Source organism: Pleurodeles waltl, chromosome 1_2 (genome assembly GCF_031143425.1).
Source record: "Pleurodeles waltl isolate 20211129_DDA chromosome 1_2, aPleWal1.hap1.20221129, whole genome shotgun sequence".
Taxonomy (NCBI): Eukaryota; Metazoa; Chordata; class Amphibia; order Caudata; family Salamandridae; genus Pleurodeles; species Pleurodeles waltl.
The window spans coordinates 1,358,522,368-1,358,666,546 of record NC_090437.1 but is presented as its reverse complement, the minus strand read 5'-3'; the positions used below and the strand labels follow the sequence as shown (position 1 = coordinate 1,358,666,546).

At 48.7% G+C, this 144,179-nt stretch overlaps 1 protein-coding gene across 1 annotated transcript; it reads left to right on the top strand.

Annotated features, from left to right (window-relative positions):
• The first annotated feature begins 33,464 nt into the window (after positions 1–33,464).
• Positions 33,465–135,738, top strand: LOC138296334 (avidin-like). The gene is made up of 4 exons (XM_069235377.1): positions 33,465–33,571; positions 62,488–62,689; positions 129,295–129,415; positions 135,370–135,738. The coding sequence occupies exons 1-4, from the start codon at positions 33,494–33,496 to the stop codon at positions 135,401–135,403; spliced, it is 435 nt and encodes a 144-aa protein (XP_069091478.1). The 5' UTR covers positions 33,465–33,493; the 3' UTR covers positions 135,404–135,738.
• The last annotated feature ends 8,441 nt before the right edge of the window (positions 135,739–144,179 follow it).

Sequence of the window (144,179 nt, the reverse complement as noted above, 5' to 3'; positions counted from 1 at the left end):
TGTGGAAATACAGCCAACAAGCCTTGCTATCTGCAAATCATGCGTTAAGGGTTTTTGCATGCTGCTGTGGCCCAGGAAGGACCAGGATGTCACCAATTGAGTCTGGGGACAGAGGGGGCGTCGAGCAAGACAAGAAGCCCTCTCAGTAGCAGGCAGCACATGCAGAAGTGCCAGAATAGGCACTTTGAAGAAGAGTGAAACGGTGCTCACCCGAAGTTGCACAAAGGAGTCCCACGCCGCCAGAGGAAAACTTAGAAGGTCGTGCAATGCAGGTTAGAGTGCCGTGGACCCAGGTTCGGCTGTGCACAAAGGATTTCTGCCGGAACTGCACAGAAGCCGGAGTAGCTGCAAAAGACGCGGTTCCCAGCAATGCAGTCTGGCGTGGGGAGGCAAGGACTTACCTCTACCAAACTTGGACTGAAGAGTCACTGGACTGTGGGAGTCACTTGGACAGAGTTGCTGGAATCAAGGGACCTCGCTCGTCGTGCTGAGAGGAGACCCAGAGTACCGGTAATGCAGTTCTTTGGTGCCTGCGGTTGCAGGGGGAAGATTCCGTCGACCCACAGGAGATTTCTTCGGAGCTTCTAGTGCAGAGAGGAGGCAGACTACCCCCACAGCACGCACCACCAGGAAAACAGTTGAGAAGGCGGCAGGATCAGCGCTACAGAGTTGCAGTAGTCGTCTTTGCTACTTTGTTGCAGTTTTGCAGGCTTCCAGCGCGGTCAGCAGTCGATTCCTTGGCAGAAGGTGAAGAGAGAGATGCAGAGGAACTCTGATGAGCTCTTGCATTCGTTATCTAAGGAATCCCCAGAGACAGAGACCCTAAATAGCCAGAAAAGAGGGTTTGGCTACCTAGGAGAGAGGATAGGCTACTAACACCTGAAGGAGCCTATCAGAAGGAGTCTCTGACGTCACCTGGTGGCACTGGCCACTCAGAGCAGTCCAGTGTGCCAGCAGCACCTCTGTTTCCAAGATGGCAGAGGTCTGGAGCACACTGGAGGAGCTCTGGACATCTCCCAGGGGAGGTGCAGGTCAGGGGAGTGGTCACTCCCCTTTCCTTTGTCCAGTTTTGCGCCAGAGCAGGGCTAAGGGGTCCCTGAACCGGTGTAGACTGGCTTATGCAGAAATGGGCACCAAATGTGCCCATGAAAGCATTTCCAGAGGCTGGGGGAGGCTACTCCTTCCCTGCCTTCACACCATTTTCCAAAGGGAGAGAGTGTAACTCCCTCTCTCAGAGGAAGTCCTTTGTTCTGCCATCCTGGGCCAAGCCTGGCTGGACCCCAGGAGGGCAGAAACCTGTCTGAGGGGTTGGCAGCAGCAGCAGCTGCAGTGAAACCCCAGGAAAGGCAGTTTGGCAGTACCAGGGTCTGTGCTACAGACCACTGGGATCATGGGATTGTCCCAACTATGCCAGGATGGCATAGAGGGGGCAATTCCATGATCATAGACATGTTACATGGCCATATTCGGAGTTACCATTGTGAAGCTACATCTAGGTAGTGACCTATATGAGGTGCACGCGTGTAATGGTGTCCCCGCACTCACAAAGTCCGGGGAATTGGCCCTGAACAATGTGGGGGCACCTTGGCTAGTGCCAGGGTGCTCTCACACTAAGTAACTTTGCACCTAACCTTTACCAGGTAAAGGTTAGACATATAGGTGACTTATAAGTTACTTAAGTGCAGTGTAAAATGGCTGTGAAATAACGTGGACGTTATTTCACTCAGGCTGCAGTGGCAGGCCTGTGTAAGAATTGTCAGAGCTCCCTATGGGTGGCAAAAGAAATGCTGCAGCCCATAGGGATCTCCTGGAACCCCAATACCCTGGGTACTTCAGTACCATATACTAGGGAATTATAAGGGTGTTCCAGTAAGCCAATGTAAATTGGTAAAATTGGTCACTAGCCTGTTAGTGACAATTTGAAAGAAATGAGAGAGCATAACCACTGAGGTTCTGGTTAGCAGAGCCTCAGTGAGACAGTTAGGCACCACACAGGGAACACATACATATGGGCCACAAACTTATGAGCACTGGGGTCCTGACTAGCAGGGACCCAGTGACACATAACATACATACTGAAAACATAGGGTTTTCACTATGAGCACTGGGCCCTGGCTAGCAGGATCCCATTGAGACAGTGAAAACACCCTGACATATACTCACAAACAGGCCAAAAGTGGGGGTAACAAGGCTAGAAAGAGGCTACTTTCTCACACCGTCCCAGAAGAACACTGCACCATCATAGAACACCTTCATTTCCACAACTCCTCCATCCGCGACATCCTGGTGTACAGGCTACCCGGCCCTTGCCTAGCTTTCATAGAAGACATCGTAGACATTGCTACCTTCCAAGCTCTGGAGTCAGTCAACTACCTCCTCCTTCACAACCTGAATTTCCACCTTGAGGACCTCACAGAACAAACACCACCGCTCAGACAACTGGTCTCCGCACCCACACACTTCACAGGACACACACTGGACCCCATCTTCACTTCAAGCAACCGGATCACCATCGAGACCATCTGCACCCCAGACTGGACCGACCACCGCTACACACACTCCACAACCAATGCACCTAGCAGCCACACCTGCACCTCCAGGACCCCCACAGGAAATGGAACAAAATCACCAATGAGCAACCCACATCATCGCTCGCCAAATCCCTCCCTCCGACGATGCCAACACAGCCACACACAATCTCAACGCATGCATCACTGAATGCGCTGACACTCTAGCCCCTCTCCGGCTAACATCGGCCAAACGCCCACCTAAGGAAGCCAGCTGGTTCACCACCGAACTCCAACAATCAAAGCGTACCCACAGATGTTTAGTGAAAAAATGGAGGAACAGACAAACCAGCAAAGATTTTGCCTCATTCAGAGCTGCAACCGCTGCCCACCAACGAAAAATCAAAAACGAAAGTAAGGACGCACTCAGGAAGCGCATCAACTCCTCTGCACACAACTCTAAGAAACTCTTGTCATTCTTCAACGAGTTCACAGATCTACGACAGCTTCCTCCTGGAAAATCCTGGCACTGGAACCAGTGACCGACCCACCCCCCAGGACTCACCCAGACCATCCACAGCTGGTCCACGCTCACCACTGAGTAAACAGTCAATGTAGATATGGCCCCTCTTCTGCCATTGTCAGAAGCCATGGTATGAACAACATGTCATATGCTGAAGACACACAACTCATCATTTCCCTCACCGAAGACACAGTCAAAAGCAACTTCCACTCAGGAATGGAAGCTGTCACCACCTAGATGAGAGAAAGCTGCCTCAAGCTCAACTCTTACAAGACAGAGCTCATCATCTTAGGAAATGCCACCTCAGCTTGGGACGACTCCTGGTGCCCAACATCCCTCAGCATCTTCCCTGCACCTACTGAGCACGCCTGCAGCTGAGGAATCATCCTCGACTCCTCCTTATCCATGACCCACCAGGTAAACTCAGTCACCTCCTCCTGCTGGCACACACTCCTCAAACTTCAAAAGATCTTCAGATGGATCACAGCAGACTGTCAAAGGACAGTCACCCACACCTTAGTCACTAGCAAGCTCGACTACGGCAACGTCATCTATGTCGGCACCTCAACTAGGAACCTCAAACTTCAACTCATCCAGAATGCCGCTGCCAGACTGTAGGAGGGTGGCCGGGTTCCACTGTGGAGCCCCCAGAGTGCATGGAATTGCAAAACCAATACTAGAATCAGTATTGGGGTACAATTCCCAGGTGTTAGAAACCATACATGGCCATATTCAGAGTTACCATTTTGAAGCTGGACATAGGGATTGACCTATGTCCAGTGCACGCATAAAATGACGTCCCCGCACTCACGAAGTCTGGGAAAATGGTCCTGGATGATGTGGGGGCACCTCTGCTAGTGCAGGGGTGCTCTCACACACAGGTACTTTGCACCCAGCCTTCAGGGTTTGAAGGCCTGACATGTAGGTGACTAATAAGTGACCTGGTGCAGTGAAAATGGCTGTGAAAGGGTGCATGCACCATTTCACGCAGGCTGTAATGGCAGGCCTGCAGAAGCCTTTGCATGGGCTCCCTATTGGTGGCAAAAGTAATGCTGCAGCCCAAAGGGATCCGCTGGAACCCCAATGCCCTGGGTACCTCAGTACCATATACAAGGGACTTATAAGGGGTGACCAGTATGCCAATTTGGGCTGAAATACTGTGTTACCAGTATGTAGTGACAATTTTGAGAGGAGAGAGAGCATAAGCACTTAGGTCCTGGTTAACAGGATCCCAATGACACAGTCAAACACACGAACATCAGGCAGAAATTGGGGGTAACATGCCAAAAAGAGGGTATTTTCCGACAGAACCCCACCACCCCCACAACGACGGACAATAAGAATAGCCTTGCCCAGATGTGTCTTCATTATCTAAATGGAAATATCTGGAGAGCCCATCTGCATTGAAGTGGTTACTCACAGGTCTATGTTCCACTGTAAAGTCCATCCCCTGTAGGCAAAAGGACCACCTCAACAATTTAGGGTTTTCACCTTTCATTTGTTTTAACCATAAGAGAGGTTTGTGGTCTATCTGAACCATGAAGTGAGTCCCAAATAAGTATTGTCTCGGCTTCTTCAGGGCCCAGACCACAGCAAACGCTTCTCGCTCTATGGCAGCCCAATGCTTTTCTCCAAGTGTTAACCTTCTACTAATTAAAGCAACAGGTTGATCCTGGCCCTCTAACTTTTTTTGTGATAGCGCTGCCCCAACCCCTAACTGTGAGAAAGTAGCCTCTTTCTAGCATGGTTATTCCCATTTTTGGCCTGTTTGTGAGTGTTTGTCAGTGTGTTTTTACTGTCTCACTTGGATCCTGCTAGCCAGGACCCCAGTGCTCATAGTTTGTGGCCTATGTGTGTTGTCAGTATGCTTGACTGTGTCACTGAAGGACTGCTAACCAGAACTCCAGTGCTTATGCTCTCTCTACTTACCAAATTTGTCACTACAGTTTAGTGACTCCATATTCCAATTCTGATTGGCACACTGGACCTCCCTTATAAGTCCCTAGTATATGGTACATAGGTACCCAGGGCATTGGGGTTACAGGAGATCCATATGGGCTGAAGCATTTCTTTTGCCTCCCATAAGGAGCTCATACAAACCTTTCTTCAAGACTGCCACTGCAGCCTGAGTGAAATAGTGCATGTAGTATTTCACAGCCATTTTTCACTACAATTAGTTACTTATAAGTCACCTATATGTCTAACCTTCATTTACTGAAGGCTAGGTGCAAAGTTACTGTGTGTGAGGGCACCCTTGCACTAGCAAAGGTGCCCCCATGTTGTCCAGGGCCAATTCCCGGGACTTTGTGAGTGCGTCGATATTATTATAGGCGTGCACTATATATATGTCAATACATATATGTAGCTTCACAATGGTGTTGGACTTTTGGCCATACGCATGGTCATCCCTAGTCTTTTTGCCTCCTTCCTCCTGGTTTTCCTGACCTTTCGCTGTTGGCTCTAGGACTCTGAGCACTTTATCACTGCTGACCAGTGTTAAAGTGCAGGTGCTCTCCCATCTAAAGTTGGTATGATTGGCTTATACCTGATTGGCATATTTAATTTACCTATAAGTCCCTTGTACAGTGGTATCTCTATACCCAGGGCCTGTAAATTAAATACTACTAGTGGGCCTGCAGCGCTGCTTGCGCCACCCACTGAAGTAGACTTTCAAACCTGTCTCAGGCCTGCTAGCGCAGGGCCTGTGTGCGCAGTTTTCTGCCACAGGGACCTGGCATCTAAATTTACTTGCCAGGCCCAGGACTCCCCTTTTACTACATGTAAGTCACCCCTAAAGTACGCCCTGTGGGCAGGGTGCCATGTATGTAGAAAGGCAGGACATGTGCCATATTGCATGGCCTGTCCTGGTAGTGACAAGCAGCCTAACTTGGTGTCTCACTGCTGTGAGTGCTGCCTTCTCATAGGATTGCATTAGAAATGCCCTGCCTTATGTGTAGGGGTATTGTCTGATTTATGAGGGCTAGCGTAGGCGTGTTTGGTATGGTTGTGATGGTGATAATAAATACTGCTTACTGGTGTGGGTGTATTTTTTATTACTATCACAGAAATGCCACTTCTAGAAAGTGCGCATTTATCTGTGCTTATGATTCTGGTGTTTTGCAGCTTGACTCCAATCCACGTCTGGGCAGAGTGACAGTTGGGGCTTTGTGCATACTTTTCAGACAGCCTGTACACAGGGAGGGTGGAGGTGTCACTGAGGTGCATCTACATACTGAATAGTCTTCCTGGGCTGAGAGAAGGGAGAGGCGGGGCACACCTACATTTGTAAAGGCTGTGCCCTGGCCTCACACAATAGGGTCGTTAACCCCCCACTGATGTTTGGAGCCTGTGCTGAAAGGAGAGAGGGGGCACTCTCAGAACCAGTTGTAACTGGCTGGAACCTCCTCTCCCTACCACTGTAAAACACTGTAAGAACTGACTATAAGTACAGGGGAATTTTCCCCACAATTTGAACATTCTTGGAACTTGGAACTGGACACAGAACGCTGATGAATGGACTCACCAGGAAACCGCCATGGACTGCTGCTGCTGTGCTGACCTGTGACCTGCCTGGTCACTAGGAGGAACTGCCACCATCTGCACCCCTTGTGCTGGCCTGTAGCTGGGCCCACCAGCCCTGTGCTCCTTCTTGCTTAGTTGTTCCCAGGGGCAGGGTGCTGTGGCCCCTGACCCCTGCAACGATCTTTGACATCTTTGCCCAGGATGCCTGAAGAGAAAATAAATGCATTCTTTGAATGGTGGAAGCTGCTGAGGTCCTAGCGCTTTGAAAAGCGCTTTTCTTTTGCCAAAGGAAGAATCACCGCCGCAGCCCAGGCTGCAGATTTTACTTTAGCGCTGTGAAAAGCGCTGTATTTTGAGCCCCGGATCACCGCCGCAACCCGGGCTTTAAAGTGTGCCCTCGCGCTTCCTGGAGCGCGTCTCTGCGATTGGAAATCACCGCCGCAGCCGGGTTCGGAAAATATCCCTGAGCGCGAGGTCCGCGCTCAGCACTGTGCCCCCAGGGCACGAAGGAAACCCTGTTTTCGTCTTAAGGAGCAAGCGTGCTCCTGGTGGTGCCCCCGGGGAGAGGACCGCTCAGTGTAGTCCCCCCCGGGGCACCGGAAGGCCCTGCCTTGGGCCGGAGAGCCATAGAGGCGGCGGGAGGAGAGGAGGACGCCTCTCTCCCGCCGGGAGAAGCCTCGGAAGGCTTCGGTGGCCAGGGGGAACGGGCAGCAGCCTCATCGGAGGCTCGCTGCACCCCTCGGTCCCTCGGGGCCCCTGCGAGGGCCAGCTTTTCAATAAAGGGGGTCTCCCTTGGCGAAGGGGCCGACGGAGGCCCCGGGAGACCCCAGGAGTTTGCGGGTCCCCGGAGGGGCCCGTTTCTCAACCGGAGGGGGTGCGTGGCGCCCCCCTCCCAACCTCAAAGGTTTCCCTGACCGGGGCGCCCCCCTCGAGAGGGCCGGTGGAGGCCTGGGGGGGCCCCCAGCATTTACGGTCCCCCGAGGGGCCCGTTTTTCGTTAAGGGGAGGTGTGTGTTACCCTCCTCGCTCCCCACATTGTCAGGGGCCCCCATTTTGCGCAGAGGAGCGCTGGGGCCCCCTTTCGTCTTTTTCTTCAGGAACGGAGGGTGCCTGCTTCATCAGAACAGGTACTGTCTAAACATGGACCAATATGCTGATAATTTAAAGTTCTTTCTACAGACTTTATTCATTCTGTTATATTGCCTACCTGTTCTTTGATGTGTTGACATATGTGTGCACATGTTCCTTTTATGGGCATGACTTGCTAATATGTTTGCTTAACTTGCCATAGATTTTCTAATGTTCCTAGTATGGGCGTTTTATGATATTCTTATGACAAGTGTGCTAATGTGATAACGTGTTTCCTGACTACTGCTTATGTTGCAGAATACTGAGTAACCTGTGTGTTATGTGTGACTACTGCTAGTTTGCAGAGTAACTAATGTGTAACGTTCTGACAACTGCTAAGGTAGCAGGATAGTACTGTTATGTGATGTTGGTCTAATAATTACGTTGTGTACAATACAGTGTATTTTTATATAATCTGGTGTTGTGTTTCCTTTGTGGTGGGGATATTGCGTCACATATATGTGTGTGTTGTGCAAACGCTTTACGCATTGCCTCCGGGTTAAGCCTGACTGCTCGTGCCAAGCTACCAAGGGGGTGAGCAGGGGTTATCTTGGACGTGTAACTCCCTTGCCCTAACTAGAGTGGGTAAGTTCTGCCTGGCTGAGGTACATACCCTAGCCAACCAGAAACCCCATTTCTAACATTGGAAGTCAGCGGTGAGGATAGGACTTGCGCTTGCACAATACCATTGTGACTCATTATTTCACTACAAGGATTGCGTTGAGACCATCACATGTTTGGCTTCTCTTAACTTTCTCTCTTTGGTCATTTTTCCTGTTTTCAGTTCTCACGCTTGGGTATTGTGGTTGTCACAGTTGAGTTATTTGTACCTTTTCAAGATGGGACTTACCTTTGATTTAGAGGACCTGCCTTTTTACACGCAGGGGGAATTAGAGGGGTTCTGTAGAGAGAGAGGGCTGCCTGTAGAAGGGGACCTCAGGAGATCTCTGAATTTCTTTGAAAGGTTTGTGACATTTACCCAGGGAGGGAGTGTGCGTAGGGGGTACCCAGAGGATCCTGAGTGTAGCGAGGGTTCCCAATGGGAGGGCTCCCAGACCTCATCCCTAGAGAGTGGTAGAGAGACTGATCAGGAGGGTGAGAATGACCGGTTGGGGACGCCAGTTGACAGGGAAGGCCCCAGTGATAGGGAGTCCCTTGCTGGGTCCAGTGTAAGAAGCAGGGCTACCTCTCATTCCATGACGCCTGATGAGCTAAGAGATAGGCGGGAAGAGAGGGACCTGAAGTTGCAGTTAGCGCGCCTAGCTGTTGAGGAGAGAAGGGCTGAGGTAGAGAAGGCCTTAGTACAGGAGAGAATGGCAGAGGCAGAGAGGGCCTTTGCCAGAGAAAGACTCGCTCTAGAGCGCAGTCTGAAGGTTCTGGACTCACCAGCGTTGCAGGTGGAGTCCAGTGGTGGCAGCAATGTACAGTGCTGTAGCAAAGAGGTTACTCACATACCCATAGATCTGGTACCTAGGTTCCAAGAGGGGGGTGACATACGTCAGTGGTTAAAGGAATATGAGAAGGCTCTGGTAGAGCGCAGGATCCCTGAGAAGGATTGGGGAACTGGCCTAGGGAGTTTTATTCCTGAGGAGGGGAGGGATGCCCTACTGACTCTAGAAGAGAGTGACAGGGAGGGGTACTCCGCTGTGAAGAACGCACTGATTGTGAAGTATGGTTTCTCCCCTGAGGAATACAGAAAAAGGTTTAGGGGTGGTAAGAAACTGTCCCACCAGTCTTGGGAGGAGTTTGTGGAGGCTTGCTGCATTGCACTAGATGGATGGGTGAAGGGTAGCACAGTAAACAATTTTGAAGGGCTGTTTAATCTGATTCTCAGAGAGCACCTGTTTCGTTGTTGTTTTTCAGAGTTACGCCAACACTTGTCAGTGTGTGAGCTCTCTGACCCCAGGGAGCTTGCAAAGGAGGCAGACTTCTGGTTGCGTACCAGAGGGTCTGGTGTGACATTAGGGGGTGTTCCTAATGAGAGTGGTCTAGGTGTTTCCCAACCAGGTGTGGTGGGAAAGGCTTGTGTCCCAGGTAGGTCCCAGTGTATTGGGGCGGGTAAGGCACCCCATGTCCAGTCTCAGAGGAGAGGGAATGGGGTTGGGCTGAGGCCCAGGGTACCCGAGCTCCAGTCCCAGGTCCTGGAGGGTTCCATGAGTGAACGCCAGGAGGTGAGCCTAGCCTGTGCCGTAGGGCCAGCTGTTCAGAAGGATCCCATTTTGTCATTAGGACTTGGGCGGGTGGCTGGTGATAGCGTTCCGCCGGTCCTGGTGTCTGGTAGTCTAGCTCTACAGCGGAGGAGGCGGAAATCCAGACATAGGGTTGAGAGGGGGCTGCGGGCCCCAGTGGAGAACCTGGAGGGTCAGGGGTCAGCTCTGAGTGCAGAGCCCCCCAGGAATGACCTTGGTGAGACCATTTCTGGGCTGGGGGGAATCCAGACTCTGTCAGATGGGCAGAGGTCAGGAGACCTGCGCCAGCCAGACTCTTGTGTGGCCCTTGGGGAAAGTGTTTCCCTGATGGGGGGTAGGTGTGCCCCCCAGGAAGTCCTGGTGCGCCAGGCAATGATTCAACCGCAGGGTGGTGACTCTGGGTTGGATGATCAGGTTCAGGGGGTAAACTCTGACCTGATGGGGAGTACGTGTGCTCCCAAGGAAGTCCTGGTGCGCCGGGCAGTGGTTCAACCGCAGGGTAGTGACTCTGGGTTGGATTGCCAGATTCAGGGGGTAAGCTCTGATCTGGTAGGGGGTAGGTGTGCTCCCAAGGAAGTCCTGGTTCGCTGGGCAATGGTCCAGTCTAAGGGTGTCGTCCCTGGACTAGATAGACAGGTTCAGGGGGTAAACTCTGACCTGGTTGGGGGGGCGGTTAGTGTGCTCACCCCCCTGTGTGAAACTTCTGGTGGCTTCTCCCGAGGTGGGGAGACGCAGGACGCTGGAAGTGGGGTTCAGGGAGGGGGAAGCCCGCCCCGGACCCCGGTGCAACCCAAGGGTGTCGTCCCTGGGTTGGGTGGTCAGTCGCCAGGTAGTGATCCTGGGCTGGCAAGAAAGTTGTGCAGGGCTGCTGTACCCAGCACCCTGGCAAGTGTGGATTCTGGTGATACCCCTCCTAGGAGAGGAGGGCGGGATCCTAGAAGGAGGGGTAGAGGGAGGAGAGCCTCGCCTCTAGCCCCTGTAGAACCTATGGGTGCGGACCCTAGGTTGGTGGATCAGTGGCAGGGTAGAGCCCCTGAACTGATCGGAAAGGGAGTGGAGACAGGTTGCTTTGCACCTGGGGCTACCGCCCCCCACTCATTATGGTTTCAGAGACCAGAGGCTCCTAGATGGCCTGGGGCCTGGTTCTGGCCATTGGCAGCTAGAGAATCCCCGTGGGTTGGTCTAGGCTGCCGGGGACGCATTGACAGAGAGATCCCAGTGGAGTCAGGAAGGCGTAGAACTGGAACATGCCCCTGCTGTTGTGGGCCTGGGTCCTTGTTCTATCGCCCCAATCAGGAAAGTACATCAAGGTATTGATTGTTCTCCCCTGGATTTTGGCTGGTAGGGGGTTGTGTTGGACTTTTGGCCATACGCATGGTCATCCCTAGTCTTTTTGCCTCCTTCCTCCTGGTTTTCCTGACCTTTCGCTGTTGGCTCTAGGACTCTGAGCACTTTATCACTGCTGACCAGTGTTAAAGTGCAGGTGCTCTCCCATCTAAAGTTGGTATGATTGGCTTATACCTGATTGGCATATTTAATTTACCTATAAGTCCCTTGTACAGTGGTATCTCTATACCCAGGGCCTGTAAATTAAATACTACTAGTGGGCCTGCAGCGCTGCTTGCGCCACCCACTGAAGTAGACTTTCAAACCTGTCTCAGGCCTGCTAGCGCAGGGCCTGTGTGCGCAGTTTTCTGCCACAGGGACCTGGCATCTAAATTTACTTGCCAGGCCCAGGACTCCCCTTTTACTACATGTAAGTCACCCCTAAAGTACGCCCTGTGGGCAGGGTGCCATGTATGTAGAAAGGCAGGACATGTGCCATATTGCATGGCCTGTCCTGGTAGTGACAAGCAGCCTAACTTGGTGTCTCACTGCTGTGAGTGCTGCCTTCTCATAGGATTGCATTAGAAATGCCCTGCCTTATGTGTAGGGGTATTGTCTGATTTATGAGGGCTAGCGTAGGCGTGTTTTGTATGGTTGTGATGGTGATAATAAATACTGCTTACTGGTGTGGGTGTATTTTTTATTACTATCACAGAAATGCCACTTCTAGAAAGTGCGCATTTATCTGTGCTTATGATTCTGGTGTTTTGCAGCTTGACTCCAATCCACGTCTGGGCAGAGTGACAGTTGGGGCTTTGTGCATACTTTTCAGACAGCCTGTACACAGGGAGGGTGGAGGTGTCACTGAGGTGCATCTACATACTGAATAGTCTTCCTGGGCTGAGAGAAGGGAGAGGCGGGGCACACCTACATTTGTAAAGGCTGTGCCCTGGCCTCACACAATAGGGTCGTTAACCCCCCACTGATGTTTGGAGCCTGTGCTGAAAGGAGAGAGGGGGCACTCTCAGAACCAGTTGTAACTGGCTGGAACCTCCTCTCCCTACCACTGTAAAACACTGTAAGAACTGACTATAAGTACAGGGGAATTTTCCCCACAATTTGAACATTCTTGGAACTTGGAACTGGACACAGAACGCTGATGAATGGACTCACCAGGAAACCGCCATGGACTGCTGCTGCTGTGCTGACCTGTGACCTGCCTGGTCACTAGGAGGAACTGCCACCATCTGCACCCCTTGTGCTGGCCTGTAGCTGGGCCCACCAGCCCTGTGCTCCTTCTTGCTTAGTTGTTCCCAGGGGCAGGGTGCTGTGGCCCCTGACCCCTGCAACGATCTTTGACATCTTTGCCCAGGATGCCTGAAGAGAAAATAAATGCATTCTTTGAATGGTGGAAGCTGCTGAGGTCCTAGCGCTTTGAAAAGCGCTTTTCTTTTGCCAAAGGAAGAATCACCGCCGCAGCCCAGGCTGCAGATTTTACTTTAGCGCTGTGAAAAGCGCTGTATTTTGAGCCCCGGATCACCGCCGCAACCCGGGCTTTAAAGTGTGCCCTCGCGCTTCCTGGAGCGCGTCTCTGCGATTGGAAATCACCGCCGCAGCCGGGTTCGGAAAATATCCCTGAGCGCGAGGTCCGCGCTCAGCACTGTGCCCCCAGGGCACGAAGGAAACCCTGTTTTCGTCTTAAGGAGCAAGCGTGCTCCTGGTGGTGCCCCCGGGGAGAGGACCGCTCAGTGTAGTCCCCCCCGGGGCACCGGAAGGCCCTGCCTTGGGCCGGAGAGCCATAGAGGCGGCGGGAGGAGAGGAGGACGCCTCTCTCCCGCCGGGAGAAGCCTCGGAAGGCTTCGGTTGCCAGGGGGAACGGGCAGCAGCCTCATCGGAGGCTCGCTGCACCCCTCGGTCCCTCGGGGCCCCTGCGAGGGCCAGCTTTTCAATAAAGGGGGTCTCCCTTGGCGAAGGGGCCGACGGAGGCCCCGGGAGACCCCAGGAGTTTGCGGGTCCCCGGAGGGGCCCGTTTCTCAACCGGAGGGGGTGCGTGGCGCCCCCCTCCCAACCTCAAAGGTTTCCCTGACCGGGGCGCCCCCCTCGAGAGGGCCGGTGGAGGCCTGGGGGGGCCCCCAGCATTTACGGTCCCCCGAGGGGCCCGTTTTTCGTTAAGGGGAGGTGTGTGTTACCCTCCTCGCTCCCCACATTGTCAGGGGCCCCCATTTTGCGCAGAGGAGCGCTGGGGCCCCCTTTCTTCTTTTTCTTCAGGAACGGAGGGTGCCTGCTTCATCAGAACAGGTACTGTCTAAACATGGACCAATATGCTGATAATTTAAAGTTCTTTCTACAGACTTTATTCATTCTGTTATATTGCCTACCTGTTCTTTGATGTGTTGACATATGTGTGCACATGTTCCTTTTATGGGCATGACTTGCTAATATGTTTGCTTAACTTGCCATAGATTTTCTAATGTTCCTAGTATGGGCGTTTTATGATATTCTTATGACAAGTGTGCTAATGTGATAACGTGTTTCCTGAATACTGCTTATGTTGCAGAATACTGAGTAACCTGTGTGTTATGTGTGACTACTGCTAGTTTGCAGAGTAACTAATGTGTAACGTTCTGACAACTGCTAAGGTAGCAGGATAGTACTGTTATGTGATGTTGGTCTAATAATTACGTTGTGTACAATACAGTGTATTTTTATATAATCTGGTGTTGTGTTTCCTTTGTGGTGGGGATATTGCGTCACATATATGTGTGTGTTGTGCAAACGCTTTACGCATTGCCTCCGGGTTAAGCCTGACTGCTCGTGCCAAGCTACCAAGGGGGTGAGCAGGGGTTATCTTGGACGTGTAACTCCCTTGCCCTGACTAGAGTGGGTAAGTTCTGCCTGGCTGAGGTACATACCCTAGCCAACCAGAAACCCCATTTCTAACAAATGGTAACTCTGAATATGGCCATGTGAGGTGTCTATGATCAGGGAATTGACCCCCAATCCAAATCTGGTATTGGAGGGCCAATCCCATGCACCCTGGGTCTCCACCATGGACCCTCAGTACTGCAAACCAGCTCTCTGAGGTTTCTGCTGCAGCCCCAGCTGCTGCCACCTTACAGACAGGTTTCCACCCTCCTGGGGATTGAGCGGAAGGAAGGAAGAACAATGCATTTCCTTTAGGAGAGGGATGTTACACCCTCTCCCATTGGAAATAGGTGTTACAGACATGGGAGGAGTTTCTTCCCACAGCCTCTGGAAATGCTTTGAAGGGCACAAACTGTGCCCTCCTTACATAATCCAGTCTACACCGGTTCAGAGACCCGAAGTCCCTGCTCTGGCACAAAACTCAACAAAGGAAAGGGGAGCGACCACTCCACTGTCCATCACCACCCCAGGGGTGGTGCCTAGAGCTACTCCAGAGTGTCCCTGGATTTAGCCATGTTGGATTCCAATGTGTGGAGACCCTCTGGGGACCTCTGAGTGGCCAGAGCCAGGAGGTGACGTCAGAGAGCCCCTCTGATAGGTGCATACCTGGGTAGGTAGCCAATCCCCCTCTCAGGGCTATTTAGGGTCTCACCTCTGGGTGTTTCCTCAGATTTGGTTTACAAGATTCCTCCAGGACTCCTCTGCATCCTCTGCTTCAGCCTCTGACCATCGGATCAACCGCAGACTGCTCCAGGAACCGCTGTAACTGCAACAAAGTATCCAGGACGACTCCTGTGAGAAAGTAGCCTCTTTCTAGCCTTGTTACCCCCACTTTTGGCCTGTTTGTGAGTGTATGTCAGGGTGTTTTCGCTGTCTCACTGGGATCCTGCTAGCCAGGGCCCAGTGCTCATAGTGAAAACCCTATGTTTTCAGTATGTTTGTTATGTGTCACTGGGACCCTGCTAGTCAGGACCCCAGTGCTCATAAGTTTGTGGCCTATATGTATGTGTTCCCTGTGTGGTGCCTAACTGTCTCACTGAGGCTCTGCTAACCAGAACCTCAGTGGTTATGCTCTCTCATTTCTTTCAAATTGTCACTAACAGGCTAGTGACCAATTTTACCAATTTACATTGGCTTACTGGAACACCCTTATAATTCCCTAGTATGTGGTACTGAGGTACCCAGGGTATTGGGGTTCCAGGAGATCCCTATGGGCTGCAGCATTTCTTTTGCCACCCATAGGGAGCTCTGACAATTCTTACACAGGCCTGCCACTGCAGCCTGAGTGAAATAACGTCCACGTTATTTCACAGCCATTTTACACTGCACATAAGTAACTTATAAGTCACCTATATGTCTAACCTTTACCTGGTAAAGGTTAGGTGCAAAGTTACTTAATGTGAGGGCACCCTGTCACTAGCCAAGGTGCCCCCACATTGTTCAGGGCCAATTCCCTGAACTTTGTGAGTGCGGGGACACCATTACACGCGTGCACCTCATATAGGTCACTACCTATATGTAGCTTCACAATGGTAACTCCGAATATGGCCATGTAACATGTCTAAGATCATGGAATTGCCCCCTCTATGCCATCCTGGCATTGTTGGCACAATTCGATGATCCCAGTGGTCTGTAGCACAGACCCTGGTACTGCCAAACTGCCTTTCCTGGGGTTTCACTGCAGCTGCTGCTGCTGCCAACCCCTCAGACAGGTTTCTGCCCCCCTGGTGTCAAGCCAGGCTTGTCCCAGGATGGCAGAACAAAGGACTTCCTCTGAGAGAGGGTGTTACACCCTCTCCCTTTGGAAAATGGTGTGAAGGCAGGGGAGGAGTAGCCTCCCCCAGCCTCTGGAAATGCTTTCTTGGGCAGAGATGTGCCCAATTCTGCATAAGCCAGTCTACACCGGTTCAGGGACCCCTTAGCCCCTGCTCTGGCGTGAAACTGGACAAAGCAAAGGGGAGTGACCACTCCCCTGACCTGCACCTCCCCTGGGAGGTGTCCAGAGCTCCTCCAGTGTGCTCCAGACCTCTGCCATCTTGGAAACAGAGGTGCTGCCAGCACACTGGACTGCTCTGAGTGGCCAGTGCCACCAGGTGACGTCAGAGACTCCTTCTGATAGGCTCCTTCAGGTGTTAGTAGCCTATCCTCTCTCCTAGGTAGCCAAACCCTCTTTTCTGGCTATTTAGGGTCTCTGTCACTGGGGAAACTTTAGATAACGAATGCAAGAGCTCATCAGAGTTCCTCTGCATCTCTCTCTTCACCTTCTGCCAAGGAATCGACTGCTGACCGCGCTGGAAGCCTGCAAAACTGCAACATAGTAGCAAAGACGACTACTGCAACTCTGTAACGCTGATCCTGCCGCCTTCTCGACTGTTTTCCTGGTGGTGCATGCTGTGGGGGTAGTCTGCCTCCTCTCTGCACTAGAACCTCCGAAGAAATCTCCCGTGGGTCGACGGAATCTTCCCTCTGCTACCGCAGGTACCAAAAAGCTGAATTACCGGTCCCTTGGGTCTCCTCTCAGCACGACGAGCGAGGTCCCTCGAATCCAGCAACTCTGTCCAAGTGACTCCCACAGTCCAGTGACTCTTCAGTCCAAGTTTGGTGGAGGTAAGTCCTTGCCTCACCTCGCTAGACTGCATTGCTGGGAACCGCGACTTTTGCAGCTACTCCGGCCCCTGTGCACTTCCGGTGGAAATCCTTTGTGCACAGCCAAGCCTGGATCCACGGCACTCTAACCTGCATTGCACGACTTTCTAAGTTGGTCTCCGGCGACGTGGGACTCCTTTGTGCAACTTCGGCGAGCACCGTTTCACGCATCCTTGTATTGCCTGTTTCTGGCACTTCTCTGGGTGCTACCTGCTGCTAAGAGGGCTCCTTGTCTTGCTCGACGACTCCTCTATCTTCTGGTCCAATTTGCGACCTCCTGGTCCCTCCTGAGCCACAACAGCATCCAAAAACGCTAACCGCACCATTTGTAGCTAGCAAGGCTTGTTGGCGTTCTTTCAGCAGGAAAACACTTCTGCTCAACTCTACACGGCGAGCGGGATCCGTCCACCAAAGGGAAAGTCTCTAGCCCTTTTTTTTCCTGCAGAAACTGCAGCTTCTTCTGTCCAGTAGAAGCTTCTTTGCACCCGCAGCTGGCATTTCCTGGGCATCTGCCCATCTCCGACTTGCTTGTGACTTTCGGACTTGGTCCCCTTGTTCCACGGGTACCCTAGATTGGAAATCCACTGGTGTTGCATTGTTGGTTTGTGTCTTTCCTGCATTATTCCTCTATCACGACTTCTTTGTCTTTTGGGGAACTTCAGTGCCCTTTGCACTCACTTTTCAGGGTCTTGGGGAGGGCTATTTTTCTAACTCTCACTATTTTTCTAATATTCCCAGCGACCCTCTACAAGGTCACATAAGTTTGGGGTCCATTCGTGGTTCGCATTCCACTTTTGGAGTATATGGTTTGTGTTGCCCCTATCCCTATGTGTCCCCATTGCATCCTATTGTAACTATACATTGTTTGCACTGTTTTCTAAGACTATACTGCATATTTTTGGTATTGTGTACATATAACTTGTGTATATTTGCTATCCTCTTGCTGAGGGTACACTCTAAGATACTTTGGCATATTGTCATAAAAATAAAGTACCTTTATTTTTAGTATATCTGTGTATTGTGTTTTCTTATGATATTGTGCAAGTGACACTAGTGGTACTGTAGTAGCTTCACACGTCTCCTAGTTCAGCCTAAGCTGCTCTGCTAAGCTACCATTATCTATCAGCCTAACCTGCTAGACACCCTATACACTAATAAGGGATAACTGGGCCTGGTGCAAGGTGCAAGTACCCCTTGGTTTGAGAAGGTAGCCTCTTTCTAGCCTTGTTACCCCCCACTTTTGGCCTATTTGTGAGTGTATGTCAGGGTGTTTGTCACTGTTTTCACTGTCTCACTGAGATCCTGATAGCCAGGCCTCAGTGCTCATAGTGAAAACACTATGTTTTCAGTATGTTTGTTATGTGTCACTGGGATCCTGCTGGTCAGGATCCCCAGTGCTCATAGGTTTGTGGCCTATATGTATGTGTCACTGGGACCCTGTCACACAGGGCCCCAGTGCTCATAGGTGTGAATGTATATGTTCCCTGTGTGGTGCCTAACTGTCTCACTGAGTCTCTGCTAACCAGAACCTCAGTGGTTATGCTCTCTCATTACTTTCAAATTGTCACTAACAGGCTAGTGACCAATTTTACCAATTTACATTGGCTTACTGGAACACCCTTATAATTCCCTAGTATATGGTACTGAGGTACCCAGGGTATTGGGTTCCAGGAGATCCTTATGGGCTGCAGCATTTCTTTTGCCACCCATAGGGAGCTCTGACAATTCTTACACAGGCCTGCCACTGCAGCCTGAGTGAAATAACGTCCACGTTATTTCACAGCCATTTTACACTGCACTTAAGTAACTTATAAGTTACCTATATGTCTAACCTTTACCTGGTAAAGGTTAGGTGCAAAGTTACTTAGTGTGAGGGCACCCTGGCACTAGCCAAGGTGCCCCCACATTGTTCAGAGCCAATTCCCTGAACTTTGTGAGTGCGGGGACACCATTACACGCGTGCACTACATATAGGTCACTACCTATATGTAGCTTCACAATGGTAACTCCGAATATGGCCATGTAACATGTCTATGATCATGGAATTGCCCCCTCTATGCCATCCTGGCATAGTTGGCACAATCCCATGATCCCAGTGGTCTGTAGCACAGACCCTGGTACTGCCAAACTGCCCTTCCTGGGGTTTCACTGCAGCTGCTGCTGCTGCCAACCCCTCAGACAGGCATCTGCCCTCCTGGGGTCCAGCCAGGCCTGGCCCAGGATGGCAGAACAAAGAACTTCCTCTGAGAGAGGGTGTGACACCCTCTCCCTTTGGAAAATGGTGTGAAGGCAGGGGAGGAGTAGCCTCCCCCAGCCTCTGGAAATGCTTTCTTGGGCACAGATGTGCCCAATTCTACATAAGCCAGTCTACACCGGTTCAGGGACCCCTTAGCCCCTGCTCTGGCGCGAAACTGGACAAAGGAAAGGGGAGTGACCACTCCCCTGACCTGCACCTCCCCTGGGAGGTGTCCAGAGCTCCTCCAGTGTGCTCCAGACCTCTGCCATCTTGGAAACAGAGGTGCTGCTGGCACACTGGACTGCTCTGAGTGGCCAGTGCCACCAGGTGACGTCAGAGACTCCTGCTGATAGGCTCCTTCAGGTGTTAGTAGCCTATCCTCTCTCCTAGGTAGCCAAACCCTCTTTTCTGGCTATTTAGGGTCTCTGTCTCTGGGGAAACTTTAGATAACGAATGCATGAGCTCAGCCGAGTTCCTCTGCATCTCTCTCTTCACCTTCTGATAAGGAATCGACTGCTGACCGCGCTGGAAGCCTGCAAACCTGCAACATAGTAGCAAAGACGACTACTGCGACTCTGTAACGCTGATCCTGCCGCCTTCTCGACTGTTTTCCTGCTTGTGCATGCTGTGGGGGTAGCCTGCCTCCTCTCTGCACCAGAAGCTCCGAAGAAATCTCCCGTGGGTCGACGGAATCTTCCCCCTGCAACCGCAGGCACCAAAAAGCTGCATCACCGGTCCCTTGGGTCTCCTCTCAGCACAACGAGCGAGGTCCCTCGAATCCAGCGACTCTGTCCAAGTGACCCCCACAGTCCAGTGACTCTTCAGCCCAAGTTTGGTGGAGGTAAGTCCTTGCCTCACCTCGCTGGGCTGCATCGCTGGGAACCGCGACTTTGCAGCTACTCCGGCCCCTGTGCACTTCCGGCGGAAATCCTTTGTGCACAGCCAAGCCTGGGTCCACGGCACTCTAACCTGCATTGCACGACTTTCTAAGTTGGTCTCCGGCGACGTGGGACTCCTTTGTGCAACTTCGGCAAGCACCGTTTCACGCATCCTCGTAGTGCCTATTTCTGGCACTTCTCTGGGAGCTTCCTGCTTCAGTGAGGACTCTTTGTCTTGCTCGACGTCCCCTCTCTCTTCAGGTCCAATTTGCGACCTCCTGGTCCCTCCTGGGTCCCAGCAGCGTCCAAAAACGCCAAACGCACGATTTGCGTCTAGCACGGCTTGTTGGCGTCCTTCCGGCGGGAAAACACTTCTGCACGACTCTCCAAGGCGAGTCGGATCTGTCCACCAAAGGGGAAGTCTCTAGCCCTTTTCGTTCCTGCAGAAACCTCAGCTTCTTCTGTCCAGTAGAAGCTTCTTTACACCCGCAGCTGGCATTTCCTGGGCATCTGCCCATCTCCGACTTGCTTGTGACTTTTGGACTTGGTCCCCTTGTTCCACAGGTACCCTAGATTGGAAATCCACAGTTGTTGCATTGCTGGTTTGTGTCTTTCCTGCATTATTCCTCTAACACGACTTCTTTGTCCTTAGGGGAACTTTAGTGCACTTTGAACTCACTTTTCAGGGTCTTGGGGATGGTTATTTTTCTAACTCTCACTATTTTCTAATAGTCCCAGCGACCCTCTACAAGGTCACACAGGTTTGGGGTCCATTCGTGGTTCGCATTCTACTTTTGGAGTATATGGTTTGTGTTGCCCCTATCCCTATGTTTCCCCATTGCATCCTATTGTAACTATACATTGTTTGCACTGTTTTCTAAGACTATACTGCATATTTTTGCTATTGTGTATATATATCTTGTGTATATTTCCTATCCTCTCACTGAGGGTACACTCTAAGATACTTTGGCATATTGTCAGAAAAATAAAGTACGTTTATTTTTAGTATAACTGTGTATTGTGTTTTCTTATGATATTGTGCATATGACACTAAGTGGTACTGTAGTAGCTTCACACGTCTCCTAGTTCAGCCTAAGCTGCTCTGCTAAGCTACCATTATCTATCAGCCTAAGCTGCTAGACACCCTATACACTAATAAGGGATAACTGGGCATGGTGCAAGGTGCAAGTACCCCTTGGTACTCACTACAAGCCAGTCCAGCCTCCTACACTTGGTACTCACTACAAGCCAGTCCAGCCTCCTACATTGGTGGCAGCGGTGGGATAAGTGCTTTGAGACTACTTACCACTCTTGTCATTGTACTTTTCATAAGAGAAAAATATACAAAACAAGTTCAGTGTGTGTACACATTGCTAAAAAGTTTTGCATTTCCTCTTTTCACTCTTTTCTAAAGTGCTGAAAAGTAATTCTAAACTTTCAAAAAGTTCTTAAAAGTTTAAAAAGTTTTTTTTTTCTGTCTTTCTAAAAGTTCTGAAAACTTTTTTCTCTTTTTCTATCACTTTAACTCTCTCTAAAAATGTCTGGCACAGGCCAAAATGTTGATCTGTCCAAACTTGCATATGATCACCTTAGCTGGAAAGGAGCAAGGAGTCTCTGCATAGAGAGAGGTTTGAGTGTAGGGAAGAATCCTTCCTTGGAATTATTGCTTAACATGCTTAGAGAACAAGATAAGGCCATAGGGGCCACATCTGTTGAAAAAGTAGCAAATGGTTCCCAATCTGATCCAGGGACTACCCCAGGAAAAGATGCAGGAAAGAAACTCCCTAGCCTGCCCATTACTAGACAGTCTAGCATAGTTGGTAATGATGGAGAGCCACACCATACAAATAGTGTTGTCTCACATCATAGCAAAAGCATTTATTCTCACCACACTGGTAGTGATGTTTCTGTTAGCCAAGCTGTTAGGGTGGCTTCTGTAAGGGACAGGTCTCCTTCTGTTCATTCTTCTGTGTCTAAGAATGTCCCTCCCACCAACCCTGATGACAGAATGTTAGAGAGGGAACTCAACAAGTTGAGAGTGGAACAAACCAGACTGAATCTTAAAAAGCAACAGCTGGATTTGGATAGACAGTCTTTTGAACTAGAAAAAGAAAGACAGAAGTTGGGTTTTGAAACCCATGGGGGCAGCAGCAGTATTCCCCATAGTCATCCTGTAAAAGAGCATGATTCCAGGAATCTGCACAAGATAGTTCCCCCTTATAAGGAGGGGGATGACATTAACAAGTGGTTTGCTGCACTTGAGAGGGCCTGTGTTGTACAGGATGTCCCTCAAAGGCAGTGGGCTGCTATCCTATGGCTATCATTTAGTGGAAAAGGTAGGGATAGGCTCCTTACTGTGAAAGAAAGTGATGCCAATAATTTCCATGTTCTTAAGAATGCACTCCTGGATGGTTATGGCTTAACCACTGAACATTACAGGATAAAGTTCAGAGAAACCCAAAAGGAGTCTTCACAAGACTGGGTTGATTTCATTGACCATTCAGTGAAGGCCTTGGAGGGGTGGTTACATGGCAGTAAAGTTACTGATTTTGAAAGCCTGTATAACTTGATCCTGAGAGAGCATATTCTTAATAATTGTGTGTCTGATTTGTTGCACCAGTACTTGGTGGACTCTGATCTGACCTCTCCCCAAGAATTGGGAAAGAAGGCAGACAAATGGGTCAGAACAAGGGTGAACAGAAAAGTTCATACAGGTGGTGACAAAGAGAACAACAAGAAGGATGATGGTGAAAAATCTCAAGATAAGCATGGGGACAAGGGTAAAACCAAAGATTCCACTTCGAATCTTAAACACTCTTCAGGGGGTGGAGATAAAACAAATTCTTCCTCTTCTTCTCAACCTACACAATTTAAAAAGCCTTGGTGCTTTGTGTGTAAAAACAGAGGCCATAGGCCAGGGGATAAGTCCTGTCCAGGTAAACCCCCTGAGCCTACCACCACTAATACATCAAGCTCTAGTGCCCCTAGCAGTAGTGGTACTAGTGGTGGGACTGCTAGCAACAGTCAAGTTAAGGGTGTAGTTGGGTTCACTTATGGGTCCATAGTAGAAACTGGGGTAGTCACTCCTAAGACAGTTTCTGTCACACCTAGTGGCATTGGCCTTGCCACACTGGCTGCTTGTCCCCTTACAATGGATACGTACAGGCAGACAGTTTCAATAAATGGTGTTGAGGCCTTGGCCTACAGGGACACAGGTGCCAGTATCACTTTGGTGACTGAAAACCTAGTGCACCCTGATCAACACATCATTGGACAACAGTATAAGATTATTGATGTCCATAACTCCACTAAGTTTCTTCCCTTAGCTATAATTCAGTTTAGTTGGGGTGGAGTTACTGGCCCTAAGCAGGTGGTGGTATCACCTAGCTTACCTGTAGACTGTCTTTTAGGTAATGACCTAGAGGCCTCAAGTTGGGCTGATGTAGAGTTTTATGCCCATGCAGCCATGCTGGGCATCCCTGAGGAATTGTTCCCTCTCATTTCTACTGAAATGAAAAAGCAAAGGAGAGAAGGCCTGAAAACTCAGGATCCCTCTCCATCAACAGGTAAAAAGAGTATCACAGTATCCCCTAACCACCCTACCATTCAGGATACCATTCCTGTGGTGGGAGAAACCTCTCCTGGGGTGGCACCTGTTCCAAGGGAATCATCAGCTGGCAAAGCTGGACTCCATGAGGTAGCAGTACCTCTCTGTGGGATAACTAACATTGGTGAGAAAAAGAGCACCATTTTAGTTAACATGGAGCATCCCTCCAACCCTCCCAGAGAAACTTTAGTGCATAAACCCTGCACTGCCTCACAACACTTAGGACAGCATCCCTGCCCTAGTGTGGAGCTCATAGGACAGCATCCCTGCCCTGCTCCAACTCAAGAGAAACAGCATCCCTGTTCTCTCTTCCAGCCATATGGACAAAGTTTTTGCCCAGCTATGGCTTTTCTGAGACAGCATCCCTGTCTGGCATTTCCATCACTACAAATAGGTTCAGTGGACAATTCCCACTGCTCTAAACTAAAACTTACTGATAGAAACTCTGAAAATACATCTTCACATTGTTGCTTAGCTAAAAAACTTCAAACAGGGTGGTTTACATCCCCACAGGGAAGTAACCATATAGTGGATGATAAAGGGAGTAACCAGTCTATTGCAGAGCTACTCTCTACTTATGACCACTTAGACAATAAAGTCTCAACTGGCCAAGGTTAGCCTTATTGTCCTTCGTTTGGGGGGGGGTTGTGTGAGAAAGTAGCCTCTTTCTAGCCTTGTTACCCCCACTTTTGGCCTGTTTGTGAGTGTATGTCAGGGTGTTTTCGCTGTCTCACTGGGATCCTGCTAGCTAGGGCCCAGTGCTCATAGTGAAAACCCTGTGTTTTCAGTATGTTTGTTATGTGTCACTGGGACCCTGCTAGTCAGGACCCCAGTGCTCATAAGTTTGTGGCTTATATGTATGTGTTCCCTGTGTGGTGCCTAACTGTCTCACTGAGGCTCTGCTAACCAGAATCTCAGTGGTTATGCTCTCTCATTTCTTTCAAATTGTCACTAACAGGCTAGTGACCAATTTTACCAATTTACATTGGCTTACTGGAACACCCTTATAATTCCCTAGTATGTGGTACTGAGGTACCCAGGGTATTTGGGTTCCAGGAGATCCCTATGGGCTGCAGCATTTCTTTTGCCACCCATAGGGAGCTCTGACAATTCTTACACAGGCCTGCCACTGCAGCCTGAGTGAAATAACGTCCACGTTATTTCACAGCCATTTTACACTGCACTTAAGTAACTTATAAGTCACCTATATGTCTAACCTTTACCTGGTAAAGGTTAGGTGCAAAGTTACTTAGTGTGAGGGCACCCTGGCACTAGCCAAGGTGCCCCCACATTGTTCAGGGCCAATTCCCTGAACTTTGTGAGTGCGGGGACACCATTACACGCGTGCACTACATATAGGTCACTACCTATATGTAGCTTCACAATGGTAACTCCGAATATGGCCATGTACCATGTCTATGATCATGGAATTGCCCCCTCTATGCCATCCTGGCATATTTGGCACAATCCCATGATCCCAGTGATCTGTAGCACAGACCCTGGTACTGCCAAACTGCCTTTTCTGGGGTTTCACTGCAGCTGCTGCTGCTGCCAACCCCTCAGACAGGTTTCTGCCCTCCTGGGGTCAAGCCAGGCTTGTCCCAGGATGGCAGAACAAAGGACTTCCTCTGAGAGAGGGTGTTACACCCTCTCCCTTTGGAAAATGGTGTGAAGGCAGGGGAGGAGTAGCCTCCCCCAGCCTCTGGATATGCTTTCTTGGGCACATTTGTGCCCAATTCTGCATAAGCCAGTCTACACCTGTTCAGGGACCCCTTAGCCCTGCTCTGGCGCGAAACTGGACAAAGGAAAGGGGAGTGACCACTCCCCTGACCTGCACCTCCCCTGGGAGGTGTCCAGAACTCCTCCAGTGTGCTCCAGACCTCTGCCATCTTGGAAACAGAGGTGCTGCTGGCACACTGGACTGCTCTGAGTGGCCAGTGCCACCAGGTGACGTCAGAGACTCCTTCTGATAGGCTCCTCCAGGTGTTGCTAGCCTATCCTCTCTCCTAGGTAGCCAAACCCTCTTTTCTGGCTATTTAGGGTCTCTGTCTCTGGGGAAACTTTAGATAACGAATGCAAGAGCTCATTAGAGTTCCTCTACATCTCTCTCTTCACCTTCTGCAGAGGAATCGACTGCTGACCGCGCTGGTAGCCTGCAAAACTGCAACAAAGTAGGAAAGACGACTACTGCAACTCTGTAACGCTGATCCTGCCGCCTTCTCGACTGTTTTCCTGGTGGTGCATGCTGTGGGGGTAGTCTGCCTCCTCTCTGCACTAGAAGCTCCGAAGAAATCTCCTGTGGGTCGACAGAATCTTCCCCCTGCTACCGCAGGCACCAAAAAGCTGCATTACCGGTCCCTTGGGTCCCCTCTCAGCACAACGAGCGAGGTCCCTTGAATCGAGCAACTCTGTCCAAGTGACTTCCACAGTCCAGTGACTCTTCAGTCCAAGTTTGGTGGAGGTAAGTCCTTGCCTCCCAACGCCAGACTGCATTGCTGGGATCCACGACTTTTGCAGCTACTCCGGCCCCTGTGCACTTGCGGCAGAAATCCTTTGTGCACAGCCAAGCCTCGGTCTACGGCACTCTAACCTGCATTGCACGACTTTCTAAGTTGGTCTCCGGCGACGTGGGACTCCTTTGTGCAACTTCAGCGAGCACCGTTTCACACATCCTCGTAGTGCCTGTTTCTGGCACTTCTCCGGGAGCTACCTGCTGTTGAGAGGGCTCCTTGTCTTGCTCGACGTCTTTTCTCTCTACTGAGGCAATTTGCGACATCCTGGTCCCTCCTGGGCCATAGCAGCATCCAAAAACATTTACCGCACGATTTGCAGCTAGCAAGGCTTGTTGGCAGTCTTTCGGTGGGAAAACACTTCTGCACAACTTTGTGGCTCGAGAGGGATCCGTCCACTAAAGGGGAAGTCTCTAGCCCTTTTCGTTCCTGCTGAAACCTCAGCTTCTTTTGTCCAGTAGAAGCTTCTTTGCACCCACAGCTGGCATTTCCTGGGCATCTGCCCATCTCCGACTTGCTTGTGACTTTTGGACTTGGTCCCCTTGTTCCACAGGTACCCTAGATTGGAAATCGATCGTTGTTGCATTGCTGGTTTGTGTCTTTCCTGCATTATTCCCCTATCACGCCTTCTTTGTCCTTTGGGGAACTTCAGTGCACTTTGCACTCACTTTTAAGGGTCTTGGGGTGGGCTATTTTTCTAACCCTCACTATTTTCTAATAGTCCCAGCGACCATCTACAAGGTCACATAGGTTTGGTGTCCATTCGTGGTTCACATTCCACTTTTGGAGTATATGGTTTGTGTTGCCCCTATCCCTATGTGTCCCCATTGCATCCTATTGTAACTATACATTGTTTGCAGTTTTCTAAGACTATACTGCATATCTTTGGTATTGTGTACATATAACTTGTGTATATTTGCTATCCTCACTCTGAGGGTACACTCTGAGATACTTTGGCATATTGTCATAAAAATAAAGTACCTTTATTTTTAATATAACTGTGTATTGTGTTTTCCTATGATATTGTGCAAGTGACACTAGTGGTACTGTAGGAGCTTCACTTGTCTCCTAGTTCAGCCTAAGCTGCTCTGCTAAGCTACCATTATCTATCAGCCTATGCTGCTAGACACCCTATACACTAATAAGGGATAACTGGGCCTGGTGCAAGGTGCAAGTACCCCTTGGTACTCACTACAAGCCAGTCCAGCCTCCTACACCCTCAGAGTATGCACCACCAAGAAACAGTTGAGAAAGCCGACAGGATGAGGCGGTACAATGTTGCTGTTAGTCGTCTTGCTACTTTGTTGCAGTTTTGCAGTAACCCCCAGGACATACGGTGTGGGTATTAGAGCCTGTGGCCCCAAGAGCACTCCAGGACAAATGGAGTCGACCCCATCTGTGAGAAAGTAGCCTCTTTCTAGCCTTGTTACCCCCACTTTTGGCCTGTTTGTGAGTATATGTCAGGGTGTTTTCACTGTATCACTGGGATCCTGCTAGCCAGGGCCCAGTGCTCATAGTGAAAACCCTATGTTTTCAGTACGTTTGTTATGTGTCACTGGGACCCTGCTAGCCAGGACCCCAGTGTTCATAAGTGTGTGGCCTATATGTATGTGTTCCCTGTGTGATGCCTAACTGTCTCACTGAGGCTCTGCTAACCAGATCCTCAGTGGTTATGCTCTCTCTTCTTAACAAATTGTCACTAACAGGCTATTGACCAATTTCACCAATTTACATTGGCATACTGGAACACCCTTATAATTCCCTAGTATATGGTACTGAGGTACCAGGGTATTGGGGTTCCAGGAGATCCCTATGGGCTGCTGCAGCATTTCTTTTGCCACCGATAGGGAGCTCTGACAATTCTGCACTGCAGCCTGAGTGAAATAACGTCCATGTTATTTCACAGCCATTTACCACTGCACTTAAGTAACTTATAAGTCACCTATATGTCTAACCCTCACCTGCTGAAGGTTGGGTGCTAAGTTACTTAGTGTGTGGGCACCCTGGCACTAGCCAAGGTGCCCCCACATCGTTCAGGGCAAATTCCCCGGACTTTGTGAGTGCGGGACACCATTTCACGCGTGCACTATGCATAAGTCACTACCTATGTATAGCGTCACAATGGTAACTCTGAACATGGCCATGTAACATGTATAGAATCATGGAATTGTCACCCCGATACCATTCTGGTATTGGGGGGACAATTCCATGATCCCCCGAGTCTCTAGCACAGAACCCGGGTGCTGCCAAACTGCCTTTCCGGGGTCTCCACTGCAGCTGCTGCTGCTGCCAAGCCCTCAGACAGGTTTCTGCCCTCCTGGGGTCCAGGCAGCCCTGGCCCAGAAAGACAGAACAAAGGATTTCCTCTGAGAGAGGGTGTAACACCCTCTCCCTTTGGAAATAGGTGTGAAGGCTGATGAGGAGTAGCCTCCCCCAGCCTCTGGAAATGCTTTGATGGGCACAGATGGTGCCCATCTCTGCATAAGACAGTCTACACCGGTTTAGGGATCCCCCAGCCCTGCTCTGGCGCAAAACTGGACAAAGGAAAGGGGAGGGACCACTCCCCTAACCTGCACCTCCCAGTGGAGGTGCCCAGAGCTCCTCCAGTGTGTCCCAGACCTCTTCCATCTTGGAAACAGAGGTGTCTGTGGCACAATGGACTGCTCTGAGTGGCAATTGCCAGCAGGTGAAGTCAGAGGCTCCTTCTGATAGGCTCTTACCTCTCTTGGTAGCCAAACCTCCTTTTCTGGCTATTTAGGGTCTCTGCTTTGGGGAATTCTTTAGATAACGAATGCAAGAGCTCCTTGCTCCTGAGTTCCTCTTCATCTCCCTCTTCACCTTCTCCCAAAGGATCGACCGGTGACTGCTCAGGACGCCTGCAAAACCACAACAAAGTAGCAAGATGACTACTAGCAACCTTGTATCGCTTTATCCTGCCGGATTTCTCGACTGTTTCCAGGTGGTGCATGCTCTGGGGGTAGCCTGCCTCCTCTCTGCACCAGGAGCTCTGAAGAAATCTACCGTGGTTCGACGGAATCTTCCCCCTGCAACCGCAGGCACCAAAAGACTGCATCACTGGTCCTCTGGTTCCCTTCTTAGCACGATGAGCTGAGTGGTCCCTGGAACTCAGCAATTCTGTCCAAGTGACTCCCACAGTCCAGTGACTCTTCGGTCCAAGTCTGGTGGAGGTAACTCCTTGCCTCCCCACGCTAGATTGCAATGCTGGATACCGCGTGATTTGCAGCTGCTCCGGCTCCTGTGTACTCTTCCAGGATTTCCTTAGTGCACAGCCAAGCCTGGGTCCCCGACACTCCTTCCTGCAGTGCACAACCTTCTGAGTTGTCCTCCGGCGACCGGAGACTCCCTTTTGTGACTTTGCATGGACTCCGGTTCACTTTCCTTCCAAGTGCCTGTTCAGGTACTTCTGTGGGTGCTGCCTGCTTCTGTGAGGTCTCCCTACGTTGCTGGGCGCCCCCTCTGTCTCCTCCTCCAAGTGAGACATCCTGGTCCCTCCTGGGCCACAGCAGCACCCAAAAACCTCTACAGTGACCCTTGCAGCTAGCAAGGCTTGTTTGCGGTCTTTCTGCGTCAGAACACCTTTTTAAGCTGCACCGCAAAGTAAGACATCCATCCTCCAAAGGAGAAGTTCCTAGTCCTCTTCTTTCTTGCAGAACTCCAAGCTTCTTCCAACAGGTGGCAGCTTCCTTGCACCCTCAGCTGGCATTTCCTGGGCTCCTGCCCACTCTCGACACTGTCGCGACTATTGGACTTGGTCCCCTTGTCTTACAGGTTCTCAGGTCCGGAAATCCACTGTTATTGCATTGCTGGTGTTTGTTCCTCCTGCAGAATCCCCCTATCAGGACTTCTGTGCTCTCTGGGTGTAGTAATACTTTACACCTACCTTTCAGGGTCTTGGGGTGGGCTATTTTTCTAACCCTCACTGTTTTCTTACAGTCCCAGCGACCCTCGACACGCTCACATAGGTTTGGGGTCCATTCGTGGTTCGCATTCCACTTTTGGAGTATATGATTTGTGTTGACCCTATACCTATGTGCTCCTATTGCAATCTACTGTAACTTTACACTGCTTGCATTACTTTTCTTGCTATTACCTGCATAATTTTGGTTTGTGTACATATATATCTTGTGTATATAACTTATCCTCATACTGAGGGTACTCACTGAGATACTTTTGGCATATTGTCATAAAAATAAAGTACCTTTATTTTTAGTACTTCTGTGAATTGTGTTTTCTTATGATATTGTGCATATGACACCAGTGGTATAGTAGGAGCTTTACATGTCTCCTAGTTCAGCCTAAGATGCTTTGCCATAGCTACCTTCTATCAGCCTAAGCTGCTAGAAACACCTCTTCTACACTAATAAGGGATAACTGGACCTGGCACAAGGTGTGAGTACCTCTGGTACCCACTACAAGCCAGGCCACCCTCCTACAGAATGCAAACCACAAATTTACCCCAGGCCTAGTGTAGTGAGTAGAGGGTCGCTGGGAGTGTAAGAAAACACTAAGGGTGTCCAAGATACCCCACCCCAAGACCCTGAAAAGTAGGATTAAAGTTACCCTACTACCCCAGAAAGACAGTAAAGTCGAGATAGGGTATTCTGCAAAGACAACAACTGACTGAAAAGCACTGAAGATGGATTCCTGGACGTGAGGACGTGTAAAGGAAGGGCACCAATTCCAAGAGTCACGCAAGTGTCCAGGGGGTCAGGAGCCCACTAAACCCCGGATGAAGGTGCAAAAGGGCTGCCTCTGGGTGGAAGAAGCCAAAGATTCTGCAACAACGGAAGGTGCCCGGAACTTCCCCTTTGGTCAGAAGATGTCCCACGGCGTGCTGGAGGATGCAGAGTTGTTTCCACGCAGAAAGCCATGATAGCTGCAAGATTCACGTTTGAGGATTTTGGGTCCTGCTAGGGCCCAGGAAGGACCAGGAGGTCGCCCCTTGGAGGAGAAGACAGAGGGGGCCCTCAGTAATACGGAGAACCCATGCAGAAGCAGGCAGCACCCGCAGAAGCACCTGAAAAGGTGTTCAGAAGATCTGAGCACAACGGTCGACTCAGCACAACAAAAGGGAGTCCCATGAAGTCGGAGTCCGATTCAGCGAGTTGGGCAATGCAGGACGGAGTGCCGGGGACCTGGGCTAGTTGGTACACGAAGGAAGTCTTGCAAAATTGCACAGAAGCCCTAGCAGCTGCAGTTCAAGCAGTACACAAGATTACTGTCTGGCGTGAGGAGGCAAGGACTTACCTCCACCAACTTTGGAGAGAAGGACCACTGGACTGTCGGGGACACTTGGATCCAGCTCCTGTGTTCCAGGGACCATGCTAGTCAGGATGAGAGGGGACCCAGAGGACCGGTGATGCAGACGTTTGGTGCCTGAGTTGGCAGGGGGAAGATTCCGTCGACCCACTGGAGAGTTCTTCTTGGCTTGCAGTGCAGGGTGAAGGCAGACAGCTCTCAGAGCATGCACCACCAGGAAACATTCGAGAAAGCTGGCAGTATGAGGCGCTACAATGTTGCTGGTAGTCTTCTTGCTACTTTGTTGCGGTTTTGCAGGCGTCCTGGAGTAGTCAGCGGTCAATCCTTGGCAAAAGTCGAAGAGGGAAGTGCAGAGGAACTCTGGCGAGCTCTTACATTCATTATCTGGTGAGATACCCACAGGAGAGACCCTAAATAGCCCACAGAGGAGGATTGGCTACAGAGAAAGGTAAGAACCTATCAGGAGGGGTCTCTGACGTCACCTGCTGGCACTGGCCACTCAGAGCTGTCCATTGTGCCCTCACACCTCTGCATCCAAGATGGCAGAGGTCTGGGACACACTGGAGGAGCTCTGGGCACCTCCCCTGGGAGGTGCTGGTCAGGGGAGTGTGACTCCCCTTTCCTTTGTCCAGTTTCCCACCAGAGCAGGGCTGGGGGGATCCCTGAACTGGTGTAGACTGGCTTATGCAAGGAGGGCACCATCTGTGCCCTTCAAAGCATTTCCAGAGGCCAGGAGAGGCTACGCCTCTCAGGCCCTTCACACCTATTTCCAAAGGGAACACTCTCTGAGGGAATCCTTTGTTCTGCCTTCCTGGGACTGGGCTGCCCAGGCCCCAGGGGGACATAAACCTGTATGAGGGTTGGCAGCAGCGGTAGCTGCAGAGAAAACCCCAGAAAGTTAGTTTGGCAGTACCCGGGCTCTGTGCTGGAGACCCGGGGATGCATGGAATTTTCCCCCCAATACCAGAATGGTATTGGGGTGACACTTCCATGATCCTAGACATGTTACATGGCCATGTACGGAGTTACCATGGTGACGCTACATATAGGTATTTACCTATATGTAGTGCACGCGTGTAATGGTGTCCCCGCACTCACAAAGGCTGGGGTAATTGCCCTGTACTATGTGGGGTCACCTTGGCTAGTGCCAGGGTGCCCTCACACTAAGTAACTTTGCCCCTAACCTTCACTAAGTGAGGGTTAGACATATAGGTGACTTATATGTTACTTAAGTGCAGTGTAAAATGGCTGTGAAATAACGTGGACGTTATTTCACTCAGGCTGCAGTGGCAGTCCTGTGTTAGAATTGTCCGAGCTCCCTATGGGTGGCAAAAGAAATGCTGCAGCTCAGAGGGATCTCCTGGAACCCCAATACCCGGGGTACCTAAGTACCATATATTAGGGAATTATAAGGGTGTTCCAGTGTGCCAATCAGAATTGGTAAGATTAGTCACTAGCCTGCAGTGACAATTTTAAAAGCAGAGTGAGCATAAACACTGATGTTCTGGTTAGCAGAGCCTCAGTGATACAGTTAGGCACCACACAGGGAACACAAGGGCACACTTTATGAGCACTGGGGTCCTGGCTAGAAGGATCCCAGTGACAGAGGCAAAAACAAACATACATACAAGTAAAAATGGGGATAACATGCCAGGCAAGATGGTACTTTCCGACACTCTGCTGTTGTTTTTATGTTCGCAAAGGGAGCTGGTGGGGAGGAGGGACTGAACACTTACCCACAGTGTAAGACGAACAGGCAAATTCTAAAAAAAACATTCCCTTGCACTTCACACCCTTCCTGCACTCCTTCCCTGGCTTTCTCGGGTTCCGTGCACTGTGTCTGGCATCTACAGCTCTTTTTCCCTCCCTTCCCTTCGGGGCCTAAATGCCTCTCCTTGGCACTGACACTGGGCACACACAAACCCAGTGTACTGTGTTCTGGCATGCCTCTGCCACCTTCTCTGAAACACAAGATCTCCTGACCTTTTCTTTACCCTCCTCACGCTAGGAACTTAGCTGAGTCAAGTGTGGGAAAGCGGATATATCCTATTATAAGGAACTTCCAGTGGATTGGGAAACTGAACGGTTACATCATTCCACCAGCTCAGGGGAGTTTTTTAACAGTGGGAGGGAAGGCAGGTGGCTTGTCCTCTAGAATATAAATAGAAACCGCGTCTAACCAAAGGATAGGACTGGTAGCACCCATCAGAAGGTACTATGGCACCTGGGTATTGCACTAAGACTCCGCTCCTGGTCCTTCTCTGCCTGGCACTCACTACCACTGTATGCAGCAAGGTAAGCAGGTGTAACCTGTAAATCTCCCCAGGACCCCAGTCCTTCTCCTATGAGACTGGCCCTCACCACCTCTGTGTGCAGCAAGGTAAGGGGATGAAACCTGCAAGGCCCCCAGTCCTTATCCCTGTGGGTCTAGCTCTCACCACCTGTCAGCAGCAAGGTAAGGAGGTGTAACCTGTAAATCTCCCCAGGCCCCCAGTCCTTCTCCCTATGAGACTGGCCCGCACCACCACTGCCTGCAGCAAGATAAGGAGATGAAACCTGTAAGGTCCCCAGTCCTTCTCCCTGTAGGTCTGGCTTTCACCCCCTCTGTCAGCAGTAGTGTAAGGAGGAAGGAGGTGTCTACTGTAAATCTCTCCATGCACCTAGCACTTAGGTCTGACTCTTGCCACCTCTGTCAGCAGCAAGGTAGGGAGGTGTAACCTGTAAATCTCTCCAGGCCCCCAGTCCTCCTGCCTGTGGGGCTGGCTATCACCACATTTGTCTGCAGAAGGTAAAGGGGTGTAACCTGTTAATCTCCCCAGGTCCCAGTCCTTTTTCGTGTGGGTCTGACTCCCACCACCTCTTTCTGCAGCAAGGTTAGGGGGTCGGTAACCTGTAAATCTTTCCAGGTCCCAATCTTTCGCCCTTTGGGTCTGGCTTTCACCACCTCTACTGCAGCAAAGTAAGGAGGTGTAACCTGTAACTCTCTCCAGTTTCCAGTCTCCAGTTCTAGCCCATGTGGGCCTGGCTCTGACCAACTCTGTCAGGAGAAAGGTAGGGAGGTGTAACCTGTAAATCTCTCCAGACCCCAGTCCTCATTGCTGTGGGTCTGGCCATCACCACATCTATCTGCAGAAGGTAAGGGGGTGTAACCTTTGAATTTATCCAGGTCCAAGACCTTTCCTCTGTGGGTCTGACTCCCAGCAGCAAGGTTGGGTGGGGTAACCTGTAAATCTCTAGAGGCCCCAGTCTTTTTCCCTGTGGTATTGGCTCTCAACACCTATCTGTGTAGCAAGGTAAGGAGGCGCATCCTGTAACTCTTTCCAGGCCCCAATTATTCGCCCCATGGGACTGGCTCTCACCACCTCTACTGCAACAAGGTAAGGAGGTGTAACCTGTCAATCTCTCCACTTCCTAGTCCTTCTGCATGCGGGCCTGGCCCTCACCACCTCTGTCTGCAGCATGGTTAGGAGGTGTAACCTTTAAATCTCTCCAGGTCCCCCACCCTCCCTGTGAGACAGAGCCTCACCACCTGTGTCAGCAGCATGGTAAGGAGGTGTAACCAGTAAGGGCCAGATTTAACAGAAAATGATGGTGCACGTCGCTGTGCCAAATGTTTCAGCGTTGCACACTGTAATGTTCAAAATGCAGGGATGAGACATATTTACTAGAATATGACGCACCCCTGTGTTTTCCCCTGCGCCTGAGCTAAATTTGCTGCTGACCACCGATTCAGCAAGCCTTGCACCATAGTGCAATGATGGCTGCGTTGAGGGGGAGATTGTTTATCTGCAGGAAGGAAGAATTTCCTGCACAAAAACAATCTTAAATGGTGATTTGCTCTTTCTATGTGTGCTGCAGAATGCATCACAGATAGAAAGAGCAAAAAACAAAGAGAAATGAAAGCATTTCTCCTTGTTGCGCCATGCTAACGCTTCCCCTGGAGTGGTGCTAGATTTCGGTGCTGCCTCAGGTTTATTCAAATTCATAAATCTGGGGTAGTGTCAAAATGCAATAGGTGTTGCCGTGGCACACCCACAGCAACACCCATTGCATGCCTCTTCCACACTAAGTGCTGCATGTGAAGGGGCTGTACATACAAGGTTGCGTTAAGCCACAAAAAGTGGATTAAAGTCACCTTGTAAGTACGGTGCATGGCATTGCACCACCAGAGCTTCACAAAAAGTGACCCTCGTGTGGTGCTTGGGGCTCCTAAATTTGCCCCTAAATCTCTCCAGGTCCCAGTCCTCCCTCTGGGACTGACCCTCACCATCTCTGTCAGCAGCAAGGTAAGGGGTTGTAACCTGTAAATATCTCTAGGTCCCCACTTCTTCTCCCTGTGTGTCTGGCTCTCACCACCTCTGTCTGCTCAAAGTAAGGAGGTGTAGCCTGTAAATCTTCCCAGGCCTCAGTCCTTCGTGGGTCTTCCCTTTCCACCTCTTTCTGCAGCATGTTTAGGTGGTGTAATCTGTAAATCACTCCAGGCACCCCAGTTCTTCCCGCTGTGGGTCTGGCTCTCACCACCTCTGTCTGCATCAAGGTAAGGAGATGTAAGCTGGAAATCTCCCCAGGCCCCAGTCCTTCTTCCTTTGGGTCTGCCCTTACCACCTCTGTCTGCAATAGGTTAGGAGGTGTAACCTGTAAATCTCTCCAGGCCTCAGTCCTCCCTGTGGGACTGATCCTCACCACCTCTGTGTGCAGCTAAGTAAAGAGGTGTAACCCATAATTTCTCCATGCCCCCAGTTCTTCTCCCTGTGGGACCGGCCCTCAACACCACTGTGTGCAACACTGTAAGGAGGTTTAATCTATAAATCTCTCCAGGCCCTAATCTTGTTCCCTGCGGAATTGGCTCTCACCACCTCTACTGCAGCAAGGTAAAGAGGTGTAACCTGTAAATCTCTCCAGGCCCCCATGCTTCTCCCTGTGGGTTTGACTCTCACCACTTTGTGAGAAAGTAGCCTCTTTCTAGCCTTGTTACCCCCACTTTTGGCCTGTTTGTGAGTGTATGTCAGGGTGTTTTCACTGTCTCACTGGGATCCTGCTAGCCAGGGCCCAGTGCACATAGTGAAAACCCTATGTTTTCAGTATGTTTGTTATGTGTCACTGGGACCCTGCTAGTCAGGACCCCAGTGCTCATAAGGTTGAGCCTATATGTGTGTGTTCCCTGTGTAGTGCCTAACTGTCTCACTGAGGCTCTGCTAACCAGAACCTCAGTGGTTATGCTCTCTCATTTCTTTCAAATTGTCACTAACAGGCTAGTGACCAATTTTACCAATTTACATTGGCTTACTGGAACACCCTTATAATTCCCTAGTATATGGTACTGAGGTACCCAGGGTATTGGGGTTCCAGGAGATCCCTATGGGCTGCAGCATTTCGTTTGCCACCCATAGGGAGCTCTGACAATTCTTACACAGGCCTGCCACTGCAGCCTGAGTGAAATAACGTCCACGTTATTTCACAGCCATTTTACACTGCACTTAAGTAACTTATAAGTCACCTATATGTCTAACCTTTACCTGGTAAAGGTTAGGTGCAAAGTTACTTAGTGTGAGGGCACCCTGGCACTAGCCAAGGTGCCCCCACATTGTTCAGAGCCAATTCCCTGAACTTTGTGAGTGCGGGGACACCATTACACGCGTGCACTACATATAGGTCACTACCTATATGTAGCTTCACAATGGTAACTCCGAATATGGCCATGTAACATGTCTATGATCATGGAATTGCCCCCTCTATGCCATCCTGGCATAGTTGGCACAATCCCATGATCCCAGTGGTCTGTAGCACAGACCCTGGTACTGCCAAACTGCCCTTCCTGGGGTTTCACTGCAGCTGCTGCTGCTGCCAACCCCTCAGACAGGCATCTGCCCTCCTGGGGACCAGCCAGGCCTGGCCCAGGATGGCAGAACAAAGAACTTCCTCTGAGAGAGGGTGTGACACCCTCTCCCTTTGGAAAATGGTGTGAAGGCAGGGGAGGAGTAGCCTCCCCCAGCCTCTGGAAATGCTTTGTTGGGCACAGAGGTGCCCAATTCTGCATAAGCCAGTCTACACCGGTTCAGGGGACCCCTTAGCCCTGCTCTGGCGCGAAACTGGACAAAGGAAAGGGGAGTGACCACTCCCCTGACCTGCACCTCCCCTGGGAAGTGTCCAGAGCTCCTCCAGTGTGCTCCAGACCTCTGCCATCTTGGAAACAGAGGTGCTGCTGGCACACTGGACTGCTCTGAGTGGCCAGTGCCACCAGGTGACGTCAGAGACTCCTTCTGATAGGCTCCTTCAGGTGTTAGTAGCCTATCCTCTCTCCTAGGTAGCCAAACCCTCTTTTCTGGCTATTCAGGGTCTCTGTCTCTGGGGAAACTTTAGATAATGAATGCAAGAGCTCATCCGAGTTCCTCTGCATCTCTATCTTCACCTTCTGCCAAGGAATCGACTGCTGACCGCGCTGGAAGCCTGCAAACCTGCAACATAGTAGCAAAGACGACTACTGCAACTCTGTAACGCTGATCCTGCCGCCTTCTCGACTGTTTTCCTGCTTGTGCATGCTGTGGGGGTAGCCTGCCTCCTCTCTGCACCAGAAGCTCCGAAGAAATCTGTAGGAGGCTGGACTGGCTTGTAGTGAGTACCAAGGGGTACTTGCACCTTGCACCAGGCCCAGTTATCCCTTATTAGTGTATAGGGTGTCTAGCAGCTTAGGCTGATAGATAATGGTAGCTTAGCAGAGCAGCTTAGGCTGAACTAGGAGACGTGTGAAGCTACTACAGTACCACTTAGTATCATATGCACAATATCATAAGAAAACACAATACACAGTTATACTAAAAATAAAGGTACTTTATTTTTATGACAATATGCCAAAGTATCTTAGAGTGTACCCTCAGTGAGAGGATAGGAAATATACACAAGATATATATACACAATAGCAAAAATATGCAGTATAGTCTTAGAAAAACAGTGCAAACAATGTATAGTTACAATAGGATGCAATGGGGAAACATAGGGATAGGGGCAACACAAACCATATACTCCAAAAGTGGAATGTGAACCACGAATGGACCCCAAACCTATGTGACCTTGTAGAGGGTCGCTGGGACTATCAGAAAATAGTGAGAGTTAGAAAAATAACCCTCCCCAAGACCCTGAAAAGTGAGTGTAAAGTGCACCAAAGTTCCCCTAAGGACAAAATAGTCGTGTTAGAGGGAAAATGCAAGGAAAACACAAATCAGCAATGCAACAACGATGGATTCCTGACTGAGGGGACCTGTGGAACAAGGGGACCAAGTCCAAAAGTCACAAGCAGCTCGGAGATGGGCAGATGCCCAAGAAATGCCAGCGGTTGGTGCAAAGAAGCTCTTACTAGGCTGAAGAACTGTGAATACTGCAGGAACGACAAGGGCTAGAGACTTCCCCTTTGGAGGATGGATCCTCCACGCCTTGGAGAGTCGTGCAAAAGTGTCTTCCCGCCGGATGGACGCCAACAAGCCTTGCTACTCGCAAATCGTGCGTTTGGCGTTTTTGGACGCTGCTGGGGCCCAGGAGGGACCAGGAGGTCGCAAATTGGACCTGCAGAGAGAGGGGACGTCGAGCAAGACAAAGAGCCCTCACTGAAGCAGGTAGCACCCGGAGAAGTGCCAGAAACAGGCACTACGAGGATGCGTGAAACGGTGCTCGCCGAAGTTGCACAAAGGAGTCCCACGTCGCCGGAGACCAACTTAGAAAGTCGTGCAATGCAGGTTAGAGTGCCGTGGACCCAGGCTTGGCTGTGCACGAAGGATTTCCACCGGAAGTGCACAGGGGCCGGAGAAGCTTGCAAAGTCGCGGTTCCCAGCAATGCAGCCCAGCGAGGTGAGGCAAGGACTTACCTCCACCAAACTTGGGCTGAAGAGTCACTGGACTGTGGGGGTCACTTGGACGGTGTCGCTGGATTCGAGGGACCTCGCTCGTCGTGCTGAGAGGAGACCCAAGGGACCGGTAATGCAGCTTTTTGGTGCCTGCGGTTGCAGGGGGACGATTCCGTCGACCCACGGGAGATTTCTTCGGAGCTTCTGGTGCAGAGAGGAGGCAGACTACCCCCACAGCATGCACAAGCAGGAAAACAGTCGAGAAGGCGGCAGGATCAGCGTTACAGAGTTGCAGTAGTCGTCTTTGCTACTATGTTGCAGGTTTGCAGGCTTCCAGCGCGGTCAGCGGTCGATTCCTTATCAGAAGGTGAAGAGGGAGATGCAGAGGAACTCGGCTGAGCTCATGCATTCGTTATCTGAAGTTTCCCCAGAGACAGAGACCCTAAATAGCCAGAAAAGAGGGTTTGGCTACCTAGGAGAGAGGAAAGGCTACTAACACCTGAAGGAGCCTATCAGCAGGAGTCTCTGACGTCACCTGGTGGCACTGGCCACTCAGAGCAGTCCAGTGTGCCAGCAGCACCTCTGTTTCCAAGATGGCAGAGGTCTGGAGCACACTGGAGGAGCTCTGGACACCTCCCAGGGGAGGTGCAGGTCAGGGGAGTGGTCACTCCCCTTTCCTTTGTCCAGTTTCGCGCCAGAGCAGGGGCTAAGGGGTCCCTGAACCGGTGTAGACTGGCTTATGCAGAATTGGGCACATCTGTGCCCAACAAAGCATTTCCAGAGGCTGGGGGAGGCTACTCCTCCCCTGCCTTCACACCATTTTCCAAAGGGAGAGGGTGTCACACCCTCTCTCAGAGGAAGTTCTTTGTTCTGCCATCCTGGGCCAGGCCTGGCTGGACCCCAGGAGGGCAGCTGCCTGTCTGAGGGGTTGGCAGCAGCAGCAGCTGCAGTGAAACCCCAGGAAGGGTAGTCTGGCAGTACCAGGGTCTGTGCTACAGACCACTGGGATCATGGAATTGTGCCAACAATGCCAGGATGGCATAGAGGGGGCAATTCCATGATCATAGACATGTTACATGGCCATATTCGGAGTTACCATGGTGAAGCTACATATAGGTAGTGACCTATATGTAGTGCACGCGTGTAATGGTGTCCCCGCACTCACAAAGTTCAGTGAATTGGCTCTGAACAATGTGGGGGCACCTTGGCTAATGCCAGGGTGCCCTCACACTAAGTAACTTTGCACCTAACTTTTACCAGGTAAAGGTTAGACATATAGGTGACTTATAAGTTACTTAAGTGCAGTGTAAAATGGCTGTGAAATAACGTGGACGTTATTTCACTCAGGCTGCAGTGGCAGGCCTGTGTAAGAATTGTCAGAGCTCCCTATGGGTGGCAAAAGAAATGCTGCAGCCCATAGGGATCTCCTGGAACCCCAATACCCTGGGTACCTCAGTACCATATACTAGGGAATTATAAGGGTGTTCCAGTAAGCCAATGTAAATTGGTAAAATTGGTCACTAGCCTGTTAGTGACAATTTGAAAGTAATGAGAGAGCATAACCACTGAGGTTCTGGTTAGCAGAGCCTCAGTGAGACAGTTAGGCACCACACAGGGAACATATACATGCACACCTATGAGCACTGGGGCCCTGTGTGACAGGGTCCCAGTGACACATACATATAGGCCACAAACCTATGAGACTGGGGTCCTGACCAGCAGGATCCCAGTGACACATAACAACCATACTGAAAACATAGTGTTTTCACTATGAGCACTGAGGCCTGGCTATCAGGATCCCAGTGAGACAGTGAAAACAGTGACAAACATCCTGACATACACTCACAAACAGGCCAAAAGTGGGGGTAACAAGGCTAGAAAGAGGCTACCTTCTCACACAACCCCCCCCCCAAACGAAGGACAATAAGGCTAACCTTGGCCAGTTGAGACTTTATTGTCTAAGTGGTGATAAGTAGAGAGTAGCTCTGCAATAGACTGGTTACTCCCTTTATCATCCACTATATGGTTACTTCCCTGTGGGGATGTAAACCACCCTGTTTGAAGTTTTTTAGCTAACCAACAATGTGAAGATGTATTTTCAGAGTTTCTATCAGTAAGTTTTAGTTTAGAGCAGTGGGAATTATCCACTGAACCTATTTGTAATGATGGAAATGCCAGACAGGGATGCTGTCTCAGTAAAGCCATAGCTGGACAAAAACTTTGTCCATTTGGCTGGAAGAGAGAACAGGGATGCTGTTTCTCTTGAGTTGGAGCAGGGCAGGGATGCTGTCCTATGAGTTCCACACTAGGGCAGGGATGCTGACCTAAGTGTTGTGAGGCAGTACAGGGTTTCTGCACTAAAGTTTCTCTGGGAGGGTTGGAGGGATGCTCCATGTTAACTAAAATGGTGCTCTTTTTGTCACCAATGTTATTTATCCCACAGAGAGGTACTTATACCTCAGGGAGTCCAGCTATGCCAGCTGATGATTCCCTTGGAACAGGTGCCACCCCAGGAGAGGTTTCTCCCACCACAGGAATAGTATCCTGAATGGTAGGGTGGTTAGGGGATACTGTGATACCCTTTTTACCTGTTGATGGAGAGGGATCCTGAGTTTTCAGGCCTTCTCTCCTTTGCTTTTTCATTTCACTTGAAATGAGAGGGAACAATTCCTCAGGGATGCCCAGCATGGCTGCATGGGCATAAAACTCTACATCAGCCCAACCTGAGGCCTCTAGGTCATTACCTAAGAGACAGTCTACAGGTAAGCTAGGTGATACCCCCACCTGCTTAGGGCCAGTAACTCCACCCCAACTAAACTGAATTATAGCTAAGGGAAGAAACTTAGTGGAGTTATGGACATCAATAATCTTATACTGTTGTCCAATGATGTGTTGTTCAGGAGGCACTAGGTTTTCAGTCACCAAAGTGAAACTGGCACCTGTGTCCCTGTAGGCCAAGGCCTCAACACCATTTATTGAAACTGTCTGCCTGTACTTATCCATTGTAAGGGGACAAGCAGCCAGTGTGGCAACGCCAATGCCACTAGGTGTGACAGAAACTGTCTTGGGACTGATTACATCAGTTTCCACTATGGACCCATAAGTGAACCCAACTACACCCTTTGCTTGACTGTTGCCAGCAGTCCCACCACTAGTACCACTACTGCTAGGGGCACTAGAGCTTGATGTATTAGTGGTGGTAGGCTCAGGGGGTTTACCTGGACAGGACTTATCCCCTGGCCTATGGCCTCTGTTTTCACACACAAAGCACCAAGGCTTTTTAATGTGTGCAGGTTGGGAAGAAGAGGAAGAATTTGTTTTATCCCCACCCTCTGAAGAGTGTTTAAGATTTGAAGTGGGATCTTTGGTTTTACCCTTATCCCCATGCTTATCTTGAGATTTTTCACCATCTTTCTTCTTATTGCCATCTTTGTCACCCCCTGTATGAACTTTTCTGTTCACCCTTGTTCTGACCCATTTGTCTGCCTTCTTTCCCAATTCTTGGGGAGAGGTCAGATCAGAGTCTACCAGGTACTGGTGCAACAAATCAGACACACAATTATTAAGTAAATGCTCTCTCAGGATTGTGTTATACAGGCTTTCATAATCAGTAACTTTACTGCCATGTAACCACCCCTCCAAGGCCTTCACTGAATGGTCAATGAAATCGACCCAGTCTTGTGAAGACTCCTTTTTGGTCTCTCTGAACTTTATCCTGTACTGTTCAGTGGTTAAGCCATAACCATCCAGGAGTGCATTCTTAAGAACTGTAAAATTATTGGCATCACTTTCTTTCACAGTAAGGAGTCTATCCCTACCCTTTCCACTAAATGATAGCCATAGGATAGCAGCCCACTGCCTTTGAGGGACATCCTGTACAACACAGGCCCTCTCAAGTGCAGCAAACCACTTGTTAATGTCATCCCCCTCCTTATAAGGGGGAACTATCTTGTGCAGATTCCTGGAATCATGCTCTTTTGCAGGATGACTATGGGGAATACTGCTGCTGCCACCATGGGTATCTAAACCCAACTTCTGTCTTTCCCTCTCTATTTCTAAAGACTGTCTATCCAAATCCAGCTGTTGCTTCTTGAGCTTCAGTCTGGTTTGTTCTACTCTCAATCTATTGAGCTCCCTTTCTAACAATCTGTCATCAGGGTGGGTGGGAGGGACATTTCTAGATACAGAGGTATGATGGGAATGAACAGAAGGAGACCTGTCCCTTACAGAGGGCACCCTAACAGCTTGGCTACCAGTATAATGTGAGAGCACACCATTAGTATGATGTGATTCAACCTCTGTACCAACTATGCTAGACTGTCTAGTAATGGGCAGGCTGAGAAGTTTCTTTCCTGAACCTTTTCCTGGGGGAGTCCCTGGATCAGATTGAGAACCATTAGCTACTTTTTCTACAGATTGGGCACTTATGGCCTTATCCTGTACTCTAAGCATATTAATTAACAGTTCTAAGGAAGGATTCTTCCCTACACTCAAACCTCTCTCTATGCAGAGACTCCTTGCTCCTTTCCAGCTAAGGTGATCATATGCAAGTTTGGACAGTTCAACTTTTTGGCCTGTGCCAGACATTTTTTAGAGAGAGTTAAAGTGATAGACAAAGAGAAAAAAGTTTCCAGAACTTTTTGGAAAGACAGAAAAAACTTTTTAAACTTTTAAGAACTTTTTGAAAGTTTAGAAGTACTTTTCAGCACTTAGAAAAGAGTGAAAAGAGGAAATGCTAAACTTTTTGGCTATGTGTATATACACTGACCTTGTTTTGTATATTTTTCTCTTATGAAAAGTACAATGACAAGAGTGGTAAGTAGTCTCAAAGCACTTATCCCACCGCTGCCACCAATGTAGGAGGCTGGACTGGCTTGTAGTGAGTACCAAGGGGTACTTGCACCTTGCACCAGGCCCAGTTATCCCTTATTAGTGTATAGGGTGTCTAGCAGCTTAGGCTGATAGATAATGGTAGCTTAGCAGAGCAGCTTAGGCTGAACTAGGAGACGTGTGAAGCTACTACAGTACCACTTAGTATCATATGCACAATATCATAAGAAAACACAATACACAGTTATACTAAAAATAAAGGTACTTTATTTTTATGACAATATGCCAAAGTATCTTAGAGTGTACCCTCAGTGAGAGGATAGGAAATATACACAAGATATATATACACAATTGCAAAAATATGCAGTATAGTCTTAGAAAAACAGTGCAAACAATGTATAGTTACAATAGGATGCAATGGGGAAACATAGGGATAGGGGCAACACAAACCATATACTCCAAAAGTGGAATGTGAACCACGAATGGACCCCAAACCTATGTGACCTTGTAGAGGGTCGCTGGGACTATCAGAAAATAGTGAGAGTTAGAAAAATAACCCTCCCCAAGACCCTGAAAAGTGAGTGTAAAGTGCACCAAAGTTCCCCTAAGGACAAAATAGTCGTGTTAGAGTGAAAATGCAAGGAAAACACAAATCAGCAATGCAACAACGATGGATTCCTGACTGAGGGTACCTGTGGAACAAGGGGACCAAGTCCAAAAGTCACAAGCAGCTCGGAGATGGGCAGATGCCCAAGAAATGCCAGCGGTTGGTGCAAAGAAGCTCTTACTAGGCTGAAGAACTGTGAATACTGCAGGAACGACAAGGGCTAGAGACTTCCCCTTTGGAGGATGGATCCTCCACGCCTTGGAGAGTTGTGCAGAAGTGTTTTTCCGCCGGATGGACGCCAACTAGCCTTGCTACACGCAAATCGTGCGTTTGGCGTTTTTGGACGCTGCTGGGGCCCAGGAGGGACCAGGAGGTCGCAAACTGGACCTGCAGAGAGAAGGGACGTCGAGCAAGACAAAAAGCCCTCACTGAAGCAGGTAGCACCCGGAGAAGTGCCAGAAACAGGCACTACGAGGATGCGTGAAACGGTGCTTGCCGAAGTTGCACAAAGGAGTCCCACGTCGCCGGAGACCAACTTAGAAAGTCGTGCAATGCAGGTTAGAGTGCCGTGGACCCAGGCTTGGCTGTGCACAAAGGATTTCCGCCGGAAGTGCACAGGGGCCGGAGAAGCTTGCAAAGTCGCGGTTCCCAGCAATGCAGCCCAGCGAGGTGAGGCAAGGACTTACCTCCACCAAACTTGGGCTGAAGAGTCACTGGACTGTGGGGGTCACTTGGACGGTGTCGCTGGATTCGAGGGACCTCGCTCGTCGTGCTGAGAGGAGACCCAAGGGACCGGTAATGCAGCTTTTTTGTGCCTGCGGTTGCAGGGGGACGATTCCGTCGACCCACGGGAGATTTCTTCGGAGCTTCTGGTGCAGAGAGGAGGCAGACTACCCCCACAGCATGCACAAGCAGGAAAACAGTCGAGAAGGCGGCAGGATCAGCGTTACAGAGTTGCAGTAGTCGTCTTTGGTACTATGTTGCAGGTTTGCAGGCTTCCAGCGCGGTCAGCGGTCGATTCCTTATCAGAAGGTGAAGAGGGAGATGCAGAGGAACTCGGCTGAGCTCATGCATTCGTTATCTGAGGTTTCCCCAGAGACAGAGACCCTAAATAGCCAGAAAAGAGGGTTTGGCTACCTAGGAGAGAGGAAAGGCTACTAACACCTGAAGGAGCCTATCAGCAGGAGTCTCTGACGTCACCTGGTGGCACTGGCCACTCAGAGCAGTCCAGTGTGCCAGCAGCACCTCTGTTTCCAAGATGGCAGAGGTCTGGAGCACACTGGAGGAGCTCTGGACACCTCCCAGGGGAGGTGCAGGTCAGGGGAGTGGTCACTCCCCTTTCCTTTGTCCAGTTTCGCGCCAGAGCAGGGGCTAAGGGGTCCCTGAACCGGTGTAGACTGGCTTATGCAGAATTGGGCACATCTGTGCCCAACAAAGCATTTCCAGAGGCTGGGGGAGGCTACTCCTCCCCTGCCTTCACACCATTTTACAAAGGGAGAGGGTGTCACACCCTCTCTCAGAGGAAGTTCTTTGTTCTGCCATCCTGGGCCAGGCCTGGCTGGACCCCAGGAGGGCAGCTGCCTGTCTGAGGGGTTGGCAGCAGCAGCAGCTGCAGTGAAACCCCAGGAAGGGTAGTCTGGCAGTACCAGGGTCTGTGCTACAGACCACTGGGATCATGGAATTGTACCAACAATGCCAGGATGGCATAGAGGGGGCAATTCCATGATCATAGACATGTTACATGGCCATATTCGGAGTTACCATGGTGAAGCTACATATAGGTAGTGACCTATATGTAGTGCACGCGTGTAATGGTGTCCCCGCACTCACAAAGTTCAGTGAATTGGCTCTGAACAATGTGGGGGCACCTTGGCTAGTGCCAGGGTGCCCTCACACTAAGTAACTTTGCACCTAACTTTTACCAGGTAAAGGTTAGACATATAGGTGACTTATAAGTTACTTAAGTGCAGTGTAAAATGGCTGTGAAATAACGTGGACGTTATTTCACTCAGGCTGCAGTGGCAGGCCTGTGTAAGAATTGTCAGAGCTCCCTATGGGTGGCAAAAGAAATGCTGCAGCCCATAGGGATCTCCTGGAACCCCAATACCCTGGGTACCTGAGTACCATATACTAGGGAATTATAAGGGTGTTCCAGTAAGCCAATGTAAATTGGTAAAATTGGTCACTAGCCTGTTAGTGACAATTTGAAAGTAATGAGAGAGCATAACCACTGAGGTTCTGGTTAGCAGAGCCTCAGTGAGACAGTTAGGCACCACACAGGGAACATATACATGCACACCTATGAGCACTGGGGCCCTGTGTGACAGGGTCCCAGTGACACATACATATAGGCCACAAACCTATGAGCACTGGGGTCCTGACCAGCAGGATCCCAGTGACACATAACAACCATACTGAAAACATAGTGTTTTCACTATGAGCACTGAGGCCTGGCTATCAGGATCCCAGTGAGACAGTGAAAACAGTGACAAACATCCTGACATACACTCACAAACAGGCCAAAAGTGGGGGTAACAAGGCTAGAAAGAGGCTACCTTCTCACAAAATCTCCCGTGGGTCGACGGAATCTTCTCCCTGCAACCGCAGGCACCAAAAAGCTGCATTACCGGTCCCTTGGGTCTCCTCTCAGCACGACGAGCGAGGTCCCTCGAATCCAGCGACTCTGTCCAAGTGACCCCCACAGTCCAGTGACTCTTCAGTCCAAGTTTGGTGGAGGTAAGTCCTTGCCTCACCTCGCTGGGCTGCATTGCTGGGAACCGCGACTTTGCAGCTACTCCGGCCCCTGTGCACTTCCGGCGGAAATCCTTTGTGCACAGCCAAGCCTGGGTCCACGGCACTCTAACCTGCATTGCACGACTTTCTAAGTTGGTCTCCGGCGACGTGGGACTCCTTTGTGCAACTTCGGCGAGCACCGCTTCACGCATCCTCGTAGTGCCTGTTTCTGGCACTTCTCCGGGTGCTACCGGCTTCAGTGAGGGCTCTTTGTCTTGCTCGACGTCCCCTCTCTCTGCTGGTCCAATTTGCGACCTCCTGGTCCCTCCTGGGCCTCAGCAGCGTCCAAAAACGTTAACTGCACGATTTGCAGCTAGCAAGGCTTGTTGGCGTTCTTTCGGCGGGAAAACACTTCTGCACGACTCTCCAAGTCTCTAGCCTTTTTCGTTCCTGCAGAAACCTCAGCTTCTTCTGTCCAGTAGAAGCTTCTTTGCACCCGCAGCTGGCATTTCCTGGGCATCTGCCCTTCTGCGACTTGCTTGTGACTTTTGGACTTGGTCCCCTTGTTCCACAGGTACCCTAGATTGGAAATCCACAGTTGTTGCATTGTTGGTTTGTGTCTTTCCTGCATTATTCCTCTAACACGACTTCTTTGTCCTTAGGGGAACTTTAGTGCCCTTTGCACTCACTTTTCAGGGTCTTGGGGAGGGTTATTTTTCTAACTCTCACTATTTTCTAATAGTCCCAGCGACCCTCTACAAGGTCACATAGGTTTGGGGTCCATTCGTAGTTCGCATTCCACTTTTGGAGTATATGGTTTGTGTTGCCCCTATCCCTATGTTTCCCCATTGCATCCTATTGTAACTATACATTGTTTGCACTGTTTTCTAAGACTATACTGCATATTTTTGCTATTGTGTATATATATCTTGTGTATATTTCCTATCCTCTCACTGAGGGTACACTCTAAGATACTTTGGCATATTGTCATTAAAAAAAAGTACCTTTATTTTTAGTATAACTGTGTATTGTGTTTTCTTATGATATTGTGCATATGACACTAAGTGGTACTGTAGTAGCTTCACACGTCTCCTAGTTCAGCCTAAGCTGCTCTGCTAAGCTACCATTGTCTATCAGCCTAAGCTGCTAGACACCCTATACACTAATAAGGGATAACTGGGCCTGGTGCAAGGTGCAAGTAACCCTTGGTACTCACTACAAGCCAGTCCAGCCTCCTACACTGAGGAATCACTAATCTCCTGGCAGCTCCAGGTTTAGGATCCCTTGCCTCAGTGTACAAGAGGTTGTCCTCCCAGTAAACTCTGTGAGAGTCACTGACATCCCCATTAGCCTGTTTGACAGCTTGCTGTTTCAGACCCTCTAATGTGGTTCGGGTTTGCTGTGCCACACTCAGCTCCTCCCTGGCAGGCCCCCCTTCACCCAAAAGCTCAGCAGTGTCTGCTTCAAGCTCCTCTGGTGTAGGTTCTGCACAGGGAGGGAATTCTTCTTCCTCAGAAGTTGAATCCACTGTAGAGGAAGGGATAGTAGGAAGTGGTTTGCTTCTTCTAGCCCTAGCTTTAGGGAGCACTTGGTCCATTGTTCCAGGATCCAAGCTTCCCTGTCCTTTGTGCTGTTTGGCCTGAGCCCTTGTCAAAGCAAAAATATGCCCTGGAATGCCCAGCATTGCTGCATGGGCCTCCAACTCCACATCTGCCCAAGCTGATGTCTCCAAATCATTTCCTAGGAGACAGTCTACAGGTAAATCTGTGGCTACCACAACTTTCTTTGGACCAGTAACCCCCCCCCCCAGTTGAGATTTACAACAGCCATGGGGTGGCTAAGTGTGTTGTTGTGAGCATCGGTTACTTGGTACTGGTGACCAAGTAGGTGTTGTTCAGGGTGGACCAGTTTCTCTATGACCATAGTCACACTGGCACCAGTGTCCCTGTAGGCCTGAACCTCAACACCATTTATTAGGGGTAGCTGCTTGTACTTATCCATATTAAGGGGACAAGCAACTAAGGTGGCTAAATCAATAGCCCCCTCAGAGACTAACACAGCCTCTGTGGTCTCCCTAACAAGACCAACCCCAACTAAGTTACCAATAGTGAGCCCAGCTACTCCCTTGGATTGGCTATTAGTAGGTTTGCTCCCACCACCACTGCTATTAGTAGGGACACTAGGTGTAGCAGTAGGGGTTGTAGTGGTAGGAGGCTTGGTGCTTTTCTTTGGACAACTGGGATCTGTTGTCCAATGGCCTTTTATCTTACATAAATAGCACCATGGTTTCTTTTCCTTGTTCTGATTTGAAGAGGATTTGGGCCCACCACTCCCACCAGAGTGTTTTTGTGGGCCTGATGAAGACTCATTTTTAGATTTGTCCCCACCCTTGTCAGAAGACTTACCATCCTTCTTCTTGCCATCTTTGTCACCCCCTGTATGAACTTTTCTGTTCACCCTTGTTCTGACCCATTTGTCTGCCTTCTTTCCCAATTCTTGGGGAGAGGTCAGATCAGAGTCCACCAAGTACTGGTGCAACAAATCAGACACACAATTATTAAGAATATGCTCTCTCAGGATGAAGTTATACAGGCTGTCATAATCAGTAACTTTACTGCCATGTAACCACCCCTCCAAGGCCTTCACTGAATGGTCAATGAAATCAACCCAGTCTTGTGAAGACTCCTTTTTGGTCTCTCTGAACTTTATCCTGTATTGTTCAGTGGTTAAGCCATAACCATCCAGGAGTGCATTCTTAAGAACATGGAAATTATTGCCATCACTTTCTTTCACAGTAAGGAGCCTATCCCTACCTTTTCCACTAAATGATAGCTATAGGATAGCAGCCCACTGCCTTTGTGGGACATCCTGTACAACACAGGCCCTCTCAAGTGCAGCAAACCACTTGTTAATGTCATCCCCCTCCTTATAAGGGGGAACTATCTTGTGCAGATTCCTGGAATCATGCTCTTTGACAGGATGACTATGGGGAATACCGCTGCTGCCACCATGGGTATCTAAACCCAACTTCTGTCTTTCTTTCTCTAGTTCAAACGACTGTCTATCCAAATCCAGCTGTTGCTTTTTAAGCTTAAGTCTGGTTTGTTCCACTCTCAACTTGTTGAGTTCCCTTTCTAACATTCTGTCATCAGGGTTGGTGGGAGGGTCATTCTTAGACACGGAAGAATGAACAGAAGGAGACCTGTCCCTTACAGAAGCCACCCTAACAGCTTGGCTAACAGAAACATCACTTCCACTGTGGTGTGAATAAATGCTCTTGCTATGATGTGAGACAACACTGTTTGTATGGTGTGGCTCTTCATCATTACCAACTATGCTAGACTGTCTAGTAATTGGCAGGCTAGGAACTTTCTTTCCTGAATCTATTCCTGGGGGAGTCCCTTGATCAGATTGGGAACCATTTGCTAATTTTTCAACAGATGTGGCCCCTATGGCCTTATCTTGTTCTCTAAGCATATTAAGCAACAATTCCAAGGAAGTATTCTTCCCTACACTCAAACCTCTCTCTACACAGAGACTCCTTGCTCCTTTCCAGCTAAGGTGGTCATATGCAAGTTTGGACAGATCAACATTTTGGCCTGTTCCAGACATTTTTAGAGAGAGTTAAAGTGATAGAAAATGAGAAAAAAGTGTTCAGAACTTTTAGAAAGACAGAAAAAAACTTTTTAAACTTTTTAGAACTTTTTAGAAAGTTTAGATGTACTTTTCAGCACTTAGAAAAAAGTGAAAAGAGGAAATGCAAAACTTGTTAGCACTGTGTACACACACTGAACTTGTTTTGTATATTTTTCTCTTATGAAAAGTGTAGGAAAGTACCATCTTGCCTGGCATGTTACCCCCATTTTTCACTGTATATATGTTGTTTTAGTTGTATGTGTCACTGGGACCCTGGTAACCCAGGGCCCCAGTGCTCATAAGTGTGCCTGTATGTGTTACCTGTGTAGTGACTAACTGTCTCACTGAGGCTCTGCTAATCAGAACCTCAGTGGTTATGCTCTCTCATTTCTTTCCAAATTGTCACTGACAGGCTAGTGACCATTTTTACCAATTTACATTGGCTTACTGGAACACCCTTATAATCCCCTAGTATATGGTACTGAGGTACCCAGGGTATTGGGGTTCCAGGAGATCCCTATGGGCTGCAGCATTTCTTTTGCCACCCATAGGGAGCTCTGACAATTCTTACACAGGCCTGCCACTGCAGCCTGAGTGAAATAACGTCCACGTTATTTCACAGCCATTTTACACTGCACTTAAGTAACTTATAAGTCACCTATATGTCTAACCTTTACCTGGTAAAGGTTAGGTGCAAAGTTACTTAGTGTGAGGGCACCCTGGCACTAGCCAAGGTGCCCCCACATTGTTCAGAGCCAATTCACTGAACTTTGTGAGTGCGGGGACACCATTACACGCGTGCACTACATATAGGTCACTACCTATATGTAGCTTCACCATGGTAACTCCGAATATGGCCATGTAACATGTCTATGATCATGGAATTGCCCCCTCTATGCCATCCTGGCATTGTTGGTACAATTCCATGATCCCAGTGGTCTGTAGCACAGACCCTGGTACTGCCAGACTGCCCTTCCTGGGGTTTCTCTGCAGCTGCTGCTGCTGCCAACCCCTCAGACAGGCAGCTGCCCTCCTGGGGTCCAGCCAGGCCTGGCCCAGGATGGCAGAACAAAGAACTTCCTCTGAGAGAGGGTGTGACACCCTCTCCCTTTGGAAAATGGTGTGAAGGCAGGGGAGGAGTAGCCTCCCCCAGCCTCTGGAAATGCTTTGTTGGGCACAGATGTGCCCAATTCTGCATAAGCCAGTCTACACCGGTTCAGGGACCCCTTAGCCCCTGCTCTGGCGCGAAACTGGACAAAGGAAAGGGGAGTGACCACTCCCCTGACCTGCACCTCCCCTGGGAGGTGTCCAGAGCTCCTCCAGTGTGCTCCAGACCTCTGCCATCTTGGAAACAGAGGTGCTGCTGGCACACTGGACTGCTCTGAGTGGCCAGTGCCACCAGGTGACGTCAGAGACTCCTTGTGATAGGCTCCTTCAGGTGTTAGTAGCCTTTCTTCTCTCCTAGGTAGCCAAACCCTCTTTTCTGGCTATTTAGGGTCTCTGTCTCTGGGGAAACTTTAGATAACGAATGCATGAGCTCAGCCGAGTTCCTCTGCATCTCCCTCTTCACCTTCTGATAAGGAATCGACCGCTGACCGCGCTGGAAGCCTGCAAACCTGCAACATAGTAGCAAAGACGACTACTGCAACTCTGTAACGCTGATCCTGCCGCCTTCTCGACTGTTTTCCTGCTTGTGCATGCTGTGGGGGTAGCCTGCCTCCTCTCTGCACCAGAAGCTCCGAAGAAATCTCCCGTGGGTCGACGGAATCTTCCCCCTGCAACCGCAGGCACCAAAAAGCTGCATCTCCGGTCCCTTGGGTCTCCTCTCAGCACGACGAGCGAGGTCCCTCGAATCCAGCGACACCGTCCAAGTGACCCCCACAGTCCAGTGACTCTTCAGCCCAAGTTTGGTGGAGGTAAGTCCTTGCCTCACCTCGCTGGGCTGCATTGCTGGGAACCGCGACTTTGCAAGCTTCTCCGGCCCCTGTGCACTTCCGGCGGAAATCCTTCGTGCACAGCCAAGCCTGGGTCCACGGCACTCTAACCTGCATTGCACGACTTTCTAAGTTGGTCTCCGGCGACGTGGGACTCCTTTGTGCAACTTCGGCGAGCACCGTTTCACGCATCCTCGTAGTGCCTGTTTCTGGCACTTCTCCGGGTGCTACCTGCTTCAGTGAGGGCTCCTTGTCTTGCTCGACGTCCCCTCTCTCTGCAGGTCCAATTTGCGACCTCCTGGTCCCTCCTGGGCCCCAGCAGCGTCCAAAAACGCCAAACGCACGATTTGCGTGTAGCAAGGCTTGTTGGCGTCCATCCGGCGGGAAAACACTTCTGCACGACTCTCCAAGGCGTGGGGGATCCATCCTCCAAAGGGGAAGTCTCTAGCCCTTGTCGTTCCTGCAGTATTCACAGTTCTTCAGCCTAGTAAGAGCTTCTTTGCACCAACCGCTGGCATTTCTTGGGCATCTGCCCATCTCCGAGCTGCTTGTGACTTTTGGACTTGGTCCCCTTGTTCCACAGGTACCTTCAGACAGGAATCCATCGTTGTTGCATTGCTGATTTGTGTTTTCCTTGCATTCTCCCTCTAACACGACTATTTTGTCCTTAGGGGAACTTTAGTGCACTTTGCACTCACTTTTCAGGGTCTTGGGGAGGGTTATTTTTCTAACTCTCACTATTGTCTAATAGTCCCAGCGACCCTCTACAAGGTCACATAGGTTTGGGGTCCATTCGTGGTTCGCATTCCACTTCTGGAGTATATGGTTTGTGTTGCCCCTATCCCTATGTTTCCCCATTGCATCCTATGGTAACTATACATTGTTTGCACTGTTTTCTAAGACTATACTGCATATTTTTGCTATTGTGTATATATATCTTGTGTATATTTCCTATCCTCTCACTGAGGGTACACTCTAAGATACTTTGGCATATTGTCATAAAAATAAAGTACCTTTATTTTTAGTATAACTGTGTATTGTGTTTTCTTATGATATTGTGCATATGACACTAAGTGGTACTGTAGTAGCTTCACACGTCTCCTAGTTCAGCCTGAGCTGCTTTGCTAAGCTACCATTATCTATCAGCCTAAGCTGCTAGACACCCTATACACTAATAAGGGATAACTGGGCCTGGTGCAAGGTGCAAGTACCCCTTGGTACTCACTACAAGCCAGTCCAGCCTCCTACAAAAAGTACAATGACAAGAGTGGTAAGTAGTCTCAAAGCACTTATCCCATCGCTGCACAACCAATGTAGGAGGGTGGACTGGCTTGTAGTGAGTACCAAGGGGTACTTGCACCTTGCAGCAGGCCCAGTTATCCCTTATTAGTGTATAGGGTGTCTAGCAGCATAGGCTGATAGATAATGGTAGCTTAGCAGAGCAGCTTAGGCTGAACTAGGAGACGAGTGAAACTCCTACAGTACCACTAGTGTCACTTGCACAATATCATAAGAAAACACAATACACAGATATACTAAAAATAAAGGTACTTTATTTTTATGACAATATGCCAAAGTATCTCAGAGTGTACCCTCAGTATGAGGATAGCAAATATACACAAGTTATATGTACACAATACCAAAAATATGCAGTATAGTCTTAGAAAACAGTGCAAACAATGTATAGTTACAATAGGATGCAATAGGGACACATAGGGATAGGAGCAACACAAACCATATACTCCAAAAGTGGAATGCGAACCACGAATGGACCCCAAACCTATGTGACCTTGTAGAGGGGCGCTGGGACTTTTAGAAAATAGTGAGGGTTAGAAAAATAGCCCACCCCAAGACCCTGAAAAGTGAGTGCAAAGTGCACTGAAGTTCCCCAAAGGACAAAGAAGTCGTGATAGGGGAATAATGCAGGAAAGACACAAACCGCAATGCAACAACGATGGATTTCCAATCTACGGTACCTGTGGAACAAGGGGACCAAGTCCAAAAGTCACAAGCAAGTCGGAGATGGGCAGATGCCCAGGAAATGCCAGCTGTGGGTGCAAAGAAGCTTCTACTGGACAGAAGAAGCTGAGGTTTCTGCAAAAACAAAAAGGGCTAGAGACTTCCCCTTTGGTGGACCAATCCGACTCGCCGCGGAGAGTCGTGCAGAAGTGTTTTTCTACCGAAAAACTACCAACAAGCCTTGCTAGCTGCAAATCGTGCAGTAAGCATTTTTGGATTCTGCTGTGGCCCAGGAGGGACCAGGATGTCGCAAATTGTGTCAGGAGAGAGAAGGGACGACGAGCAAGACAAGGAGCCCTCTCAGCAGCAGGTAGCACCCAGAGAAGTGCCAGAAACAGGCACTATGAGGATGCATGAAACGGTGCTCACCCGAAGTTACACAAAGGAGTCCCACGTCGCCGGAGACCAACTTAGAAAGTCGTGCAATGCAGGTTAGAGTGCCGTGGACTCAGGCTTGGCTGTGCACAAAGGATTTCCGCCGGAAGTGCACGGAAGCCGGAGTAGTTGCAAAAGACGCGGTTTCCAACAATGCAGTCTGGCGTGGGGAGGCAAGGACTTACCTCCACCAAACTTGGACTGAAGAGTCACTGGACTGTGATAGTCACTTGGACAGAGTTGCTAGATTTAAGGGACCTCGCTCGTTGTGCTGAGAGGAGACCCAAGGGACCGGTAATGCAGCTTTTTGGTGCCTGCAGTAGCAGGGGGAAGATTCCGTCGACCCGCAGGAGATTTCTTCGGAGCTTCTAGTGCAGAGAGGAGGCAGACTACCCCCACAGCATGCACCACCAGGAAAACAGTCGAGAAGGCGGCAGGATCAGCGTTACAGAGTTGCAGTAGTTGTCTTTGCTACTATGTTGCAGTTTTGCAGGCTTCCAGCGTGGTCAGCAGTCGATTCCTTGGCAGAAGGTGAAGAGAGAGATGCAGAGGAACTCTGATGAGCTCTTGCTTTCGTTATCTAAAGTTTCCCCAGAGACAGAGACCCTAAATAGCCAGAAAAGAGGGTTTGGCTACCTAGGAGAGAGGATAGGCTAGCAACACCTGGAGGAGCCTATCAGAAGGAGTCTCTGACATCACCTGGTGGCACTGGCCACTCAGAGCAGTCCAGTGTGCTAGCAGCACCTCTGTTTCAAAGGTGGCAGAGGTCTGGAGCACACTGGAGGAGCTCTGGACACCTCCCAGGGGAGGTGCAGGTCAGGGGAGAGGTCACTCCCCTTTCCTTTGTCCAGTTTCACGCCAGAGCAGGGCTAAGGGGTCCCTGAACCGGTGTAGACTGGCTTATGCAGAATTGGGCACAAATGTGCCCAAGAAAGCATTTCCAGAGGCTGGGGGAGGCTACTCATCCCCTGCCTTCACACTATTTTCCAAAGGGGGAGGGTGTAACACCCTCTCTCAGAGGAAGTCCTTTGTTCTGCCATCCTGGGACAAGCCTGGCTTGACCCCAGGAGGGCAGAAACCTGTCTGAGGGGTTGGCAGCAGCAGCAGCTGCAGTGAAACCCCAGAAAAGGCAGTTTGGCTGTACCTGGGTCTGAGCTACGGAACCGTGGGATCATGGGATTGTACCAACAATGCCAGGATGGCATAGAGGGGGCAATTCCATGATCTTAGACATGTTACATGGCCATATTCGGAGTTACCATTGTGAAGCTACACATAGGTAGTGACCTATGTGTAGTGCACGCATGTAATGGTGTCCCCGCACTCACAAAGTCTGGGGAATTGGCCCTGAACAATGTGGGGGCACCTTGGCTAGTGCCAGGGTGCCCACACACTAAGTAACTTTGCACCTTACCTTTACCAGGTAAAGGTTAGACATATAGGTGACTTATAAGTTACATAAGTGCAGTGAAAATGGCTGTGAAATAATGTGGGCATTATTTCACTCATGCTGCAGTGGCAGGCCTGTGTAAGAATTGCCAGAGCTCCCTATGGGTGGCAAAAGAAATGCTGCAGCCCATAGGGATCTCCTGGAACCCCAGTACCATATACTAGGGAATTATAAGGGTGTTCCAGTATGCCAATGTGAATTGGTGAAATGGTCACTTAGCCTGTTAGTGACAATTTGTAAGAAATGAGAGAGCATAACTACTGAGGTTCTGGTTAGCAGAGCCTCAGTGAGACAGTTAGTCACCACACAGGGAACACATACATATAGGCCACAAACTTATGAGCACTGGGGTCCTGACTAGCAGGGTCCCAGTGACACATAACAAACATACTGAAAACATAGGGTTTTCACTATGAGCACTGGGCCCTGGCTAGCAGGATCCCAGTGAGACACTGAAAACACCCTGACATACACTCTCAAACAGGCCAAAAGTGGGGGTAACAAGTCTAGAAAGAGGCTACTTTCTCACACTGACGCATTAGCTTTTAAACAGGAACATGGCTATTTGAATCCTGGAAGATGTCTGTTTTGCACCTCCCCACTGTTTGTAGTAGGTCTACACATGTGCCAATCATGTTTTAGGACCCCTTGACCAACCTAGGACCATGGCACCTGTGAGCCTATCATACACTGCAGCAAGGCAATGTGACATTGTGTACTTTTTGCAAGGAACAGGCCAGGATTGTCACTTCTCCAAAGATGAATGGGTCAACAAATCCAGGTCTGAGTACCCCGAAGGACCACAGGTAAGCACACACATAAGGTAGGTAATACATGTATTGCCACTTCACATTCCAACACATCCTTGTATTCACTTACATTACACTGTCACTCACAATGTCACACATAATCAGGTCTGTAGATATACATCAGTAGGCCATGCCCACTGTAATTTGACACATAGCCATACTGTATACATTACCTCTTACATCTAGGACCAATGCAAAAGTGTAGAAGGTGATATTCCACCATTTCACAGTCTTTTACATTAGTCCTAACACATTAGGCTCCATGAGTCAATCTGAACTGACGCATCACCTCAGATTTCTGATGCATTGCTGAAGTTGCATCAATTCTGAAACCAACTTCAGCAATGAGTCACTTTTTGAGTAGATGCGTTGTAACATCCTTTCCTTGGATGCGTCAGCATTTCTGATACATCCTGGGACCCTATGCCTTGGAGCAACATATTGTAAACATGACGCATCCATGGCATTGTAAGCTTTTTTGCCAAAGTGCAAGTTTTTTTGATGCATCGATGCCACGACGCAGTGATGCATCAGTTCTTGTAAATGAGGCCCCTGGTCTGTCAAGTAATACCTAAGATGATTAGCCCCATCTGCTCATCGTTGCAATGTGCTGAACAATGTCCCTATGTCCAGTTTTAAAACATACCTTTGCAAGTATCTCCGTGCACTTTGCAAATTAAATATTAGTGGGCATATTTACAAGAACTGATGCATCACTGTATGAAAGCAACGATGCGTCAGAAGAACTTGCACTTCGTTATGACAGATCCAAGCGCTTTTGATGCGTCGTATTTATGACACACCATGGCGTAATGTCCCAAGATGCATCAGAAATGCTCACGCATCTGTGGGAAGAATGCCATAATGCATCTGCCCCAAAAATGGCACACTGCTTAAGTCGGGCTTAGCACATAGTCAATTTCAGCAATGCATCAAAAAACAGATCTTATGCGTCGGTTCTGACTGATAGAATTGGCCTAAAGTGTGGGGAACCAATGTAATATAGTGTGAAATGATGTCAAGTTCACAGTGGACACTATTTCATTGGTCCTGGTCATAGTACAGGGGGCATAGTCTACTTATATGTACAAAGATACCTAACTATGTATGACATGTTGAATGAAACCTTAATGTGAGTGGATAAAAGTAATTAATGTAAGCTGAAGTGAAAATCCCTCTGTTACCTACCTTATGTGTGTTTAACTTTTGTGGTTTGGAGTAGACTTTGCTGGACTTGGGGACCCATTCCTATATTGATATTTGACAATCCTGGCCTGTCCCTTACATGGACTACACAGCATCATATTGCATTGCTGCAGTGGTAGATTATATATATTAGGAACCATGATCCCAGGTTGCTCAAGTGGTCTGTCAACATGATTGTTCCATATGTAGACCTACTACTAGTTGAGGGGATGTGATTTACTTACTTATTACAGTGTTTTAAGTGACCTCCTATGCCACAGCCACTTCATCTTTCCTACATCTGAGTTACTGAGACATAGGAATTTTGACGCATTACAGGCTTACAGCAATGCATGCATTACACATTGCCAAACTTGTAAATATTGGCGGTTCTAGCACAGGTATACTCTGAAGCAGGGCTACAAAAACTGACACATTGGGCCAAATGCATCCCCTTTGTAAATATGGCTTACTGAATGCGCTGCAGGGGCAAAAATAATGATGCAACGGTGGTGCAAGCTCGTTGTAAATATGCACCTAGAAATAGAATGGACACAATACTTCTTTCGCTCTCTGAAAGCAGAGTACACTTAGGGGCATATTTATACTCCGTTTGCGCCGAATTTGCGTCGTTTTTTTAGACGCAAATTCGACGCAAAACTAACTCCATATTTATACTTTGGCGTTAGACGCGTCTAGCGCCAAAGTTCATGGAGTTTGCGTCATTTTTTAGTGTGAACACCTTTCTTGCGTTAATGAGATGCAAGGTAGGCGTTCCCGTCTAAAAAAATGACTCCGATGCATATGCGTCGGATTTATACTCCTGGGCAAAAATGACGCCCGGGAGTGGGCGGGTCAAAAAAACCCGCATTTGCGCCTCTTTTTAAAGCCTGGGTCAGGGCAGGCGTTAAGGCCCGTATTTATACTTTTTGATGCAAAACTGCTCTAACGCAGTTTTGTGTCAAAAAAATTAGCGCCGGCTAACGCCATTCTGAAGCGCCATGCGGGCGCTGTATTTATTGAATGGCGTTAGCCGACCGGCGCTGCCTGGTGTGCGTAAAAAAAAACAACGTACACCAGGCAGCGCCGGCGTAGGGAAAAATGGCATTTGGGCGTCCAAAAATGGGGCAAGTCAGGCTGAGGCAAAAAAATCGCCTCAACCCGATTTGCGCCATTCAGAATGAGCCCAGAGGTGCCCTCCCCTGCCCCCAGGGACAACCCCTGCAACCCTTGCCCACCCCAGGAGGACACCCAAGGATGGAGGTACCCATCCCAGGGAAGAAAAGGTAAGTTGGGGTAAGTATTTTTTTTAATTTTTTTTTGTGGCATAGGGGGGCCTGATTTGTGCCCCCCTACATGCCACTATGCCCAATGACCATGCCTAGGGGACATAATTCCCCTGGGTATGGCCATTGGGCAAGGGGGCATGACTCCTGTCTTTGCTAAGACAGGAGTCATGTTAATGGCGCCTGGGCGGCAAAACAAAATGGCGCAAATCGGGTTGAGGCGATTTTTTTGCCTCAGCCTGACTTGCCCCATTTTTGGACGCCCAAACGCCATTTTTCCCTACGCCGGCGCTGTCTGGTGTACGTCGTTTTTTTTTTTCGCACACCAGGCAGCGCTGGTCGGCTAACGCCGGCTAACGCCATTCAATAAATACGGCGCCTGCATGGCGCTTCAGAATGGCGTTAGCCGGCGCTCATTTTTTTGACGCAAAACTGCGTTAACGCAGTTTTGCGTCAAAAAGCATAAATACGGGCCTCAGAACGTAGGAAACAAACTTGATTGGTCCGAAGAATGTTTGAAAATAATGCAAGCCAAAAATTCCTGGAATGACCACTCGGCTTGGAGCAATATGGAAAACTAGTGAAAATAAGGTGTCTGCTTCCGATTAGAGGTTTCCATTACTGTGGTCAAAATGGCAAGCTGACACTATGGGGCATATTCACAAAGAATTGGCGTAGGGCAGCACTGCAAGTTTATTTGCAGTGCTGGCCTGCACCAATTTGAAAGGGCAGAAATGCACCAGATCTACGAGAAACAGTACATTCTTGTCCATTCATCCAGCACCGGGCACAACTTGGTGCCTAGTGCCAACACAGACATCCATGCACCATGGTGCAAGGGTGTGTGCATTGTTGGCAAGATTGTTTTTGTGTAGAATGCAGCACACAAAGAAAGAGGAAAAACAAGGAGAAATAAATATATTTATTCTCATTACGCCTCCCTGGGGAGGTGTACAGTTTTGATGAAGTCCCAGGTATGCACATCCTTGAAAATCTGGAAATGCCTCAAAACCTGTGGGTGTTGTGTGGGAAATACAATTCAACACCCATGGAATGCCCACCTGATGCAGTGTGAGGCAATGCAGCGACATGCGCTCCGTTGCCTTACACCATATCTACAAGGCTATGAAAAGCCACATAAAGTGGCTTTGCGTGGTCTCATAGATATGGGTCTGCACTTTGTGCTGCCGGTGTGTCATAAAAAGTGATGCACTGGTGGTGCAAGGGGCTCCTAAATATGCCCCTAAATGCATACTTGGGTGCATATTTAAAAAGAGTTTGCATAGGGCAGCGCCACAAGTCTATTTGCTGAGCTGCCTTATGCCTAATGCCACAAATCCACTGCATCTATGAGATACAGTGCATTACTGTCCTATCAGCCAGCACCGGTGCACAATTTGGTGCCTAGCTGCCTAGCTCTAAGAGTGTCAGCATTCTTAGCAGGATTGCTTTTGTGCAGAAAGGCTCACGTTCCTGAACAAAAACAATCCATGGAGGCATTTTTCTCGTCCTATGTGTGCTGAAGAATTTTCTCCTTGCTATGCCTCCCCTGTGGAGGCGTACAGGTTTGACGCATTCCCAGGTTTACATGTCTTTGCAATTTGGAAATGTGTCAAAATCCATGGGTGTTGTGTGGGAAACCCCCCCGCAACGCCCTGGAACACCCCCCCCGACACAGTGTAAGACAATTCAGTGACTTGCGCTGCATTGCCTTACACCATATCTACGAGGCCATGGAAATGCACAAAGATCTGTGTCTGCACTGTGAGCTGCCGGGGCATCATAAAAAGTGACACACTGTTGGCACAGGTGGCTTGTAAATATTTGCCTTTATATGTTGGGCAGGGAGACCATAGTGCACATATTACATTTCAACAGTAAACGGACTGTGTCAAGGCACATACCACAACACCTTTGCTAAGGCCAAGGGAAAGACATGCCTTACCACCACAGGGTCATGCATTTTGGGACACGAGTCACACAATGAAGTTAAGCCACTCAAACAAACTCCCATCAACTGTTGAGATCTGTGAAACACAGCAGTGTGTTGAGTCTACAATGAGGGTGCAGTGTCAATGTAATGTGAAGCATTATGCACTGTGAATATAGCTCACTTCCTCTTTGGAGAAGAACCACTATGTATGACAATACTTTAGTGTCTGTAATAAGTGATTTTATGTGTAGTGCTACATCACTCAAGCCCAGTGGCGTAACAAAATGTGAGGGGCCCCTCTGCAAGATAAGTTGAAAGGGTCTCCCACACCTTAATCAGTAGGGGCTGCGGGGGCCCCCTCCAGTATGTGTAAGCCTGTGGACCCCGTGCTGCAGGAGCTGTGGGGCCTCTGTTACGTCCCTGCTCAAGCCGCAATGTGCTGCATCCACAGATGCTGTGGTGCATCGCGAGCTGTGGTGCCTTTCGACCTTTTGGAGTGGCTGTCACTGACTCCACCCACCAGGATGTTGTCCTACATAGTTGTGGACCTGAACATGGATCCTGTCTGTCTCTCCGCAGTGTCAAATCTCCGGGAAGTGGAAGAACGATCACGGCTCCACCATGTCCATCGGAAGTGTCGATTCCAAGGGAGGCTTTGAGGGGTCATATCTGACGGCTGTTTCTTCAACAAACAACGACATCACAGAGTCCCCTCTGGCAGGTGTCCAACAGCTTGACGACGAACCCACTGTGGGCTTTATTGTGAAGTGGATCTCCATAAGTATGGCTTTATCCTATGAGTTTATTTATTGAAATGAAATGTTCAGCCATTGTTTGCTCTCCTTTCAGCATGCTTCCTCCAGGGCATCTTTATTCTTAAACATTTTCCTGTGCATCCCACAGCTTCTTGTCCTCTTCCAGATTTTAGAGCTACTAAAATGATTTATTTAAAAAACTTAGGGGGTCATTACGACCCCGTGGTCGGCGATAATGTGGCGGTAGTACCGCCAACAGGCTGGTGGTACATACCGCCACATTATAACATTGGCAGTGTGGCTGAAGTCACACCGCCAATGTACCACACCGACCGTCACGGCGGTAAGAGCCACCGGGCTGGAGATAGCCATCTCCAGTCCGGCGGCCGTCACTGTTCCGCCAGTGGGATTATGACCCCGCCTACCTCCATATTTTTTGTGGCTTTTTTAACGCCACAAAAACCATGGCGGTAGGCTCTATCAGTGACAGGGAATTCCTTCCCTGTTACTGATAGGTGTCTCCCCCCCTCCGACTCCAGTTACCCCCAACCCCCTACCTCTCCAGACTCTCCCACCCCCATACATTCACGCCCCTTTCACACACACACGCGCGCATACACACACCCATTCCAACATGCATCCACCCATGCATACATCCATTCACACACACATCCACACATACTTGCACACGTACACGCAGACACAGACACGCATTTACATTACACCACAGACACGCATTTGCACCACCATACATGCACACACGCATTCATCACGAAACACATACCCGCATTCACTCACACACATACATTCACACACCCCCACACTCACACACAACCCCCCTCACCACCCTTACCTCTAGTCAGGGGGTCCTTCGGCAGGAGATGGGACGGGCGCTGCTATCGTCAGCAGCGCCCGTCAGCAGAACACCGCCAGGCCGTATTATGGGTCATAATACGGCTCGTGGTGGACTTCTGGCGTGTCGCTGCAGGTGGCAGCACCGCCACCTTACCGCCATCTGCCGGCACGGCCACAGCTGGATTTCCGTCATTCTCCTGGCGGAAATCAGGCTGGGGTCATAATACGGCAGACGGCTGGTAGCTGCGGCGACGGTCTTTTGGCAGAGGTCGCCACGGTGGTAGGCGGTTTTCACCGCTGATGTCAAAATGAGGGCCTTAATGTATTACTCAGGCAGCATTATATAAAACAGCTCATCCAATCTTGTCAATATGCAAAAGATAAATATATTTCTTTAAAGATTGGTCATTCATTACTGATTACTGAGGCAACATAGCTTTAAAGCATCACTGCTCACCATATTCCATTGTATTAAAAAAGTTTATTTTGGACGTTTTTGATTTCAGCCTTCAGCTCTGGGCCGCAGCAGAGAATGTGTCTTTGGCTGACTTTAGTAATTGCACAATCAACAATGTTGAATCTTGTTTGAGTGGTTGAACCAGGAAGCAAGAGTGCAGCTTCCTGGGAGGGGAGGAGTGTTTGGAGTGTGACACCCCCCAAATAAATGCATTCTTGGCATCAGAGTGGGATCTGGAGACCTGAGTCGAGGGTATAGGAGGCTGGACTGGCTTGTAGTGAGTACCAAGGGGTACTTGCACCTTGCACCAGGCCCAGTTATCCCTTATTAGTGTATAGGGTGTCTAGCAGCATAGGCTGATATATAATGGTAGCTTAGCAGAGCAGCTTAGGCTGAACTAGGAGACGAGTGAAGCTCCTACAGTAGCACTAGTGTCACTTGCACAATATCATAAGAAAACACAATACACAGTTATACTAAAAATAAAGGTACTTTATTTTTATGACAATATGCCAAAGTATCTCAGAGTGTACCCTCAGTATGAGGATAGCAAATATACACAAGTTATATGTACACAATACCAAAAATATGCAGTATAGTCTTAGAAAACAGTGCAAACAATGTATAGTTACAATAGGATGCAATGGGGACACATAGGGATAGGGGCAACACAAACCATATACTCCAAAAGTGGAATGCGAACCACGAATGGACCCCAAACCTATGTGACCTTGTAGAGGGTCGCTGGGACTATTAGAAAATAGTGAGGGTTAGAAAAATACCCCCACCCCAAGACCCTGAAAAGTGAGTGCAAAGTCCACTAAAGTTCCTCAAAAGGACAAAGAAGTCGTGATAGGGGAATACTGCAGGAAAGACACAAACCAGCAATGCAACAACGATGGATTTCCAGTCGAGGGTACCTTTGGAACAAGGGGACCAAGTCCAAAAGTCACAAGCAAGTCGGAGATGGGCAGATGCCCAGAAAATGCCAGCTGTGGGTGCAAAGAAGCTTCTACTGGACAGAAGAAGCTGAGGATTCTGAAGGAACGAAAAGGGCTAGAGACTTCCCCTTTGGAGGACGGATCTCTATCGCCGTGGAGAGTCGTGCAGAAGTGTTTTCCCGCCGAAAAACCGGCAACAAGCCTTGCTAGCTGCAAATCGTGCGGTAAGAGTTTTTGGATGCTGCTGTGGCCCAGGAGGGACCAGGATGTCGCAAATTGCGTCAGGAGAGAGAGGGGATGTCGAGCAGACAAGGAGCCCTCTCAGCAGCAGGTAGCATCTGGAGAAGTGCCAGAAACAGGCACTATGAGGATGCGTGAAACGGTGCTCACCCGAAGTTACACAAAAGAGTCCCACGTCGCCAGAGACCAACTTAGAAAGTCGTGCAATGCAGGTTAGAGTGCCGTGGACCCAGGCTTGGCTGTGGACAAAGGATTTCCGCCGGAAGTGCACAGAGGCCGGAATAGCTGGAAAAGTCGCGGTTCCCAGCAATGCAGTCTGGCGTGGGGAGGCAAGGACTTACCTCCACCAAACTTGGACTGAAGAGTCACTGGACTGTGGGGGTCACTTGGACACAGTTGCTAGATTCGAGGGACCTCGCTCGTCGTGCTGAGAGGAGACCCAAGGGACCGGTAATGCAGCTTTTTGGTGCCCGCGGTTGCAGGGGGAAGATTCCGTCGACCCACGGGAGATTTCTTCGGAGCTTCTAGTGCAGAGAGGAGGCAGACTCCCCCCACAGCATGCACTACCAGGAAAACAGTCGAGAAGGTGGCAGGATCAGCGTTACAGAGTTGCAGTAGTCGTCTTTGCTACTATGTTGCAGTTTTGCAGGCTTCCAGCGCGGTCAGCAGTCGATTCCTTGGCAGAAGGTGAAGAGAGAGATGCAGAGGAACTCTGATGAGCTCTTGCATTCGTTATCTAAAGTTTCCCCAGAGAAGGAGACCCTAAATAGCCAGAAAAAAGGGTTTGGCTACTTAGGAGAGAGGATAGGCTAGCAACACCTGGAGGAGCCTATCAGAAGGAGTCTCTGACGTCACCTGGTGGCACTGGCCACTCAGAGCAGTCCAGTGTGCCAGCAGCACCTCTGTTTCCAAGATGGCAGAGGTCTGGAGTACACTGGAGGAGCTCTGGACACCTCCCAGGGGAGGTGCAGGTCAGGGGAGTGGTCACTCCCCTTTCCTTTGTCCAGTTTCGCGCCAGAGCAGGGCTAAGGGGTCCCTGAACCGGTGTAGACTGGCTTATGCAGAATTGGGCACAAATGTGCCCAAGAAAGCATTTCCAGAGGCTGGGGGAGGCTACTCCTCCCCTGCCTTCACACCATTTTCCAAAGGGAGAGGGTGTAACACCCTCTCTCAGAGGAAGTCCTTTGTTCTGCCATCCTGGGTCAAGCCTGGCTTGACCCCAGGAGGGCAGAAACCTGTCTGAGGGGTTGGCAGCAGCTGCAGTGAAACCCCAGGAAAGGCAGTTTGGCAGTGCCAGGGTCTGTGCTACAGACCACTGGGATCATGGAATTGTGCCAACTATGCCAGGATGGCATAGAGGGGGCAATTCCATGATCCTAGACATGTTACATGGCCATATTCGGAGTTACCATTGTGAAGCTACACATAGGTAGTGACCTATATGTAGTGCACGTGTGTAATGGTGTCCCCGCACTCACAAAGTCCAGGGAATTGGCCCTGATCAATGTGGGGGCACCTTGGCTAGTGCCAGGGTGCCCTCACACTAAGTAACTTTGCACCTAACCTTTACCAGGTAAAGGTTAGACATATAGGTGACTTATAAGTTACTTAAGTGCAGTGTAAAATGGCTGTGAAATAACGTGGACGTTATTTCACTCAGGCTGAAGTAGCAGGCCTGTGTAAGAATTGTCAGAGCTCCCTATGGGTGGCAAAAGAAATGCTGCAGCCCATAGGGATCTCCTGGAACCCCAATACCCTGGGTACCTCAGTACCATATACTAGGGAATTATAAGGGTTTTCCAGTAAGCCAATGTAAATTGGTAAAATTGGTCACTAGCCTGTTAGTGACAATTTGAAAGAAATGAGAGAGCATAACCACTGAGGTTCTGATTAGCAGAGCCACAGTGAGACAGTTAGGCACCACACAGGGAACACATACATATAGGCCACAAACTTATGAGCACTGGGGCCCTGGAGAACAGGGTCCCAGTGACAAATACAACTAAAACAACATATATACAGTGAAAAATGGGGGTAACATGCCAGGCAAGATGGTACTTTCCTACACAACCCCCCCCCAAATGAAGGCCAGTAAGACTAGCCATGACCTGATGAGTCTTCATTGTCTAAGTGGAAATATCTGGAGAGTCCATCTGCATTGGAGTGGCTACTCCCAGGTCTATGTTCCACTGCATAGTCCATTCCCTGTAGGGATATGGACCACCTTAACAATTTAGGATTTTCACCTTTCATTTGTTTTAGCCAAAGTAGAGGTTTGTGGTCTGTCTGAACAATGAAGTGAGTGCCAAACAGGTATGGCCTCAACTTCATCAGTGCCCAGACCACAGCAAAGGCCTCCCTCTCAATGGCAGACCAACGCTTTTCTCTAGGAGTCAACCTCCTCCTAATAAAAGCAACAGGTTGATCCTGGCCCTCAGAATTAAGTTGTGATAGGACTGCCCCTACTCCTAATTCAGATTCATCAGTTTGGACATAGAATTTGTTAGAGTAACAAGGGCTTTTCAGGACAGGTGCAGAGCACATGGCCTGCTTCAGCTCCTCAAAAGCTTTCTGACAGTTTGCTGTCCATTATACCTTCTTAGGCATTTTCTTGGATGTGAGGTCATTAAGAGGGGCTGCAATGGAGCCATAGTTCTTAATGAACCTCCTATAGTACCCAGTGAGGCCTAAAAAGGCTCTCACTTGCGTCTGAGTAGTATGGGGAACCCAATCTATAATAGTCTGGATTTTCCCCTGAAGTGGTGCAATCTGTTCTCCACCAACCAGGTGTCCCAGATAAACCACCTTCCCCTGCCCTATCTGGCACTTTGAAGCCTTGATAGTGAGGCCTGCCTTTTGCAGGGCCTCCAAAACTTTCCATAGGTAGACCAGGTGATTATCCCAGCTGGAGCTAAAGACAGTTATATCATCCAAATATGCTGCACTAAAAGCTTCCAGCCCATGCAGGACTGTGTTCACCAACCTCTGAAAAGTGGCAGGTGCATTCTTCAATCCAAAAGGCATTACTGTGAATTGGTAATGGCCTCCAATGGTTGAAAATGCAGTTTTAGGTTTAGCATCTTCTGATAATTTGATCTGCCAATACCCTGCAGTCAAATCAAAAGTGCTTAGAAACTTGGCAGATGCCAGTGTATCTATGAGCTCATCTGCCCTGGGTATAGGGTGAGCGTCAGTTTTGGTTACCTGGTTGAGACCTTTATAATCTACACAAAACCGCATTTCCTTCTTTCCATCATTGGAATGGGGTTTTGGTACAAGTACCACAGGAGAAGCCCATGGACTTTCAGAGTGCTCAACCACTCCTAGTTCTAACATTTTCTGCACCTCTTGCTTTATGCAGTCTCTGACATGGTCAGGCTACCTATAGATTTTACTTTTGACAGGCAAGCTGTCTCCAGTATCTATAGTGTGCTCACACCAAGAAGTGGTACCTGGCACAGTAGAGAAGAGTTCAGAAAACTGACCCAGGAGATGTATACAGTGGTCTTTCTGCTCAGCAGTAAGACAATCTGCCAGTACAACACCTTCCACTAGAGCATCTTGTTCTGTGGAAGAGAAGAGATCAGGTAGAGGATCACTGTCTTCTTCCTGTCCCTCATCAGTTGCCATGAGCAGGGTGAGATCAGCCCTGTCCTGGTAGGGCTTCAGGCGATTGACATGGAGCACCCTAAGGGGACTCCTGGCAGTGCCTAAGTCAACTAAATAGGTGACTTAACCCTTTTTCTCAACAATTGTGTGGGGTCCACTCCATTTATCTTGGAGTGCTCTTGGGGCCACAGGCTCCAAGACCCACACTTTCTGCCCTGGTTGGTACTGAACCAAAACAGCCTTCTGGTCATGCCATTGCTTCTGGAGCTCTTGGCTGGCCTGAAGTTTTTTACTGGCCTTTTTCATGTACTCAGCCATCCTTGATCTGAGGCCAAGTACATAATCCACAATATCTTGTTTTGGAGCTTTTAAAGGTTGTTCCCAACATTGCTTGACAAGTGTTAGTAGACCCCTAACAGGGTGTCCAAAGAGGAGTTCAAAGGGGCTGAAGCCCACTCCTTTCTGGGGTACCTCCCTGTAGGCAAAAAGGAGGCATGGTAACAAGATATTGTGAGAAAGTAGCCTCTTTCTAGCCTTGTTACCCCCACTTTTGGCCTGTTTGTGAGTGTATGTCAGGGTGTTTTCACTGTCTCACTGGGATCCTGCTAGCCAGGGCCCAGTGCTCACAGTGAAAACCCGATGTTTTCAGTGTGTTTGTTATGTGTCACTGGGACCCTGCTAGTCAGGACCCCAGTGCTCATAAGTTTGTGGCCTATATGTATGTGTTCCCTGTGTGGTGCCTAACTGTCTCACTGAGGCTCTGCTAACCAGAACCTCAGTGGTTATGCTCTCTCATTTCTTTCAAATTGTCACTAACAGGCTAGTGACCAATTTTACAAATTTACATTGGCTTACTGGAACACCCTTATAATTCCCTAGTGAAGGAGGCTAGACTGGCTTGTAGTGAGTACCAAGGGGTACTTGCACCTTGCACCAAGCCCAGTTATCCCTTATCAGTGTATAGGGTGTCTAGCAGCTTAGGCTGATTGATAATGGTAGCTTAGCAGAGCAGCTTAGGCTGAACTAGGAGACGTGTGAAGCTACTACAGTACCACAAATGTCACTTGCACAATATCATAAGAAAACACAATACACAGATATACTAAAAATAAAGGTACTTTATTTTTATGACAATATGCCAAAGTATCTCAGTGAGTACCCTCAGTATGAGGATAGCAATTATACACAAGTTATGTACACAATACCAAAAATATGCAGTATAGTCTTAGAAAAAAGTGCAAACAATGTATAGTTACAATAGGATGCAATGGGGACACATAGGGATAGGGGCAACACAAACCATATACTCCAAAAGTGGAATGTGAACCACGAATGGACCCCAAACCTATGTGACCTTGTAGAGGGTCGCTGGGACTATTAGAAAATAGTGAGAGTTAGAAAAATAGCCCTCCCCAAGACCCTGAAAAGTGAGTGCAAAGTGCACTGAAGTTCCCCAAAAGACAAGGAAGTCGTGATAGAGGAATAATGCAGGAAAGACACCAACCAACAATGCAACAACTGTGGATTTCCAATCTAGGGTACCTGTGGAACAAGGGGACCAAGTCCAAAAGTCACAAGCAAGTCGGAGATGGGCAGATGCCCAGGAAATGCCAGCTGCGGGTGCAAAGAAGCTTCTACTGGACAGAAGAAGCTGCGGTTTCTGCAGGAACGAAAAGGGCTAGAGACTTCCCCTTTGGTAGACGGATCCCACTTGCCGTGTAGAGTCGTGCAGAAGTGTTTTCCTGCCGAAAGAATGCCAACAAGCCTTGCTAGCTGCAAATCGTGCAGTTAGCGTTTTTGGACGCTGCTGTGGCCCAGGAGGGACCAGGAGGTCACAAATTGGACCAGGATAGAGAGGGGACGTCGCGCAAGACAAGGAGCCCTCTCTGAAGCAAGTAGCACCCAGAGAAGTGCCAGAAACAGGCACTACAAGGATGCATGAAATGGTGCTCGCCGAAGTTGCACAAAGGAGTCCCACATCGCCGGAGACCAACTTAGAAAGTCGTGCAATGCAGGTTAGAGTGCCGTGGACCTAGGCTTGGCTGTGCACAAAGGATTTCCGCCGGAAGTGCACAGGGGCCGGAATAGCTGCAAAAGTCGCGGTTCCCAGCAATGCAACCCAGCGAGGTGAGGCAAGGACTTACCACCACCAAACTTGGACTGAAGAGTCACTGAAAAGTGGGACTCACTTGGACAGAGTTGCTGGATTTGAGGGACCTCGCTCGTCGTGCTGAGAGGAGACCCAAGGGACCGGTAATGCAGCTTTTTGGTGCCTGCGGTTGCAGGGGGAAGATTCCGTCGACCCACGGGAGATTTCTTCAGAGCTTCTGGTGCAGAGAGGAGGCAGACTACCCCCACAGCATGCACAAACAGGAAAACAGTTGAGAAGGCGGCAGGATCAGCGTTACAGAGTTGCAGTAGTCGTCTTAGCTACTTTGTTGCAGTTTTGCAGGCTTCCAGCGCGGTCAGCAGTCGATTCCTTATCAGAAGGTGAAGAGAGAGATGCAGAGGAACTCTGATGAGCTCTTGCATTCGTTATCTAAAGTTTCCGCAGAGACAGAGACCCTAAATAGCCAGAAACGAGGGTTTGGCTACTTAGGAGAGAGGATAGGCTACTAACACCTTAAGGAGCCTATCAGAAGGAGTCTCTGAAGTCACCTGGTGGCACTGGCCACTCAGAGCAGTCCAGTGTGCTGGCAGCACCTCTGTTTCCAAGATGGCAGAGGTCTGGAGCACACTGGAGGAGCTCTGGACACCTCCCAGGGGAGGTGCAGGTCAGGGGAGTGGTCACTCCCCTTTCCTTTGTCCAGTTTCGCGCCAGAGCAGGGGCTAAGGGGTCCCTGAACCGGTGTAGACTGGCTTATGCAGAATTGGGCACATCTGTGCCCAAGAAAGCATTTCCAGATGCTGGGGGAGGCTACTCCTCCCCTGCCTTCACACCATTTTCCAAAGGGAGAGGGTGTAACACCCTCTCTCAGAGGAAGTCCTTTGTTCTGCCATCCTGGGACAAGCCTGGCTTGACCCCAGGGGGGCAGAAACCTGTCTGAGGGGTTGACAGCAGCAGCAGCTGCAGTGAAACCCCAGAAAAGGCAGTTTGGCAGTACCAGGGTCTGTGCTACAGACCACTGGGATCATCGAATTGTGCCAACAATGCCAGGATGGTATAGAGGGGGCAATTCCATGATCTTAGACATGTTACATGGCCATATTCGGAGTTACCATTGTGAAGCTACATATAGGTATTGACCTATATGTAGTGCACGCGTGTAATGGTGTCCCCGCACTCACAAAGTTCAGGGAATTGGCTCTGAACAATGTGGGGGCACCTTGGCTAGTGCCAGGGTGCCCTCACACTTAGTAACTTTGCACCTAACCTTTACCAGGTAAAGGTTAGACATATAGGTGACTTATAAGATACTTAAGTGCAGTGTAAAATGGCTGTGAAATAACGTGGACGTTATTTCACTCAGGCTGCAGTGGCAGGCCTGTGTAAGATTTGTCACAGCTCCCTATGGGTGGCAAAAGAAATGCTGCAGCCCATAGGGATCTCCTGGAACCCCAATACCCTGGTGTAGGAGGCTGGACTGGCTTGTAGTGAGTACCAAGGGGTACTTGCACCTTGCACCAGGCCCAGTTATCCCTTATTAGTGTATAGGGTGTCTAGCAGCTTAGGCTGATAGATAATGGTAGCTTAGCAGAGCAGCTTAGGCTGAACTAGGAGACGTGTGAAGCTACTACAGTACCACTTAGTGTCATATGCACAATATCATAAGAAAACACAATACACAGTTATACTAAAAATAAAGGTACTTTATTTTTATGACAATATGCCAAAGTATCTTAGAGTGTACCCTCAGTGAGAGGATAGGATATATACACAAGATATATATACACAGTAGCAAAAATATGCACTATAGTCTTAGAAAACAGTGCAAACAATGTATAGTTACAATAGGATGCAATGGGGAAACATAGGGATAGGGGCAACACAAACCATATACTCCAGAAGTGGAATGCGAACCACGAATGGACCCCAAACCTATGTGACCTTGTAGAGGGTCGCTGGGCCTATTAGAAAATAGTGAGAGTTAGAAAAATAACCCTCCCCAAGACCCTGAAAAGTGAGTGCAAAGTGCACTAAAGTTCCCCTAAGGACAAAAGAGTCGTGTTAGAGGAATAATGCAGGAAAGACACAAGCCAGCAATGCAACAACTGTGGATTTCCAATCTAGGATACCTGTGGAACAAGGGGACCAAGTCCAAAAGTCACAAGCAAGTCGGAGATGGGCAGATGCCCAAGAAATGCCAGCTGCGGGTGCAAAGAAGCTTCGACTGGACAGAAGAAGCTAAGGTTTCTGCAGGAACAAAAAGGGCTAGAGACTTCCCCTTTGGTGGACGGATCCCTCTTGCCTTGGAGAGTCGTGCAGAAGTGCTTTCCCGCCGGAAGGATGCCAACAAGCCTTGCTACACGCAAATCGTGCGTTTGGCGTTTTTGGACACTGCTGGGGCCCAGGAGGGACCAGGATGTCGCAAATTGGACCTGCAGAGAGAGGGGAGGTCGAGCAAGACAAAGAGCCCTCACTGAAGCAGGTAGCACCCGGAGAAGTGCCAGAAACAGGCACTACGAGGATGCGTGAAACGGTGCTCGCCGAAGTTGCACAAAGGAGTCCCACGTCGCCGGAGACCAACTTAGAAAGTCGTGCAATGCAGGTTAGAGTGCCGTGGACCCAGGCTTGGCTGTGCACGAAGGATTTCCGCCGGAAGTGCACAGGGGCCGGAGTAGCTGCAAAGTCGCGGTTCCCAGCAATGCAGCCCAGCGAGGTGAGGCAAGGACTTACCTCCACCAAACGTGGGCTGAAGAGTCACTGGACTGTGGGGGTCACTTGGACAGCGTCGCTGGATTCGAGGGACCTCGCTCGTCGTGCTGAGAGGAGACCCAAGGGACCGGTAATGCAGCTTTTTGGTGCCTGCGGTTGCAGGGGGAAGATTCCGTCGACCCACGGGAGATTTCTTCGGAGCTTCTGGTGCAGAGAGGAGGCAGGCTACCCCCACAGCATGCACAAGCAGGAAAACAGTCGAGAAGGCGGCAGGATCAGCGTTACAGAGTTGCAGTAGTCGTCTTTGCTACTATGTTGCAGGTTTGCAGCCTTCCAGCGCGGTCAGCGGTCGATTCCTTATCAGAAGGTGAAGAGAGAGATGCAGAGGAACTCGGCTGAGCTCATGCATTCGTTATCTAAAGTTTCCCCAGAGACAGAGACCCTAAATAGCCAGAAAAGAGGGTTTGGCTACCTAGGAGATAGGAAAGGCTACTAACACCTGAAGGAGCCTATCAGCAGGAGTCTCTGACGTCACCTGGTGGCACTGGCCACTCAGAGCAGTCCAGTGTGCCAGCAGCACCTCTGTTTCCAAGATGGCAGAGGTCTGGAGCACACTGGAGGAGCTCTGGACACCTCCCAGGGGAGGTGCAGGTCAGGGGAGTGGTCACTCCCCTTTCCTTTGTCCAGTTTCGCGCCAGAGCAGGGGCTAAGGGGTCCCTGAACCAGTGTAGACTGGCTTATGCAGAATTGGGCACATCTGTGCCCAACAAAGCATTTCCAGAGGCTGGGGGAGGCTACTCCTCCCCTGCCTTCACACCATTTTCCAAAGGGAGAGGGTGTCACACCCTCTCTCAGAGGAAGTTCTTTGTTCTGCCATCCTGGGCCAGGCCTGGCTGGACCCCAGGAGGGCAGCTGCCTGTCTGAGGGGTTGGCAGCAGCAGCAGCTGCAGTGAAACACCAGGAAGGGCAGTCTGGCAGTACCAGGGTCTGTGCTACAGACCACTGGGATCATGGAATTGTACCAACAATGCCAGGATGGCATAGAGGGGGCAATTCCATGATCATAGACATGTTACATGGCCATATTCGGAGTTACCGTGGTGAAGCTACATATAGGTAGTGACCTATATGTAGTGCACGCGTGTAATGGTGTCCCCGCACTCACAAAGTTCAGTGAATTGGCTCTGAACAATGTGGGGGCACCTTGGCTAGTGCCAGGGTGCCCTCACACTAAGTAACTTTGCACCTAACCTTTACCAGGTAAAGGTTAGACATATAGGTGACTTATAAGTTACTTAAGTGCAGTGTAAAATGGCTGTGAAATAACGTGGACGTTATTTCACTCAGGCTGCAGTGGCAGGCCTGTGTAAGAATTGTCAGAGCTCCCTATGGGTGGCAAAAGAAATGCTGCAGCCCATAGGGATCTCCTGGAACCCCAATACCCTGGGTACCTCAGTACCATATACTAGGGAATTATAAGGGTGTTCCAGTAAGCCAATGTAAATTGGTAAAAATGGTCACTAGCCTGTCAGTGACAATTTGGAAAGAAATGAGAGAGCATAACCACTGAGGTTCTGATTAGCAGAGCCTCAGTGAGACAGTTAGTCACTACACAGGTAACACATTCAGGCACACTTATGAGCACTGGGGCCCTGGGTTACCAGGGTCCCAGTGACACATACAACTAAAACAACATATATACAGTGAAAAATGGGGGTAACATGCCAGGCAAGATGGTACTTTCCTACACAACCCCCCCCCAAACGAAGGACAATAAGACTAGCCATTACCTGATGAGTCTTCATTGTCTAAGTGGAAATATCTGGAGAGTCCATCTGCATTGGAGTGGCTACTCCCAGGTCTATGTTCCACTGTATAGTCCATTCCCTGTAGGGATATGGACCACCTCAACAATTTAGGATTTTCACCTTTCATTTGTTTTAGCCAAAGTAGAGGTTTGTGGTCTGTCTGAACAATGAAGTGAGTGCCAAACAGGTATGGCCTCAACTTCTTCAGAGCCCAGACCACAGCAAAGGCCTCCCTCTCAATGGCAGACCAACGCTTTTCTCTAGGGGTCAACCTTCTACTAATAAAAGCAACAGGTTGATCCTGGCCCTCAGAATTAAGTTGTGATAGGACTGCCCCTACTCCTAATTCAGATGCATCAGTCTGGACATAGAATTTTTTAGAGTAACAAGGGCTTTTCAGGACAGGTGCAGAGCACATGGCCTGCTTCAGCTCCTCAAAAGCTTTCTGACAGCTTGCTGTCCATAATACCTTTTTAGGCATTTTCTTGGATGTGAGGTCATTAAGAGGGGCTGCAATGGAGCCATAGTTCTTAATGAACCTGCTGTAATACCCAGTGAGGCCTAGGAAGGCTCTCACCTGAGTCTGAGTGGTAGGGGGAACCCAATCAATAATAGTTTGGATTTTCCCCTGAAGTGGTGCAATCTGTTCCCCACCAACAAGGTGTCCCAGATAAACCACCTTACCCTGCCCTATCTGGCACTTTGAAGCCTTGATAGTGAGGCCTGCCTTTTGCAGAGCCTCCAAAACTTTCCATAGGTGGACCAGGTGATCATCCCAGCTGGAGCTAAAGACAGCTATATCGTCCAAATATGCTGCACTGAAAGCTTCCAGCCCTTGCAGGACTGTGTTCACCAACCTCTGAAAAGTGGCAGGTGCATTTTTCAAACCAAAAGGCATTACAGTAAACTGGTAATGTCCTCCAATGGTAGAAAATGCAGTCTTAGGTTTAGCATCTTCTGACAATTTGATCTGCCAATACCCTGCAGTCAAATCAAAAGTGCTTAGATACTTGGCAGATGCCAGTGTATCTATAAGCTCATCTGCCCTGGGTATAGGGTGAGCATCAGTTTTAGTTACCAAGTTGAGACCTCTATAGTCGACACAAAACCTCATTTCCTTCTTTCCATCTTTAGAATTGGGTTTTGGTACCAGTACCACAGGAGAAGCCCATGGACTGTCAGAGTGCTCAACCACTCCTAGTTCCAACATCTTCTGAACTTCTTGCTTTATGCAGTCCCTGACATGGTCAGGCTGCCTATAGATCTTACTTTTGACAGGTAAACTGTCTCCAGTATCTATAGTGTGCTCACACCAAGAAGTGGTGCCTGGCACAATGGAGAAGAGTTCTGAAAATTGTCCTAGGAGATTTATGCAATTATCTTTCTGCTCAGCAGTAAGACAATCAGCCAAAACTACACCTTCCACAAGAGCATCTTGTTCTGTGGAAGAGAAGAGATCAGGTAGAGGATCACTGTCTTCTTCCTGTCCCTCATCTGTTGCCATGAGCAGGGTGAGATCAGCCCTGTCATAGTAGGGTTTCAGGCGGTTGACATGGAGCACCCTAAGGGGACTCCTGGCAGTGCCTAAGTCAACCAAGTAGGTGACTTCACCCTTCTTTTCAACAATTGTGTGGGGTCCACTCCATTTATCTTGGAGTGCTCTTGGGGCCACAGGCTCCAAGACCCACACTTTCTGCCCTGGTTGGTACTGAACCAAAACAGCCTTCTGATCATGCCATTGCTTCTGGAGCTCTTGGCTGGCCTGAAGGTTTTTACTGGCCTTTTTCATGTACTCAGCCATCCTTGATCTGAGGCCAAGTACATAATCCACAATATCCTGCTTAGGAGCTTTTAAAGGTTGTTCCCAACCCTCCTTTACAAGTGTGAGTGGACCCCTAACAGGGTGTCCAAAAAGAAGTTCAAAGGGGCTGAAGCCCACTCCTTTCTGGGGTACCTCCCTGTAGGCAAAAAGGAGGCATGGTAGAAGGATATCCCATCTCCTGCGGAGTTTTTCAGGGAGTCCCATAATCATGCCTTTGAGAGTTTTATTAAATCTCTCCACCAGTCCATTTGTTTGTGGATGATAGGGTTTTGTGAACTTGTAAGTTACACCACACTCCTTCCACATGGCCTTTAAGTATGCAGACATGAAATTGCTTCCCCTGTCTGATACTACTTCCTTTGGGAAGCCCACCCTGGAAAATATTCCCAGGAGGGCCTTTGCCACTGCAGGTGCTGTAGTGGTCCTTAAAGGAATAGCTTCAGGATATCTTGTGGCATGGTCCACTACCACCAAGATAAACCTATTGCCTGAAGCAGTAGGAGGGTCAAGGGGGCCAACTATGTCAACCCCTACCCTTTCAAAGGGAACCCCAACCACAGGCAGTGGGATAAGGGGTGCCTTTGGGGTGCCACCTGTTTTGCCACTGGCTTGACAGGTTTCACAGGACTTGCAAAATTCTTTTGTGTCCTCAGACATCCTAGGCCAATGAAACAGGGGAACCAATCTGTCCCAAGTTTTCATTTGACCCAGGTGCCCAGCTAGGGGAATGTCATGTGCCAGTGTTAGGAGGAACTTTCTGTACTCCTGAGGAATCACTAATCTCCTGGCAGCTCCAGGTTTAGGATCCCTATGCTCAGTGTACAAGAGGTTGTCCTCCCAGTAAACTCTGTGAGAGTCACTGACATCCCCATTAGCCTGTTTGACAGCTTGCTGTCTGAGACCCTCTAATGTGGGACAGGTTTGCTGTGCAACACTCAGCTCCTCTCTGGCAGGCCCCCCTTCACCCAAAAGCTCAGCAGTGTCTGCTTCCAGCTCCTCTGGTGTAGGTTCTGCACAGGGAGGGAATTCTTCTTCCTCAGAAGTAGAATCCACTGTAGAGGGAGGGATAGTAGGAAGTGGTTTGCTTCTACTAGCCCTAGCTTTAGGGAGCACTTGGTCCATTGTTCCAGGATCCAAGCTTCCCTGTCCTTTTTGCTTTTTGGCCTGAGCCCTTGTCAAAGCAAAAATATGCCCTGGAATGCCCAGCATTGCTGCATGGGCCTCCAACTCCACATCTGACCAAGCTGATGTCTCCAAATCATTCCCTAATAGACAGTCTACAGGTAAATCTGAAGCTACCACAACTTTCTTTGGACCAGTTACCCCCCCCCCAGTTGAGATTTACAACAGCCATGGGGTGGCTTTGTGTTATGTTGTGAGCATCGGTTACTTGGTACTGGTGTCCAAGTATGTGTTGTTCAGGGTGCACCAGTTTCTCAATCACCATTGTGACACTGGCACCTGTGTCCCTGTAGGCCTGGACCTCAACACCATTTATTAGGGTTAGTTGCTTGTACTTCTCCAAGTTATGGGGGCAAGCAACCAAAGTGGCTAAATCAATAGCCCCTTCAGAGACTAAAGTAGCCTCTGTGGTCTCCCTAATCAGACCAACCCCAACTAAATTACCAAAAGTGAGCCCAGCTACTCCCTTGGATTGGCTATTAGTAGGTTTGCTCCCACCACCACTGCTATTAGTAGGGACACTAGGTGTAGCAGTAGGGGTTGTAGTGGTAGGAGCTGTGGTGCCTTTCTTTGGACAACTGGGATCTGTTGTCCAATGGCCTTTTATTTTACATAAATAGCACCATGGTTTCTTTTCCTTGTTCTGATTAAAGGAGGATTTGGACCCACCACCCCCACCAGAGTGTTTTTGTGGGCCTGATGAAGACTCATTTTTAGATTTGTCCCCACCCTTGTCAGAAGACTTACCATCCTTCTTTTTGTTGCCATCTTTGTCACCCCCTGTATGAACTTTTCTGTTCACTCTTGTTCTGACCCATTTGTCTGCCTTCTTTCCCAATTCTTGGGGAGAGGTCAGATCACAGTCCACCAAGTACTGGTGCAACAAATCAGACACACAATTATTAAGAATATGCTCTCTCAGGATCAAGTTATACAGGCTGTCATAATCAGTAACTTTACTGCCATGTAACCACCCCTCCAAGGCCTTCACTGCCTGGTCAATGAAATCAACCCAGTCTTGTGAAGACTCCTTTTTGGTCTCTCTGAACTTTATCCTGTACTGTTCAGTGGTTAAGCCATAACCATCCAGGAGTGCATTCTTAAGAACTTGGAAATTATTAGCATCATTTTCTTTTACAGTAAGGAGCCTATCTGTAGGAAAGTACCATCTTGCCTGGCATGTTACCCCCATTTTTCACTGTATATATGTTGTTTTAGTTGTATGTGTCACTGGGACCCTGGTAACCCAGGGCCCCAGTGCTCATAAGTGTGCCTGAATGTGTTACCTGTGTAGTGACTAACTGTCTCACTGAGGCTCTGCTAATCAGAACCTCAGTGGTTATGCTCTCTCATTTCTTTCCAAATTGTCACTGACAGGCTAGTGACCATTTTTACCAATTTACATTGGCTTACTGGAACACCCTTATAATTCCCTAGTATATGGTACTGAGGTACCCAGGGTATTGGGGTCCCAGGAGATCCCTATGGGCTGCAGCATTTCTTTTGCCACCCATAGGGAGCTCTGACAATTCTTACACAGGCCTGCCACTGCAGCCTGAGTGAAATAACGTCCACGTTATTTCACAGCCATTTTACACTGCACTTAAGTAACTTATAAGTCACCTTTATGTCTAACCTTTACTTGGTAAAGGTTAGGTGCAAAGTTACTTAGTGTGAGGGCACCCTGGCACTAGCCAAGGTGCCCCCACATTGTTCAGAGCCAATTCACTGAACTTTGTGAGCGCGGGGACACCATTACACGTGTGCACTACATATAGGTCACTACCTATATGTAGCTTCACCATGGTAACTCCGAATATGGCCATGTAACATGTCTATGATCATGGAATTGCCCCCTCTATGCCATCCTGGCATTGTTGGTACAATTCCATGATCCCAGTGGTCTGTAGCACAGACCCTGGTACTGCCAGACTGCCCTTCCTGGGGTTTCTCTGCAGCTGCTGCTGCTGCCAACCCCTCAGACAGGCAGCTGCCCTCCTGGGGTCCAGCCAGGCCTGGCCCAGGATGGCAGAACAAAGAACTTCCTCTGAGAGAGGGTGTGACACCCTCTCCCTTTGGAAAATGGTGTGAAGGCAGGGGAGGAGTAGCCTCCCCCAGCCTCTGGAAATGCTTTGTTGGGCACAGATGTGCCCAATTCTGCATAAGCCAGTCTACACCGGTTCAGGGACCCCTTAGCCCCTGCTCTGGCGCGAAACTGGACAAAGGAAAGGGGAGTGACCACTCCCCTGACCTGCACCTCCCCTGGGAGGTGTCCAGAGCTCCTCCAGTGTGCTCCAGACCTCTGCCATCTTGGAAACAGAGGTGCTGCTGGCACACTGGACTGCTCTGAGTGGCCAGTGCCACCAGGTGACGTCAGAGACTCCTTGTGATAGGCTCCTTCAGGTGTTAGTAGCCTTTCCTCTCTCCTAGGTAGCCAAACCCTCTTTTCTGGCTATTTAGGGTCTCTGTCTCTGGGGAAACTTTAGATAACGAATGCATGAGCTCAGCCGAGTTCCTCTGCATCTCCCTCTTCACCTTCTGATAAGGAATCGACCGCTGACCGCGCTGGAAGCCTGCAAACCTGCAACATAGTAGCAAAGACGACTACTGCAACTCTGTAACGCTGATCCTGCCGCCTTCTCGACTGTTTTCCTGCTTGTGCATGCTGTGGGGGTAGTCTGCCTCCTCTCTGCACCAGAAGCTCCGAAGAAATCTCCCGTGGGTCGACGGAATCTTCCCCCTGCAACCGCAGGCACCAAAAAGCTGCATTTTTGGTCCCTTGGGTCTCCTCTCAGCACGACGAGCGAGGTCCCTCGAATCCAGCGACACCGTCCAAGTGACCCCCACAGTCCAGTGACTCTTCAGCCCAAGTTTGGTGGAGGTAAGTCCTTGCCTCCCCTCGCTGGGCTGCATTGCTGGGAACCGCGACTTTGCAAGCTACTCCGGCCCCTGTGCACTTCCGGCGGAAATCCTTCGTGCACAGCCAAGCCTGGGTCCACGGCACTCTAACCTGCATTGCACGACTTTCTAAGTTGGTCTCCGGCGACGTGGGACTCCTTTGTGCAACTTCGGCGAGCACCGTTTCACGCATCCTCGTAGTGCCTGTTTCTGGCACTTTTCCGGGAGCTACCTGCTTCAGTGAGGGCTCTTTGTCTTGCTCGACGTCCCCTCTCTCTGCAGGTCCAATTTGCGACCTCCTGGTCCCTCCTGGGCCCCAGCAGCGTCCAAAAACGCCAAACGCACGATTTGCGTGTAGCAAGGCTTGTTGGCGTCCATCCGGCGGGAAAACACTTCTGCACGACTCTCCAAGGCGTGGTGGATCCATCCTCCAAAGGGGAAGTCTCTAGCCCTTGTCGTTCCTGCAGTATTCACAGTTCTTCAGCCTAGTAAGAGCTTCTTTGCACCACCCGCTGGCATTTCTTGGGCATCTGCCCATCTCCGAGCTGCTTGTGACTTTTGGACTTGGTCCCCTTGTTCCACAGGTACCCTCAGACAGGAATCCATCGTTGTTGCATTGCTGATTTGTGTTTTCCTTGCATTCTCCCTCTAACACGACTATTTTGTCCTTAAGGGAACTTTGGTGCACTTTGCACTCACTTTCCAGGGTCTTGGGGAGGGTTATTTTTCTAACTCTCACTATTTTCTAATAGTCCCAGCGACCCTCTACAAGGTCACATAGGTTTGGGGTCCATTCGTGGTTCGCATTCCACTTCTGGAGTATATGGTTTGTGTTGCCCCTATCCCTATGTTTCCCCATTGCATCCTATTGTAACTATACATTGTTTGCACTGTTTTCTAAGACTATACTGCATATTTTTGCTATTGTGTATATATATTTTGTGTATATTTCCTATCCTCTCACTGAGGGTACACTCTAAGATACTTTGGCATATTGTCATAAAAATAAAGTACCTTTATTTTTAGTATAACTGTGTATTGTGTTTTCTTATGATATTGTGCATATGACACTAAGTGGTACTGTAGTAGCTTCACACGTCTCCTAGTTCAGCCTGAGCTGCTTTGCTAAGCTACCATTATCTATCAGCCTAAGCTGCTAGACACCCTATACACTAATAAGGGATAACTGGGCCTGGTGCAAGGTGCAAGTACCCCTTGGTACTCACTACATGCCAGTCCAGCCTCCTACATTGGTTGTGCAGCGGTGGGATAAGTGCTTTGAGACTACTTACCACTCTTGTCATTGTACTTTTCATAAGAGAAAAATATACAAAACAAGGTCAGTGTATATACACATAGCCAAAAAGTTTTGCATTTCCTCTTTTCACTCTTTTCTAAGTGCTGAAAAGTACTTCTAAACTTTCAAAAAGTTCTTAAAAGTTTAAAAAGTTTTTTCTGTCTTTCCAAAAAGTTCTGAAAACTTTTTTCTCTTTTGTCTATCACTTTAACTCTCTCTAAAAATGTCTGGCACAGGCCAAAAAGTTGAACTGTCCAAACTTGCATATGATCACCTTAGCTGGAAAGGAGCAAGGAGTCTCTGCATAGAGAGAGGTTTGAGTGTAGGGAAGAATCCTTCCTTAGAACTGTTAATTAAGATGCTTAGAGTACAGGATAAGGCCATAAGTGCCCAATCTGTAGAAAAAGTAGCTAATGGTTCTCAATCTGATCCAGGGACTCCCCCAGGAAAAGGTTCAGGAAAGAAACTTCTCAGCCTGCCCATTACTAGACAGTCTAGCATAGTTGGTACAGAGGTTGAATCACATCATACTGATGATGTGCTCTCACATTATGCTGGTAGCCAAGCTGTTAGGGTGCCCTTGGTAAGGGACAGGTCTCCTTCTGTTCATTCCCATCATACCTCTGTATCTAGAAATGTCCCTCCCACCCACCCTGATGACAGATTTTTAGAAAGGGAGCTCAATAGATTGAGAGTGGAGCAAACCAGACTGAAGCTCAAGAAGCAACAGCTGGATTTGGATAGACAGTCTTTAGAAATAGAGAGGGAAAGACAGAAAATGGGTTTAGATACCCATGGTGGCAGCAGCAGTATTCCCCATAGTCATCCTGCAAAAGAGCATGATTCCAGGAATCTGCATAAGATAGTTCCCCCTTACAAGGAGGGGGATGACATTAACAAGTGGTTTGCTGCACTTGAGAGGGCCTGTGCTGTACAGGATGTCCCTCAAAAGCAGTGGGCTGCTATCCTATGGCTATCATTTACTGGAAAAGGTAGGGATAGGCTCCTTACTGTAAAAGAAAATGATGCTAACAATTTCCAAGTTCTTAAGAATGCACTCCTGGATGGTTATGGCTTAACCACTGAACAGTACAGGATAAAGTTCAGAGATACCAAAAAGGAGTCTTCACAAGACTGGGTTGATTTCATTGACCAGGCAGTGAAGGCCTTGGAGGGGTGGTTACATGGCAGTAAAGTTACTGATTATGACAGCCTGTATAACTTGATCCTGAGAGAGCATATTCTTAATAATTGTGTGTCTGATTTGTTGCACCAGTACTTGGTGGACTCTGATCTGACCTCTCCCCAAGAATTGGGAAAGAAGGCAGACAAATGGGTCAGAACAAGAGTGAACAGAAAAGTTCATACAGGGGGTGACAAAGATGGCAACAAAAAGAAAGATGGTAAGTCTTCTGACAAGGGTGGGGACAAATCTAAAAATGAGTCTTCATCAGGCCCACAAAAACACTCTGGTGGGGGTGGTGGGTCCAAATCCTCCTTTAATCAGAACAAGGAAAAGAAACCATGGTGCTATTTATGTAAAATAAAAGGCCATTGGACAACAGATCCCAGTTGTCCAAAGAAAGGCACCACAGCTCCTACCACTACAACCCCTACTGCTACACCTAGTGTCCCTACTAATAGCAGTGGTGGTGGGAGCAAACCTACTAATAGCCAATCCAAGGGAGTAGCTGGGCTCACTTTTGGTAATTTAGTTGGGGTTGGTCTGATTAGGGAGACCACAGAGGCTACTTTAGTCTCTGAAGGGGCTATTGACTTAGCCACTTTGGTTGCTTGCCCCCATAACTTGGAGAAGTACAAGCAACTAACCCTAATAAATGGTGTTGAGGTCCAGGCCTACAGGGACACAGGTGCCAGTGTCACAATGGTGATTGAGAAACTGGTGCACCCTGAACAACACATACTTGGACACCAGTATCAAGTAACCGATGCTCACAACATAACACAAAGCCACCCCATGGCTGTTGTAAATCTCAACTGGGGGGGGTATCTGGTCCAAAGAAAGTTGTGGTAGCTTCAGATTTACCTGTAGACTGTCTATTAGGGAACGATTTGGAGACATCAGCTTGGTCAGATGTGGAGTTGGAGGCCCATGCAGCAATGCTGGGCATCCCAGGGCATATTTTTGCTTTGACAAGGGCTCAGGCCAAAAAGCAAAAAGGACAGGGAAGCTTGGATCCTGGAACAATGGACCAAGTGCTCCCTAAAGCTAGGGCTAGTAGAAGCAAACCACTTCCTACTATCCCTCCCTCTACAGTGGATTCTACTTCTGAGGAAGAAGAATTCCCTCCCTGTGCAGAACCTACACCAGAGGAGCTGGAAGCAGACACTGCTGAGCTTTTGGGTGAAGGGGGGCCTGCCAGAGAGGAGCTGAGTGTGGCACAGCAAACCTGTCCCACATTAGAGGGTCTCAGACAGCAAGCTGTCAAACAGGCTAATGGGGATGTCAGTGACTCACACAGAGTTTACTGGGAGGACAACCTCTTGTACACTGAGCATAGGGATCCTAAACCTGGAGCTGCCAGGAGATTAGTGATCCCTCAGGAGTACAGAAAGTTCCTCCTAACACTGGCACATGACATTCCCTTAGCTGGGCACCTGGGTCAAATGAAAACTTGGGACAGATTGGTACCACTGTTTCATTGGCCTAGGATGTCTGAGGACACAAAAGAATTTTGTAAGTCCTGTGAAACCTGTCAAGCCAGTGGTAAGACAGGTGGCACTCCAAAGGCACCCCTTATCCCACTGCCTGTGGTTGGGGTTCCCTTTGAAAGGGTAGGGGTTGAAATAGTTGGCCCCCTTGACCCTCCTACTGCTTCAGGCAATAGGTTTATCTTGGTGGTAGTGGACCATGCCACAAGATATCCTGAAGCTATTCCTTTAAGGACCACTACAGCTCCTGCAGTGGCAAAGGCCCTCCTGGGAATATTTTCCAGGGTGGGCTTCCCAAAGGAAGTAGTATCAGACAGAGGAAGCAATTTCATGTCTGCATACTTAAAGGCCATGTGGAAGGAGTGTGGTGTAACTTACAAGTTCACAACACCCTATCATCCACAAACAAATGGACTGGTGGAGAGATTTAATAAAACTCTCAAAGGCATGATTATGGGACTCCCTGAAAAACTCCGCAGGAGATGGGATATCCTTCTACCATGCCTCCTTTTTGCCTACAGGGAGGTACCCCAGAAAGGAGTGGGCTTCAGCCCCTTTGAACTTCTTTTTGGACACCCTGTTAGGGGTCCACTCACACTTGTAAAGGAGGGTTGGGAACAACCTTTAAAAGCTCCTAAGCAGGATATTGTGGATTATGTACTTGGCCTCAGATCAAGGATGGCTGAGTACATGAAAAAGGCCAGTAAAAACCTTCAGGCCAGCCAAGAGCTCCAGAAGCAATGGCATGATCAGAAGGCTGTTTTGGTTCAGTACCAACCAGGGCAGAAAGTGTGGGTCTTGGAGCCTGTGGCCCCAAGAGCACTCCAAGATAAATGGAGTGGACCCCACACAATTGTTGAAAAGAAGGGTGAAGTCACCTACTTGGTTGACTTAGGCACTGCCAGGAGTCCCCTTAGGGTGCTCCATGTCAACCGCCTGAAACCCTACTATGACAGGGCTGATCTCACCCTGCTCATGGCAACAGATGAGGGACAGGAAGAAGACAGTGATCCTCTACCTGATCTCTTCTCTTCCACAGAACAAGATGCTCTTGTGGAAGGTGTAGTTTTGGCTCATTGTCTTACTGCTGAGCAGAAAGATAATTGCATAAATCTCCTAGGACAATTTTCAGAACTCTTCTCCATTGTGCCAGGCACCACTTCTTGGTGTGAGCACACTATAGATACTGGAGACAGTTTACCTGTCAAAAGTAAGATCTATAGGCAGCCTGACCATGTCAGGGACTGCATAAAGCAAGAAGTTCAGAAGATGTTGGAACTAGGAGTGGTTGAGCACTCTGACAGTCCATGGGCTTCTCCTGTGGTACTGGTACCAAAACCCAATTCTAAAGATGGAAAGAAGGAAATGAGGTTTTGTGTCGACTATAGAGGTCTCAACTTGGTAACCAAAACTGATGCTCACCCTATACCCAGGGCAGATGAGCTCATAGATACACTGGCATCTGCCAAGTATCTAAGCACTTTTGATTTGACTGCAGGGTATTGGCAGATCAAATTGTCAGAAGATGCTAAATCTAAGACTGCATTTTCTACCATTGGAGGACATTACCAGTTTACTGTAATGCCTTTTGGTCTGAAAAATGCACCTGCCACTTTTCAGAGGTTGGTGTACACAGTCCTGCAAGGGCTGGAAGCTTTCAGTGCAGCATATTTGGATGATATAGCTGTCTTTAGCTCCAGCTGGGATGATCACCTGGTCCACCTTTGGAAAGTTTTGGAGGCCCTGCAAAAGGCAGGCCTCACTATCAAGGCTTCAAAGTGCCAGATAGGGCAGGGTAAGGTGGTTTATCTGGGACACCTTGTTGGTGGGGAACAGATTGCACCACTTCAGGGGAAAATCCAAACCATTATTGATTGGGTTCCCCCTACCACTCAGACTCAGATGAGAGCCTTCCTAGGCCTCACTGGGTATTACAGGAGGTTCATTAAGAACTATGGCTCCATTGCAGCCCCTCTTAATGACCTCACATCCAAGAAAATGCCTAAAAAGGTATTATGGACAGCAAACTGTCAGAAAGCTTTTGAGGAGCTGAAGCAGGCCATGTGCTCTGCACCTGTCCTGAAAAGCCCTTGTTACTCTAAAAAATTCTATGTCCAAACTGATGCATCTGAATTAGGAGTAGGGGCAGTCCTATCACAACTTAATTCTGAGGGCCAGGATCAACCTGTTGCTTTTATTAGTAGAAGGTTGACCCCTAGAGAAAAGCGTTGGTCTGCCATTGAGAGGGAGGCCTTTGCTGTGGTCTGGGCTCTGAAGAAGTTGAGGCCATACCTGTTTGGCACTCACTTCATTGTTCAGACAGACCACAAACCTCTACTTTGGCTAAAACAAATGAAAGGTGAAAATCCTAAATTGTTGAGGTGGTCCATATCCCTACAGGGAATGGACTATACAGTGGAACATAGACCTGGGAGTAGCCACTCCAATGCAGATGGACTCTCCAGATATTTCCACTTAGACAATGAAGACTCATCAGGTAATGGCTAGTCTTATTGTCCTTCGTTTGGGGGGGGGTTGTGTAGGAAAGTACCATCTTGCCTGGCATGTTACCCCCATTTTTCACTGTATATATGTTGTTTTAGTTGTATGTGTCACTGGGACCCTGGTAACCCAGGGCCCCAGTGCTCATAAGTGTGCCTGAATGTGTTACCTGTGTAGTGACTAACTGTCTCACTGAGGCTCTGCTAATCAGAACCTCAGTGGTTATGCTCTCTCATTTCTTTCCAAATTGTCACTGACAGGCTAGTGACCATTTTTACCAATTTACATTGGCTTACTGGAACACCCTTATAATTCCCTAGTATATGGTACTGAGGTACCCAGGGTATTGGGGTTCCAGGAGATCCCTATGGGCTGCAGCATTTCTTTTGCCACCCATAGGGAGCTCTGACAATTCTTACACAGGCCTGCCACTGCAGCCTGAGTGAAATAACGTCCACGTTATTTCACAGCCATTTTACACTGCACTTAAGTAACTTATAAGTCACCTATATGTCTAACCTTTACTTGGTAAAGGTTAGGTGCAAAGTTAGTTAGTGTGAGGGCACCCTGGCACTAGCCAAGGTGCCCCCACATTGTTCAGAGCCAATTCACTGAACTTTGTGAGTGCGGGGACACCATTACACGCGTGCACTACATATAGGTCACTACCTATATGTAGCTTCACCATGGTAACTCCGAATATGGCCATGTAACATGTCTATGATCATGGAATTGCCCCCTCTATGCCATCCTGGCATTGTTGGTACAATTCCATGATCCCAGTGGTCTGTAGCACAGACCCTGGTACTGCCAGACTGCCCTTCCTGGGGTTTCTCTGCAGCTGCTGCTGCTGCCAACCCCTCAGACAGGCAGCTGCCCTCCTGGGGTCCAGCCAGGCCTGGCCCAGGATGGCAGAACAAAGAACTTCCTCTGAGAGAGGGTGTGACACCCTCTCCCTTTGGAAAATGGTGTGAAGGCAGGGGAGGAGTAGCCTCCCCCAGCCTCTGGAAATGCTTTCTTGGGCACAGATGTGCCCAATTCTGCATAAGCCAGTCTACACCGGTTCAGGGACCCCTTAGCCCCTGCTCTGGCGCGAAACTGGACAAAGGAAAGGGGAGTGACCACTCCCCTGACCTGCACCTCCCCTGGGAGGTGTCCAGAGCTCCTCCAGTGTGCTCCAGACCTCTGCCATCTTGGAAACAGAGGTGCTGCTGGCACACTGGACTGCTCTGAGTGGCCAGTGCCACCAGGTGACGTCAGAGACTCCTGCTGATAGGCTCCTTCAGGTGTTAGTAGCCTTTCCTCTCTCCTAGGTAGCCAAACCCTCTTTTCTGGCTATTTAGGGTCTCTGTCTCTGGGGAAACTTTAGATAACGAATGCATGAGCTCAGCCGAGTTCCTCTGCATCTCCCTCTTTACCTTCTGATAAGGAATCGACCGCTGACCGCGCTGGAAGCCTGCAAACCTGCAACATAGTAGCAAAGACGACTACTGCAACTCTGTAACGCTGATCCTGCCGCCTTCTCGACTGTTTTCCTGCTTGTGCATGCTGTGGGGGTAGTCTGCCTCCTCTCTGCACCAGAAGCTCCGAAGAAATCTCCCGTGGGTCGACGGAATCTTCCCCCTGCAACCGCAGGCACCAAAAAGCTGCATTTCCGGTCCCTTGGGTCTCCTCTCAGCACGACGAGCGAGGTCCCTCGAATCCAGCGACACCGTCCAAGTGACCCCCACAGTCCAGTGACTCTTCAGCCCAAGTTTGGTGGAGGTAAGTCCTTGCCTCCCCTCGCTGGGCTGCATTGCTGGGAACCGCGACTTTGCAAGCTACTCCGGCCCCTGTGCACTTCCGGCGGAAATCCTTCGTGCACAGCCAAGCCTGGGTCCACGGCACTCTAACCTGCATTGCACGACTTTCTAAGTTGGTCTCCGGCGACGTGGGACTCCTTTGTGCAACTTCGGCAAGCACCGTTTCACGCATCCTCGTAGTGCCTGTTTCTGGCACTTCTCCGGGTGCTACCTGCTTCAGTGAGAGCTCTTTGTCTTGCTCGACGTACCCTCTTTCTGCAGGTCCAATTTGCGACCTCCTGGTCCCTCCTGGGCCCCAGCAGCGTCCAAAAACGCCAAACGCACGATTTGCGTGTAGCAAGGCTTGTTGGCATCCATCCGGCGGGAAAACACTTCTGCACGACTTTCCAAGGCGTGGTGGATCCATCCTCCAAAGGGGAAGTCTCTAGCCCTTGTCGTTCCTGCAGTATTCACAGTTCTTCAGCCTAGTAAGAGCTTCTTTGCACCACCCGCTGGCATTTCTTGGGCATCTGCCCATCTCCGAGCTGCTTGTGACTTTTGGACTTGGTCCCCTTGTTCCACAGGTACCCTCAGACAGGAATCCATCGTTGTTGCACTGCTGATTTGTGTTTTCCTTGCATTCTCCCTCTAACACGACTATTTTGTCCTTAGGGGAACTTTGGTGCACTTTGCACTCACTTTCCAGGGTCTTGGGGAGGGTTATTTTTCTAACTCTCACTATTTTCTAATAGTCCCAGCGACCCTCTACAAGGTCACATAGGTTTGGGGTCCATTCGTGGTTCGCATTCCACTTCTGGAGTATATGGTTTGTGTTGCCCCTATCCCTATGTTTCCCCATTGCATCCTATTGTAACTATACATTGTTTGCACTGTTTTCTAAGACTATACTGCATATTTTTGCTATTGTGTATATATATCTTGTGTATATTTCCTATCCTCTCACTGAGGGTACACTCTAAGATACTTTGGCATATTGTCATAAAAATAAAGTACCTTTATTTTTAGTATAACTGTGTATTGTGTTTTCTTATGATATTGTGCATATGACACTAAGTGGTACTGTAGTAGCTTCACACGTCTCCTAGTTCAGCCTGAGCTGCTTTGCTAAGCTACCATTATCTATCAGCCTAAGCTGCTAGACACCCTATACACTAATAAGGGATAACTGGGCCTGGTGCAAGGTGCAAGTACCCCTTGGTACTCACTACAAGCCAGTCCAGCCTCCTACACTATCCCTACCTTTTCCAGTAAATGATAGCCATAGGATAGCAGCCCACTGCTTTTGAGGGACATCCTGTACAGCACAGGCCCTCTCAAGTGCAGCAAACCACTTGTTAATGTCATCCCCCTCCTTATAAGGGGGAACTATCTTGTGCAGATTCCTGGAATCATGCTCTTTTGCAGGATGACTATGGGGAATACTGCTGCTGCCACCATGGGTTTCTAAACCCAACTTCTGTCTTTCCCTCTCTACTTCTAAAGACTGTCTATCCAAATCCAGCTGTTTCTTCTTGAGCTTCAGTCTGGTTTGTTCCACTCTCAATCTATTGAGCTCCCTTTCTAACAATCTGTCATCAGGGTGGGTGGGAGGGACATTTCTAGATACAGAGGTATGATGGGAATGAACAGAAGGAGACCTGTCCCTTACAGAGGGCACCCTAACAGCTTGGCTACCAGTATAATGTGAGAGCACACCATTAGTATGGTGTGATTCAACCTCTGTACCAACTATGCTAGACTGTCTAGTAATGGGCAGGCTGAGAAGTTTCTTTCCTGAACCTTTTCCTGGGGGAGTCCCTGGATCAGATTGAGAACCATTAGCTACTTTTTCTACAGATTGGGCACTTATGGCCTTATCCTGTACTCTAAGCATATTAATTAACAGTTCTAAAGAAGGATTCTTCCCTACACTCAAACCTCTCTCTATGCAGAGACTCCTTGCTCCTTTCCAGCTAAGGTGATCATATGCAAGTTTGGACAGTTCAACATTTTTTTCCTGTGCCAGACATTTTTTATAGAGAGTTAAAGTGATAGAAAAAGAGAAAAAAGTTTTCAGAACTTTTTGGAAAGACAGAAAAATACTTTTTAAACTTTTAAGAACTTTTTGAAAGTTTAGAAGTACTTTTCAGCACTTAGAAAAGAGTGAAAAGAGGAAATGCAAAACTTTTTGGCTATGTGTATATACACTGACCTTGTTTTGTATATTTTTCTCTTATGAAAAGTACAATGACAAGAGTGGTAAGTAGTCTCAAGCACTTATCCCACCACTGCACAACCAATGTAGGAGGCTGGACTGGCTTGTAGTGAGTACCAAGGGGTACTTGCACCTTGCACCAGGCCCAGTTATCCCTTATTAGTGTATAGGGTGTCTAGCAGCTTAGGCTGATAGATAATGGTAGCTTAGCAGAGCAGCTTAGGCTGAACTAGGAGACGTGTGAAGCTACTACAGTACCACTTAGTGTCATATGCACAATATCATAAGAAAACACAATACACAGTTATACTAAAAATAAAGGTACTTTATTTTTATGACAATATGCCAAAGTATCTTAGAGTGTACCCTCAGTGAGAGGATAGGAAATATACACAAGATATATATACACAGTAGCAAAAATATGCAGTATAGTCTTAGAAAACAGTGCAAACAATGTATAGTTACAATAGGATGCAATGGGGAAACATAGGGATAGGGGCAACACAAACCATATACTCCAGAAGTGGAATGCGAACCACGAATGGACCCCAAACCTATGTGACCTTGTAGAGGGTCGCTGGGACTATTAGAAAATAGTGAGAGTTAGAAAAATAACCCTCCCCAAGACCCTGAAAAGTGAGTGCAAAGTGCACTAAAGTTCCCCTAAGGACAAAAGAGTCGTGTTAGAGGAATAATGCAGGAAAGACACAAACCAGCAATGCAACAACTGTGGATTTCCAATCTAGGATACCTGTGGAACAAGGGGACCAAGTCCAAAAGTCACAAGCAAGTCGGAGATGGGCAGATGCCCAGGAAATGCCAGCTGTGGGTGCAAAGAAGCTTCGACTGGACAGAAGAAGCTGAGGTTTCTGCAGGAACGAAAAGGGCTAGAGTCTTCCCCTTTGGTGGACGGATCCATATTGCTTTGGAGAGTCGTGCAGAAGTGTTTTCCCGCCGGAAGGACGCCAACAAGCCTTGCTACACGCAAATCGTGCATTTGGCGTTTTTGGACACTGCTGGGGCCCAGGAGGGACCAGGAGGTCGCAAATTGGACCTGCAGAGAGAGGGGACATCGAGCAAGACAAAGAGCCCTCACTAAAGCAGGTAGCTCCCGGAGAAGTGCCAGAAACAGGCACTACGAGGATGCGTGAAACGGTGCTCGCCGAAGTTCCACAAAGGAGTCCCACGTCGCCGGAGACCAACTTAGAAAGTCGTGCAATGCAGGTTAGAGTGCCGTGGACCCAGGCTTGGCTGTGCATGAAGGATTTCCGCCGGAAGTGCACAGGGGCCGGAGTAGCTGCAAAGTCGCGGTTCCCAGCAATGCAGCCCAGCGAGGTGAGGCAAGGACTTACCTCCACCAAACTTGGGCTGAAGAGTCACTGGACTGTGGGGGTCACTTGGACGGTGTCGCTGGATTCGAGGGACCTCGCTCGTCGTGCTGAGAGGAGACCCAAGGGACCGGTAATGCAGCTTTTTGGTGCCTGCGGTTGCAGGGGGAAGATTCCGTCGACCCACGGGAGATTTCTTCGGAGCTTCTGGTGCAGAGAGGAGGCAGGCTACCCCCACAGCATGCACAAGCAGGAAAACAGTCGAGAAGGCGGCAGGATCAGCGTTACAGAGTTGCAGTAGTCGTCTTTGCTACTATGTTGCAGGTTTGCAGGCTTCCAGCGCGGTCAGCGGTCGATTCCTTATCAGAAGGTGAAGAGAGAGATGCAGAGGAACTCGGCTGAGCTCATGCATTCGTTATCTAAAGTTTCCCCAGAGACAGAGACCCTAAATAGCCAGAAAAGAGGGTTTGGCTACCTAGGAGAGAGGAAAGGCTACTAACACCTGAAGGAGCCTATCAGCAGGAGTCTCTGACGTCACCTGGTGGCACTGGCCACTCAGAGCAGTCCAGTGTGCCAGCAGCACCTCTGTTTCCAAGATGGCAGAGGTCTGGAGCACACTGGAGGAGCTCTGGACACCTCCCAGGGGAGGTGCAGGTCAGGGGAGTGGTCACTCCCCTTTCCTTTGTCCAGTTTCGCGCCAGAGCATGGGCTAAGGGGTCCCTGAACCGGTGTAGACTGGCTTATGCAGAATTGGGCACATCTGTGCCCAACAAAGCATTTCCAGAGGCTGGGGGAGGCTACTCCTCCCCTGCCTTCACACCATTTTCCAAAGGGAGAGGGTGTCACACCCTCTCTCAGAGGAAGTTCTTTGTTCTGCCATCCTGGGCCAGGCCTGGCTGGACCCCAGGAGGGCAGCTGCCTGTCTGAGGGGTTGGCAGCAGCAGCAGCTGCAGTGAAACCCCAGGAAGGGCAGTCTGGCAGTACCAGGGTCTGTGCTACAGACCACTGGGATCATGGAATTGTACCAACAATGCCAGGATGGCATAGAGGGGGCAATTCCATGATCATAGACATGTTACATGGCCATATTCGGAGTTACCATGGTGAAGCTACATATAGGTAGTGACCTATATGTAGTGCACGCGTGTAATGGTGTCCCCGCACTCACAAAGTTCAGTGAATTGGCTCTGAACAATGTGGGGGCACCTTGGCTAGTGCCAGGGTGCCCTCACACTAAGTAACTTTGCACCTAACCTTTACCAGGTAAAGGTTAGACATATAGGTGACTTATAAGTTACTTAAGTGCAGTGTAAAATGGCTGTGAAATAACGTGGACGTTATTTCACTCAGGCTGCAGTGGCAGGCCTGTGTAAGAATTGTCAGAGCTCCCTATGGGTGGCAAAAGAAATGCTGCAGCCCATAGGGATCTCCTGGAACCCCAATACCCTGGGTACCTCAGTACCATATACTAGGGAATTATAAGGGTGTTCCAGAAAGCCAATGTAAATTGGTAAAAATGGTCACTAGCCTGTCAGTGACAATTTGGAAAGAAATGAGAGAGCATAACCACTGAGGTTCTGATTAGCAGAGCCTCAGTGAGACAGTTAGTCACTTCACAGGTAACACATTCAGGCACACTTATGAGCACTGGGGCCCTGGGTTACCAGGGTCCCAGTGACACATACAACTAAAACAACATATATACAGTGAAAAATGGGGGTAACATGCCAGGCAAGATGGTACTTTCCTACACCTGGGTACCTCAGTACCATATACTAGGGAATTATAAGGGTGTTCCAGTAAGCCAATGTAAATTGGTAAAATTGGTCACTAGCCTGTTAGTGACAATTTGAAAGAAATGAGAGAGCATAACCACTGAGGTTCTGATTAGCAGAGCCTCAGTGAGACAGTTAGTCACTACACAGGTAACACATTCAGGCACACTTATGAGCACTGGGGCCCTGGAGAACAGGGTCCCAGTGACACATACAACTAAAACAACATATATACAGTGAAAAATGGGGGTAACATGCCAGGCAAGATGGTACTTTCCTACACAATCCCCCCCCCAAACGAAGGACAATAAGACTAGCCATGACCTGATGAGTCTTCATTGTCTAAGTGGAAATATCTGGAGAGTCCATCTGCATTGGAGTGGCTACTCCCAGGTCTATGTTCCACTGTATAGTCCATTCCCTGTAGGGATATGGACCACCTCAACAATTTAGGATTTTCACCTTTCATTTGTTTTAGCCAAAGTAGAGGTTTGTGGTCTGTCTGAACAATGAAGTGAGTGCCAAACAGGTATGGCCTCAACTTCTTCAGAGCCCAGACCACAGCAAAGGCCTCCCTCTCTATGGCAGACCAACGCTTTTCTCTAGGGGTCAACCTCCTACTAATAAAAGCAACAGGTTGATCCTGGCCCTCAGAATTAAGTTGTGATAGGACTGCCCCTACTCCTAATTCAGATGCATCAGTTTGGACATATAATTTTTTAGAGTAACAAGGGCTTTTCAGGACAGGTGCAGAGCACATGGCCTGCTTTAGCTCCTCAAAAGCTTTCTGACAGTTTGCTGTCCATAATACCTTTTTAGGCATCTTCTTGGAAGTGAGGTCATTAAGAGGGGCTGCAATGGAGCCATAGTTCTTAATGAACCTCCTGTAATACCCAGTGAGGCCTAGGAAGGCTCTCACCTGAGTCTGAGTGGTAGGGGGAACCCAATCAATAATAGTTTGGATTTTCCCCTGAAGTGGTGCAATCTGTTCCCCACCAACAAGGTGTCCCAGATAAACCACCTTACCCTGCCCTATCTGGCACTTTGAAGCCTTGATAGTGAGGCCTGCCTTTTGCAGGGCCTCCAAAACTTTCCATAGGTGGACCAGGTGCTCATCCCAGCTGGAGCTAAAGACAGCTATATCGTCCAGATATGCTGCACTGAAAGCTTCCAGCCCTTGCAGGACTGTGTTCACCAACCTCTGAAAAGTGGCAGGTGCATTTTTCAAACCAAAAGGCATTACAGTGAACTGGTAATGTCCTCCAATGGTTGAAAATGCAGTCTTAGGTTTAGCATCTTCTGACAATTTGATCTGCCAATACCCTGCAGTCAAATCAAAAGTGCTTAGATACTTGGCAGATGCCAGTGTATCTATGAGCTCATCTGCCCTGGGTATAGGGTGAGCATCAGTTTTGGTTACAAGGTTGAGACCTCTATAGTCTACACAAAACCGCATTTCCTTCTTTCCATCTTTGGAATGGGGTTTTGGTACAAGTACCACAGGAGAAGCCCATGGACTTTCAGAGTGCTCAACCACTCCTAGTTCTAACATTTTCTGGACCTCTTGCTTTATGCATTCCCTGACATGGTCAGGCTGCCTATAGATCTTACTTTTGACAGGCAAGCTGTCTCCAGTATCTATAGTGTGCTCACACCAAGAAGTGGTACCTGGCACAGTAGAGAAGAGTTCAGAGAATTGATCTAGGAGATTTATGCAATTATCTTTCTGCTCAGCAGTAAGACAATCAGCCAAAACTACACCTTCCACAAGAGCATCTTGTTCTGTGGAAGAGAAGAGATCAGGTAGAGGATCACTGTCTTCTTCCTGTCCCTCATCAGTTGCCATGAGCAGAGTGAGATCAGCCCTGTCATAGTAGGGTTTCAGGCGGTTTACATGGAATACCCTAAGGGGACTCCTTGCAGTGCCTAAGTCAACTAAATAGGTGACTTCACCCTTTTTCTCAACAATTGTGTGGGGACCACTCCATTTATCTTGGAGTGCTCTTGGGGCCACAGGCTCCAAGACCCACACTTTCTGCCCTGGTTGGTACTGAACCAAAACAGCCTTCTCATCATGCCATTGCTTCTGGACCTCTTGGCTGGCCTGAAGGTTTTTACTGGCCTTTTTCATATACTCAGCCATCCTTGATCTGAGGCCAAGTACATAGTCCACAATATCCTGCTTAGGAGCTTTTAAAGGTTGTTCCCAACCCTCCTTTACAAGTGTGAGTGGACCCCTAACAGGGTGTCCAAAAAGAAGTTCAAAGGGGCTGAAGCCCACTCCTTTCTGGGGTACCTCCCTGTAGGCAAAAAGGAGGCATGGTAGAAGGATATCCCATCTCCTGCGGAGTTTTTCAGGGAGACCCATAATCATGCCTTTGAGAGTTTTGTTAAATCTCTCCACCAGTCCATTTGTTTGGGATGATAGGGTGTTGTGAACTTATAAGTTACACCACACTCCTTCCACATGGCCTTTAAGTATGCAGACATGAAATTGCTTCCTCTGTCTGATACTACTTCCTTTGGGAAGCCCACCCTGGAAAATATTCCCAGGAGGGCCTTTGCCACTGCAGGAGCTGTAGTGGTCCTTAAAGGAATAGCTTCAGGATATCTTGTGGCATGGTCCACTACCACCAAGATAAATATATTTCCTGAAGCAGTAGGAGGGTCAAGGGGGCCAACTATGTCAACCCCTACCCTTTCAAAGGGAACCCCAACCACAGGCAGTGGAATAAGGGGTGCCTTTGGAGTGCCACCTGTCTTGCCACTGGCTTGACAGGTTTCACAGGACTTACAAAATTCCTTTGTGTCCTCAGACATCCTAGGCCAATGAAACAAGGGAACAAGCCTGTCCCAAGTTTTCATTTGTCCTAGATGCCCAGCTAGGGGAATGTCGTGTGCCAGAGTTAGGAGGAACTTTCTGTACTCCTGAGGAATCACCAATCTCCTGGCAGCTCCAGGTTTAGGATCCCTTGCCTCAGTGTACAAGAGGTTGTCCTCCCAGTAAACTCTGTGAGAGTCACTGACATCCCCATTAGCCTGTTTGACAGCTTGCTGTCTCAGACCCTCTAATGTGGGACAGGTTTGCTGTGCCACACTCAGCTCCTCTCTGGCAGGCCCCCCTTCACCCAAAAGCTCAGCAGTGTCTGCTTCAAGCTCCTCTGGTGTAGGTTCTGCACAGGGAGGGAATTCTTCTTCCTCAGAAGTAGAATCCACTGTAGAGGGAGAGATAGTAGGAAGTGGTTTGCTTCTACTAGCCCTAGCTTTAGGGAGCACTTGGTCCATTGTTCCAGGATCCAAGCTTCCCTGTCCTTTTTGCTTTTTGGCCTGAGCCCTGGTTAAAGCAAAAATATGCCCTGGGATGCCCAGCATTGCTGCATGGGCCTTCAACTCCACATCTGACCAAGCTGATGTCTCCAAATCATTTCCTAGTAGACAGTCTACAGGTAAATCTGTGGCTACCACAACTTTCTTAGGACCAGTAACCCCCCCCCCAGTTGAGATTAACAACAGCCATGGGGTGGCTAAGTGTGTTGTTGTGAGCATCGGTTACTTGGTACTGGTGACCAAGTAGGTGTTGTTCAGGGTGGACCAGTTTCTCTATGACCATAGTCACAGTGGCACCAGTGTCCCTGTAGGCCTGAACCTCAACACCATTTATTAGGGGTAGCTGCCTGTACTTATCCATATTAAGGGGACAAGCAGCTAAGGTGGCTAAATCAATAGCCCCCTCAGAGGCTAACACAGCCTCTGTGGCCTCCCTAACAAGGCCAACCCCAACTAAATTACCAAAAGTGAGCCCAGCTACTCCCTTGGATTGGCTATTAGTAGGTTTGCTCCCACCACCACTGCTATTAGTAGGGACACTAGGTGTAGCAGTAGGGGTTGTAGTGGTAGGAGGCTTGGTGCTTTTCTTTGGACAACTGGAATCTGTTGCCCAATGGCCTTTTATTTTACAAAAATAGCACCATGGTTTCTTTTCCTTGTTCTGATTAAAAGAGGATTTGGACCCAACACCCCCACCAGAGTGTTTTTGTGGGCCTGATGAAGACTCATTTTTAGATTTGTCCCCACCCTTGTCTGAAGACTTACCATCCTTCTTTTTGTTGCCATCTTTGTCACCCCCTGTATGAACTTTTCTGTTCACTATTGTTCTGACCCATTTGTCTGCCTTCTTTCCCAATTCTTGGGGAGAGGTCAGATCAGAGTCCACCAAGTACTGGTGCAACAAATCAGACACACAATTATTAAGAATATGCTCTCTCAGGATCAAGTTATACAGGCTTTCAAAGTCAGTAACCTTACTGCCATTTAACCACCCCTCCAAGGCCTTCACTGAATGGTCAATGAAATCAACCCAGTCTTGTGAAGACTCCCTTTTGGTCTCTCTGAACTTTATCCTGTATTGTTCAGTGGTTAAGCCATAACCATCCAGGAGTGCATTCTTAAGAACTTGGAAATTATTGGCATCACTTTCTTTCACAGTAAGGAGCCTATCCCTACCTTTTCCACTAAATGATAGCCATAGGATAGCAGCCCACTGCCTTTGAGGGACATCCTGTACAACACAGGCCCTCTCAAGTGCAGCAAACCACTTGTTAATGTCATCCCCCTCCTTATAAGGGGGAACTATCTTATGCAGATTCCTGGAATCATGCTCTTTTACAGGATGACTATGGGGAATACTGCTGCTGCCACCATGGGTTTCAAAACCCAATTTCTGTCTTTCCTTCTCTACTTCTAAGGACTGTCTATCTAAATCCAGCTGTTGCTGTTTAAGCTTCAGTCTGGATTGCTCCACTCTCAATCTATTGAGCTCCCTTTCTAACATTCTGTCATCAGGGTGGGTGGGAGGGACATTCCTAGACACAGAAGTATGGTGAGAATGGACAGAAGGAGACCTGTCCCTTACAGAGGGCACCCTAACAGCTTGGCTGACAGTGTAATGTGAGAGCACATCATCTGTATGATGTGACTCCACCTCAGTACCAACTATGCTAGACTGTCTTGAAATGGGAAGGCTAAGAAGTTTCTTTCCTGAACCTTTACCTGGGGGTGTCCCTGGATCAGATTGAGAACCATTAGCTACTTTTTCAACAGATGGGGCTCTTTTAGCCTTATCCTGTTCTCTAAGCATGTTAAGTAACAGTTCCAAGGAAGGATTCTTCCCTACACTCAAACCTCTCTCTATGCAGAGACTCCTTGCTCCTTTCCAGCTAAGGTGATCATATGCAATCTTAGACAGGTCAACATTTTGGCCTGTGCCAGACATTTTTAGAGAGAGTTAAAGTGATAGAAAAAGAGAAAAAAGTTTTCAGAACTTTTTAGAAAGACAGAAAAAAACTTTTTAAACTTTTAAGAACTTTTTGAGAGTTTAGAAGTACTTTTCAGCACTTTAGAAAAGAGTGAAAAGAGGAAATGCAAAACGTTTTAGCAATGTGTACACACACTGAACTTGTTTTGAATATTTTTCTCTTATGAAAAGTACAATGACAAGAGTGGTAAGTAGTCTCAAAGCACTTATCCCACCGCTGCACAACCAATGCAGGAGGCTGGACTGGCTTGTAGTGAGTACCAAGGGGTACTTGCACCTTCCACCAGGCCCAGTTATCCCTTATCAGTGTATAGGGTGTCTAGCAGCTTAGGCTGATAGATAATGGTAGCTTAGCAGAGCAGCTTAGGCTGAACTAGGAGACGTGTGAAGCTACTACAGTACCACAAATGTCACTTGCACAATATCATAAGAAAACACAATACACAGATATACTAAAAATAAAGGTACTTTATTTTTATGACAATATGCCAAAGTATCTCAGTGAGTACCCTCAGTATGAGGATAGCAATTATACACAAGTTATGTACACAATACCAAAAATATGCAGTATAGTCTTAGAAAAAAGTGCAAACAATGTAAAGTTACAATAGGATGCAATGGGGACACATAGGGATAGGGGCAACACAAACCATATACTCCAAAAGTGGAATGTGAACCACGAATGGACCCCAAACCTATGTGACCTTGTAGAGGGTCGCTGGGACTATTAGAAAATAGTGAGAGTTAGAAAAATAGCCCTCCCCAAGACCCTGAAAAGTGAGTGCAAAGTGCACTGAAGTTCTCCAAAAGACAAGGAAGTCGTGATAGAGGAATAATGCAAGAAAGACACCAACCAACAATGCAACAACTGTGGATTTCCAATCTAGGGTACCTGTGGAACAAGGGGACCAAGTCCAAAAGTCACAAGCAAGTCGGAGATGGGCAGATGCCCAGGAAATGCCAGCTGCGGGTGCAAAGAAGCTTCTACTGGACAGAAGAAGCTGCGGTTTCTGCAGGAATGAAAAGGACTAGAGACTTCCCCTTTGGTGGACGGATCCCTCTTGCCGTGGAGAGTCGTGCAGAAGTGTTTTCCCGCCGAAAGAACGCCAACAAGCCTTGCTAGCTGCAAATCGTGCAGTTAGCATTTTTGGACGCTGCTGTGGCCCAGGAGGGACCAGGAGGTCACAAATTGGACCAGGAGAGAGAGGGGACGTCGCCAAGACAAGGAGCCCTCTCTAAAGCAGGTACCATATGGAGAAGTGCCAGAAACTGGCACTACGAGGATGCGTGAAACTGTGCTTGCCGAAGTTGCACAAAGGAGTCCCACGTCGCCGGAGACCAACTTAGAAAGTCGTGCAATGCAGGTTAGAGTGCTGAGGATCCAGGCTTGGCTGTGCACGAAGGATTTCCGCCGGAAGTGCACAGGGGCCGGAGTAGCTGCAAAAGTTGCGGTTCCAAGCAATGCAGCCCAGCGAGGTGAGGCAAGGACTTACCTCCACCAAACTTGGACTGAAGAGTCACTGGACTGTGGGACTCACTTGGACAGAGTTGCTGGATTCGAGGGACCTCGCTCGTCGTGCTGAGAGGAGACCCAAGGGACCGGTAATGCAGCTTTTTGGTGCCTGCGGTTGCAGGGGGAAGATTCCGTCGACCCACGGGAGATTTCTTCGGAGCTTCTGGTGCAGAGAGGAGGCAGACTACCCCCACAGCATGCACAAACAGGAAAACAGTCGAGAAGGCGGCAGGATCAGCGTTACAGAGTTGCAGTAGTCGTCTTAGCTACTTTGTTGCAGTTTTGCAGGCTTCCAGCGCGGTCAGCAGTCGATTCATTATCAGAAGGTGAAGAGAGAGATGCAGAGGAACTCTGATGAGCTCTTGCATTCGTTATCTAAAGTTTCCCCAGAGACAGAGACCCTAAATAGCCAGAAACAAGGGTTTGGCTACTTAGGAGAGAGTATAGGCTACTAACACCTGAAGGAGCCTATCAGAAGGAGTCTCTGAAGTCACCTGGTGGCACTGGCCACTCAGAGCAGTCCAGTGTGCTGGCAGCACCTCTGTTTCCAAGATGGCAGAGGTCTGGAGCACACTGGAGGAGCTCTGGACACCTCCCAGGGGAGGTGCAGGTCATTGGAGTAGTCACTCCCCTTTCCTTTGTCCAGTTTTGCGCCAGAGCAGGGGCTAAGGGGTCCCTGAACCGGTGTAGACTGGCTTATGCAGAATTGGGCACATCTGTGCCCAAGAAAGCATTCCCAGAGGCTGGGGGAGGCTACTCCTCCCCTGCCTTCACACCATTTTCCAAAGGGAGAGGGTGTAACACCCTCTCTCAGAGGAAGTCCTTTGTTCTGCCATCCTGGGACAAGCCTGGCTTGACCCCAGGGGGGCAGAAATCTGTCTGAGGGGTTGGCAGCAGCAGCAGCTGCAGTGAAACCCCAGAAAAGGCAGTTTGGCAGTACCAGGGTCTGTGCTACAGACCACTGGGATCATCGAATTGTGCCAACAATGCCAGGATGGCATAGAGGGGGCAATTCCATGATCTTAGACATGTTACATGGCCATATTCGGAGTTACCATTGTGAAGCTACATATAGTTATTGACCTATATGTAGTGCACGCGTGTAATGGTGTCCCCGCACTCACAAAGTTCAGGGAATTGGCTCTGAACAATGTGGGGGCACCTTGGCTAGTGCCAGGGTGCCCTCACACTTAGTAACTTTGCACCTAACCTTTACCAGGTAAAGGTTAGACATATAGGTGACTTATAAGATACTTAAGTGCAGTGTAAAATGGCTGTGAAATAACGTGGACGTTATTTCACTCAGGCTGCAGTGGCAGGCCTGTGTAAGATTTGTCAGAGCTCCCTATGGGTGGCAAAAGAAATGCTGCAGCCCATAGGGATCTCCTGGAACCCCAATACCCTGGGTACCTCAGTACCATATACTAGGGAATTATAAGGGTGTTCCAGTAAGCCAATGTAAATTGGTAAAATTGGTCACTAGCCTGTTAGTGACAATTTGAAAGAAATGAGAGAGCATAACCACTGAGGTTCTGATTAGCAGAGCCTCAGTGAGACAGTTAGTCACTACACAGGTAACACATTCAGGCACACTTATGAGCACTGGGGCCCTGGAGAACAGGGTCCCAGTGACACATACAACTAAAACAACATATATACAGTGAAAAATGGGGGTAACATGCCAGGCAAGATGGTACTTTCCTACACCTAGTATATGGTACTAAGGTACCCAGGGTATTGGGGTTCCAGGAGATCCATATGGGCTGCAGCATTTCTTTTGCCACCCATAGGGAGCTCTGACAATTCTTACACAGGCCTGCCACTGCAGCCTGAGTGAAATAACGTCCACGTTATTTCACAGCCATTTTACACTGCACTTAAGTAACTTATAAGTCACCTATATGTCTAACCTTTACCTGGTAAAGGTTAGGTGCAAAGTTACTTAGTGTGAGGGCACCGTGGCACTAGCCAAGGTGTCCCAACATTGTTCAGGGCCAATTCCCTGAACTTTGTGAGTGCGGGGACACCATTACACGCGTGCACTACATATAGGTCACTACCTATATGTAGCTTCACAATGGTAACTCCGAATATGGCCATGTAACATGTCTAAGATCATGAAATAGCCCCCTCTATGCCATCCTGGCATTGTTGGCACAATTCCATGATCCCAGTGGTCTGTAGCACAGACCCTGGCACTGCCAAACTGCCTTTCCTGGGGTTTCACTGCAGCTGCTGCTGCTGCCAACCCCTCAGACAGGTTTCTGCCCTACCTGGGGTCAAGCCAGGCTTGTCCCAGGATGGCAGAACAAAGGACTTCCTCTGAGAGAGAGTGTTACACCCTCTCCCTTTGGAAAATGGTGTGAAGGCAGGGGAGGAGTAGCCTCCCCCAGCCTCTGGAAATACTTTCTTGGGCACAGATGTGCCCAATTCTGCATAAGCCAGTCTACACCGGTTCAGGGGACATCGTAGCCCTGCTCAGTCGCGAAACTGGACAATGGAAAGGGGAGTGACCACTCCCCTGACCTGCACCTCCCCTGGGAGGTGTCCAGAGCTCCTCCAGTGTGCTCCAGACCTCTGCCATCTTGGAAACAGGGGTGCTGCTGGCACACTGGACTGCTCTGAGTGGCCAGTGCCACCAGGTGACGTCAGAGACTCCTTCTGATAGGCTCCTTCAGGTGTTGCTAGCCTATCCTCTCTCCTAGGTAGCCAAACCCTCTTTTCTGGCTATTTAGGGTCTCTGTCTCTGGGGAAACTTTAGATAACGAATGCAAGAGCTCATCAGAGTTCCTCTGCATCTCTCTCTTCACCTTCTGCCAAGGAATCGACTGCTGACCGCTCTGGAAGCCTGCAAAACTGCAACATAGTAGCAAAGATGACTACTGCAACTCTGTAACGCTGATCCTGCCGCCTTCTCGACTGTTTTCCTGGTGGTGCATGCTGTGGGGGTAGTCTGCCTCCTCTCTGCACTAGAAGCTCCGAAGAAATCTCCCGTGGGTCGACGGAATCTTCCCCCTGCTACCGCAGGCACCAAAAAGCTGCATTACCGGTTGCTTGGGTCTCCTCTCAGCACAACGAGCGAAGTCCCTTGAATCCAGCAACTCTGTCCAAGTGACTCCCACAGTCCAGTGACTCTTCAGTCCAAGTTTGGTGGAGGTAAGTCCTTGCCTCCCCACGCCAGACTGCATTGTTGAAAACTGCGTCTTTTGCAACTACTCCGGCTCCTGTGCACTTCCGGCGGAAATCCTTTGTGCACAGCCAAGCCTCGGTCACCAGCACTCTAACCTGCATTTCAGGACTTTCTAAGTTGGTCTCCGGCGACGTGTCACTCCTTTGTGCAACTTCTCCGAGCACCGTTTCACGCATCCTTGTAGTGCCAGTTTCTGGCACTTCTCCGGGTGCTACCTGCTGCTAAGAGGGCTCCTTGTCTTGCTCGACGTCCTCTCTATCATTTGGTCCAATTTGCGACCTCTTGGTCCCTCCTGAGCCACAGCAGCATCCAAAAACTCTAAAAGCACAATTTGCAGCTAGCAAGGCTTGTTGGTGTTATTTTGGCAGGGAAACACTTCTACACGACTCTCCACGGCGAGACGGATCTTTCCACCAAAGGGAAAGTCTCTAGCATTTTTTGTTCCTGCAGAAACCGCAGCTTCTTCTGTCCAGTAGAAGCTTCTTTGCACCCGCAGCTGGCATTTCCTGGGCATCTGCCCATCTCCGACTTGCTTGTGACTTTTGGACTTGGTTCCCTTGTTCCACAGGTACCCTAGATTGGAAATCCACAGTTGTTGCATTGTTGGTTTGTGTCTTTCCTGCATTATTCCTCTATCACGACTTCTTTGTCTTTTGGGGAACTTCAGTGCACTTTGCACTCACTTTTCAGGGTCTTGGGGAGGGCTAATTTTCTACCTCTCACTATTTTCTAATAGTCCCAGCGACCCTCTACAAGGTCACATAGGTTTGGGGTCCATTCGTGGTTCGCATTCCACTTTTGGAGTATATGGTTTGTGTTGCCCCTATCCCTATGTGTCCCCATTGCATCCTATTGTAACCATACATTGTTTGCACTGTTTTCTAAGACTATACTGCATATTTTTGGTATTGTGTACATATAACTTGTGTATATCTGCTATCCTCTTGCTGAGGGTACACTCTAAGATACTTTGGCATATTGTCATAAAAATAAAGTACCTTTATTTTTAGTTTAACTGTGTATTGTGTTTTCTTATGATATTGTGCAAGTGACACTTGTGGTACTGTAGTAGCTTCACACGTCTCCTAGTTCAGCCTAAGCTGCTCTGCTAAGCTACCATTATCTATCAGCCTAAGCTGCTAGACACCCTTTACACTAATAAGGGATAACTGGGCCTGGTGCAAGGTGCAAGTACCCCTTGGTACTCACTACAAGCCAGTCCAGCCTCCTACATTGGTTGTGCAGCGGTGGGATAAGTGCTTTGATACTACTTACCACTCTTGTCATTGTACTTTTCATAAGAGAAAAATATACAAAACAAGTTCAGTGTGTGTACACAGTGCTAAAAAGTTTTGCATTTCCTCTTTTCACTCTTTTCTGAGTGCTGAAAAGTACTCCTAACTTTCAAAAAGTTTAAAAAGTTTTTTCTGTCTTTCTAAAAAGTTCTGAAAACTTTTTTCTCTTTTTCTATCACTTTAACTCTCTCTAAAAATGTCTGGCACAGGCCAAAATGTTGATCTGTCCAAACGTGCATATGACCACCTTAGCTGGAAAGGAGCAAGGAGTCTCTGTGTAGAGAGAGGTTTGAGTGTAGGGAAGAATCCTTCCTTGGAATTGTTGCTTAATATGCTTAGAGAACAAGATAAGGCCAAAGGGGCCACATCTGTTGAAAAAGTAGCAAATGGTTCCCAATCTGATTCAGGGACTCCCCAAGGAACAGATTCAGGAAGGAAAGTTCCTAGCCTGCCCATTACTAGACAGTCTAGCATAGTTGGTAATGATGATGAGTCAAACCATACAGATAGTGTTGTCTCACATCATAGCAAGAGCATTCATTCTCATCACAGTAGAAATTATGTTTCTGTTAGCCAAGCTGTTAGGGTGGCTTCTGTAAGGGACAGGTCTCCTTCTGTCCATTCTCACCATACTTCTGTGTCTAGGAATGTCCCTCCCACCCACCCTGATGACAGAATGTTAGAAAGGGAGCTCAACAGATTGAGAGTGGAGCAATCCAGACTGAAGCTTAAACAGCAACAGCTGGATTTAGATAGACAATCCTTAGAAGTAGAGAAGGAAAGACAGAAATTAAGTTTAGAAACCCATAGTCATCCTGTAAAAGAGCATGATTCCAGGAATCTGCACAAGATAGTTCCCCCTTATAAGGAGGGGGATGACATTAACAAGTGGTTTGCTGCACTTGAGAGGGCCTGTGTTGTACAGGATGTCCCACAAAGGCAGTGGGCTGCTATCCTATGGCTATCATTTAGTGGAAAAGGTAGGGATAGGCTCCTTACTGTGAAAGAAAGTGATGCCAATAATTTCCATGTTCTTAAGAATGCACTCCTGGATGGTTATGGCTTAACCACTGAACAATACAGGATAAAGTTCAGAGACACCAAAAAGGAGTCTTCACAAGACTGGGTTGATTTCATTGACCATTCAGTGAAGGCCTTGGAGGGGTGGTTACATGGCAGTAAAGTTACTGATTATGACAGCCTGTATAACATGATCCTGAGAGAGCATATTCTTAATAATTGTGTGTCTGATTTGTTGCACCAGTACTTGGTGGACTCTGATCTGACCTCTCCCCAAGAATTGGGAAAGAAGGCAGACAAATGGGTCAGAACAAGGGTGAACAGAAAAGTTCATACAGGGGGTGACAAAGAGAACACTAAGAAGAAAGATGGTGAAAAATCTCAAGATAAGCATGGGGACAAGGGTAAAACCAAAGATCCCACTTCAAATCTTAAACACTCTTCAGGGGGTGGGGATAAAACAAATGCTTCCTCTTCTTCTCAACCTACACAATTTAAAAAGCCTTGGTGCTTTGTGTGTAAAAATAGAGGCCATAGGCCAGGGGATAAGTCCTGTCCAGGTAAACCCCCTGAGCCTACCACCACTAATACATCAAGCTCTAGTGCCCCTAGCAGTAGTGGTACTAGTGGTGGGACTGCTGGCAACAGTCAAGTTAAGGGTGTAGTTGGGTTCACTTATGGGTCCATAGTAGAAACTGGGGTAGTCAGTCCCAAGACAGTTTCTGTCACACCTAGTGGCATTGGCCTTGCCACACTGGCTGCTTGTCCCCTTACAATGGATAAGTACAGGCAGACAGTTTCAATAAATGGTGTTGAGGCCTTGGCCTACAGGGACACAGGTGCCAGTATCACTTTGGTGACTGAAAACCTAGTGCACCCTGATCAACACATCATTGGACAACAGTATAAGATTATTGATGTCCATAACTCCACTAAGTTTCTTCCCTTAGCTATAATTCAGTTTAGTTGGGGTGGAGTTACTGGCCCTAAGCAGGTGGTGGTATCACCTAGTTTACCTGTAGACTGTCTCTTAGGTAATGACCTAGAGGCCTCAGGTTGGGCTGATGTAGAGTTTTATGCCCATGCAGCCATGCTGGGCATCCCAGAGGAATTGTTCCCTCTCATTTCTACTGAAATGAAAAAGCAAAGGAGAGAAGGCCTGAAAACTCAGGATCCCTCTCCATCAACAGGTAAAAAGGGTATCACAGTATCCCCTAACCACCCTGCCATTCAGGATACCATTCCTGTGGTAGGAGAAACCTCTCCTGGGGTGGCACCTGTTCCAAGGGAAGCATCAGCTGGCAAAGCTGTACTCCCTGAGGTGGAAGTACCTCTCTGTGGGATAACTAACATTGGTGAGAAAAAGAGCACCATTTTAGTTAACATGGAGCATCCCTCCAACCCTCCTAGAGAAACTTTAGTGCAGAAACCCTGCACTGCTTCACAACACTTAGGACAGCATCCCTGCCCTAGTGTGGAGCTCATAGGACAGCATCCCTGCCCTGCTCCAACTCAAGAGAAACAGCATCCCTGTTCTCTCTTCCAACCATATGGACAACGTTTTTGCCCAGCTATGGCTTTTCTGAGACAGCATCCCTGTCTGGCATTTCCATCACTACAAATAGGTTCAGTGGACAATTCCCACTGCTCTAAACTAAAAATTACTGATAGAAACTCTGAAAATACATCTTCACATTGTTGCTTAGCTAAAAAACTTCAAACAGGGTGGTTTACATCCCCACAGGGAAGTAACCATATAGTGGATGATAAAGGGAGTAACCAGTCTATTGCAGAGCTACTCTCTACTTATCACCACTTAGACAATAAAGTCTCAACTGGCCAAGGTTAGCCTTATTGTCCTTCGTTTGGGGGGGGTTGTGTGAGAAAGTAGCCTCTTTCTAGCCTTATTACCCCCACTTTTGGCCTGTTTGTGAGTGTATGTCAGGGTGTTTTCACTGTCTCACTGGGATCCTGCTAGCCAGGGCCTAGTGCTCATAGTGAAAACCCTATGTTTTCAATAAGTTTGTTATGTGTCACTGGGACCCTGCTAGTCAGGACCCCAGTGCTCATAAGTTTGTGGCCTATATGTATGTGTTCCCTGTGTGGTGCCTAACTGTCTCACTGAGGCTCTGCTAACCAGAACCTCAGTGGTTATGCTCTCTCATTTCTTTCAAATTGTCACTAACAGGCTAGTGACCAATTTTACCAATTTACATTGGCTTACTGGAACACCCTTATAATTCCCTAGTATATGGTACTGAGGAACCCAGGGTATTGGGGTTCCAGGAGATCCCTATGGGCTGCAGCATTTCTTTGGCCACCCATAGGGAGCTCTGACAATTCTTACACAGGCCTGCCACTGCAGCCTGAGTGAAATAACGTCCAAGTTATTTCACAACCATTTTACACTGCACTTAAGTAACTTATAAGTCACCTATATGTCTAACCTTTACCTGGTAAAGGTTAGGTGCAAAGTTACTTAGTGTGAGGGCACCCTGGCACTAGCCAAGGTGCCCCCACATTGTTCAGGGCCAATTCCCCGGACTTTGTGAGTGCGGGGACACCATTAAACGCGTGCACTACATATAGGTCACTACCTATATGTAGCTTCACAATGGTAACTCCGAATATGGCCATGTAACATGTCTATGATCATGGAATTGCCCCTTCAATGCCATCCTGGCATAGTTGGCACAATCCCATGATCCCAGTGGTCTGTAGCACAGACCCTGGTACTGCCAAACTGCCTTTCCTGGGGTTTCACTGCAGCTGCTGCTGCTGCCAACCCCTCAGACAGGTTTCTGCCCCCCTGGGGTCAAGCCAGGCTTGTCCCAGGATGGTAGAACAAAGGACTTCCTCTGAGAGAGGGTGTTACACCCTCTCCCTTTGGAAAATGGTGTGAAGGCAGGGGAGGAGTAGCCTCCCCCAGCCTCTGGAAATGCTTTCATGGGCACAGATGTGCCCCATTCTGCATAAGCCAGTCTACACCGGTTCAGGGGACCCCTTAGCCCTGCTCTGGTGCGAAACTGGACAAAGGAAAGGGGAGTGACCACTCCCCTGACCTGCACCTCCCCTGGGAGGTGTCCAGAGCTCCTCCAGTGTGCTCCAGACCTCTGCCATCTTGGAAACAGAGGTGCTGCTGGCACTCTGGACTGCTCTGAGTGGCCAGTGCCACCAGGTGACGTCAGAGACTCCTTCTGATAGGCTCCTTCAGGTGTTGCTATCCTATCCTCTCTCCTATTTAGCCAAACCCTCTTTTCTGGCTATTTAGGGTCTCTGTCTCTGGGGAAACTTTAGATAACGAATGCAAGAGCTCATCAGAGTTCCTCTGCATCTCTCTCTTCACCTTCTGCCAAGGAATCGACTGCTGACCGCGCTGGAAGCCTGCAAAACTGCAACATAGTTGCAAAGACGACTACTGCAACTCTGTAACGCTGATCCTGCCGCCTTCTCGACTGTTTTCCTGGTGGTGCATGCTGTGGGGGTAGTCTGCCTCCTCTCTGCACTAGAAGCTCCGAAGAAATCTCCCGTGGGTCGACGGAATCTTCCCCCTGCTACAGCAGGCACCAAAAAGCTGCATTACCGGTCCCTTGGGTCTCCTCTCAGCACAACGAGCGAGGTCCCCTGAATCCAGCAACTCTGTCCAAGTGACTCCCACAGTCCAGTGACTCTTCAGTCCAAATTTGGTGGAGGTAAGTACTTGCCTCCCCACGCCAGACTGCATTGTTGGAAACCGCGTCTTTTGCAACTACTCCGGCTCCTGTGCACTTCCGGCAGAAATCCTTTGTGCACAGCCAAGCCTGGGTCCACGGCACTCTAACCTGCATTGCTCGACTTTCTAAGTTGGTCTCCGGCGACGTGGGACTCCTTTGTGCAACTTCAGTGAGCACCATTTCACGCATCCTTGTAGTGCCTGTTTCTGGCACTTCTCTGGGTGCTACCTGCTGATAAGAGGGCTCTTTGTCTTGCTCGATGTCCCTTCTATCTTCTGGTCCAATTTGCGACCTCCTGGTCCCTCCTGGGCCACAGCAGCATCCAAAAACGCTAACCGCACGATTTGCAGCTAGCAAGGCTTGTTGGCATTCTTTCGGCAAGTAAACATTTCTGCACAACTCTGCACGGCAAGGGGGATCTGTCCTCCAAAGGGAAAGTCTCTAGCCCTTTTTGTTCCTGCAGAAACCGCAGCTTCTTCTGTCCAGTAGAAGCTTCTTTGCACCCGCAGCTGGCATTTCCTGGGCATCTGCCCATCTCCGACTTGCTTGTGACTTTTGGACTTGGTCCCCTTGTTCCACAGGTACCCTAGATTGGAAATCTACAGTTGTTGCATTGTTGGTTGGTGTCTTTCCTGCATTATTCCTCTATCACGACTTCTTTGTCTTTTGGGGAACTTCAGTGCACTTTGCACTCACTTTTCAGGGTCTTGGGGAGGGATATTTTTCTACCTCTCACTATTTTCTAATAGTCCCAGCGACCCTCTACAAGGTCACATAGGTTTGGGGTCCATTCGTGATCCTTGTGGTACTGTAGTAGCTTCACACGTCTCCTAGTTCAGCCTAAGCTGCTCTGCTAAGCTACCATTATCTATCAGCCTAAGCTGCTAGACACCCTATACACTAATAAGGGATAACTGGGCCCTTTTGCAAGGTGCAAGTACCCCTTGGTACTCACTACAAGCCAGTCCAGCCTCCTACATTGGTTTTGCAGCGGTGGGATAAGTGCTTTGAGACTACTTACCACTCTTGTCATTGTACTTTTCATAAGTGAAAAATATACAAAACAAGTTCAGTGTGTGTACACAGTGCTAAAAAGTTTTGCATTTCCTCTTTTCACTCTTTTCTAAGTGCTGAAAAGTACTCCTAACTTTCAAAAAGTTTTAAAAGTTTTTTCTGTCTTTCTAAAAAGTTCTGAAAACTTTTTTCTCTTTTTCTATCACTTTAACTCTCTCTAAAAATGTCTGGCACAGGCCAAAATGTTGATCTGTCCATGTGAGAAAGTAGCCTCTTTCTAGCCTTGTTACCCCCACTTTTGGCCTGTTTGTGAGTGTATGTCAGGGTGTTTTCACTGTCTCACTGGGATCCTGCTAGCCAGGGCCCAGTGCTCATAGTGAAAACCCTATGTTTTCAGTATGTTTGTTATGTGTCACTGGGACCCTGCTAGTCAGGACCCCAGTGCTCATAAGTTTGTGGCCTATATGTATGTGTTCCCTGTGTGGTGCCTAACTGTCTCACTGAGGCTCTGTTAACCAGAACCTCAGTGGTTATGCTCTCTCATTTATTTCAAATTGTCACTAACAGGCTAGTGACCAATTTTACCAATTTACATTGGCTTACTGGAACACCCTTATAACTCCCTAGTATATGGTACTGAGGTACCCAGGGTATTGGGGTTCCAGGAGATCCCTATGGGCTGCAGCATTTCTTTTGCCACCCATAGGGAGCTCTGACAATTCTTACACAGGCCTGCCACTGCAGCCTGAGTGAAATAACGTCCATGTTATTTCACAGCCATTTTACACTGCACTTAAGTAACTTATAAGTCACCTATATGTCTAACCTTTACCTGGTAAAGGTTAGGTGCAAAGTTACTTAGTGTGAGGGCACCCTGGCACTAGCCAAGGTGCCCCCACATTGTTCAGAGCCAATTCCCTGAACTTTGTGAGTGCGGGGACACCATTACACGCGTGCACTACATATAGGTCACTACCTATATGTAGCTTCACAATGGTAACTCCGAATATGGCCATGTAACATGTCTAAGATCATGGAATTGCCCCCTCTATGCCATCCTGGCATTGTTGGTACAATTCCATGATCCCAGTGGTCTGTAGCACAGACCCTGGTACTGCCAAACTGCCTTTTCTGAGGTTTCACTGCAGCTGCTGCTGCTGCCACCCCTCAGACAGGTTTCTGCCCCCCTGTGGTCAAGCCAGGCTTGTCCCAGGATGGCAGAACCAAGGACTTCCTCTGAGAGAGGGTGTTACACCCTCTCCCTTTGGAAAATGGTGTGAAGGCAGGGGAGGAGTAGCCTCCCCCAGCCTCTGGAAATGCTTTCTTGGGCACAGATGTGCCCAATTCTGCATAAGCCAGTCTGCACCGGTTCAGGGACCACTTAGCCCCTGCTCTGGCGCGAAACTGGACAAAGGAAAGGGGAGTGACCACTCCCCTTACCTGCACCTCCCCTGGGAGGTGTCCAGAGCTCCTCCAGTGTGCTCCAGACCTCTGCCATCTTGGAAACAGAGGTGCTGCCAGCACACTGGACTGCTCTGAGTGGCCAGTGCCACCAGGTGATGTCAGAGACTCCTTCTGATAGGCTCCTTCAGGTGTTAGTAGCCTATCCTCTCTCCTAAGTAGCCAAACCCTCTTTTCTGGCTATTTAGGGTCTCTGTCTCTGGGGAAACTTTAGATAACGAATGCAAGAGCTCATCAGAGTTCCTCTGCATCTCTCTCTTCACCTTCTGATAAGGAATCGACTGCTGACCGCGCTGGAAGCCTGCAAAACTGCAACAAAGTAGCTAAGACGACTACTGCAACTCTGTAACGCTGATCCTGCCGCCTTCTCGACTGTTTTCCTGTCTGTGCATGCTGTGGGGGTAGTCTGCCTCCTCTCTGCACCAGAAGCTCCGAAGAAATCTCCCGTGGGTCGACGGAATCTTCCCCCTGCAACTGCAGGCACCAAAAAGCTGCATTACCGGTCCCTTGGGTCTCCTCTCAGCACGACGAGCGAGGTCCCTCGAATCCAGCAACTCTGTCCAAGTGACCCCCACTGTCCAGTGACTCTTCAGTCCAAGTTTGGTGGAGGTAAGTCCTTGCCTCACCTCGCTAGACTGCATTGCTGGGAACCACGACTTTTGCAGCTACTCTGGCCCCTGTGCACTTCCGGTGGAAATCCTTAGTGCACAGCCAAGGCTGGGTCCACGGCACTCTAACCTGCATTGCACGACTTTCTAAGTTGGTCTCCGGCGACGTGGGACTCCTTTGTGCAACTTTGGCAAGCACTGTTTCACGCATCCTTGTAGTGCCTGTTTCTGGCATTTTTCCGGGTGCTACCTGCTGATAAGTGGGCTCCTTTTCTTGATCGATGTCCCCTCTACCTCCTGTTCCAATTTGCGACCTCCTGGTCCCTCCTGGGCCACAGCAGCATCCAAAAACGCTAACCGCATGATTTGCAGCTAGCAAGGATTGTTGGCGTTTTTTCGGCGGGAAAACACTTTGGCACGACTCTCCCTGGCAAGCCTGATCCGACCACCAAAGGGGAAGTCTCTAGCCCTTTTAGTTCCTGCAGAAACCTCAGCTTCTTCTGTCCAGTGGAAGCTTCTTTGCACCTACAGCTGACATTTCCTGGGCATATGCCCATCTCCGACTTGCTTGTGACATTTGGACTTGGTCCCCTTGTTCCACAGGTACCCTAGATTGGAAATCTACAGTTGTTGCATTGTTGGTTGGTGTCTTTCCTGCATTATTCCTCTATCACGACTTCTTTGTCTTTTGGGGAACTTCAGTGCACTTTGCACTCACTTTTCAGGGTCTTGGGGAGGGCTATTTTCATAACTCTCACTATTTTCTAATAGTCCCAGCGACCCTCTACAAGGTCACATAGGTTTAGGGTCCATTCGTGGTTCACATTCCACTTTTGGAGTATATGGTTTGTGTTGCCCCTATCCCTATGTGTCCCCATTGCATCCTATTGGAACTGTACATTGTTTGCACTGTTTTCTAAGACTATACTGCATATTTTTGGTATTGTGTACATATAACTTGTGTATAATTGCTATCCTCATACTGAGGGTACTCACTGAGATACTTTGGCATATTGTCATAAAAATAAAGTACCTTTATTTTTAGTAGATCTGTGTATTGTGTTTTCTTATGATATTGTGCAAGTGACACTTGTGGTACTGTAGTAGCTTCACACGTCTCCTAGTTCAGCCTAAGCTGCTCTGCTAAGCTACCATTATCTATCAGCCTAAGCTGCTAGACCCCCTATACACTAATAAGGGATAACTGGGCCTGGTGCAAGGTGCAAGTACCCCATGGTACTCACTACAAGCCAGTCCAGCCTCCTACATTGGTTGTGCAGCGGTGGGATAAGTGCTTTGAGACTACTTACCACTCTTGTCATTGTACTTTTCATAAGAGAAAAATATACAAAACAAGTTCAGTGTGTGTACACATTGCTAAAAAGTTTTGCATTTCCTCTTTTCACTCTTTTCTAAAGTGCTGAAAAGTACTTCTAAACTTTCAAAAAGTTCTTAAAAGTTTAAAAAGTTTTTTTTTTCTGTCTTTCTAAAAAGTTCTGAAAACTTTTTTCTCTTTTTCTATCACTTTAACTCTCTCTAAAAATGTCTGGCACAGGCCAAAATGTTGATCTGTCCAAACTTGCATATGATCACCTTAGCTGGAAAGGAGCAAGGAGTCTCTGCATAGAGAGAGGTTTGAGTGTAGGGAAGAATCCTTCCATGGAATTGTTGCTTAACATGCTTAGAGAACAAGATAAGGCCATAGGGGCCACATCTGTTGAAAAAGTAGCAAATGGTTCACAATCTGATCCAGGGACTACCCCTAGAAAAGATTCAGGAAAGAAACTCCCTAGCCTGCCCATTACTAGCCAGTCTAGCATAGTTGGTAATGATGGAGAGCCACACCATACAAATAGTGTTGTCTCACATCATAGCAAAAGCATTTATTCTCACCACACTGGTAGTGATGTTTCTGTTAGCCAAGCTGTTAGGGTGGCTTCTGTAAGGGACAGGTCTCCTTCTGTCCATTCTCACCATACTTCTGTGTCTAGGAATGTCCCTCCCACCCACCCTGATGACAGAATGTTAGAAAGGGAGCTCAATAGATTGAGAGTGGAGCAATCCAGACTGAACCTTAAACAGCAACAGCTGGATTTAGATAGACAATCCTTAGAAGTAGAGAAGGAAAAACAGAAATTGTGTTTTGAAACCCATGGTGGCAGCAGCAGTATTCCCCATAGTCATCCTGTAAAAGAGCATGATTCCAGGAATCTGCACAAGATAGTTCCCCCTTATAAGGAGGGGGATGACATTAACAAGTGGTTTGCTGCACTTGAGAGGGCCTGTGTTGTACAGGATGTCCCTCAAAGGCAGTGGGCTGCTATCCTATGGCTATCATTTAGTGGAAAAGGTAGGGATAGGCTCCTTACTGTGAAAGAAAGTGATGCCAATAATTTCCAAGTTCTTAAGAATGCACTCCTGGATGGTTATGGCTTAACCACTGAACAATACAGGATAAAGTTCAGAGAAACCAAAAAGGAGTCTTCACAAGACTGGGTTGATTTCATTGACCATTCAGTGAAGGCTTTGGAGGGGTGGTTACATGGCAGTAAGGTTACTGACTTTGAAAGCCTGTATAACTTGATCCTGAGAGAGCATATTCTTAATAATTGTGTGTCTGATTTGTTGCACCAGTACTTGGTGGACTCTGATCTGACCTCTCCCCAAGAATTGGGAAAGAAGGCAGACAAATGGGTCAGAACAAGAGTGAACAGAAAAGTTCATACAGGGGGTGACAAAGATGGCAACAAAAAGAAGGATGGTAAGTCTTCAGACAAGGGTGGGGACAAATCTAAAAATGAGTCTTCATCAGGCCCACAAAAACACTCTGGTGGGGGTGGTGGGTCCAAATCCTCCTTTAATCAGAACAAGGAAAAGAAACCATGGTGCTATTTTTGTAAAATAAAAGGCCATTGGGCAACAGATTCCAGTTGTCCAAAGAAAAGCACCAAGCCTCCTACCACTACAACCCCTACTGCTACACCTAGTGTCCCTACTAATAGCAGTGGTGGTGGGAGCAAACCTACTAATAGCCAATCCAAGGGAGTAGCTGGGCTCACTTTTGGTAACTTAGTTGGGGTTGGCCTTGTTAGGGAGGCCACAGAGGCTGTGTTAGTCTCTGAGGGGGCTATTGATTTAGCCACCTTAGCTGCTTGTCCCCTTAATATGGATAAGTACAGGCAGCTACCCCTAATAAATGGTGTTGAGGTTCAGGCCTACAGGGACACTGGTGCCAGTGTGACTATGGTCATAGAGAAACTGGTCCACCCTGAACAACACCTACTTGGTCACCAGTACCAAGTAACCGATGCTCACAACAACATACTTAGCCACCCCATGGCTGTTGTTAATCTCAACTGGGGGGGGGGTTACTGGTCCAAAGAAAGTTGTGGTAGCCTCAGACTTACCTGTAGACTGTCTACTAGGAAATGATTTGGAGACATCAGCTTGGTCAGATGTGGAGTTGGAGGCCCATGCAGCAATGCTGGACATTCCAGGGCATATTTTTGCTTTAACCAGGGCTCAGGCCAAAAAGCAAAAAGGATAGGGAAGCTTGGATCCTGGAACACTGGACCAAGTGCTCCCTAAAGCTAGGGCTAGTAGAAGCAGACCACTTCCTACTATCCCTCCCTCTACAGTGGATTCTACTTCTGAGGAAGAAGAATTCCCTCCCTGTGCAGAACCTACACCAGAGGAGCTTGAAGCAGACACTGCTGAGCTTTTGGGTGAAGGGGGGCCTGCCAGAGAGGAGCTGAGTGTGGCACAGCAAACCTGTCCCACATTAGAGGGTCTAAGACAGCAAGCTGTCAAACAGGCTAATGGGGATGTCATTGACTCTCACAGAGTTTACTGGGAGGACAACCTCTTGTACACTGAGGCAAGGGATCCTAAACCTGGAGCTGCAAGGAGATTGGTGATACCTCAGGAGTACAGAAAGTTCCTCCAAACTCTGGCACACGACATTCCCCTAGCTGGGCATCTAGGACAAATGAAAACTTGGGACAGGCTTGTTCCCCTGTTTCATTGGCCTAGAATGTCTGAGGACACAAAGGAATTTTGTAAGTCCTGTGAAACCTGTCAAGCCAGTGGCAAGACAGGTGGCACTCCAAAGACACCCCTTATTCCACTGCCTGTGGTTGGGGTTCCCTTTGAAAGGGTAGGGGTTGACATAGTGGGCCCCCTTGACCCTCCTACTGCTTCAGGCAATAGATATATCTTGGTGGTAGTGGACAATGCCACAAGATATCCTGAAGCTATTCCTTTAAGGACCACTGCAGCTCCTGCAGTGGCAAAGGCCCTCCTGGGAATATTTTCCAGGGTGGGCTTCCCAAAGGAAGTAGTATCTGACAGGAGAAGCAATTTCATGTCTGCATACTTAAAGGCCATGTGGAAGGAGTGTGGTGTAACTTATAAGTTCACAACACCCTATCATCCACAAACAAATGGACTGGTGGAGAGATTTAACAAAACTCTCAAAGGCATGATTATTGGTCTCCCTGAAAAACTCCGCAGGAGATGGGATATCCTTCTACCATGCCTCCTTTTTGCCTAAAGGGAGGTACCCCAGAAAGGAGTGGGCTTCAGCCCCTTTGAACTTCTTTTTGGACACCCTGTTAGGGGTCCACTAACACTTGTGAAGGAGGGTTGGGAACAACCTTTAAAAGCTCCTAAGCAGGATATTGTGGATTATGTACTTGGCCTCAGATCAAGGATGGCTGAGTATATGAAAAAGGCCAGTAAAAACCTTCAGGCCAGCCAAGAGCTCCAGTAGCAATGGCATGATCAGAAGGCTGTTTTGGTTCAGTACCAACCAGGGCAGAAAGTGTGGGTCTTGGAGCCTGTGGCCCCAAGAGCACTCCAAGATAAATGGAGTGGTCCCCACACAATTGTTGAGAAAAAGGGTGAAGTCACCTATTTAGTTGACTTAGGCACTGCAAGGAGTCCCCTTAGGGTACTCCATGTAAACCGCCTGAAACCCTACTATGACAGGGCTGATCTCACCCTGCTCATGGCAACTGATGAGGGACAGGAAGAAGACAGTGATCCTCTACCTGATCTCTTCTCTTCCACAGAACAAGATGCTCTAGTGGAAGGTGTAGTTTTGGCTGATTGTCTTACTGCTGAGCAGAAAGATAATTGCATACATCTCCTAGATCAATTCTCTGAACTCTTCTCTACTGTGCCAGGTACCACTTCTTGGTGTGAGCACACTATAGATACTGGAGACAGCTTGCCTGTCAAAAGTAAGATCTATAGGCAGCCTGACCATGTCAGGGACTGCATAAAGCAAGAGGTCCAGAAAATGTTAGAACTAGGAGTGGTTGAGCACTCTGAAAGTCCATGGGCTTCTCCTGTGGTACTTGTACCAAAACCCCATTCCAAAGATGGAAAGAAGGAAATGCGGTTTTGTGTAGACTACAGAGGTCTCAACTTGGTAACCAAAACTGATGCTCATCCTATACCCAGGGCAGATGAGCTCATAGAGACACTGGCATCTGCCAAGTATCTAAGCACTTTTGATTTGACTGCAGGGTATTGGCAGATCAAATTGTCAGAAGATGCTAAACCTAAAACTGCATTTTCAACCATTGGAGGACATTGCCAGTTCACTGTAATGCCTTTTGGTTTGAAGAATGCACCTGCCACTTTTCAGAGGTTGGTGAACACAGCCCTGCAAGGGCTGGAAGCTTTCAGTGCAGCATATCTGGACGATATAGCTGTCTTTAGCTCCAGCTGGGATGAGCACCTAGTCCACCTATGGAAAGTTTTGGAGGCCCTGCAAAAGGCAGGCCTCACTATCAAGGCTTCAAAGTGCCAGATAGGGCAGGGTAAGGTGGTTTATCTGGGACACCTTGTTGGTGGGGAACAGATTGTACCACTTCAGGGGAAAATCCAAACAATTATTGATTGGGTTCCCCCTACTACACAGACTCAGGTGAGAGCCTTCCTAGGCCTCACTGGGTATTACAGGAGGTTCATTAAGAACTATAGCTCCATTGCAGCCCCTTTTAATGACCTCACATCCAAGAAGATGCCTAAAAAGGTATAATGGACAGCAAACTGTCAGAAAGCTTTTGAGGAGCTGAAGCAGGCCATGTGCTCTGCACCTGTCCTGAAAAGCCCTTGTTACTCTAAAAAATTCTATGTCCAAACTGATGCATCTGAATTAGGAGTAGGGGCAGTCCTATCACAACTTAATTCTGAGGGCCAGGATCAACCTGTTGCTTTTATTAGTAGGAGGTTGACCCCTAGAGAAAAGCGTTGGTCTGCCATAGAGAGGGAGGCCTTTGCTCTGGTCTGGGCACTGAAGAAGTTGAGGCCATACCTGTTTGGCACTCAATTCATTGTTCAGACAGACCACAAACTTCTACTTTGGCTAAAACAAATGAAAGGTGAAAATCCTAAATTGTTGAGGTGGTCCATATCCCTACAGGGAATGGACTATACAGTGGAACATAGACCTGGGAGTAGCCACTCCAATGCAGATGGACTCTCCAGATATTTCCACTTAGACAATGCAGACTCATCAGGTCATGGCTAGTCTTATTGTCCTTCGTTTGGGGGGGGGGGTTGTGTAGGAAAGTACCATCTTGCCTGGCATGTTACCCCCATTTTTCACTGTATATATGTTGTTTTAGTTGTATGTGTCACTGGGACCCTGTTCTCCATGGCCCCAGTGCTCATAAGTGTGCCTGAATGTGTTACCTGTGTTTTGACTAACTGTCTCACTGAGGCTCTGCTAATCAGAACCTCAGTGGTTATGCTCTCTCATTTCTTTCAAATTGTCACTAACAGGCTAGTGACCAATTTTACCAATTTACATTGGCTTACTGGAACACCCTTATAATTCCCTAGTATATGGTACTGAGGTACCCAGGGTATTGGGGTTCCAGGAGATCCCTATGGGCTGCAGCATTTCTTTTGCCACCCATAGGGAGCTCTGACAATTCTTACACAGGCCTGCCACTGCAGCCTGAGTGAATTAACGTCCACGTTATTTCACAGCCATTTTACACTGCACTTAAGTAACTTATAAGTCACCTATATGTCTAACCTTTACCTGGTAAAGGTTAGGTGCAAAGTTACTTAGTGTGAGGGCACCCTGGCACTAGCCAAGGTGCCCCCACATTGTTCAGGGCCAATTCCCTGAACTTTGTGAGTGCGGGGACACCATTACACGCGTGCACTACATATAGGTCACTACCTATATGTAGCTTCACAATGGTAACTCCGAATATGGCCATGTAACATGTCTAAGATCATGGAATTGCCCCCTCTATGCCATCCTGGCATTATTGGTACAATTCCATGATCCCAGTGGTCTGTAGCACAGACCCTGGTACTGCCAAACTGCCTTTTCTGGGGTTTCACTGCAGCTGCTGCCAACCCCTCAGACAGGTTTCTGCCCCCCTGGGGTCAAGCCAGGCTTGTCCCAGGATGGCAGAACAAAGGACTTCCTCTGAGAGAGGGTGTTACACCCTCTCCCTTTGGAAAATGGTGTGAAGGCAGGGGAGGAGTAGCCTCCCCCAGCCTCTGGAAATGCTTTCTTGGGCACAGATGTGCCCAATTCTGCATAAGCCAGTCTACACCGGTTCAGGGACCCCTTAGCCCCTGCTCTGGCACGAAACTGGACAAAGGAAAGGGGAGTAACCACTCCCCTGACCTGCACCTCCCCTGGGAGGTGTCCAGAGCTCCTCCAGTGTGCTCCAGACCTCTGCCATCTTGGAAACAGAGGTGCTGCCAGCACACTGGACTGCTCTGAGTGGCCAGTGCCACCAGGTGACGTCAGAGACTCCTTCTGATAGGCTTCTTCAGGTGTTAGTAGCCTATCCTCTCTCCTAAGTAGCCAAGCCCTCTTTTCTGGCTATTTAGGGTCTCTGGGGAAACTTTAGATAACGAATGCAAGAGCTCATCAGAGTTCCTCTGCATCTCTCTCTTCACCTTCTGATAAGGAATCGACTGCTGACCGCGCTGGAAGCCTGCAAAACTGCAACAAAGTAGCTAAGACGACTACTGCAACTCTGTAACGCTGATCCTGCCGCCTTCTCGACTGTTTTCCTGCTTGTGCATGCTGTGGGGGTAGTCTGTCTCCTCTCTGCACCAGAAGCTCCGAAGAAATCTCCCGTGGGTCGACGGAATCTTCCCCCTGCAACCGCAGGCACCAAAAAGCTGCATTACCGGTCCCTTGGGTCTCCTCTCAGCATGACGAGCGAGGTCCCTCGAATCCAGCAACTCTGTCCAAGTGACTCCCACAGTCCAGTGACTCTTCAGTCCAAGTTTGGTGGAGGTAAGTCCTTGCCTCACCTCGCTAGACTGCATTGATGGGAACTACAACTTTTGCAGCTACTCCTGCCCCTGTGCACTTCCGACAGAAATCCTTTGTGCACAGTCAAGCCTGGGTCCACGGCACTCTAACCTGCATTGCACGACTTTCTAAGTTGGTCTCCGGCGACGTGGGACTCCTTTGTGCAACTTTGGCAAGCACCGTTTCACGCATCCTTGTAGTGCCTGTTTCTGGCACTTCTCCGGGTGCTACCTGCTGCTAAGTGGGCTCCTAGTCTTGCTCGACGTCCCTTCTATCTTTTGGTCCAATTTGCGACCTCCTGGTCCCTCCTGGGGCACAGCAGCATCCAAAAACACTAACCGCAGAATTTGCAGCTAGCAAGGCTTCTTGGTGTTCTTTCGGCAGGAAAAGACTTCTGCACAACTCTCCCCTGCGAGTGGGATCTGTCCTCCAAAGGGGAAGCTTCTAGCCCTTTTTTTTCCTGCAGAAATCTCAGCTTCTTCGGTCCAGTAGAAGCTTCTTTGCACCCGCAGCTGGCATTTCCTGGGCATCTGCCCATCTCCGACTTGCTTGTGACTTTTGGACTTGGTCCCCTTGTTCCAGAGGTACCCTAGATTGGAAATCCACAGTTGTTGCATTGTTGGTTTGTGTCTTTCCTGCATTATTCCTCTATCACGACTCTTTGTCTTTTGGGGAACTTCAGTGCACTTTGCACTCACTTTTCAGGGTCTTGGGGAGGGCTAATTTTCTAACTCTCACTATTTTCTAATAGTCCCAGCGACCCTCTACAAGGTCACATAGGTTTGGGGTCCATTCGTGGTTCGCATTCCACTTTTGGAGTATATGGTTTGGGTTGCCCCTATCCCTATGTGTCCCCATTGCATCCTATTGTAACTATACATTGTTTGCACTGTTTTCTAAGACTATACTGCATATTTTTGGTATTGTGTACCTATAACTTGTGTATAATTGCTATCCTCATACTGAGGGTACTCACTGAGATACTTTGGCATATTGTCATAAAAATAAAGTACCTTTATTTTTAGTATATCTGTGTATTGTGTTTTCTGATGATATTGTGCAAGTGAAATTTGTGGCACTGTAGTAGCTTCACACGTCTCCTAGTTCAGCCTAAGCTGCTCTGCTAAGCTACCATTATCTATCAGTCTAAGCTGCTAGACACCCTATACACTAATAAGGGATAACTGGGCCTGGTGCAAGGTGCAAGTACCCCTTGGTACTCACTACAAGCCAGTCCAGCCTCCTACATTCTGAAACACCCTTATAACTCCCTAGTATATGGTACTGAGGTACCCAGGGTATTGGGGTTCCAGGAGATCCCTATGGGCTGCAGCATTTCTTTTGCCACCCATAGGGAGCTCTGACAATCCTTACACAGGCCTGCCACTGCAGCCTGAGTGAAATAACGTCCACGTTATTTCACAGCCATTTTACACTGCACTTAAGTAACTTATAAGTCACCTATATGTCTAACCTTTACCTGGTAAAGGTTAGGTGCAAAGTTACTTAGTGTGAGGGCACCCTGGCACTAGCCAAGGTGTCCCCACTTTGTTCAGAGCCAATTCCCTGAACTTTGTGAGTGCGGGGACACCATTACACGCGTGCACTACATATAGGTCACTACCTATATGTAGCTTCACAATGGTAACTCCGAATATGGCCATGTAACATGTCTAAGATCATGGAATTGCCCCCTCTATGCTATCCTGGCATTGTTGGTACAATTCCATGATCCCAGTGGTCTGTAGCACAGACCCTGGTACTGCCAAACTGCCTTTTCTGGGGTTTCACTGCAGCTGCTGCTGCTGCCAACCCCTCAGACAGGTTTCTGCCCCCCTGGGGTCAAGCCAGGCTTGTCCCAGGATGGCAGAACAAAGGACTTCCTCTGAGAGAGGGTGTTACACCCTCTCCCTTTGGAAAATGGTGTGAAGGCAGGGGAGGAGTAGCCTCCCCCAGCCTCTGGAAATGCTTTCTTGGGCACAGATGTGCCCAATTCTGCATAAGCCAGTCTACACCGGTTCAAGGACCCCTTAGCCCCTGCTCTGGCGCGAAACTGGACAAAGGAAAGGGGAGTATGCACCTCCCCTGGGAGGTGTCCAGAGCTCCTCCAGTGTACTCCAGACCTCTGCCATCTTGGAAACAGAGGTGCTGCCAGCAAACTGGACTGCTCTGAGTGGCCAGTGCCACCAGGTGACGTCAGAGACTCCTTCTGATAGGCTCCTTCAGGTGTTAGTAGCCTATCCTCTCTCCTAAGTAGCCAAACCCTCTTTTCTGGCTATTTAGGGTCTCTGTCTCTGGGGAAACTTTAGATAACGAATGCAAGAGCTCATCAGAGTTCCTCTGCATCTCTCTCTTCACCTTCTGATAAGGAATCGACTGCTGACCGCGCTGGAAGCCTGCAAAACTGCAACAAAGTAGCTAAGACGACTACTGCAACTCTGTAACGCTGATCCTGCCGCCTTCTCGACTGTTTTCCTGTCTGTTCATGCTGTGGGGGTAGTCTGCCTCCTCTCTGCACCAGAAGCTCCGAAGAAATCTCCCGTGGGTCGACGGAATCTTCCCCCTGCAACTGCAGGCACCAAAAAGCTGCATTACCAGTCCCTTAGGTCTCCTCTCAGCACGACGAGCGAGGTCCCTCGAATCCAGCAACTCTGTCATAGTGACCCCCACAGTCCAGTGACTCTACAGTCCAAGTTTGGTGGAGGTAAGTCCTTGTCTCACCTCACTAGACTGCATTGCTGGGAACCGTGACTTTTACAGCTACTCCGGCCCCTGTGCACTTCCGGTGGAAATCCTTTGTGCACAGCCAACCCTGGGTCCACGGCACTCTAACCTGCATTGCACGACTTTCTAAGTTGGTCTCCGGCGACGTGGGACTCCTTTGTACAACTTCGGTGAGCACCGTTTCACGCATCCTCGTAGTGCCTGTTTCTGGCAGTTCTCCGGGTGCTACCTGCTGCTAAGAGGGTTCCTTTTCTTGCTCGACGTCTCCTCTACCTCCTGTTCCAATTTGCGACCTCCTGGTCCATCCTGGGCCACAGCAGCATCCAAAAACGCTAATCACACGATTTGCAGCTAGCAAGGCTTGTTGGCGTTCTGTCGGCGGGAAAATACTTCTGCACGACTCTCCAAGGCGAGCGGGATCTGTCCACCAAAGAGGAAGTCTCTAGCCCTTTTCGTTCCTGCAGAAACCTCAGCTTCTTCTGTCCAGTGGAAGCTTCTTTGCACCTACAGCTGGCATTTCCTGGGCATATGCCCATCTCCGACTTGCTTGTGACTTTTGGACTTGGTCCCCTTGTTCCACAGGTACCCTAGATTGGAAATCCACAGTTGTTGCATTGTTGGTTGGTGTCTTTCCTGCATTATTCCTCTATCACGACTTCTTTGTCTTTGGGGGAACTTCAGTGCACTTTGCACTCACTTTTCAGGGTCTTGGGGTGGGCTATTTTTCTAACCCTCACTATTTTCTAATAGTCCCAGCGACCCTCTACAAGGTCACATAGGTTTGGGGTCCATTTGTGGTTCACATTCCACTTTTGGAGTATATGGTTTGTGTTGCCCCTATCCCTATGTGTCCCCATTGCATCCTATTGTAACTATACATTGTTTGCACTGTTTTCAAAGACTATACTGCATATTTTTGGTATTGTGTACATATAACTTGTGTATAATTGCTATCCTCATACTGAGGGTACTCACTGAGATACTTTGGCATATTGTCATAAAAATAAAGTACCTTTATTTTTAGTATATCTGTGTATTGTGTTTTCTTATGATATTGTGCAAGTGACACTAGTGGTACTGTAGGAGCTTCACTCGTCTCCTAGTTCAGCCTAAGCTGCTCTGCTAAGCTACCATTATCTATCAGCCTAAGCTGCTAGACACCCTATACACTAATAAGGGATAACTGGGCCTGGTGCAAGGTGCAAGTACCCCTTGGTACTCACTACAAGCCAGTCCAGCCTCCTACAACTCTCTTGTGCAGAGTCACTGCATCTTCAAGACACTTCACCAGAAGGAGCCCTGCACAGGGGTGTGTTCACTGATGCACTCTCTTTTACAGAGTCACCGTCTCTCCAAGGCACTTCACCAGGATGAGTGTAACGCATCAGTGTGTTCCCTGCTGCACTTTACTGTGTGGAGTTACCGTCTCCTCAAGGCACTTCAAAAGGATGAGCACTGCACAGTGGTGTGTTTGCTAATGCACTCTCTTGTATCGCATCTTTCCACAGCGCTTCACCAGGATGAGCACTGGGGAGGGGTGTGTTTACTGCTGAACTCTCTTGTGCAGAATCACCGTCTCTCCAAGGCGCTTCCCCAGGATGAGAACTGGGGAGGGGTGTGTTCACTGCTGCACTCTCTTGTGTAGAGTCATTCTCTCTCCAAGGCGCTTCACCATGATGAGTGCTGCGCAGTGCTCTGTTCCCTGCTGCACTCTGTTGTGTGGAGTCACTGTCTCCCCAAGGCGCTTCACCAGGATGAGTGCTGCGCAGGGGTGTGCAACTACACACGTTGTTACTCACACACTCTCTCCCTCTCTCCCTCTTTCTGCCTCTCTCTCTCTCTCTCTCTCTCTCTCATGTAAATGCACACTCACCTGGAAGCATGCTCAAAACATGCATTTAAATGCACTTTTTTATTTACTCCTCCTGCCATTGAAAGTCCAGCTAATTGCACTACATTTTTATTGCACTAATAGTTAGTGATTGTGACCCTCTACACACTACACTTGCCAAGGGGTGCATTTGTGGTTCGCATTCCACTTACTTAGAATATGGTTTGTGTTGCCCCTAGGCCTATTGCATCCTTTTGAGTTTTTCAGTGTTTGCACTACTTTATGACTGTTTTACTTCCCTGATTTGGTTAGGTGTGTATATTTTGTATATGTTGCTTACCTCCTAAGGGAGTATATCCTCTAAGATATTTTTGGCACATTGTCCTTAAAATAAAGTACCTTTATTTTTCGTAACTATGAGTATTGTCTTTCTCATGATATAGTACCTATATGATATCAGTGGTATTGCATGAGCTTTGCATGTCTCCTAGTTTAGCCTTGGCCACTCTGCTATAGTTACCTCTATCAGCCTAAGCTGCTAGAACACTACTACACTCTACTAATAAGGGATAACTGGACCTGGCATAAGGTGTAAGTACCATTGGTACCCACTACAAGCCAGGCCAGCTTCCTACATCGGAGGTGAAGCAGTGGGATAAGTACTTGTAACTGCTTTACCACTTTGTCATTGGTGCTTTTCATAAGAAAACCACATTCCTAATACTTAGAGATATACACAAGTAAACTTAACAGTCTTACTTTCACTCTAAAAACTTTCCAAAAAGTTTCTGAAAAGTTTTTTAAAGTTTTCTTTCTCTGTTCTTGAAACCTGAAAACTCTTTCTCTTACCCCTAACCTTTTTCTTTTCACCATGTCTATGGTAGGGGCTACCCCCAAAGTTGTGAAAACAACTGATGACAATCCTACCTTTAAACGTTTGAGGGGTCTCTGTATAGAAAGAAGTTTGGGGATTGATAAGAACCCTACCAAAGATCTCCTTCTTAACCATCTCCTTGAAGGTGACCAGAATCATAATTGTCAAACCCAGGATCAGGAGGTAGAGAAGGGGTGTCCCCAGATAGATTCAGGGGAGGGACCTGAGAACTCTGGGGAGGGTACCTCCAAAGACCTTTCACTTAACAAGCCATCTAGTGAAGCTGGTAGTGGGAGGGGTTCACATAACAGTAGGACACCTTTCACTCCTAAAGGCCAGGTCACTAGGGTTCAGGCAGTCATAGAAAGGTCCACTTCTGCTCATTCTCACATTACCTCTGTATCAGAGGTTTCCCACGCCTCCCACCCTGAGGACAACACCCTAGACAGGGAACTCAGAAAGCTGAGGTTGGAAGAGGCCAGTCTGAGGCTAAAGCAGCAACAGTTCTCTCTGTGTTGCTGAGGGCCCCCTCTGTCTCCTCTCCCAAGTGGCAACATCCAGGTACTTCCTAGGCCCGGCCAACACCCTTTTTCTTTAACCGCGATCTTTGTAGTTAGCAAGGCTTGTTTGCGGTCTTTGTCCAAGGAATCAACTCTGCATCCTCCAGCATGCCATGGGACATCTTCTGCGCAAAGGAGAAGTTACTGGCACCTTTCGTTGTTGCAGAATCTTCAGCTTCTTCCATCCTGAGGCAGCCATTTTGCACCGTCATCCGGGGTTTAGTGGGCTCCTGCCCCCCAGACACTTTCACGACTCTTAGACTTGGTCCCCTTCCTTTACAGGTCCTCAGGTCCAGGAATCCGTCTTCAGTGCTTTGCAGTCTGTTGTAGTCTTTGCAGAATCCTCTATCACACGTTTAGTGTATTTCTGAGGAAGTAGTAGCACTTTAACCCTACTTTTCAGGGTCTTGGGGTGGGGTATCTTGGACACCCTTAGTGTTTTCTTACACTCCCAGCGGCCCTCTACACACTACCCTAGGCCTGAGGTCCCTATTTTCTCCCTTTGCATTCAATAGCATTTTCTATTGTTTGTCCTATCCTATGTCTAATTACTTACCTTGTGTTGGTGTCTGGTGTATATATTGATTATAACAATACTTACCTCCAGATGGAGTATTGCCTCTAAGATATTTTTGGCCTTGTTTCACCCAAATAATCTACTTTTATTTTTGTTAACACTGAGTACTGTCTTTACTTGTGTATGAGTACTGTGTAACTATAAGTGGTATTGCAGGAGCTTTACATGTCTCCTAGTTCAGCCTAAGCTGCTCTGCTATAGCTATCTTCTATCAGCCTTAGCTGCTAGAAACACCTCTTCTACACTAATAAGGGATAACTGGACCTGGCACAAGGTGTAAGTACCTCGGGTACCCACTATAAACCAGGCCAGCCTCCGACACACTGTCTAAATAATTCTGAGATCTCACGTCGACAGCATCTACCTTGTCTTTCAAGATGCCTTTCCCACTTCCCACTGAAGTTGTACACACTGTATCCTCTCTCCTCTTCAGATTCAGTGACAGTCTTCACTGGGCAGTGCTTTGTGGATGAAAATGGAAATGAGGTTTTGGAGACAATTTGGCTGCTTAGAAGTCCTGCTGGTGTGAGAACCGACAACTGGAAAGCAACAAGGTCAGTTTTGATGGTGGTGCCTTTTCAATAAGAATCTCAAGTGTGTTTTTCATTATCAGATTTAGGCGTAGCTCAATAGAGAAAAAAGGTAGAGAAAGAAGAAGGTACAACATGTTGGGAAAACAATGAAAAAGAGATAAAGTAGGAAAGCATTGGAAAAACCAATAGGCCTAGCCTTTCTCGTGGTTGCAGTGCTTCATGTCATTACTACATGTCCCTCTCGAGGCAGAAATAGCAGCTTGCAGTCTTCAACACGGCTGCAGTCTTTCAAGATTTTAGTAAATGTCCCTTATGCAGTGCCCTAGGATGTTAGTAGATCTCCATTACAAGTAAGATGCAAATGCTTCAGATGTCTTTCCCAAAGCTGAGGGAGTGTGGCTCAACATAAAAATGTGCAGATACACTTATGATACTTTAATGAATTGTGCTTGTTTTAAACAGGATAAGTAAATATGCCAACGCTTGTTTTTAATGATTTTATAGTACAACCTGCATATAGGGCATTTCCATAGTCCAATCGGCTACTGACCAAGGCATGGGTGGCGATTTCCTGGTTTTGACAGGAATCCACTTGAAGATTTTGCGAAACAAGTGGAGGGTGTTGTATCAGGAAGAAGAGATGGCATTGACCTGCTGAGTCATGCTGAGTGTGTAATCCAAGATGAAGCCCAGGTTGCGTGTGTGCGTGCGTGGGTGGTGGGTGAGGGTGGGGATCCTAGGGAGGTGGGCCACCTGGAGTTGTTCCAAGTTGAGGGGTTGGAGCAAAAGACGAGTACTTCTGTCTTGTCTGTGTTTACCTTGAGGTGGCTTGATTCCATCCAGCTGGCGAGGGCGGGGAGTCCGTTGTGGAGGTTGTCCTTTGCAGTAGCAGGGTCTTTCGTGAGGGAGATGATGAGCTGCGTGTCGTCTGCGTAGGAGACTATGTTGATGTGTTATGTTCGTGCGATGTTGGCGAGGGGGGCCATGTAAATGTTGAAGAGTGTGGGGCTGAGCGAAAATCCTTGGGGGACGCCACTGGTGATTCCAGAGGCTTCAGACAGGAACGGCGGGAGGCGGACTCTCTAGGTTCTGCGAGTGAGAGATGACAAGATCCAGTCCGGTGCTTTGTTGTGGATTCCAGCGTTGTGGAGGCGTGTGCGGAGAGTGTGATGACATAACGTGTTGAAAGCTGCGAAGAGGTCCAGGAGGATGAGTGCTGCTGTTTCTCCTTCGTCGAGCATGGTCCTGATGTCGTCTGTGACAGCAATGAGTGCGGTCTCGGTGCTGTGGTTTTTGCGGAATCCGGATTGGGAGGTGTTGAGTGCCTTGCTGACTTCCAGGAACCGGGATAGTTGATTGTTCACGATTTTTTCAATGACCTTGGCTGGGAAAGGAAGGAGGGAGATCGGTTGGTAGTTCTTGGGAGCATCAGGGTCTGCCTTTGGTTTCTTTAGCAGGGCGTTGATTTCTGCGTGCTTCCGTCTCTCAGGGAAGGAGGCTGACTCGAAGGAGCTGTTGATAGTGTTACAGGGATGGGGAGCGATGATGGTGTTGGGTCTGTTGAAGATATGGTGTGGGCAGGGGTCCGATGGAGATCCGGAGTGGATGGAGGCCATGGCGCTGGCGGTGTCTTCTATGTTGACAGGGGTCCAGGTGTGGAGGAAGTGGGTGTTGCTTGGAGCGTTGGTGTTCATAGGTGTTTGTGGCTAGCTGGTGGGTCTGGGGGTTGAAGCTGTTGTGGATTTCTTCTATCTTTCGACAGAAGTGGGTTGCGAGTGAGTTGCAGAGCTCCTGTGATGGCAGGGGTTCGTTGGAGCAGGGCCTGGGGGTGGAGAGCTCTTTGATGATGCCGAAGAGCTCCTTGCTGTTGTGAGCGTTGGTGTCAATGCAGTTTTTAAAGTGGGTCCTTTTGGTGGTGTCTCTGCTTTTAAAGTTGTCACTGCAAGCTAGTGATCATTTTCACCAATTCTGATTGGCACACTGGAACACCCTTATAATTTCCTAGTATATGGTACATAGGTGCCCAGGGTATTGGGGTTCCAGGAGATCCCTATGGGCTGCAGCATTTCTTTTGCCATCCATAGGAAGCTCAGACAAATCTTACACAGGACTGCCACTGCAGCCTGAGTGAAATAACGTCCACGTTATTTCACAGCCATTTTACACTGCACTTAAGTAACATATAAGTCACCTATATGTCTAATCCTCACTTAGTGAAGGTTAGGGGCAAAGTTACTTAGTGTGAGGGCACCCTGGCACTAGCCCGGACTTTGTGAGTGCGGGGACACCATTACACGCGTGCACTACATATAGGTCACTACCTATATGTAGCTTCACAATGGAAACTCTGAATATGGCCATGTAACATGTCTAAGATTATGGAATTGCCCCGCCCCCCCATGACAAATATGGTATTGGGGTGCCAATCCCATGCATGGACCCCGGGTTCTGCCAAACTAGCTCTCTGGGGTTTTCACTGCAGCTAACGCTGCTACCAACCCTCAGACAGGTTTCTGCCCTCCTGGGGTCTGGGCAGCCCAGTCCCAAGAATGCAGAACAAAGGATTTCCTCTCAGAGAGGGTGTTACACCCTCTCCCTTTGGAAATAGGTGACCACTCCCCTGACAATCACCACTTCAGGGGTGGTGCCCAGAGCTCCTCCAGAGTGTCCCAGACCTCTGCCATCTTGACTGCAGAGGTTTGAGGGCACAATGGAAGCCTCTGAGTGGCCAGTGCCAGCAGGTGACGTCAGAGACCCCTCTTGATAGGTTCTTACCTGGTTAGGTAGCCAATCCTCCACTGAGGGCTATTTAGGGTCTCTCCTGTGGGTTTCTCATCTGATAACGAATGCAAGAGTTTACCAGAGCTCCTCTGCATCTCTCTCTTCAACTTCTGCCAAGGATCGCCTGCTGACTGCTCCAGGACGCCTGCAAAACCACAACAAAGTAGCAAGACGACTACCAGCAACATTGTAGCGCCTAATCCTGCCGGCTGTCTCAACTGTTTCCTGGTGGTGCATGCTCTGAGGGCTGTCTGCCTTCACCCTGCACTGAAAGCCAAGAAGAAATCTCCTGTGGGTCGACGGAAGCTTCCCCCTACTAACGCAGGCACCAAACTTCTGCATCACTGGTCCTCTGGGTCCTCTCTCATTTGGATGAGAGGTTGGTCCCTGGAACACAGGAGCTGGATCCAAGTGACCCTGACAGTCCAGTGGTCCTTCTGTCCACATTTAATGGAGGTAAGTCCTTGCCTCCCCATGCCAGACAGTAATCCTGTGTACTGTATGATCTGCATCTGCTAGGGCTTCTGTGCACTCTTGCAAGGAATCCTTGATGCATAGTATAGCCCAGGTCCCCAGCACTCCATCCTGCATTGCTCAACTCGCTGAGTTGACCACCGGCTTCGTGGGACCTTCTTTTGTAGTGTTGAGATGACCGCCAAGTTCGGATTCCTTGAATGCCTGTTCAAGTGCTTCTGCGGATGCTGCCTGCTTCTGCATGGGCTCTACGTGCTGCTGAGCACCCCCTCTGCTTCCTCCTCCAAGGGGCGACCTCCTGGTCCTTCCTGGGGCCAGGCAACACCCATTTTCTTTAACTGTGACTCTTGCAGCTAGCAATGCTTGTTTGCGGTCTTTCTGCGTGGAAACAACTCTGTATCCTCTAGCACACCGTGGGACATCTTGGGCCTGATTACAACTTTGGAGGAGGTGTTAATCCGTCCCAAAAGTGTCGGTAAAGTGACGGATTTACCACCAGCCGTATTACGAGTCCATTATATCCTTTGGAACTCGTAATACGACTGGTGGTATATCCGTCACATTTGGGAAGGATTAACACCTCCTGCAAAGTTGTAATCAGGCCCCTTGTGTGCAAAGGAAAAGTTCCTGGCACCTTCCGTTGTTGCATAATCTTCAGCTTCTTCCACCCAGAGGCAGCCCTTTTGCACAACCATCCGGGGTTTAGTGGGCTCCTGACCCCCCCGGACACTTGCGTGACTCTTGGACTTGGTCCCCTTCCTATACAGGTCCTCAGGTCCAGGAATCCGTCTTCAGTGCTTTGCAGTCAGTTGTTGCCTTTGCAGAATCCCCTATCACGACTTTATTGTCTTTCTGGGGTAGTAGGGTAACTTTACTCCTACTTTTCAGGGTCTTGAAGTGGGGTATCTTGGACACCCTTAATGTTTTCTTACACTCCCAGCAACCCTCTACACACTGCACTAGGCCTGGGGTCCATTCGTGGTTCTCATTCCACTTTTGGAGTATATGGTTTTTGTTGCCCCTAGGCCTATTGCATCCTATTGTAATCTACAGTGTTGGCAGTACTTTTCTAAGTGTTTAATTACCTGATTTTGGTTTGTGTGTATATTTTGTGTATTTTACTTACCTCCTCAGGGAGTATATCCTCTGATATACTTTTGGCATGTTGTCACTAAAATAAAGTACCTTTATTTTTTAGTAACCCTCAGTATTGTGTTTCTTGTGATAAAGTGCTATATGATATAAGTGGTATAGGAGGAGCTTTGCATGTCTCCTAGTTCAGCCTAAGCTGCTTTGCCATAGCTACCTTCTATCAGCCTAAGCTGCTAGAAACACCTCTAATCTACCAATAAGGGACAACTGCACCTGGCACAAGGTGTAAGTACCACAAGGTACCCACTATAAGCCAGGCCAGCCTCCTACATTGGTGGTGCAGCGGTGGGATAAGTACTTGTAACTGCTTTACCACTTTGTCATTGGTGCTTTTCATAGGAAAAACATATACCAAATACTTCAGAATATACACAGTAACCTAAACAGTTGAATTTTCCTTCTCTAAAACCAGAAGAGCATGATGTAATGCTGCTGCGTATCTTTTCATTTATTTTGCATATGTTGCATAGTTTGTATGTATTTTATTGTGGGTGTGTCAGAGCATGTATCGAAGGATCAATCAATGAATTGATGAATTGATACATGTGTGAAATAAGAGGAGTGACATAGCGTGTGTCTGATAATTTATTGAGTGTCTACACCTATCAGTGACGCAAAATACACTTTTGTTCATAAACCAGAGGTTTTGGTGCTGTCAGTGCTTGTTTAATGGGCTGTGGCAGGGGACAATAGGCCAGACTTGACAGAGGGAGGGACAAATCCTTGTAATTCAAATAATGTATTTATTGATTGAGCAAAGATTTGTTTTCTGAATGAGATGAAAGGGAATGCAGGGACTCTCAGCAATGTCCGTCTGTATCTGGGAGAGTTTTTCAGAGAAGATGAATACCTGAATGTGACCTTGGAGTAACAGGTATAAGGTTCATTCATTGTGTGATCATTGAGAATACAGACTGAGGCCCTCATTCTAACCCCGCCAGGGTCGGCGGGAGCACCGCCGACAGACCGGCGGTGCCCCGCAGGGCATTCTGACCGCGGCGGTTTGGCCGCGGTCAGAAAGGGTAAACCGGCGGTCTCCCGCCGGTTTACCGCTGCCCTTAGAACCCCCCATGGCGGCGCAGCTTGCTGCACCGCCATGGGGGATTCTGACACCCCCTACCGCCATCCTGTTCCTGGCGGTTCGCCCGCCAGGAACAGGATGGCGGTAGGGGGTGCCGCGGGGCCCCCGTAAGAGGGCCCCACAAAGTATTTCAGTGTCTGCCTAGCAGACACTGAAATACGCGACGGGTGCAACTGCACCCGTCGCACCTTCCCACTCCGCCGGCTCAATTCTGAGCCGGCATCTTAGTGGGAAGGTTGATTTGCCCTGGGCTGGCGGCGGCCTTTTGGCGGCCGCCCGCCAGCCCAGGGTAAATCCCAAAATACCCTCAGCGGTCTTTCGACCGCGGAGCGGTATTTTGGTGGGGGAACTTCGGCGGGCGGCGGTGGTTACAAGAGGAGGTAATTAGATTTTGGAAGTGGTGGATTGAACTTTGTTCAAGATGATGAATATGTTAAGAGTGTCTTTTCTGAAATCCTTATGTCTATGTTTTATTTATGCCCTGCAGGGTTGGGAGAGATGTTTTTACTCGAGAGCTCTGAGAGGATCCTTGAGGCTGCACCAAGAATTAGACACCAGAGATGGATTTACATCTTCTGAACTCTCTTCTGCTCTTATTCATATCAGCTCTGCAAAGTTTCACTCAAATCAGCCACGACTCAGGAGTTATGGATCATCGACCTGCTGAGAGTCACTACTGCCAATCACTGCTCAGGGGCCTGCTAAGGTTTACAAACTCATTCTGATTCTGCTCACCTAGTATCCCATTCCTTGAGCTTCTAGGAAGTTAGGAAGACGTTTAAAGGCATTCTTGCTCTGTCATTAAGCTTTCTATCATACTCAAATAAAAATAAGTCAATAAAAAACGAATCTAGAATTCTTGCCTATGAGTATTTTCTTTCATGGTGCACAACTTTTGAACTAAGTTTCTATAATCAGTGCAAGTCTGGGTGAAGCTTACATCATGGAGGAAAGAGCATGTTCAAAACTTCAGGGTCCACTGCTACTCAAAGAGACAGAGGGCCTGATTACAACTTTGGAGGAGGGTGCTAATCCGTCCTAAATGTGATGGATATACCACCTGCCGTATTACAAGTCCATTATATCCCATGGAACTCTTACTAAGGTGGGCAGGATATCCGTCACATTTAGGACGGATTAACACCTTCCTCGAAAGTTGTAATCATGCCCAGAGTGTACTGCAGTAGTGAAATGAAACATAGAACGGAAAAGACCAGTTTGAGCTTTCATTCCTTAAGGTGGTTTCAGTGATAGGTCTGGACATGGAAAACCCTAAAATGTTACTGTAGGTTTTAGATAGGTTGGCAGTGTATCTCACAGCCCTCTGAATCCATCACTGGCTGTAGGAGGCTGGCCTGGTGTGTAGTGGGTACCTTGGGTACTTACACCTTATACCAGGTCCACGTATCACTTAACAGTGAAATATAGTAGTGTTGTAGCAGCTTAGGCTGATAGAGGTAGATATAGCAGAGCAGCTTAGGCTGAACTAGGCTCCCGCAATACCACTTATAGTTACACAGTACTTATACACAAGTAAAGACAATACTCAGGGGGTCATTACAACACTGGCGGGCCGCCATTGCAGCCGCACTCCCGCAGTGCCCATTTTGACATCCCCGCCAGCCCAGCGGGGATGTAGGCCGCAAAATGGGAGCCGGATCCAAATGAAGCTGACGGTGTTGCGGCCGTTCAACGGGTGCAGTAGCAGACAGGGAAAAGCCGCATGGGGCCCTGTCAGGGGGCCCCTGCACTGCCCATGCCAGTGGCATGTGCAGTGCAAGGGCCCCCAGGGGCCCCGCGACTCCCCGTACAGCCAGCCTTTTCCTGGCAGTTCAAACCGCCAGGAAAAGGCTGGCGGTAGGGGGAGCTAGCAGCGCTGCCCTGGCGGATTACTACTGCCGGGGCCATTGTGGCGGGAAACCGCTGGCCCCGGCGGTGCGACTGCGGCGGTCGTAATGACCAGGGGAGCACCGCCAGCCTGTTGGCGGTGCTTCCGTCATTTCAGCCCTGGCGGTCCTGTACCGTCAGGGCTGTAATGACCCCCTCAGTGTTACCAAAAATAAAGGTCGTTTTTTGGGGTGACACAGTACCAAAAATAGCTTACAGACAATACTCCTTCTGGAGGTAAGTATTATACACAATATATACACTAGACACCAAAGTAAGGTAAGTAATTAGAAATAGGATAGTGCAAACAATCGGAAATGCTACAGAATGTAATGGGAGAAAACAGGTCTAGGGGAAACACAAACCATATACTAAGAAAGTGGAATACAAATCACAAATTCCCCCCTAGACAAGTGCAGCGTGTAGAGAACCGCTGGAGGAGGAAGAATACAGTAAAGGTAAGTAAATTACCCCACCCCAGAGCCCAGAAAAGCGGGAGTAAAGTACTGCAAGTTTCCTTAGGACACACTACAAGTAGTGATTGGAGTTATTGCAAGAACCAAGCAAGACTGCAAACAACAAATGGTGGGTTCCTTGACCTGAAGACCTGCAAAGGAAGGGGACCAAGTCCAGAAGTCAGAAGAAGTTCCAGGAAGGACAGGAGTCCCTGCCAACCCAGAAGAGTCCCCAGTTGGACGAAGACTGCAGAAATGCACCCAAGGAAGATGTCAGTGCGTTCCTGCATGATGCAATGAATGTGCCACAAAGAGAAGTTGGATGCAGGTGAGTTTTGACACTGGATTTCTCCAACAAGCCTTGGTTCGGACAAAGTCGCGCTTTGTGTCAAAATGGCGCTACCGGGACCTGGGGGCCTAAACTCTGTGTGAGGAGGAAGAGGGGTCTCTCAGCACTTTAGAGAGCCCTCAGAACAGATAGCACACACAGAAGTCCCAGGACATGGGTACAAAGGAGGTGCAAAATGCATTTAGAGCAGCACTACAAAGGAAGGTCTCACGCCGCCGGAGAACAACTCAGCAAGTTGAGCATCACAGGATAGAGTGTTGGGGACCTGGGCCAGGCTGTGCACATAGGGATTTTGCACAAAGTGCACAGAGGTCTCATGAGGTGAACAAGACGGGTACACAGGGGTACTGTCATTCCTGGGGAAGGCAAGCTCTTACCTCCTCCAAATTGAAACAGCAGGACTTCAGGACAGTCTGTGTCGATGGGGTCCACCCTCCGTGTTCCAAGGAGCATGCTCGTCGCCAGGAGAGGAGTCAAAGAGAACCGGTCGTCAACTTAGAAGGTGCCTGCTTTAGCAGGGAAGTGACTCCTTCACTCCACAGGAGATTTCTTCAGTCCTTCTGGTGCAGGGTGAAGACAAGGGGTCCCCAGAGTGTCCACACCATGGAAACTGTAGCAGTTGCTGGCTGGATCTGAAGTTGCAGAGGAAAAGTAGGTCTTCTAGATACTTTGTTGCTGTTACAGTGGTTCCTGGAGCAGTCTGTGGTCGATCCGAGGTCAGAGGATGTAGTAGTAGTTGCAGAGGATTCCTGATGGAAACTTGCAAGCAGAATATGAAGAGAAACCCACAGAAGAGACCCTAAATAGCCATGAGAGGGGGATTGGCTACCTTATCAGGTATGGACCTACCAGGAGGGGTTTCTGACGTCACCTGCTGGCACTGGCCACTCACAGGTCTCCAGAGTGTCCCCACACCTTGCAAAGCAAGATGGCTGAAGTCTGGTACACACTGGAGGAGCTCTGGGCCCTGGAGTGGTGATGGAGAGGGGAGTGGTCACTCCCCTTTCCTTTGTCCAGTTTCATGCCAGAGCAGGGACTGGGGGTCCCTGAACTGGTGTAGACTGGCGTATGCAAGGAGGGCACCAACTGTGCCCTTCAAAGCATTTCCAGAAGCTGGGGGAGGCTACTCCTCCCCAGCCTGTAACACCTATTTCCAAAGGGAGAGGGTGTAACACCCTGCTCCCAAAGGAAATGCTTTGTTCTGCCTTCCTGGGACTGAGCTGCTCAAACCCCAGGGGGGAAGAACCCTGTCTGTGAGGTGACAGCAGCTGTAGCTGCATTGCAAGCCTCAGAGAGCTAGTTTGGCAGTACTGGGGGTCCATAGTGGAGCCCCCAGGATGCATGGAATTGGCTTCCCAATACCAGATTTGGAATGGGGGGAACATTCCAAGATCTTAGACACCTTCCATGGCCATATTCGGAGTTACCATTATGAAGCTACATATAGGTATTGAGCTATATGTAGTGCACACATGTGATGGTGTCCCTGCACTCACAAAGTCCTGGGAATTGGCCCTGAACTATGTGAGGGAAACTTTGCTAGTACAAGGGTGCCCTCACACTTAGTAACTTTGCACCTAACCTTCAGCAAGTGAAAGTTATACATATAGGTGACTTATAAGTTACTTAAGTGCAGTGAAAATGGCTGTGAAATAGTGTGTGCTCTCTTTCACGCAGGCTGCAATGGCAGGCCTGTGGAGGGGGTTTGTTTCACTCCTTATGGGTGGCAAAAGAAATAATGCAGCCCATAAGGATCTCCTGGAACCCCAATGCCCTGGGTACCTAGGTACCATATACTAGGGACTTAGAAGAGGGTGCAGGGTGCCAAATGAAATTGGTAAATTAAGTCACTAGCCTATAGTGACAAATTTAAAAGCAGAGAGAGCATAAGCACGGAGGTTCTAATTAGCAGAGCCTCAGTGACACAGTCAAGCACTATACACACACACACACACACACACACACATTAGGCCATAAACTATGAACACTGGGGTCCTGACCAGCAGGATCCCAGTGAGACAGGCAAAAACATACTGACATACAGGTAAAAATCCTAGAGCCCAACAAGTCATCCTCATGTGTAGCAGGAGCACAAGAAATAGAACTGCCACTGAGGGAGTTTGAACAGGTTTTCCTACCCTAAGGTTATAGGCATGAGGATACTGTGTCCCTCTGTCAAATATAGTCCCATGCAGTGATATAGTTGGGTGCCAAAGGAATCACCTGAAATGAAAGGCAGCAGCTGGCATTATACTCTTGCGTGAACTGAAGCAAGTTCGAGCAATATGTGGTTTTTCTATGCCCTATCAGCCCTTGCTGTGTTACAAAGCTGGGTAGATTTGCACATTTAGTGGATCACAAGAGAAGGCCCCTTCTGAGATGATACAGCAGTAGCAAGTGCAAATGACCCACTATGGTGTGAAACTGATTGTCTCCTGATTCCCAGCCTCAAGGGTCATTGGTACAGAAGAAACGGTGCCACTCATGAGGGCCATATTCCTGCGGGAACCTCTTAAGCACCCCATAAGTGTGCTGAGTGTACTTAACCATCAGATGAAGATTCGCCTCTCCAAACCCAAGCCAAGTAGATATGATGATTGATTAGAGTGTATCTCTGCTAAACTCAATTTCGACTTATTTCTCCAGGAAAATCTTGATCTGTCCTGGAGTCACAGCTTGCCTTTATTACAGACCTTGGAGGATTCCACAAAATGACTGGCTTTCTTTTGGACTCTTTGTCTATGTTTACATGTTGCATGAAAGCTGAAAAGGATCCGGTTATAGTTTTGGTAAGAGTTCAGTGGTTTCTGCCCAGGAGTACCCTGCTCAGTGGTTGACCCAGAATTGCATTGGACATGCAGTAAATTCTGTATTGGGGCCTCTAAGACTGTGTCTTTTTGCCCCTAAAGAAGTATGTCAGTATTCAGCCGGTGGGTTGCTGGAACCCAAAAGTATGATAATGGAACTCCCATATTCAAGCCTCTTCATTGGCTCCTTCTTGACCCCCCAGTAAATTCTGTCTGGGAAGCCCTTGTTTGCTTATAGGTCATTATGCCTGACTCACCCTCACCGTTCCCACGTGGATTCCAAAAGGATGATAGGTGGGTTAGGTGTCCTGCAGACAGTAGCGTGTGGATTACTTACTGGTAATCTTAATTTCTCTGATTCTTCCTTCCTCCTCCCATTGCTTACTCTATTGAGGTGTAGGTGACCCTTTAGCTCCCAGCGTTCACTCTCCAGGCCTCTTTCATGTCTATGGGAAATCCATCTCCAGTCCCACAACACATGTTTCAAACCCTCCCCATTCCTGTTTTGACAAGAAAAGGGAGAGGATCAAAGGGGCAAGGGTTTACTGTTGTTTCATAGTGCTTAGATATCCCATGTATTGTTGTGAACCACTCTTATGTCCTCAGAAGTGGGTCGCCCTGTGTGAAATTGAGAAAAATATATTGTGAATTCTGCCATCTCCCACCTCTGGCATCAATCTCTGCTTTCTGCTTCTTTTGCCATTGGGGTCTTCTTCTGATGTCACTCACAGCTTAGTATGTAATTACTTTCAGCTAAACTAAAAAGGTGAAATTCTTAATATGTCAATCAATCAATCGATAAATCAGAATTTTTGAAGCGTGGCTAATCACTGAATAGGGTATCCAGGCGCTTGCAAGTTTGGCGGCTCATTCAAACAGCCAGGTCTTGAGGGCCCTAAGGATTTGCGGATATGAACTGATGGTCCATAGTTTCGTGGGGAGGCTGTTCCATATCTTTGCTGCGATGTGGGAGAAAGATCATCCTCCACTTCTGCTTTGATAGATACAAGACTGGGGGTAAGGTATGGGAAAGTGGAGTGTAGTCTTTTCAAGAATTGGTGGAAGTTCAGGTGGTTGTGAATTTAGGCAGATCCTTCGTTGTGTAGAGCCTTGTGTGCATGGGTTGAATTAGCATCTCTTCTGCATTAGGAGCCAGTGGAGTTGCCTGAGTTGTGTTGTGTTGTAGGTTTGTCACAGAAGATGGAGGATGAGCTTGGCTGCTGTGTTCTGTACGGTCTGAAGTCTTTTTAGAAGGCGTGTGGCAATTCCTATGTAGAGGGTGTTGCCATAGTCAAGTCATCTAGTAATGAGGGCCTGTGTCACAGCTAGTCGCATGTTCAGTGGTAGCCACTTGAAGATCTTGTCAAGCATGCACAAATTGAGGAAGTAGGCTGAGGAGATGGCGTTGATCTGTGACTTCATGGTGAGCTTGTTGTCAATGATGATTCTGAGGTTTCTGGTATTTTTGGATGCAGTGGGAGGGGGTCCTAGGTCTGAAGGTCACAAGGAGTTGTTCCAAGTGTTGCTGCTGTTGCTCAAATTCAGAAAATCTGCTTTGTTTGTGTTCAGCTCCAGGCAGTTGTCCTTGATGCAGTCTGTGACGTCTGTCATAAATCTGTGGAAGTTGGTTTTGGTGATGGTGGATTTCATTGGTGAGTGAGAGGATGAGCTAGGTGTTGTCTGCATTGGAAATTATGATGAGGCCTTGGGATCACATGATTCTGGCTAGTGGGGTCATATATGCATTGATTTTGGTGTGTTTACGGGTGTTGGGAAATGTTGCATTGGTGAAGGAGGTGTTGAGCAGGAAGGTGAGCTCCTGGCCTATCCTTTGGTTTCCGAGATTGAAGTTGGGGTGAGGACAAGGGTCTGTGGAGGCTCCTCAGTGGATAGATTTCATGGTGAGTGTAGGAAAGTACCATCTTGCCTGGCATGTTACCCCCATAATTCACTGTATATATGTTGTTTTAGTTGTATGTGTCACTGGGACCCTGCCAGCCAGGGCCCCAGTGATCATAAGTGTGCCCTGTATGTCTTTCCTGTGTTATGACTAACTGTCTCACTGAGGCTCTGCTATCCAGAACCTCAGTGGTTATGCTCTCTCATTCTCTTTCCAAATTGTCACTAACAGGCTAGTGACCAATTTCACCAATTTACATTGGCATACTGGAACACCCTTATAATTCCCTAGTGTATGGTACTAAGGTATCCAGGGTATTGGGGTTCCAGGAGATCCCTATAGGCTGCAGCATTTCTTGTGCCACCCATAGGGAGATCTGACAATTATTACACAGGCCTGCCAGTGCAGCCTGAGTGAAATAACGTCCACGTTATTTCACAGCCATTTACCACTGCACTTAAGTAACTTATAAGTCACCTATATGTCTAACCTTTACCTGGTAAAGGTTGGGTGCTAAGTTACTTAGTGTGTGGGCACCCTGGCACTAGCCAAGGTGCTTCCACATTGTTCAGGGCAAATTCCCCGGACTTTGTGAGTGCGGGGATACCATTACACGCATGCACTATACATATGTCACGACATTTGTATAGCGTCACAATGGTAACTCCGAACATGGCCATGTAACATGTCTAAGATCATGGAATTGTCACCCTAATGCCATTCTGGCATTGGGGAGACAATTCCATGATCCCCCGAGTCTCTAGCTCAGACCCGGGTACTGCCAAACTACCTTTCCCGGGGTTTCACTGCAGCTGCTGCTGCTGTCAACCCCTCAGACAGGTTTCTGCCCTCCTGGGGTCCAGCCAGGCTTGGCCCAGGAAGGCAGAACAAAGGACTTCCTCAGAGAGAGGGTGTTACACCCTCTCCCTTTGGTAAAAGGTGTCAGGGCTGGGGAGGAGTAGCCTCCCCCAGCCTCTGGAAATGCTTTCATGAGCACAGATGGTGCCCATCTCTGCATAAGCCAGTCTACACCGGTTCAGGGACCCCTTAGCCCCTGCTCTGGCGCGAAACTGGACAAAGGAAAGGGGAGTGACCACTCCCCTGACCTGCACCTCCCCTGGGAGGTGCCCAGAGCTCCTCCAGTGTGCTCCAGACCTCTGCCATCTTGGAAACAGAGGTGCTGCTGGCACACTGCTCTGAGTGGCAAGTGCCAGCAGGTGACGTCAGAGACTCCTTCTGATAGGCTCCTTCAGGTGTTGCTAGCCTATCCTCTCTCCTAGGTAGCCAAACCCTCTTTTCTGGCTATTTAGGGTCTCTGCTTTGGGGAATTCCTTAGATAACGAATGCAAGAGCTCACCAGAGTTCCTCTGCATCTCTCTCTTCACCTTCTGCCAAGGAATCGACTGCTGACCGCGCTGGAAGCCTGCAAAACTGCAACAAAGTAGCAAAGATGACTACTGCAACCTTGTAACGCTGATCCTGCCGCCTTCTCGACTGTTTTCCTGGTGGTGCATGCTGTGGGGGTAGTCTGCCTCCTCTCTGCACTAAAAGCTCCGAAGAAATCTCCTGTGGGTCGACGGAATCTTCCCCCTGCAACCGCAGGCACCAAAGAACTGCATGACCGGTCCTCTGGGTCTCCTCTCAGCACGACGAGCGAGGTCCCTTGAACTCAGCAACTCTGTCCAAGTGACTCCCACAGTCCAGTGACTCTTCAGTGCAAGTTTGGTGGAGGTAAGTCCTTGCCCCCCTACGCCAGACTGCATTGCTGAGAACTGCGTGTTTTGCAGCTACTCCGGCTCCTGTGCACTTTTCCAGGATTTCCTTAGTGCACAGCCAAGCCTGGGTCCACGGCACTCTAACCTGCATTGCACAACCTCCTGAGTTGTCCTCCGGCGGCGT

Bases quoted from the DNA above. Each gene is read 5' to 3' on its own strand.
- LOC138296334 (XM_069235377.1), top strand. From the start codon at position 33,494: ATGGCACCTGGGTATTGCACTAAGACTCCGCTCCTGGTCCTTCTCTGC. The intron at 33,572-62,487 runs GTAAGCAGGTGT...GTCTCTCCGCAG, and splicing joins CTACCACTGTATGCAGCAAG to TGTCAAATCTCCGGGAAGTG. The intron at 129,416-135,369 runs GTCAGTTTTGAT...TATGCCCTGCAG, and splicing joins GACAACTGGAAAGCAACAAG to GGTTGGGAGAGATGTTTTTA.